The sequence below is a fragment of the Pristiophorus japonicus genome, chromosome 6 (assembly GCF_044704955.1).
Source record: "Pristiophorus japonicus isolate sPriJap1 chromosome 6, sPriJap1.hap1, whole genome shotgun sequence".
Taxonomy (NCBI): Eukaryota; Metazoa; Chordata; class Chondrichthyes; family Pristiophoridae; genus Pristiophorus; species Pristiophorus japonicus.
In genome coordinates this window covers 159,827,964-159,942,360 of record NC_091982.1, presented here as the reverse complement: position 1 = coordinate 159,942,360, position 114,397 = coordinate 159,827,964, and the positions used below count along the sequence as shown (strand labels likewise).

The 114,397-nt window shown below is 45.5% G+C and overlaps 1 protein-coding gene and 2 long non-coding RNA genes across 10 annotated transcripts; 1 reads left to right on the top strand and 2 right to left on the bottom strand.

Annotated features, from left to right (window-relative positions):
- Positions 1 to 2,772: 2,772 nt before the first annotated feature.
- LOC139265840 (protein IWS1 homolog) lies at positions 2,773 to 69,005 on the bottom strand. Of its 8 annotated transcripts, none has more exons than XM_070883337.1 (18): positions 68,863 to 69,005; positions 53,382 to 53,497; positions 52,158 to 52,515; positions 50,864 to 51,103; positions 50,701 to 50,760; positions 49,423 to 50,050; positions 42,351 to 42,417; positions 31,822 to 31,934; positions 31,072 to 31,222; positions 26,281 to 26,363; positions 24,844 to 24,973; positions 17,177 to 17,294; positions 15,632 to 15,743; positions 12,667 to 12,738; positions 11,647 to 11,703; positions 9,722 to 9,833; positions 8,864 to 8,995; positions 2,773 to 3,316 (listed from the first exon to the last, which is right to left on the bottom strand). In XM_070883337.1, exons 1-17 carry the CDS (start codon positions 68,897 to 68,899, stop codon positions 8,867 to 8,869), a joined length of 2,583 nt encoding a protein of 860 aa, XP_070739438.1. In that variant the 5' UTR covers positions 68,900 to 69,005; the 3' UTR covers positions 2,773 to 3,316; positions 8,864 to 8,866. The 8 variants fall into 8 exon arrangements, with proteins under 8 accessions (XP_070739438.1, XP_070739439.1, XP_070739441.1 ...); XM_070883336.1 differs by lacking the exon at positions 2,773 to 3,316 and adding an exon at positions 3,484 to 3,571 and having other exon boundaries at positions 8,840 to 8,995; XM_070883334.1 differs by lacking the exon at positions 2,773 to 3,316 and adding an exon at positions 3,484 to 3,571.
- A 101-nt stretch (positions 69,006 to 69,106) lies between these two features.
- Positions 69,107 to 92,245, top strand: LOC139265274 (uncharacterized). The gene is made up of 3 exons (XR_011593515.1): positions 69,107 to 69,193; positions 70,878 to 70,955; positions 91,710 to 92,245. It is a non-coding gene; the product is annotated as an uncharacterized lncRNA (long non-coding RNA).
- LOC139265275 (uncharacterized) lies at positions 78,809 to 88,879 on the bottom strand. Its single transcript, XR_011593516.1, has 3 exons — positions 88,826 to 88,879; positions 81,716 to 81,842; positions 78,809 to 79,258 (listed from the first exon to the last, which is right to left on the bottom strand). It is a non-coding gene; the product is annotated as an uncharacterized lncRNA (long non-coding RNA).
- Positions 92,246 to 114,397: the final 22,152 nt, after the last annotated feature.

Here is a 114,397-nt window from a genome sequence, read left to right as displayed (position 1 = left end):
CTATTTCCAGGGCAAAGCCAAGTCTCATTAGCAGCCTCCCTGATGTGGCAAACAATCAATTGATTTGTCTATCTCCTGCAGTCAGATAAACTTTATTAAATAGTTCTGCCTATGTGAAGTTTGCAAATAACCCTAGTTAATCCTCTAGTCAGTGATCAACTGCTTTTGAACTGCCGCTGATGTCCGCACGCAGGTTGGAGTCATAAAAGTAGCGGGGAGTGGTGGCGGCCATGGGCAGCGTGGCGGCCCCGACCTGCGAGAGACCATCAGCGGCAGGTTGGGGCCATAAAAGGAGCGGTGACCATGGGCAGCGTGGTGGCATACCACTGCAAGTTACAGCGCGAGCTAGTGCAGGAGGGTGATGACTGTAAAGAGTGCGTCACCATAATTGGTGATTGGAGCGTGGGCAGGTACAGCAGGAGCGGTGAGAGATTGCAGAGCGATGTGATCGGGACACAGGAGAGGCGTGAGTTCGGGGCCCAGAAGAGGCGAGAGCCCAGGGGCAGCATGGGCCAGCCCACACTGTGATGTGTGCACGCACTAGGTCCGTGCATTAGAGCTGGTCTCCAGTCGTCTTGGTTAACCCTTACCACTGGATCAAGACCAAGCTCTGTCAAGCCAGTGTGGTGGCTGGTGTGCAACGGCCACCACACGTTTTTTAAAAAAAATCTACACACAGGCATTCCACCCTTCAATATGCAGATCGGGACCTGGAATATTAGGTCCTTCATTGAAATACCTGTGAACTCACTGAACTCATCCCTTTTTGGCGTGGAAGCAAGTCAATCCTCGATTCGAGGGACCGTCAAAGGAGAAGCTTTTGAACTGGCACTTTGCGTAACAAACTGAGTATCCTTCCAACATGGAGAAAACAAGTCAGCAGACAGCCAGACAAAGATTCTCTCTTCCCCATGCAGTAATCAAAATTTAATGTGACCAGCCACATCTCTAACAATCTTTAATCAATTATTATTGATTTATAAACAATGTGTTTGTTTTTTTAAAAAAGCAACAAAAAGAGAAAATCGGTAAATTCAGTTGAAAACTAGTTCAAAAAAATTAGCTTTTATTTTGAACATTAAATCTCAAGAAAACAAAGATGAACAAGGCACAAATAAACTATTCATAAACATACAGAAAATGAAAGGATAAACCTATTATTCATATTCAGGCTTTGGTGCATGGCAAGTTGGGTTTCATACAGCCAACAATCACCAATTTGAGGCTGCCTTTATTTCTGGTAACATAGGAAATACACTGTAGGATCCAATGCAGTGAAAGATTTTATTCCATAATCCAGTGAGATATCGACTGACAGCAGTTGCAGTCTCAATTCCACTGGTTAGTGGTGGGTAACAAAATAATTTATTTACTTACGTTACCTACTTAGTAAATTATTTTCCATTTCTGAATTATCTGGTATTTTTGAGGTTGCTCAGGATTGGGAAAATGAATACTTCAATTCTGTTTAAAAAAAAAATGAATTTTCAGGATGTGGGTTTGCTGGCAAGGCCGGCATTTATTGCCCAATCCTAGTTCCCCTGAGAAGGTGGTAGCGTTTCACAGCCGAAGAGCAAATAACTTACCTCAAGTTGTTTCTTTTCCATGATCTGGCACTGAAAGTGGTCCGGAGGAGATTTGTGTGAATCAGACTAGTGGTGTTGTTGCACTAGCAAGACACACACACATCACGGGATCAACTGGGAACAGAGAAAAGTCTTGCTTTTGTCAGCATGAAATGGGCAGAGATAATTTATTTTTACAAATCCAACGAGAAAAATCTGGGAATTTATCAGTGGAATTTAGTAATAATTTATTTTTAATTTTTTAAATAAATGGTGCCTACACATCTCAGATATTAATACCCGTGATCTCCTGAGGCAATGTACACTACAAAGTGGAGAATATGGTCTCCCTCTTACCTTTGTTGCCTCTCCTCGTTTGTTACTTTATGTGCGAAGTGGTGGTTGGCATGGCTTGATTTGGCAGAGAAAGGAGCAGCCAATGACTAAAGGCTGAGCTTTCTGATGGGGGCCATAAAGACAAACTGGCCCTCAGCGGCTCCCTGCCCATTTACTCACCACTTAACTCATCTTTGCCTCCACCCCCTCACTTTCATTAATTTTCTACCTCTCGCCTTCCCACTAACCACTCCCATTGCTATGCCAACTTTGAATTACCCTTCACAACTCCTGTTCCCTTCCCTCACTTTCCTATCAATCATCTTACCCATAACCCTCCATCCATTGCTCCATCACTTCCACTTGTTCCCTCTAGGGGCAGATGGCAAGAGACCCGACCATCCCCATTCTCAACCGGTTTCTCTCCCCTTCTATCACTTTCCCTCAAAGATGAAGAGGCTTTGTTTGTTTTCAAAATTCAAATGTATTTTCTTTTAAAATCAAATTAGAATGAGGAAAGACACTTTGTTTACTGCCCTCCATATCTCTATCTGTCTCCCTCTTGTAGAATTTATCTTGCGTTGTTATCCTTTACCTACTTTGCAGCTTCCTAGAAAGGTTAACATTCATTTTGAATGCGACACGATGCTGTGAAATATGTTGAAACAAGTTGTCCAGTAGCAGGCACAATGAGGTCATACATTTCTCCTGGGGTTTTCCCTCCCAAAGATAATTGGCTTACATAACAACAGCTTCTTTTTATGTCACTTTCTGGTTATTACATAACTTTTCATCTATAACACAAAGGGAGGAAGAAGTGTGTGCGTGGGGAGTGAGGTCTGCAACCAACCACCAACTGCTGACAACCACAAACCTTTACAAAGTAGGGTTTATTTGTTTAAAAAATACGGCATGTGTCTACAATCACATTGTATTTCATCACAATCTATGTCTGATCAAGAGGATCAGACCAACCTTTAACCAAGATATCCACCTACAGACTCATCCAGTTAATGAGAGCTTACTGAAAGACTTAAAGACCAGAACGACGCGAGAGGTGTGCTGATCTGGGAGAGACAGCAGACATTTCAAGCTATACAACCAAACACCGCACACATCTATACTTAATGAAGCCCTTTTTTTCACCCTCGTCATTTAATTGGACAGCAGCGTGGCTCAATGCCAAGCAGCTGTGTTCCTCCACCACTGGGCACCAGTGTGCTTTGAAAAAACAGTCCATCCAACCTCTATACATGCAGTCTTCAGATAAGTAAACTCATCCGTTCGATGTGTAGAGTGGGCTCACCAAATATGCTGTAGTCAGGAACAGTGACTGGATATCCGGGGCTCAGATGCTACAGTTAGCTGTAGTTCACCATTCCAAGACTTCAACAAACCACTGTTAAAAAGAATGCCTGAAAACAGAAGAGAACAGAGGAGGTATATTGATTTCACTGGGCCGGACGGGTAGCAGTACACAATTGTGCATGTACACTGTTGCACTACATTCACCAGCTCCAGGTAGAGTTACTGGTAAATAAGAATCACAGGGGCATGCGATTGCCTTCGATGCTGATTTTTACTGCCCGAGACGATTTGGTCATTTTCTTGATATCTTGAAATCGCCGCATTTGTTTGTCGAGACGATTGAATGTCTTCTTTACTGCTCCCTTGGGGCGGGGGTGGAGGGGAGGGGAAACAAAGCACAAAATCCGTGAGCACTTGCTAACATTGTGCAAGTACAGTGTCAACTTGCTCATTTATAATTTACATGTACACAGTTGCCCCCTCGTCAAATTCTCTCCTCCAATTTCAAACAACCTGCAGAATCATTAGACAGTTTAATTTCAATGATCACACACACTCACACACAATTGGAAGTCATCAGGAAAAAAATCCTTTAATAGGAAATATGATCCTGGTCCAAAGGAATGCTCTTATAACAAGGCTTCACTACGCTCACAAAAGAAACCAATTTTTTGAAAAGATTTTTGGAAATGGCACTGTAGTTCCAGGGGGGTTGCAGGATTTTGGCTGTGTCAAAATATTGGAAGCCCCTCCCTAACAGAAATGTGGGAGTATCTTCACCATACAAACTGCAGCAGTTCAAGAAGGTGGCTCACCACCACCTTCCCAAGGGCAATTAGGGATGACCAATAAATGCTGACTTGCCAGTGACGCCCACATCCCATAAACAAATTTTAAAAGTATTATAACTGATGCAGACAGTCTTCTGCACTCTTGAAAATGACTGAAATAGTGTATTAAAAGCAAATGTACAAAAATGACGGAGAAGGAAAGACCTTCTTTTCTATTCAACCTGTCGTACACAATTGTGTATCACAATATATACATTCTCCACCCTACTCAAAAACCCAGGTCAATTTGGAAAAAAGAAATCTGGGAAATTTCCCCCCCGCAGGTGATTAAAAATGGTCCAGATCACCACTCTGGCCCTGAATTCCTTGCAGTTCATAGATTTAGTAAGAGGTGATTACCTCTGCCCCAGCCAGAAACTGGTCCAGGTCTTCAGCCTGGAATTCAGCCAGCAGCTTGTTTCAAAGGTCCACTATTCTCTGGGAAAAGAACCACCCCCCGACATCTAATCCAGATCTGCCTTTACAAAACGGGAGATTGTGACCCTTGGTCCTCCCTAATCTATTTAATTGGAACAAAATGTCAACTAGAAAAAAATCTATTCCCTTCATCAACCTTGAGTAGATCACCCCAAAGTCTACACTTCTCTAAAGTGTAGAGACCCTCCTCTTTTAGCTTATCTTGATAACTAAGAGGCTTTAAATTTGAAACTATTATTAGAACAGCTCCACTCATGGACTGGTGACTAAATGCACCATCCAGCATGGTGAGCAGCCATACAGAACAGGAAGAATCTAGGTTCAAACCCTGGCCTGTGTTGAGTTGGATGATCTCACCTGGGGCAGCGATGCAATTGGCTTTAGCATTCCTTGGTGGGGGGACGTGGGAGAGGAACATCAGTCAGAGCTCCGAGTCACTATCTGGTGACAGCTGGAAATTGCACACCGGCGCCTCATCAGGAAAAGACTGGCTTGGCTGTGATGTCTCCACCCCACCACAGTTCAACAGCTTGCCAACACTCTCAAAACAAGAGGATGGTTGATGTTTCTGGAACCCTATGTCAGCATGAGTCAACATCTTCAAGAGCAACGACAATTGAAGGAGGGAACTGTGAAGAGGGTAGAAAGTGTTTTCAACAAACAAACCTTTTCTCCTCCGCACGAGAAGTCAGAGGGATGCCATGAGTGACCTGTGTGGAGTGACTGTCAATATTAATCTGAGGCAGAAACTTAGAATGGTCTGGTCTGTGACCGGTGTAGAGTGACTGGTTGTATTATATCCAAGAACGAAGTGGCAACTACAGACATGTAATTTTCAGAACAAGGAAGGTAACACTCGAAGCGATAGCCATTCACATTATCAATTTCAAAGTTGCCGGTTATTGCATCTTAAGTGCTCAGTTTATTTCTGGCAGAAACAGCTGCATTTATTCACTAGCGCACACCTGAGTCTTGATTTACAACATTCTTGTGAATTAAACAAGATTTCAGGGTCATGAACAGCAGAACGGCTTGATTTGTTGTCTTGGCTCCAGATCAAAAGATTTTAACAATGGGCTAATGAAATAATTTAGCAGCTTGCATGACTTTATCTAATCACTTTCAGGAGGTTGGCATGGCGGAGCTCAGGGCCCTTGGTCAGCTCTAGAGTCCAGCAGTAAGAAGGTTTTTTTCAATGTTATCAGGTTATGCCGGCCATTGTGTATAACGGGCAAATCACATTTGCACGAATGTGCCCGCTATAAGCAGTGGGGACTGTACTCAGTGTGTACTTGAATCTGCCTGCTAACTGGCTACCTCAAGACATTTAACAGCTTCACTGTTCATTGATTGGCATTCGCACTCTCACATATCAAATGGAACTCCCACATTTTCCCCCTTTGCTAAAGCAGTCTCCAGTGAGCTCAGTGTCCTCGGTCATGCTATCAGTTTTCCCTTCAACTCTCAACTCACTTAAGTTTAATGGTGTTCAAGATTTGAATTCCGCTCATATATCAAGGAAGGCTCTTGTAATCCCTCTCACTCCTGAACAGGATATAGGAATCAGCCTCATCATCTGACAGGGGATCCTTGTGTCACCTCTCATTTCCAACCTCTCTTCTAGTTGCGACTTATTCTCTCTTTTACTGATAAAGCTTGAACCTCCCTTATCCGGACCTGGCCTGTTCTGGATAAGGGATTTTTCCGGACGAGGGGTGGTCACGTTAAATTGGATGGTACAGGTACTGAGCAAGGGGATATTGGGGCTGGCTGGCTTGGGGCTGGGAGTGCGGCAGAGAGATCGTTGGGGGTGTGGGGGGTGTGTTGGTGGATCGCGGGGTCAGGCAGATTGTGGGAGTCGGCAGCGAGGAAGGACTTAAATTTGTTCATGTCGGAGCTCTGGATAAGGGAGCTCTGGATAAGGGAGCTCTAGATAAGGGAGGTTCAACCTGTATCACTGTGGTTAATGAACCTCTGAATTCACAACCAGAAATACAGAATCTGTACTAAGGGCAGACATTGACACCAATTATTTTCCAAGACTGTACAGTGTTTAGTTTCCCCGTTTCCCTACATGTGGAAGCTAATCAAATAAGAATTGGCACGGGATAGGGGGGGGGGGGGAAGAGATCTAAAAGATTTTCAAAAATTGTGAAAGGTTTTGAGAGGGTAAATTATGAAAAATTGCTTCCATTAGTTGAAAAATGAGGACAAGGCATAGACAGGATTATTACCAGCAGAATAAAGGCAGACTTTAGATGTTTTATCATGCAGGGGGCTACTTCAACATGGAATGCTTTATCACAACTGAGGCAGAGACTATAGCAATCTTAAAAAAAAGATTTGGACAAGTAGAAAGAACTTGTTTTTATATAGAGCAATGCTGATCCTAAGGACACCCAAAAGCAATTGATAATCAACAAGTTACTTTGGAAGTGTAATCACTCTTTTTTTTTTTTAAGGCAAACACAGCAGGAAATTTGCACATAGCAAGATCCCATGAGCAGCAAATGAGATAAATGACTAGTGAAGTAAAAAGGAAAAACTGCAAATGTTGCACGCCTGAAATGAAGCAAACACAGCAGAGCAGTCAGCATCTGTGAAGAGAATAGAGGGATTATAATATTTTGAGCATGTACCCGTCATCAGAACTATTCTTATTTTTCAGCTAATTGATCAGTTACTCTATTATTGGTGGTGCTGGCTGAGGGATGAATGTTGGGATCTTTTACATCTACATGAGCAGGTATCTGGGACCTCAGTTTACCATCTCATCTGAATAGACAGCACCTTCAACAACGTATTGATGATTGTGTGCTCCGGTCCAGGATTTGGGGTTGAATCACAACTTGAAAAGGAAGAATATAAAAGGATATGAAGAAAGGGCATGCACTGGAGTAGATAGCTTCAACTGAAGAGTCAGCACCAACAGGCACAATGGGCCAAATGATTTTACAGTTCCCAGAAATTCCCTTCGTTTCAGATGAGACGTTAAACCAAAGTCCCATCTGCCCTGCCCTAAAAGATTCCATGGCACTATTTCGAAAAACATTGGTGGAGTTCTCCCCAGTGACCTGACCAATATTTATCCCTCAACCTACACAACAAAAGACAAGATCATCACAATACTGTTGTGGGAACATGCTATGTGTAAAGTGGCTGCTGCCTTTCCTACATTACAACAGTAACTACACTTCAAAAGTACTTGATTGGCTGTAAAGCACTTTGAGGTTACCTGAGGTTGTGAAAGGCGCTATATACAGAATTCTGACCCTTCAATCTAGCATAGGACAAGAACTATTCAACACTAAGTCCCTTGATCAAAACTGCTTGAGGTTGTTGTGTTTCACTGATGCTTCTAGTTTATTAACCCTTGGATGCACAGATGACAGTCTTGGAGTGTGTCAAGGTTTTCTCAGTTTCAGGTCATCAACAGTAACTCTGTTTCTCTCTTTACAGATGCTGCCTTACCTGCTGAGTATTTTCAGTACTTTCTGTTTTTATTTCAGATTGCCAGCATCCGCAGTATTTTGCTTTTGTATTACTGAAATTATGAGCTTGGCTTGGTGATGCACCTGTTGTGTAAGTCTACCCAACTCTTGTATAACGGATGGAATAATGGGACCGTTTTGCCCCATATTCAGTATATTCTACCAATCACAAACGGACTACAACACTGGTCAAAACGGGGAGATCCCATGAAACAGCCCCATTTAAATTTGGGCTCAGCAGTAACCTTCTCGTGACCCAATCCCCCGTATGGAATGTACCATTTAAGTAGGACGAAGGAGATAAAATACTGTTGGTGACCAAAGCAGAGCTAGAAAATATAGAACATAAGAAATAGGAGCAGAAGTAGGCCATTTGGCCCCTTGTGCCTGCTCCGCCATTCAATATCATGGCTGATCTGATCTTGGCCTCAACTCCACTTCCCTGTCCGCTCCCCACAACCCTTATCATTCAACTATCTGTCTATCTCCACCTTAAATATATTTTAAGACCAGGATTCACATCTACCAAACACACCAATAGTTCCTGGAAACAGCTGCGCACCCAAATGTCCAATATGGTACCAAGTGACAACACCTTATCCCGAGATATCACAAAGGGGATAAATTCATGCCATGCATATTATACATATAAAGAAGCGGCATCATCTCTGTTAATTGTACACAGACACAAATGTCTTTAACACAAATTCCATTCCTCATCTCTTTCCACCTTTAAAAAAATCAGCAAGAGAGAAAGATCACCAAGCAGATCATGAAGCAAGAAGCAATTGTGCACAATATAAGCAATGCCATGCAATAGCAGTATTTGCCAATGAACAGATATGCCAGATCACAACTCCCTGACAGATACCATACAATCAGCTTCCTCGGTTACCATCTATAGTGGCATCCTATTCCCATCAACGCTGAATTTGACAGCGCTGTGCATCCTGTTTAGCTTCCTCTTTTCTGCAAACAACCTCTTGTGTTTTTCCAAGCGGGTTATCTCTTTCCTTGACGAATCTTGCTAATAGAAAAAAAGGGGAAAGATCCAAATGTGGATAAATTGTCAATCTTACTGGTGGATGTGTAAAATGTGGTGGCATTGAGCAAAACAGATTATTGAGCCTAGACAAGTCCAGGCAGGTCAGCACCATAAATGGTCTGAATGGTATGACACCAATCTGGTTTGAAATTAGTCATGATATCAACCAAATAAACACCGACGGGTTAGAGCTACCCAGACAATAATTACGTAACAGCAGGTCCTGTGGGGATTTATGTAACGCGGGAGCTGGAGAGCACATGTGGTTCCGCTTACTGGCAAGATCATGCCAGCATATTTATGTATATGTTCAGCACGTTGCCTACCAAACCAGATATACTCCAGGGTTGCGTGGAGGATGCAGAGTGCCCAGCAGAGAAGAATGGAACAAAAAGTTGGCTCAGTTACGTCTTGCTTCTGTGTCCCAGCCAACCCAAATCTAGATTTCAGCTGGTAGCAAACCTTATCACCAACCCTGCACCTCCCCACCGTGTCTCCCACCACCTTCACCATCATTAAGCACAGAACTGAACTTAGCACCTCCTCACTCAAATGGGCGAGATGCGGGAAATCAAACCCACATTAATCCATTCTTGTCTGCAGGGTGCTGGCATTGTACCGCCTGGAAATTTTTTTCCTTTTGGAATTGACTTTTTTTGAACTGCATTTGCCACCCCCATCCCCTCCCACCCAACTCTTGTTACTCACCCTGCTTGCCTCGATCTCCACATTCCACTTTGGTCTAACAACATAGTCACGGTTCGATGGTAATGGCACTCTGGCTCTTGTACAGAATCCTGGGTCACCAGGTCTCAGTGCTCTGGAATTGAAGGATAAACGTGTATTGCAGTTAAGTGGAGAATGGTTGAAGATCAGACCCAGTGTACGCAGAATATTTGGTCACCGACTCTTCAAAATAATTTAAGTCCCAATCCCCGCTCGTTCCAGATTTCAGTTATTTAAAAATCATCATCTATACAGGGAGTGATGAGAGTGACAGCTAGCAAATCCTGTCTTCATGTGCAATTATTTAAATTACCAATGACTCCTCTTTCTCCAGATTCATAGAAACATAGAAAATAGGTGCAGGAGTAGGCCATTCGGCCCTTCTAGCCTGCACCGCCATTCAATGAGTTCATGGCTGAACATTCAACTTCAGTACCCCATTCCTGCTTTCTCGCCATACCCCTTGATCCCCCGAGTAGTAAGGACCTCATCTAACTCCTTTTTGAATATATTTAGTGAATTGGTCTCAACAACTTTCTGTGGTAGAGAATTCCACAGGTTCACCACTCTCTGGGTGAAGAAGTTCCTCCGCATCTCGGTCCTAAATGGCTTACCCCTTATCCTTAGACTGTGACCTCTGGTTCTGGACTTCCCCAACATTGGGAACATTCTTCCTGCATCTAACCTGTCTAACCCCGTCAGAATTTTAAATGTTTCTATGAGGTCCCCTCTCATTCTTCTGAACTCCAGTGAATACAAGCCCAGTTGATCCAGTCTTTCTTGATAGGTCAGTCCCGCCATCCCGGGAATCAGTCTGGTGAACCTTCGCTGCACTCCCTCAATAGCAAGAATGTCCTTCCTCAGGTTAGGAGACCAAAACTGTACACAATACTCCAGGTGTGGCCTCACCAATGCCCTGTACAACTGTAGCAACACCTCCCTGCCCCTGTACTCAAATCCCCTTGCTATGAAGGCCAACATGCCATTTGCTTTCTTAACCGCCTGCTGCACCTGCATGCCAACCTTCAATGACTGATGTACCATGACACCCAGGTCTCTTTGCACCTCCCCTTTTCCTAATCTGTCACCATTCAGATAATAGTCTGTCTCTCTGTTTTTACGACCAAAGTGGATAACCTCACATTTATCCACATTATACTTCATCTGCCATGCATTTGCCCACTCACCTAACCTATCCAAGTCGCTCTGCAGCCTCACAGCATCCTCCTCGCAGCTCACACTGCCACCCAACTTAGTGTCATCCGCAAATTTGGAGATACTACATTTAATCCCCTCATCTAAATCATTAATGTACAGTGTAAACAGCTGGGGCCCCAGCACAGAACCTTGCGGTACCCCACTAGTCACTGCCTGCCATTCTGAAAAGTACCTATTTACTCCTACTCTTTGCTTCCTATCTGACAACCAGTTCTCAATCCATGTCAGTACACTATCCCCAATCCCATGTGCTCTAACTTTGCACATCAATCTCTTGTGTGGGACCTTGTCGAACGCCTTCTGAAAGTCCAAATATACCACATCAACTGGTTCTCCCTTGTCCACTCTACTGGAAACATCCTCAAAAAATTCCAGAAGATTTGTCAAGCATGATTTCCCTTTCACAAATCCATGCTGACTTGGACCTATCATGTCACCTCTTTCCAAATGCACTGCTATGACATCCTTAATAATTGATTCCATCATTTTACCCACTACCGATGTCAGGCTGACCGGTCTATAATTCCCTGTTTTCTCTCTCCCTCCTTTTTTAAAAAGTGGGGTTACATTGGCTACCCTCCACTCTATAGGAGCTGATCCAGAGTCAATGGAATGTTGGAAAATGACTGTCAACGCATCCACTATTTCCAAGGCCACCTCCCTTTTCACTCGGTCTGCTCATCACTTACTTTTCCTCTCCTGTTAGCACCTTTTCCAGATCTCTCCGAGGGGTCTGTCCACCAGAACTAAGGAAGAACAAACAGCTATTAAATTCTTCTCGGTGTACAGGTACTTACAGGCAGGGCTTAGATACGTGCATTTTCCTGAGAATACCTATTAAGGGAAACCAATAGAAAATAGCAGCCCCCTTATCCTACTTTGTGCATTGATAGGATTTCAAGGCTTGCACAATAGCTCAGCTGTGCACCCAGAGACCATTCCACAGGAGGACCAGCGTTTTGAGGAACACTGATCAAGAGTGTTACCAACTGAGCCAAGCAGACAGTAAAAAAGTTAGACAGTAGCTCAATCCTCACCAACGTAGTCTGTATACCTATTAGGAGCCATTTCAGAAACCTGGAATGAGCTGCCTGCCCATCCAACCTGGTGGTCAATGGTGTATTGTGAATAAGAGACAGGAGGAAATAATTTCAACACAGCTGGAGTCGAGTCTCCTGACTAACCAAAACCCCGCCTCTGCTCCAGTGCTAATCTTTCACTTCTTTTGAACATTAGACTGGCAGATGAGTATCCTTAACTACACATGTGACCTGATCTATTCCCATATTTAGTAGACTTAATAATGGACTCAATGTTCTCTCCTTCGATTTTCTATTTAAAGCCACTGCATGAAGTTGAACAGCGAGTATGGAACTGATAAGATATCCTCAAATAAGCATCAATGATTCTGCTAGACAATCCAAAGTCAAGAAAGTGACCTGTAGCCAGAGTGACTTGTGGCCAGTCCAGTCTCAGTACAAGAGCTTGGATTGAGTGTTTAGCTAGAGACAGTGAAGCTGGACCAGGAACAATATACAGAGGTCATTCCCTCAGGTTCAACCACAGGCAGTAAGGGTGAGCTGTACAGAAGAGCTCAAGTATTTTGGTTAAATCATTCAGGACACTCTGAATAATCTTTATCGATAAGCAACACACCCATGAAATATGAAATGAAACAAAAAATTAAAGAATATAATTGAATTGAAAACCTGAAGTTGCATCCTTGATCTGAAGAGAAGGCATCAGCTGCGTTATCGTCACTGTCTTCATCCCTAGGGTCTCTTTATAAATGAATGAAGCAGAGTTTAGGGTAGCAGGTGTGGACAGCCATGTTGGAGAAGAGGTGTTACGGGAACTCCGCAACATGGCTGTTCATACAGAATGATGAAAATAAGGCAGAGTGGAGAAAGACTAACCTGAAACAGAAACTCAGGTGACTGAATCAGAGAGTGCAAGAAGTGACAGAAACTCAATAAAACTAAGAGACAGGGCAGTGGCTGGTGAAACAAGAGGCGGCAGTGATGTGTGTACATTCTGGATTCTTTACTCCATCCATACAGTACTTCCGGTACACAGGGCTCTTCTGATCCCTTCGACCTGGGTTTTGGATGTGAATGGAAGCTGTTCCTCCCATTTTAACAACCCAATTAGTGGTCTCTCTCCCAGAATAAAATGTTAAGAAACTTTAGTCTTTAAAATGTAATCCACATGATCACTGCAGACACAAATGATCACACATTTCCCAGTGGTATAGATAACTGTGCTCACCATTCACACCATCCCAACACCAGTGACCTGTGCAGCAAACTTCCATTAACTTGTGCTGAAGGTGGTTTAAATCCAACAGTGAACATTTAACAACTCTTACAATAAAACCAAAAAAAAAACATTTTCAAGAAGGAATGTGACTATGTATCAGGAAAGAAATATGGTAACCAGACTAACCACCCAGGCAACAGCATTTCAACTGAAAACCTAACCACAGCAGTGATTTTTACCTACCGAGGTGAAATCTGGCAACGTGTTGCATCTTCCTGCAGGAGAACTTTCCACGAGTTTAGTGCCATACCAGGAAACACTGGGTTACATACAGTGGGTAAAGCCTTCTCTATTCTTTGACAGATGTTCAACCTCCTCATACTAATAGGATTTGACACGAAGGAGGGGGGAGGGGACATGAATTGTGCCTCCATTGGGGAGGATTATGCAAGACACTGTCCCTTCATCCGAGGAGGCATTGTCAAGTAAAACATGTTTTTTTATGAAATTTGCCATCTTGATGATCAGCTGATGATCTATTCTGTGTAACAACCTCATTCTGACCTCTGGTTCGTAGTTCGGGGAGGTGGTACTGGGACATCTGATCGAAAAACGGAATCAATGTGGTAGGGTTTCAAGCCATACCAGACCAGGAAGAGAATAAAGACAAAGTCAGACAGGGAACGATCTTCAGATATGGGACCCATACTAAGATAGGATTTGAACAATGTACCTCATTTATTTAACCGTAACATACTAGGAGGAATTACTACAACTAAGTCCCGTTCTTTAACTATTTGGAGCAAAGGAATATAGCGGGAGGGAGCACGGTGGGATTAGTTTTGGATTGCTCTAGAAATGAACTTGTAACAAATTTGCTGTTAGCTTCTATGGCTCTATGATCCTAAGATGCTGCAGTCCATGATGGTGTTCATAGAATGGCAGCTAAAGCTTTTTAGCCTAAAAAAAGTTTCTCCCCTTCTAAGCATCCACTGACTGAAGGCAGGACTAGCAGGTGATGGCAATGAAACCTCTCTTGGATGTGGGAGAAGAGAGGCCGATGAGTGGTGAACAAGGGCTGCTGCAGAATGAAGCTTTTACACAGCAGAATGAAAAAGGCCACTGAACCAGCCAGGGCAGAAAAATCTCTCAATGAGATACTGTTGAGGATAATTTTCCGCCGTGGGCTGGCAGCATTTCCTATTTCTGTGGATCCTGAACGAGTGAGAGAGAGCTTAACATGTAATAAACCAACAGCTAAATACAATTTACCAGTGTGAACCCTGCTCAGTCTGAGCAATGGCCAGTGAGAACCCAGCTCAATCTGAGATGAGCTCCCCAGCTGGGATTCAGTGGTTAGTAGAGTTATAACCTTTAAAGACTAACAACCAGCCAGTTAGCAATGTTACATCAAATGCTTGCAGCACAGCTCCAATCTGCTTCTCTAGGGACATCCGCCACCACAGAGAAGGGTGCAACTGAATGCTATATTGTGTTTGTCCATGAAATCTCCAACCTGGAGTTAGCTGCATTACAAACATAACTGGATACTTGTTTAAAGCGATGCTCTAAATGCTACTAAAAGGAAGTAGATATAAAATACATAAATAACCAACACAGCTGAATAATTAGTGATGAACTGATCTTTGGCAATTAAAATCAAGGATATGGTCTCTGAACATTACATCCCATCAGTGTGCACTGTAAACAAGAACCAGGTTTAGATCCCAATACACTAACTACACCCAGCAAAACATCAGCTTGCATGCTGTACCCGATATGCTCCTGCTGCAATGCGATCAGTGCATCAGACTACAGAACACGGAGGTCAATCGACCGTAAAAGACTTGACACTTTAAAGACCCACCACCTGGAAAAAAATTGCCAACGAATGAACTTGGGACCAAGTAACACACACACCAAGAAAAATTGTTTTCGAAAACCCACATATCGTGAATGTACACTGTAACACTTTCAACTTTCCTTTTATTTGTACTTAGGATGGAGCCCCATCCCCTTGAATCTGCTGAATTCACCAATCACATTATGTACATACATTTGTCCAGACTGAAGCGTACGAGTTCAGGATCAGTCCTGAAGGGTAATTGGGGGGGGGGGGGGGGTTGGGTCTGCAGGCAAGGCATTGCTCACACACTGACTTCAACCTCTCCCTCCCTGTAATCCTCACCAACTGTGGCCAATTTCTCTAGTGTAACAATTACATTTTAAAACCAAAGTCACTTTTGACTGATTGAAACATTTTCCGGGGTGGGATTAGAAGCAGTATGAAAAATCCCCAAGTACATTCGTTCTTCACAAAGAAACTACAGGATGGGAGTTGCCGGGGGTACGGTGTACTCTCTGAACCCATCTCTAGTACTACACCTTTAACACCGTGCTCCTGCTGTCAAGTACCTGCTCAGGCGCCGCCGTGTTGGCATCTGGTCAAGATCTCTCTGCTCTCGTTCCTCCCGGGTCATCCCTTTGTAATTAGACGTCAGGCCAAAGATGGGTCTCGACCACTCATCTGGGAGAGAAATGTACAACACTATAATACCAATGACAAAACCGGCAAATTAAGAGCTCTTCATTCCATCTTTCAATAGGGTTCTACTGTACACACACAATTACAGGCACTAACAAAGCTCACCGCCCACCCCCCTCCCCCTCCCCCACCCCCTCTCGAGGAGAGTGGGTGAAGACCAAGTGGTCTACCATTGGTCTGTGTCCCTGAGCTACTGCGGGGAGAAAATTAGCCAGGTTTCTGCCCTTGATCCTTTTCCAGTGATGCTTGCTAGAAAAAGTACAGTCGTGCAGAGGAAGGACACTTTCAGGCTTTGCACAGTTCAATAGCCTGTTGACTCTCACCTTCAAGGTTCAAACCCAGAAGATGGTGCCTTGGATTGGGGGTGGGCTGAGATGGAAATAAGAGTGGGAACTGATTTGAGGTTGTGCACTGACCACATTCGATCAGCTCCACTGGGCAGGTCACATAGTTTGCATGCCAGACACGAGACTACCAAAGCAAGTGCTTTATGCGGAGCTCCTTCATGGCAAACGAGCCAAAGGTGGGCAGCGGAAACATTACAAGGACACCGTCAAAGCCTCCCTGATAAAGTGCGACATCCCCACTGACACCTGGAAGTCCCTGGCCAAAGACTGCCTGAAGTGGAGAAAGTGCATCTGGGAGGGCGCTCAGCACTTCGAGTCTCAACGCCGAGAGCGTGCAGAAATCAAGTGCAGGCAGCGGAAAGAGCATACGACAAACCAGTCCCACCCCACCCCTTCCCTCAATGACTATCTGTCCCACCTGTGACAGAGTCTGTGGCTCTTGTATTGGACTGTTCAGCTACCAAAGAACTCACTTCAGGAGTGGAAGCAAGTCTTCCTCGATCTGGAGGGACTGCCTACGATGATGATGATGATGATGTACTTCAGCAAATAGTAGACACTTCCAGGGGTGGGTTGAAAATTGGCAAGCTATCTCAGAACATTCTTTCCTGAAACTGAATTGGCTTCAGCACTGCCATCAGTATACAGGAGTAGCGGAATTATGGATCCTGCATCCCTTTAGTCTCAGCAACTAGACACAGTCCCGATAGATCTTTTTCAGTCAAGAGACCCAAAATATCACTTCAAAAATATATACAAGAGAGACAATGCATGTCTGTGCACATGCAGAGTCTTGCAGGATTGTGTATGTGTGTGCATGGATTGACTAACTAACAGAAAACAGGATTCTTCCTGCACACTGCATTTGTGTGGACATCGTACGAGGACAGGATTAAACTCTGATGTGATGATTCCTCAGTCGAATAGTGTAACTATCTAGGGTCACATATAAAGATCAGGTAATTGGGATAAAGTGCTGGAGGACTACCGGCACCCATGGAATCGTACCCCAGCAAGAGTCAAGCCGGAAAATTGAGAAGAAAAAACTCAGAGGAATGGTAAACGTACTAATGAGCTTTCCTGCCAGTTCCTTGTTGCTTCGGTTCTCCTTGGGATGTTTATACAAGTACATCACACAGCGTCCAATCCCACTATGCTTCAGAGTCTCCTGACTCACACTGGGCAACTGTAAGTAACAACACACCAGTCAGTAAAATAATGGGACTAAAGACAGACAAGTCCCCTGGATCTGATGGCTTACATCCTAGGGTCTTAAAAGAAGTGGCTACGGAGGTGGTGGATGCATTGGTTGTAATCTACCAAAATTCCCTGGATTCTGGGGCGGTCCCAGTGGAATGTACATTTAAGGAGATATTTCACAACTCTCAAGAAAAATATATTCCAGTGAGGAGGAAAGGGTTTGAGAGAAAAGATAGCCATCCCTGGTTAACTAAAGAAATAAAGGACAGTATCCAATTAAAAACAAGGGCATACAAAGTGGCCAAAACTAATGGGAAGACAATCTTTTAAAAGCCAGCAAAGAATGATTAAAAAAAAAATGATTTAAGATAGGGAAGATAGACTATGAAAGTAAACTAGCACAAAATATAAAAACAGATAGCAAGAGTTTCTATAGGTATATAAAAAGAAAAAGAGTGGCTAAAGTAAATGTTGGTCCCTTAGAGGACGAGACTAGGGAACTAGTAATGGGGAACATGGAGATGGCAGAAACTCTGAACAAATATTTTGTATCAGTCTTTACGGTAGAGGACATTAACAATATTCCAACAGTGGATAGTCAAGGACCTATGGGGCGGGTGGGGGAACTTAACACAATCACAATCACCAAGGAGGTGGTACTCAGTAAGATAATGGGACTAAAGGCAGATAAATCCCCTGGACCTGATGGCTTGCATCCTAGGGTCATAAGAGAAGTGGCGGCAGGGATGGTGGATGCATTGGTTGTAATTTACCAAAATTCCCTTGATTCTGGGGAGGTCCCAGCAGATTGGAAAACTGCAAATATAACACCCCTATTTAAAAAAGGAGGCAGACAAAAAGCAGGAAACTATAGACCAGTTAGCCTAACATCTGTGCTTGGGAAAATGTTGGAGTCCATTATTAAAAGCAGAAGCAGGACATTTGGAAAAGCAAAATTCAGTCAGGCAGAGTCAACATGGATTTATGAAGGGGAAGTTATGTGTGACAAATTTGCTGGAGTTAGTTGAGGATGTAATGAACAGGGTGGATAAAGGGGAACCAGTAAATGTGGTATATTTGGACTTCCAGAAGGTATCTGACAAGGTGCCACATAAAAGGTTACTGCTCAAGATAAAGGTTCACGGGATTGGGGGTAATATTATTATGGATAGAAGATTGGCTAACTAACAGAACAGAGAGTCGGGATAAATGGCTCATTCTCTGGTTGGCAACCAGTAACTAGTGGGGTGCCGCAGGGATCAGTGCTGGGACCCCAACTATTTACAATCTACATTAACGAATTGGAAGAAGGAACTGAGTGTAAAGTAGCCAAGTTTGCTGATGATACAAAGATGGGAGGAAAAGCAATGTGTAAGGAGGACACAAAGAAATCTGGAAAAGGACATAGACAGGCATTGGCAGATGTTGTATAATACTGGAAAGTGTGAGGTCATGCACTTTGCAGAAAAAAAATTAAAGAGCAAGTTGTTATTTAAATGCAAAGATTGCAAAGTGCTGCAGTACAGCAGGACCTGGGGGTACTTGTGCATGAAACACAAAAGGATAGTATGCAGGTATAGCAAGTGATCAGGAAGGTCAATGGTACCTTGGTCTTTATTGCAAAGGGGATGGAGTATAAAAGCAGGGAAGTCTTGCTACAGATATATAAGGTATTGGTGAGGCCACAACTGGAATACTGCGTGCAGTTTTGGTTTCCATATTTACGAAAGAATATACTTGCTTTGGAGGCAGTTCCGAGAAGGTTCACTAGGTTGATTCCGGGGATGAGGGGGTTGACTTATGAGGAAAGGTTGAATAGGTTGGGCCTCTACTCATTGGAATTCAGAAGAATGAGAGGTGATTTTATCGAAACATAAGATTATGAGGGGGCTTAACAGAGAGGACGTTTCCACTGATGGGCGAGACTAGAGCTAGAGGGCATGATCTTAGAATAAGGGGCCGCCCATTTAAAACAGAGGAGGAGGAATTTCTTCTCAGAGGATTGTAAATCTGTGGAAATCACTGCCTGAGAGCTGTGGAAGCTGGGACATTGAATAAATTTACGACAGAAATAGACAGTTTCTTAAATGATAAGGGGATAAGGGGTTATGGGGAGCAGACGGGGAAGTGGAGCTGAGTCCATGATCAGATCAGCCATGATCTTTTAAATGGCGGAGCAGGCCCGAGGGGCCAGGTGGCCTAACCCTGCTCCTATTAAGTTCTTGTTATGTATGTAATAACTCGATAGACTGAATACTGTAAACTCACTCAGGTACAAACGTGGCTCAACTTTATTCGGGCCCCGAATGCCCACATTACATGGTGGCTTGCTTTATATACCTGGCCCACACACACGTGCGTACAACCCAATGACCTCTGACAGGGGTGCCCCCTGGTGGCTAGTAACTCCAAGAATACATACATGACAACATCCCCCTTCCAAGATCTTAGTATCAGTCTTTTTACAAGTTAAGACGGTCCGGAGCTTTCCGCTCACGAATTGATCATCTCAGTTCAACTCCAGTTCTGGGTGAGCGCTCTGAGTCAGTTATGACTGGAGGTTGGGTAGCTGGTCTGATGGGAGTGGCAATGACCCTGTCAGAGATTGAAAGTCCAGATTCACTGATGACGGCGGAGTCCTCTGATGAATGAATATAGGTTGGTTGGTCACTGATTGTATCTTCCTCAACTTATTCCAGTTCATCCGTGTGTCGCAGCTTTATCTGATCAACATGTTTCCTGTATGTTTGCCCATTTTTGAGCATGACAACACTCTGTTACCCACCTTGGCCGTAACAGTACCGCCGACCCACTTGGAACCTTGATCATAATTATACACAGGATCGTTAGAGATGTCACGTGACACAGCAGCACGATCACGATGCCACTGCTGATTTTGACGTCTGTTTTCAACATGATCGTTCAAGTCAATATGGACAAGCGCGCGCTTGGTCTGGAGACCTCTCTCCATCAATAGTTCAGCAGGGGAGACCCCGGTAAGCGTGTGGGGTCTTGTCCTGTAACTAAGCAATATGCATGACAAGCGAGTCTGCAGTGAACCCCGAGTTACATGTTTCATACTCTGCTTGATTGTTTGGATAGCATGCTCTGCTTGACCATTAGAAGCAGGTTTGAATGGTGCTGACCTCACATGTTTAATACCATTGAGTTTCATGAACTCTTGAAACTCCAGACTTGTGAAGCAAGATCCGTTGTCGCTCACAACGATGTCAAGCAGACCATGAGTAGCAAATGTGACAGGAAGGCTCTCAATGGTAGCTGTGGATGTGCTGGATGACAAGATAATACACTCTATCCACTTGGAATATGCATTCACCACAACAAAAAACATCTTACCCAGGAAAGGACCCGCAACGTCAATGTGGATCCACGACCATGGTTTGGATGGCCATGACCACAGACTCAGCGGAGATTCTGCTGTACTTTGCTTAGCTGCATGCAAGTGTTGCACTGATGCACACATGATTCCAGATCAGAGTCAATTCCAGGCCACCATACGCGAGACCTGGCGATGGCTTTCATCATGACAATACCGGGATGAGTGCTGTGTAGATCACGTACAAATGTCTCTCTGCCTTTCTTAGGCATAAAAACGCGATTACCCCACAGTAAACAATCTGACTGAATGGATAGTTCTTTTTTGCGAATGTTGTAAGGTTTGGTCTCATCTCATTTCCATAGGTACAGCAGACCAATCACCACTAAGGACACAATGTTTTACAACCGATAAAATCAGATCCTGTCTGGTCCAGGTCACAACTTGTTGAGCAGTGACAGGGGTTCCTTCACTCTCAAAAGCATCCATAACTATCAGTAGATCTGCAGGTTGTGACGTCTCCAGCTCAGGTATGGACAAAGGCAGACAAGCTCAGTGCATCAGCACAATTCTCGGTGCCACATCTATGGCGAATGACAATCATAGGCAGATAATGCCAGCGTCCACCTCTGGATGCGGGACGATGCATTGGTATTAATACCTTTGTTTTCCCAAAAACAATGAAATGAGTGGCTTGTGACCTGTTTCGAGTTCAAAACGAAGACCAAACAGGTACTGCTGCATTTTTTTTTTTACTCCATACACGCAGGCTAAAGCTTCTTTTTCTACCATGCTGTAGACTCTTTCCGTCTTTGACAAACTTTTTGAAGCATATGCAACAGTTTGTAGTTTACCCGACTCATTAGCTTGTTGGAGCACGCAGCCAACCCATGGTGATGAGAAATCACAGGCCAACACTAGATGCTTACATGGATCATAATGTACCAGCAACTTGTTAGAGCAAAGCAGATTTGTAGCTTTCTCGAAAGCTCTATCTTGAGACACACCCCAAACCTAGTTGTCGCCTTTTCTGAGCAGCATGTGCAGTGGCTCTAATAAAGTGCTCAATCTAGGCAAGAAATTACCGAAGTAGTTGAGTAGACCAAGGAATGAATGCAGCTCCGTCACATTCTAAGGCCTGGGTTCATTTTTAATAGCTTTGGTTTTCGAGTCCATAGGCCTGATGCCATCAGCAGCAATCTTCCTCCCCAGAAATTTGACTTCCGGTGCCATGAAGACGCACTTCGAATGTTTTAGCCCGAGTCCCACTTTGTCCAGATGATGCAGAACCTCTTCAAGGTTGGCCAGGTGTTCGGCAGTGTCACAACCTGTGACCAGAATGTCATCCTGAAACACAACGGTTCTAGGGATGGACTTCAGTAGACTCTCCATGTTCCTCTGAAATATGGCTGCAGCCAAGTGAATTCCAAAAGGACACCTGTTGTAGATAAACAGTCCTTTGAGTGTTGATGCACGCAAGTTTCTTCGACATGTCGACGAGTTCCTGTGTCATATAGGCCAACGTCAGATCCAGTTTAGTAAACGACTTCCCACCGGCTAGCGTTGCAAACAGGTCATCAGCCTTCGGTAATGGGTACTGATCCTGTTTCGAAAGTCGGTTGATCGTAGCCATAGTCTCTACAAATCCTGACAGTGCCATCACATTCTTCAACACAGGAACAATGGGACTGACCATTCATTAATTTCGACCAGTGACATAACCCCTTCACGTTGGAGTCTTTCCAGCTCAATTGCGACCTTCTCCCATATCATATATGGAACAGCCCGAGTTTTGTGATGGACGTGTCTTGCACCAGAGTCCAGGTGAATCTGCACCTTGGCTCCCGTGAAATTGCCGATGCCCGGTTCAAACAGCGAGGTGAAACTTACTCAACACTTGAGCATACGAAGTGTCATCCACCGATGACAACGCTTTGATATCGTTCTAGTTCCATTTGATTTTTTTGAGCCAATTCCTGCCGAACAGCATTGGACCATTTCCTGGAACGATCCATAACTGTAGATCATGAACCACGCCATCATACCTTGACTAACGCACTGCCAATCACCGGTATGAGTTCTTTGGTGTAAGTATGCAACTTGGCATTGACTGGACTCGGCTTAGGCTTCACAGCCTTAGTGTCCCACAGCTTGTTGAATGTCCTTTGGCTCATTATTGACTGACTCGCACCCATGTCCAATTCCTTTAATACCGGCACAGCAGTTAGTTTCACATTAACCATTATCGGTTGGCTCTTTATCAGGAACGAACAGTCCATACACTTCCGCCTTGTGTGTCTTGGGTTGCATATCCAGGTCCACGCTGAACTGGTCGTCATCATCCATGTGGTGAGTCGCAGCACGCTTGCTCAGTTGTGGACACATTCGCTGAAGATACCCCACTTTCGAACAGCCTTTACAGATGTACTGTTTAAAACGATACTGATGATGCTGATGATTGCCTCCACAACGCCAACAGGGTGAAATCGGATTCGTACCTGTTGGCGGACTTTGAGCAGCTACAGGTTTCGCCTACGCAGTCGAGTACGCCCTGCCAAAAGACGATGCAATCTTGTTTACAGTACTTGCCGTGGAGCTCCGACTCTTCGATGATATCTGCCTTAAATTATCATCCGTCGTCATGCATGCCTGGGCAATCGCGATTGCTTTGCTCAAATCCAGCGTCTCCGCAGCCAATAACTTCCGGAAGATCACCTTGTGGTTGATTCCTATTACGAAGAAATCTTGCAGCATGTCTCCCACACGTCTTCGAACTTACATGACCCAGCAAGACGTCTTAGGTCAGCGACGAATTCCGACACATCCTGGCCCTCAAAACGAAAATGCGTGTAGAAGCGATAGCGTGAGATGATGCCTTCTTTTGGTTTGCAATGGTTACGTACCAGAGCACACAATTCCTCATAGTCCTCGTCCGTCGGTCGTGCAGACGAGAGGAGATTCTTTGAGGCCATAGATTTTTGGAGCGCAAACAGTGAGGAAAACCGCCCTGCGCCTAACTGCATCAGTAGCTTCCTCCATTTTGTTGGCCACGAAGTACTGGTCCAGGCGATCGATAAAATCCGACCAGTCGTCTCCCTCCACGAATCTCTCCAAAATTCCAATGGTGCTCATTTTGCATGCAAAGGTTCTTGAGTTACCTCGTCGCTAAATGTTATATATGTAATAACTCGATAGATTGAATACTGTAAACTCACTCGGGTGCAAACCTGGCTCAACTTTATTTGGGCCCCGAGTGTCCACAATACAAGGTGGCTTGCTTTATATATCTGGCCCGCACACATGTGCGTACAGCCCAATGACCTCCTATAGGGGCGCCCCCTGGTGGCTAGTAATCCCAAGCATAGATACATGACAGTTCTTATGTTCAATCACATTCGAAGATCATAAGGCAGGTTAGCGAGGCAGCACAGCTAACAACCCGGCCAGAGTGGGTAATAAAGCCACGATGGATGATTCAGATGGAATTGAAAGTGCTCAAATCTGAATGTTTGAGGAGAGCCAAGAGCTTGGCTGTGACGGAGTGAAGCAAATTGGAGGAAAATCTTCATGCCCCCTACTACCCAATATTTACAGTAATACAAGGGTGCAGTTGGCACAATAGTTTCCCAGCACCAACTTTTGGAAAAAAAGCAGTGAAGATGTGCAGTTCACCTGACGTTTTTGTTCAGTGCTTGGATAAATACACACAAGCAGTTCTTGGTTGTCCCCTACTGCAACCATTTTCTACCCTCTTCCCCCGAAGGTACTGACTCTTTCTCAGATATGTTCTGAGCAGGAGAATGGAAGCTTACTTCATATGGAAACGTGACAATGAACTGACCAAAGTGTTCTTCCTCGAGTTTATGCAGTTTAGGGCCATTGAAAGAAAATTATGAACGAGCACATTTTGCGTTTGAAGGAATTTTGGAAAAGTTGCTCTGTCTTTTATCTGGAAGGAATGCTACCTTGCTGAGACTCCCACAAAGCAGACAGTTATAGCTTTGGAAGAATGAGAAGAAATGTACATTAAAAGGAGGGGTCGAGGTTGGGGCGGGGGGCAGGAAGGGGCAAGAGAAGAAAGAGCTACCTAAAAATAATGTTATAAACAGCAATTTGTGGCTGGCAACCAGATATTGATAATAACAGGCTGTTACAATGCTGCGCTCTTATGTCACATGGCTATGTAACCACTCTTTACCTCCTGCAGGATCTTCAGCAGCTCCTCACGGATCTTAAGATGTGGCAGACTCTTGTCGGGTAATGGCGTGAGCCATTCCTTAATAGCAGACATCACCCCACTGTCAATGAATGTGTCCTTCAAATCCTGTCTGCAAGAATTGATATAAAGAGCATCAGCGACAGGAAGCAGAAACAAGATAATTTAATCGATCACTCTCAAAAGATTTCTGTCAAGAGATACAACAAAACAGATTACCCTGGATATAAGGGTTACATGAATTATTCTAGGTTGCACGAGTGATCAAGATACTAAGCTTGAGTTTTTTCCCCCCACTCGTGATACATTAAACCTGTTGCTGTTTTAGCAGCTCTCTCTTTTCCTTTACAACAGATAACTCCAGTGGTTTTTTGTCACTTCTGAACACACCACCCAGGAGTGTGTTCCAAGTACAAGTTTTGCTGTTTTATTTTTTCCTTTCTCTATAACTTAATAACCGGCAAAATCAGAGGATTATAGAAAAACGGTAGATATCCTGGAATTCCCTACCCAACACCCTTGTGGGAGCATCATTACCATAAGAACTGCAGCCGTCTAAGGAGAAGGCCGACCATCACCTTCTCAGGGCAACTCAAGATGGGCAATAAATGCCACCTTATTAGTGGCGGAGACATTCTGAGAGTAATCTTTTATTTTTTTTTAAAAAGTCTCTTGAAAAAATTAGATTTTGTTTCTTACCAAAAATCCAAGTTAGACTGGGTATGTACAGTATAGATGAATTCAGGATTTGAGGGATATGGCGGGTTTCAGAAAAAGGAATATAGGCATATACGCAATACTTTGAGCTGCAGTGCCCATGCAGCTGGCTTATGAGGAAAAACCGAGCATGCGCGGTAATTTAAATGGGCCGCACTCCCATAAACAAATTAAGAGGAACATTACATGTAGGGCATTATGACCTTTACCCTGTTCCTAAAAATCCTTCTGTTCTTTCTTACCATTTCAAATTGGAATGTAGGCAATATGGTTTTACAGAGCTTTTCTACACAAATAGAGGTAAACTGCAGTAGATATGGCAAAAGTGCTCAAAATATTAATTTCAATCCGCATCAATAATTGGAATCATTTTTACATCGGATGCTTTAGCTGAACTACCCCCAACATCAAACACTGGTAGTGGTGGATGAGCCACTGGTAAGAATCACCTTATCCCCAAATTACTGGCCTGTTACAGCTTGCATTCTTGCAAGACCTTTTCTTTCCTTCTGTTGAGGGCACTGACTCTTGCTCAAGTTCAGTTCCGTGTGCTTCAGTTGCCCTCTGATCCCACATCTGAACCTGCCCAACCTGTATGGGTCGGATCGGTTACCAGTGGACGCACTACTAACTCGGGGATTACTAATGGAAACTCAGCACTATGTTATACTGAACGGGAAACAGAGGTGAATCTCCGCTTACTTTTTCAAATGCATCACGACTGTGGGAAGAAGGGTCAGCTTCTTCAAGGCTGGCTTCTTCTGGCCATTGAGCTGTCTGTCCTCCTGCAGGAAAGAGCATATAAAAAAGGGCATTGAAACATTATCAGAGGGGACTTACTTTACCACAGGCATCTCCAAAATCTTCAAAACTTGGAGCCCATTTAACCTTCAGCTTGTTAAACCAACACATCTTCCTTTTACAATACTCAGGATTTTCAGTCTTCTCATTCCCTTATACTCTTCTCAGTTCAGGCATCTCTTTTTCCCACCCTTCCCTTTCAATGGTAAAAAAAAATCACAAAACAATGATTCCATCACGCACTTTCTTCAGGCACTACTTCTCCACTGCCACTAACAAATGATCTATTATCAGCCAGTACCCTTTTCTTGCTCCAAAATGAAAGAATGCCTCAGAGCTATGGAAGCTGGGACATTGAATAAATTTAAGATAGAGATAGACAGTTTCTTAACAGATAAGGGATTAAGGGGTTATAGGGAGTGGGCAGGGAAGTGGAAATGAGTCCATGATCGGATCAGCCATGATCGTATTAAATGGCGGAGCAGGCTCGAGGGGCCGTATGGCCTACTCCTGGCTCCTATTTCTTATGTTCTTCGTCCATGCTTCATCTTTGCCTCTTATTATTCCACTGCTAGATTATGTTGTTCTCCCCATCCTGTTCCTTCCCTGAATACTCTGTAATCCTGTCTCATCCTGCCACTTTAGATTAAATCCTTCCCAACCATTTTACTTATCCTATCATATGATGATTGTGCCCCCTCCATTAAATTCAATGCCACCCCAATAAAACAGTCTCCAGTTCCCCTAGAAATGGTAGCAATTGGGCAAGCATTTGAATCCCTCCCATCTGCACCATGTATGGAACCACGCATCGATCTGCCCGGTTTGTGTCTCTCTCTAATGGGTTCAGCATGAGGAAAAATTAGTTCTGAGATTACTACCTTGGAATTCCTTTCAATCTTTTCCTACCTCCTGAAATTCCTTTTGAGGGACCTCCATTTGACACCTACCTGTGCTTTTGGTTCCCAAGTGATCTATGATTTTCTCCTTCCCACTGTAGGACCTATCTACCTACTTGCTCAAGTCCCAAACTTCAAGAAGCCAGTACCTGGGAAGCCACACATTATCGGTCGTTTCTGCAGATGATTCTATCAATCCATCTTTCTATGGAGTTCCTTACAGATACAAAGCTCCCTTTAATCTTACCTGCTCTTTGTACTCCTGGGTAACCTCATTGCCCCTTGCGACTGGCCTGTTAGTGATTACTGTCCTTGTCTTGATCCTTGGAAATTTCTAGTGCCATGGCTTCCCATTGTTCCTATCTACTCATTTACGTGCCCTAAGGGAAGGCCTCTAATTGCTGCCAACATTTCATTTTGTCTGAGAGGTGACAACCTCATTTAAAAAAGAAAAATCACTGTGTATAATGTGCAGTATAGATAGTTGGTCCGTGAGTCCAGGAATTAATTGCTTAAGGGACTGTCGGCACATCACGGCAGCGCACTACCTCGGATACTTTCCAAGATGGGCACAGTCTGCATGCCACACACCATAAGCTTAGCATTCACAGCAGCCATCTTAGTTGAGCTACATGCAAAACAGAATTTGGTATTTCAGTTTATATTACTGAAACCTGTACAAATGGACACTCACAAAACGAACACTTATTGAAACAGCCCCAAATAATCTACATTGTAACACTGATACAAGCTGCACCTTGCAAATTACGTACTACACTCAGCCTCAAATCCACCATATTTATTTACAACTTAAAAAATAGGACACGGTCAGCGCGAGGCGGAAGCAAGTGAAAGAAACAGCTTTTGTGGAATAGGGAGCTCTTTACCCAGCATCCATAACAGCAGAGAAACCGGTCTATCTCTGGGATTGAATGCTTGCACAGCTCTATCCTAAGGAGAGTGGTTTTCCTGCTGCTTTGGATGCTGGGTAAAGAACACCCCATTCGACAAACGCCTGAAACTGCACCAAGCCACACCACATCTCACTCCACCAGTACAGCAGGTCTTGATGAGCTTCTAACAGTCCCTTAACTTCCCCTCAGCACGTCAAACATTAGCAGCTGCAGTACACGGCGAGAGGGGGTCCCGGACAGGAGTCTGCAGAACATTAAACTCCCAATTTGGCTGGGATCTCTCAGTAGCCACCTTGCCCTGTGCAGACTGTCAATGCAGCAGATCCCATATCAGGACATTCCTCCCTCGATGAAAAAGGACCCCGGGATGGCAATGAACTAGGAAACCCAACAAGCAGAAAATAAACTGAAATCACATCCCGCTGGCAGGGCTCCAGAATTAGACACGATCTCAGATGACTGTGGAAAAAAAGAATGAACACTGCAGGAGATACAGCCAATTCTGGCATATTTGGCGCATCTGGTTTACTGTACATACAATGACCATTTTGAAAATAAGGAAACTTGCTATTAAAAAAAAAGGGGACACCTGATGCAAGTCTGACATGGGAGAAGTATGCAGTGAGGGCACCCAGGGTCTGTAATAGGACCATTGCTTTCCTGGTTTGATGTAAATTACCTGGACTTGGGTACAATTTTGAGGTTTGTGGAAGATACAAAAATTGGCAATGCAGTAAATAGTGAGGAGGATAGTGGCATAGGAGGACATAGACATGCTGGTGAAATGGGCAGACACATGGCAGATGCAATTTTACATGGAAAAGTGTGAAGTGATGCACTTTGGGAGGAACAAAATGGAGAGGCAGTATAATCTAAATGGTACTATTTTGAGGGGGGTGCAAGAGCAGAGGGAGCTGGGGGTGCATATTCACAAATGATTGAAGGTGGCAGGATAAGTCAGTTAAGAAAGATTATGGGATACTTAGCTTTGTAAATAGGGGCAATGAATACAGAAACAAGGAAGTCACGCTAACCCTTTACAAATCACTGGTTAGGCCTCAGCTGGAGTATAGTGTACAATTCTGGGCACCACACTGCAGGAAGGATATTGAGGCCTTGGAGAGGATGCAGAGATCTACCAGGATGATACCAGGGATGAGGGACTTCAGTTATGTGAAGACAGTGAAGAAGCTGAGATTGTTCTCCTTAGAGCACAGAAGGTTAATGAGAGACCTAATAGAAGTATTCAAAATTATGAGAGGTTTTGACAGAGCAAGTACGGAGAAACAGTTTCCTCTGGCAAGTGGATCGGTAACTAAAGGTCATAGATGTAAAATAATTGGCAAAAGAAGTGGAGGGGAATTGAGGAGAAATGTTTTCACAGAGGGTTGTTAAGATCTGGAATGCACTACCTGTAAGCTCATGCCATTGGAAACTTCAAAAGGTTATTGGACATGTACTTCGAAGCGTACTAATTTGGAGGATTATAGGGGAAAAGCTGGAGTGTGGGACAAAATTGGACAGCTCTTTCAAAGAATCGGCACAGTCAAGATGGGCTGAATGACTCCTTCTGTACTGCAAGATTCTATGATTCTAAGTGCCTTAGGAATCCCCAATTTGCAGGTTTCACTGTATGACTAACTATCCCCAGTCCCAATTCTCCTCACTCAGCCAAAATCTTCAGAGTACTGAGTTAGTGCGAGACCCCAATCAGTACCCAACCATATTAGACTTAGCTCCCAACCTGTGCCCCACACCCCGGCCACCCTATCTGAACGTGTCCTTTGACTGACTCCCCAAGCTCGGTCTAGCCCCACTGGTGTAACTAGTGGGGTGCCACAGGGATCAGTGCTGGGGTCTCAACTATTTACAATCTATATTAATGACTTGGATGAAGGGACCGAGTGTATTGTAGCCAAATTTGCTGACGTTACAAAGATAGGTGAGAAAGCAAGTTGTGAGGAGGACACAAAGAGTCTGCAAAGGAATATAGATAGGTTAAGTGAGTGGGCAAAAATTTGGTAGATGGAGTATAATGTGAGAAAATGTGAGGTTATCCACTTTGGTAGGAATTATAGAAAAGCAAAATAAATGGAGACTACAGAATGCAGCGGTACATAAGGATCTGGGTGCCCTCATACATGAAACACAAAAAGTTAGTATGCAGGTACAGCAAGTAATTAGGAAGGCAAATGGAATGTTGGCCTTTATTGCAAGGGGGATCGAGTATAAAAGCAGGGACGTCTTGCTACAACAATACAGGGCGTTGCTGAGACCACACATGGAGTACTGCATACAGTTTTGGTCTCCTTATTTAAGGAGGGATATACTTGCATTGGAGGCAGTTCAGAGAAGGTTCACTAGGTTGATTCCTGGGTTGATGGGGTTATCTTATGAGGAAAGGTTGAGCAGGTTGGGCCTGTACTTATTGGAGTTTAGAAGAATGAGAGGTGATCTTATTGAAACGTGTAAGATTCTGAGGGGGCTTGACAGGGTAGATGCAGATAGGATATTTCCCCTCGTGGGAGAATCGAGAACTAGGGGGCATAGTTTCAGAATAAGGGGTCGCCCATTTAAGACAGAGATGAGGAGGAATTTATTTTCTCAGAGGGTCGTGAATCTTTGGAATTCTCTACCCCAGAGAGCTGTGGAAGCTGAGTCATTGAATAGATTCAAAGCTGAGATAGACAACGATTCTCGAACTGTAGGAGAGTCAAGGGTTATGGGGAACAGGTAGGGAAGTGGAGGTGAGGCCAAGATCAGATCAACCATGATCTTATTGAATGGCGGAGCAAGCTCGAGGGGCCGTATGGCCTACTCCTGTTCCTATTTCTTATGTTCTTATGATCAATACATATTGAAGCACCGCTGTTACTCACCTCTGCAGCTTCGTTCATTTTGGTGATCATGGCACTAACTACATCGTCCGCATCACTAATGAAAGTGCCGCCATCCCGATTTCGCCGCCGCTTACGGTTTTGATCTTTCTTCTTTTGCAACATCACTTCAAAATCAGACACAAATTCGGAACTGCAATAGAATCAAACTCATTAACGCGCAAGAGATTTCTTTCCCGATAGTGCACGGAAAGTGCAGGAATTTCTTTATTTTGTATCCAGCAACATAAACCCTGTTCAGATAGAATCAGATAAAGGGGCGGTCCCACACACCATCTCACTCAAGTAATGTACAGAGGGGCCGACACACCCCCTGACCACGTGAAACGTCTCAAAGGATAGTGGCTTGTAACATAGCTGGCTACATATCGTATTTCCAAGGCAGAGGATGAGGCCATCCGAGCCGTGACAATCTACCAGCTAGCCATGGTAATCCTCGAAGGTACAATATTGAATGATGCATACTGGGCTTCTCCACAGTCCGCTAATATCTCAATGACAATCAGCTGGGCTTCGCTCTGTTCTACCTCTGGGATTTCTGAAGCAAAGTTTTATTTTTTGGGGTACAGGGATGCAATTCAGTACTTTCGGCCAGCAAAGATGTTTCAAAAACTATAGTAAACTCTGCAGCAATAGAACGCTAACTGTCCTTCACACAGGAGTCAACACTGATAGCCCACTGGCCCATGTTATGCTGCATGAACTTAGCTTTGAGCCAATGCTTCTACTTACTCACGCCCTTTTCCTCGGACCTCACTGTCCGAGTCAGACTCTTCTGCAACCATTTTCTTCCTCTCTGCCTCAAGAGCAGCCTTTTCACCATCCAGGTCCTCTTGGTTAAAGCCCTGAGGAGGACAATACAGTTTAGAGAGAGACAAAATCTGCAGAGCACAGCCTGAAAGAAAATAGCTGGAAGGTGCGTGTTTTAATCAAGCTCTTTATATATGACCCTGCCAATAAATGCCCTGTGCATTCAAGGCCGAGTTATATCCATGAGTGTTACAGTGAGGATCTATGGCGTTTTGAAAGCAGCTATGATGTTCACTTCGCAGTCCTACAACAAGTTGAACCCAAGGATAAGTGAACAATTCACAACCTGGCTCTTAAAAATCCATTTGAGAAACATTTCTTGTTGTACACTGCAACTCTGCACATTGACTACACCAACATCTGATCTTCTCAGAGCCGCGAGTCATGTGGGCTGGACATCAAAACAGCATATATAGCAGATGATCTAATGAGGAAGATCCTGGACAAAAAAAAAAAGTGACATATGTGGTGCTCCAATAGCGACGACTTTCCCAATGGCTGATAACAGGTGCTCCAATATACTCCAGCACAAAGGCAAGACAAGACAATTTAAAGGGTTCAATTCTACAGACAGAATTTTTTTTTGTTTGTTTTAATCTCAGCTTAATCTAACATGGCGAATGATGATACACCCAGAGAATCAGGTTTCATTTCAGATACTCGATGTCAGCATCAAAACTCCCTGGTCAAGATTTTGTTGCTGAGTAAAGCTCCCTCTGCACCACCCATCAAGCACTTCCAAGTCAGGTGAAGCATGGGTTACGTACAGTAAAGCTACCTACACACTGCCTCATTAAGCATTTCCAGGTCATAGAGTTTACAACATAAGACTTCATTTGGTCCATTGTGCTGGTGTTCACTCTTCAAATGGAGCTGTAGTCTTTCCCATGGTTCAAGAGTTTATTTTTCCACTATCTGCAGCTTAGATCACAAGAGGGCCTGTCATATCCAGTAAGCTAAATACAGTTATAAGGGTTTCTGTTCAACTACTGGGCAATGTTACAACATTTCTGGCCTGCCTCAGATACCTTCTTGGGTTTAGTAGTGCTGGTCATTCCCATAAGTGGCCCCTGCATCTTATGTTCTGGAGTGTGCCTAGACTACTCAATATCTAAACATAAGAACACAAGAAATAGGAACAAGAGTAGGCCATACAGCCCCTCGAGCCTGCTCTGCCATTCAATAAGATCATGGCTGATCTGATCATGGACTCAGCTCCACTTCCCCGCCCGCTCCCCATAACCCTTATCACTCAAGAAACTGTCGACTTCCGTCTTAAATTTATTCAATGTCCCAGCTTCCACAGCTCTCTGAGGCAGCAAATTCCAGAGATTTACAACCCTCAGTGAAGAAATTCCTCCTCATCTCTGTTTTAAATGGGTGGCCCCTTATTCTAAGATCATGCCCTCTCGTTCTAGTCTCCCCCATCAGTGGAAACATCCTCTTTGCATCCACATTGTCAAGCCCCCTCATAATCTTATACGTTTTGATAAGATCACCTCTCATTCTTCTGAACTCCAATGAGTACAGGCCCAATCTAATCAACCTTTCCTCATAAGTGAACCGCCTCATCCCTGGAATCAACCTAGTGAACCTTCTCTGAACTGCCTCCAAAGCAAGTATATCGTTTCGTAAACATAGAAACCAAAACTGCACGCAGTATTCCAGGTGTGACCTCACCAAAACCTTGCATAACTGTAGCAAGACTTCTCTGCTTTTATACATAGAAAATAGGTGCAGGAGTAGGCCATTCGGCCCTTCGAGCCTGCACCGCCATTCAATAAGATCATGGCTGATCATTCTCTCAAGTACTCCTTTCCTGCTTTCTCTCCATACTCCTTGATCCCCTTAGCCGTAAGGGCCATATCTAACTCCCTCTTGAATATATCCAATGAACTGGCATCAACAACTCTCTGCGGCAGGGAATTCCATAGGTTAACAACTCTCTGACTGAAGAAGTTTCCCCTCATCGCAGTCCTAAATGGCCTACCCCTTATCCTAAAACGATGTCCCCTGGTTCTGGACTTCCCCAACATCGGGAACATTCTTCCTGCATCTAACCTGTCCAGTCCCGTCAGAATCTAATACGTTTCTATGAGATCCCCTCTCATCCTTCTAAACTCCAGTGAATAAATGCCCAGTTGATCCAATCTCTCCTCATATGACAGTCCAGCTATCCTTGGAATCAATCTGGTGAACCTTCGCTGCACTCCCTCAATAGCAAGAACGTCCTTCCTCAGACTAGGAAACCAAAACTGAACACAATATTCCAGGTGAGGCCTCACCAAGTGCAGTAAGACCTCCGTGATCCTATACTCAAATCCCCTAGCTATGAAGGCCAACATACCATTTCCCTTCTTCACCGCCTCCTGCACTTGCATGCCCACTTTCAGTGACTGATGAACCATGATAGGTCTCGTTGCACCTCCCCTTTTCCTAATCTTCCGCCATCCAGATAATATTCTGCCTTTGTGTTTTTGTCCCCAAAATGGATAACCTCACATTTATCCACATTATACTTCATCTGCCATGCATTTGCCCACTCATCTAACCTGTCCAAGTAATCCTGCAGCCTCTTAGCGTCCTCCTCACAGCTCACACCACCACCCAGTTTAGTGTCTTCAGCAAACTTGGAGATATTACACTCAATTCCTTCATCTAAATCGTTAATGTATATTGTAAAGAGCTGGGGTCCCAGCACTGAGCCCTGCGGCACTCCATTAGTCACTGCCTGCCATTCTGAAAAGGACCCGTTTATCCCGACTCTCTGCTTCCTGTCTGCCAACCAGTTCTCTATCCACGTCAGTACATTACCCCCAATACCATGCGCTTTGATTTTGCATACCAATCTCTTGTCAAAAGCCTTTTGAAAGTCCAAATACACCACATCCACTTATTCTCCCTTGTCCACTCAGCTAGTTACATCCTCAAAAAATTCCAGAAGATTCGTCAAGCACGATTTCCCTTTCATAAATCCATGCTGACTTGGTCCGATCCTGTCACTGCTTTCCAAATGCGCTGCTATTTCATCCTTAATGATTGATTCCAACATTTTCCCCACAACTGATGTCAGGCTAACCGGTCTATAATTACCCGTTTTCTCTCCCTTCTTTTTAAAAAAGTGGTGTTACATTAGCTACCCTCCAGTCCATTGGAACTGATCCAGAGTCAATGGAACTGTTGGAAAATGATCACCAATGCATCCACTATTTCTAGGGCCACTTCCTTAAGTACTCTGGGATGCAGACTATCAGGCCCCGGGGATTTATCGACCTTCAATCCCATCAATTTCCCTAACACAATTTCCCACCTAATAAGGATATCCTTCAGTTCCTCCTTCTCACTCGACCCACTGTCCCCTCGTACATTCGTAAGGTTATTTGTGTCTTCCTTCGTGAAGACAGAACCTAAGTATTTGTTCAATTGGTCTGTCATTTCTTTGTTCTCCATTATAAATTCACCTGAATCCGACTGCAAGGCACCTACGTTTGTCTTCACTAATCTTTTTCTCTTCACATATTTATAGAAGCTTTTGCAGTCAGATTTTATGTTCCCTGCAAGCTTCCTCTCGTACTCTATTTTCCCCCTCTTAATTAAACCCTTGGTCTTCCTCTGTTGAATTCTAAATTTCTCCCAGTGCTCAGGTTTGTTGCTTTTTCTAGCCAAATTATATGGCTCTTCCTTGGATTTAACACGATCCTTAATTTCCCTTGTTAGCCATGGTTGAGCCACCTTCCCCGTTTTATTTTTACTCCAGACAGGGATGTACAATTGCTGAAGTTCATCCATGTGATCTTTAAATGTTTGCCATTACTTATCCAACGTCAACCCTTTAAGTATCCTTTGCCAGTCTACTCTAGCCAATTCATGCCTCATACCGTCGAAGTTACCTTTACTTAAGTTTAGGACTCTAGTTTCTGAATTAACTGTGTCACTCCCCATCTTAATAAAGAATTCTACCACATTATGGTCACTCTTCCCCAAGGGGCCTCGCACAACAAGATTGCTAATTAGTCCCTTCTCATTACAAATCACCTAGTCTAGGATGGCCAGCTCTCTAGTTGATTCCTCGACATATTGGTCTAGAAAACCACCCCGTATACACTCCAGGAAATTCTCCTCCACCGCAATGCTACCAGTTTGGTTAGCCCAATCAATATGTAGATTAAAGTCACCCATGATAACTGCTGTACCTTCATTGCACACATCCCTTATTTCTTGTTTGATGCTGTCCCCAACCTCACTACTACTGTTTGGTGGTCTGTACACAACTCCCACTAGCGTTTTCTGCCCTTTGGAATTCCGTAGCTCCACCCATACAGATTCCACATCATCCAGGCTAATGTCCCTCCTTACTATTGCATTAATTTCCTCTTTAACCAGCAATGCCATTCCCCTTGCAATAAAGGCCAATATACCATTGGCCTTCCTGATCACTTGCTGTACCTGCATACAATGCTTTTGTGTTTCATGCACAAGTACCCTCAGGTCCCGCTGTGGCACTTTGCAATCTTTCTCCATTTAAATAATAACTTGCTCTTTGATTTTTTTTCTGCCAAAGTGCATGATCTCACACTTTCCAACATTATACTCCACCTGCCAATTTTTCACCCACTTCGCCTGTCTATGTCCTTTTGCAGATTTTTTGCGTTCTCCGCACACATTGCTTTTCCTCCCATCTTTGTATCATCAGCAAACTTGGCTATGTTACACTCAGTCCCTTCTTCCAAGTCGTTAATATAGATTGTAAATAGTTGGGGTCCCAGCACTGATCCCTGCGGCACCCCACTAGTTACTGATTGCCAACCAGAGAATGAGCCATTTATCCCGACTCTCTGTTTTCTGTTCGTTAGCCAATCCTCTATCCACGCTAATATATTACCCCCAATCCCGTTAACTTTTACCTTGTGCAGTAACCTTTTATGTGGCACCTTGTCAAATGCCTTCTGGAAGTCCAAATATACCACATCCACTGGTTCCCCTTTATCGACCTTGTTCGTTACATCCTCAAAGAACTCCAGCAAATTTGTCAAACATGACTTCCCCTTCATAAATCCATGCTGACTCTGCCTGACCGAATCATGCAATAGCATAACCCAGGAGAGTAACAATGGTGTCCCCTTGTGAACTAAACTGGATATGGTGTGTTCCACATGTACTTTTTCGATCTCTCGGTAAGTGGACTACTGGCATTTTAGTGAGTCGAGGGCAGATACAAATCATTTTACAGACAGCAACTAAACATGGAGTAACAGTTATAATCCAATCTCAGCTTAATCTAACTAACTAGAGTTCCCTTCGCGTGAAGAAAAATCAAAAAGTACACCACATTCCTATGTTACAACAGTGACTACACTTTTTTTAAAAATTACTTCATTGGCTGTAAAGCTCTTTTGGACATTCGGTGGCCGTGAAATGCACCATATAAATGCAAGTCTTTCTTTCTATTAATGGACTCGCTTTACTTTTGCTGGTCAGTCTAAATAATTAATCAGACAGCCTCTCTTTCTCGGTCTAGTTCACAATTAACCATGGAAATCTGTCGATTCCGTTGTCTCCCTTATCAGCTCCAACACTAAACTGAACTAATTATTTTTCTTACATCTAGCCAAAGGAAGAGTGTGGGAGTGAGGACTCACCTACTGGAGTGGTCTTTGGTACAGAAATTTAGATCGGTACTGTACTGTAGTACTGAGATGGTGCTATCTTTTTGATGATATATTAAACCAGGGAGATTACTAGGCAGTAGGCCATTTCTATCACTGTCTTTTGTGCACCCTTGCTGCGTGAAGTATCTCAGTAACTTTCATACTTGGTTTGTTTAGTATGAATGTTTAAATAAAAGACCCGATCCTGCCTTTACTACAACTGAATGTGCTTGTGTAATTTGACGTTTAAAGCAACGAAGCGAAAAGAGCAAGACAGCCGTCCACAACATTTTGGTGACCTCGATGTGATTTTCAAAAGTTCGTTGGTTTATTCGAAGACCCCGACGTGAAGCAGAAAGTTGGCCGAGTTGTTCGAAGATCCCAACATGATTTTGAAAAGTTCTTTGGCTGAGTCGTTCGAAGAAGTGTTTTCCACACATCAGTTCGAGGGGTGAGCGTTCTTTTAGTTGTCATGACTTAAAGGGATCTCCAGTTAGTAATGGGAGGATCAGGGAATATTCCAGATGAAGTCCAGTCATTTCTTAATGAGTGGATTGAGTCGAAAGGGGGACCTTATGGGATAAGGCAGGAAACAATGACAGGAGGATGGAGGGAGACACGGCAGTCTTTAGTGAAGAGTGTCCAGTTATAAAAGATTGAAGTGTTTGGGTTAAAAAGTGATAAAAAGAGAAAAGCGTTAGTGTTACAGTGTCTAATGCTGGAGATTCAAAAGTTAGGCTGAGGCTAGAGATAGGGAAGTCTCAGAACTCCGAGCAGTTAACAACAATGAGTAAAGAAGTAGAGAATTGGCGATTTCAGGCATTCGGGGCAGCCAGGACTGTTCTGACGCTGGATCAGCATCTTGCTGATGAACAGAACCGTCCGTAATCAAGAGCGAGAGAAAAAAATATCTAAGCTGCAGGAGATGGTGTTATTAGGTTGCCCAGCGGAGACAGCAATTGATAAAGCTGGGTGATATTCGGAGGATTCCCCAGGTATGAGTGTTGAAAAGGGGATTAAGGGACAGGGAGAATGCCCACCGTTCCCTTCCGCAGCTCCTTTGCCTTCTCTGACAGTGGCTCACGTGGCAACTTTAAGTACGGAGGCGGAGCAGTTAGATGCCTCTTCAGTTACTCAGACGCTTAATACCCCACAACATTACAGACGACCTTTCGGTAATGCGGAGAGTGGGGGAAGCACGTTTGGGCGGACAAGGCGAGAGCAGGATCATGATTCCTCTACTCCCTATGGAGCTCGTGAAGGGAACACTATGTTAAGTGGTTTTGGGGAGTCCTGGTATAAGTGAGGATGGGTAAAGTTACAGGGCATGAGAGCTATCCTGGGAGAAGTGGGACTTGCACCGCTTCAGGATTTTAATAAGTTTGCCCAATGATGGTGTAATATTCTGGGATGGTGGCAATCGGGGGACATATCTGAAAAACAGAGGGTTCACACGATTCTACGAGCTTTCGGGAGTCACCAGGAAAGGTAGTAGGTTTTGAAACAACTTTCAGGTCCCTGCTTGGTAGAATAATAGCTTCAATCTTTGGTGTTCACTCAGGGCCACAGTTAATAAAGCGGCTTGCATTATTACCAGGGGAAGGACCCAGGGAAGAGGGGGAACGTGTATTCCAGTTATGTAAATGTTTGGGAAGTAATTGGAATGATATCAGTCATTACGGGGATGGTACACATAGAGAGATCATTTTGACTCTCCTACCCCCTTCAGTAGTTCTGGAAGTAGATGCCTGGGGCGGGGATGAGAGTTTTGATAAATGGTTGGCAAGGGTAGAAAGCTTGTATCAGAGAACGAACTGCAGGAATTTCAGTCATGGAAACGAGACAGGGATTACAGCAATGGAAGGCAGAAGGGCCCGAGTGGATGAATCCTGCGAAGAGTCACATAAGAGGAGCAGGACCGGGTGGTGCCTGGATCCCGACTCGTCAGTTGATAGAGGAAAGGGATAGACTGGCTAAAGAATTAGAAAAGTTAAAAGAAAAATTGAAGAATCAGGAAAGAGGAGCTAGAGTCACAGACAGGAACGATACCTTAGTTCAGTTGATCTGGTCAGGGGTAGATTCCGCAGGTGAGGGAGTTTTCCGATAGGGATGCCACGCCACAGCCACACGTCGTTCCTTTCAGATCCTTACTTCAGGATAGGGGTGGCCATACCCTTATCGAGGCATGTGTGGAAGGGCAGCGGTAATTGACACAGGGTCTGCCGGACAAATGAAGGTTGAGGTGCTCCTGGAGGAAGGGGATTCTCCTCTTCAGAGACAGTACCCCAACACCCCAGATGCACGAAGAGCAGTTACTGAACAGAGATGAAAGCAGTGGGAGAAACTTGACCAGAAGCATTTAAAGTTTCTGCAGGAATGGGCTGTCTCAGAACTGATGAGATGTTCAATGAAAAGCTCAAATGTGGAAGTTACAAACATGATCTTAAAGGATGCGAAATAGAAGTTGGAGCGTTGCAAATGTCGGGAGAGAAAATTACAGCAGTTCCGAAGGGTGAACTGAGAGAAGGACTGGGTCTTTCAACTGACTATTCACCATTTCCGTCATCCTTTACTCTATGTTGTTACACTTCTCCCACAAAGCAGAGGAAATTGTTAAAAACTGTGCAGAGGCCAACAGACTTGGTCGAAGACACCGATTGAGAGTTTACATTTCTGAATGTAAACAGCATGGAATTCAGTCGAAAACATCAAAATTGTAAGTTGACTTTTAAGTGAAAATGGATATGGTGATCACAGACCAACGGACTTTAAAATGGCACCCTGAGAATTTGAATCTACAGCAACCCTACTTGACCCTAAGCGGCTGCTATTTGGAAGAAGGAAACGCGGAAATGGAATACAAAATTTCAACAGCTTGAGTTTGAATCAAGCAATCGTTGTGGACATTAACCATCTCACTGTGGAAATCGAGAATGTTTGCACAATTTTGGACCAGATTCGACATGTAAGCTGGTGGGAGTCATTGTTCGGATGGAGCCCGACGGCAACAGGCATGATGAACACAATGATACAATGATCCTTATGCTGGTCATTTTGATTTACTACGGATGTCGTGTTCAAAAACAAGGACTACAACTGGACAATGCTGTTGAACGAGCTCGAGCGACCATGCAAATGTATGTTACCCAGATAAGACCTGCAGAGAGGCGAGGGGAAGAAGTGGGGGAATGTGGGAGCACAGTCCTACATTTCTGAACTCTTTGTTTCAGCACACGGTCTGAAGTTTGGATTAAGAAAACAGGAAGATTGAAGTTTGGATTAAAAAACAGGAAGAATGAAGTTTGGATCGAAAAGAGACTGCTAGACAATGTGGTGCCTTCCAGCCATTGAAATGAGTAACTGGTCATTGTCTGGATGTAAAATATTTGAGTACCTTGGAACTAAACGATGTTAAGTATAATAGTAATTCATGACATGTAAATATTTGAGTACCTTGTTACGGTGGAAATAATAGTAATTCATGACGAAACGATGTTAAGAAATTTGATGACATCTGTATGTTAATCATTTGAATGTACCATTGTTACTATGCGAGGAAATGATCTAGTAATTCAGAAAGCAGTTAGCCGTGATTTCAGGACAATTCTACATTGTCTGCATGATTAATTGTCTAAATGTACTATGCAAAGAAATAAGAGTTCAAAGACTTTTTCAGCATAAAGATGAGAGTTTGACATTAGACACCACACACTGGAATCTCGGACGGTGTGTCACAAGCAGCCATGGAAATCTAAGCAAGCTGCCTTTGTGAAGTATCTCAGTAACTTTCATACTTGGTTTGTTTAGTATGAATGTTTAAATAAAAGACCCGATCCTGCCTTTACTACCAGGATGTGAAAGGTGCTATATGGGCATAGATTAGAGAAATGGGCAGAACAATATTAGATGCAGTTTAGCAGGGAATCTGAAGTAAGGGGATAGAATCTGAGAATTTGAGCTAAACTGACAGCCAAAAGTGAATCCAGCAAGGATTGCAATTGTAGAATTCACAGGCTCAGAATACAATTGATGCAGAAACAATTGGTGTTTAATAGGATATTAATAGGGCAGTGGGCGAGTTTTAGATTTCTCTAGCTGAGAGCTGGCACAGGTAATGATAGGTCAAATGGTCTCCTTGTGTATTGTAAACATCCATGGCGCTAATTAGTACAAAGTGAAGTCTCAATTAGAGAGATACGAGGGTGGCCGGAATCCGAGATAATATCACACTGATACAGCAGAAAGGACTCAATACAAAATGATCACTGGTTGAAAGCCTTGCCACCAATGCCTAATCATTGGCACAATCTGCAGCAGTGCCCAACCACTGGCACTGCACGAGTGTCCAGCCACCAGTATTGGCCAAGTGCCCAGGAGCCCCAGATCATTGGCACAGAGTGTGCAGCAATGCCTGACTACTGGCACTGGCAAAAGCACACTACTGCCCAATCACCAGCACTTGGAAGATATAGAACCTTCCTCATGTAACTTAGGGGTAAAGGGCAGGCTGCAAGTCAGATTGAAAATACTGTACAGAAGTAAACAGCTATCGAATACATTTTCTTTTTTTTTTAAATAGAAAAACAATAGTATTTTGTATAGAAAGTCCTCCCAGGACCTCCCCTCTGCTGAGATTGTAAACCTTCATTATTTAAATTAAAATAACTTTTTTTGAAGAATTGAATAGAATTCTTTGGCAGGGTTTAATATTCCACTGGGAAATTCCAATAGCAAGCAGGTCCCTTCCGTTAGTGAGAATAAATCAGGTGAACCAGCGTATTTACAAACCAACTCTATACGTACTGTAAACTCTTCCCCTTCATCATCCGATTCCCCAAAAATGTCAGCTATCAAGGTTCCAACACCAGCCCTGTTTAGAGGAAGCAGAGGAAAACGTTACCAGGTTACTCAGACAATAAATTCTGCCAATGGGAAACACCATCAATACTTAAGGGACTTTTCTCACATTCCATCTCCAATATCTCTAAGTGAGCTGCAAGATTCTTGTGCACTTACACATCATCTGACACTGCCAATTGTGACCACTTAACCTAGGATATCCTCCAATGGGAATTAATCCCCACTAGAAACATAGAAACATAGAAAATAGGTGCAGGAGTAGGCCATTCGGCCCTTCTAGCCTGCACCGCCATTCAATGAGTTCATGGCTGAACATGCAACTTCAGTACCCCATTCCTGCTTTCTCGCCGTACCCCTTGATCCCCCTAGTAGTAAGGACTTCATCCAACTCCTTTTTGAATATATTTAGTGAATTGGCCTCAACAACTTTCTGTGGTAGAGAATTCCACAGGTTCACCACTCTCTGGGTGAAGAAGTTTCTCCTCATCTCGGTCCTAAATGGCTCACCCCTTATCCTTAGACTGTGACCCCTGGTTCTGGACTTCCCCAACATTGGGAACATTCTTCCTGCATCTAACCTGTCTGAACTCATCAGAATTTTAAACGTTTCTATGAGGTCCCCTCTCATTCTTCTGAACTCCAGTGAATACAAGCCCAGTTGATCCAGTCTTTCTTGATAGGTCAGTCCCGCCATCCCGGGAATCAGTCTGGTGAACCTTCGCTGCACTCCCTCAATAGCAAGAATGTCCTTCCTCAAGTTAGGAGACCAAAACTGTACACAATACTCCAGGTGTGGCCTCACCAAGGCCCTGTACAACTATAGCAACACCTCCCTGCCCTTGTACTCAAATCCCCTCGCTATGAAGGCCAACATGCCATTTGCTTTCTTAACCGCCTGCTGTACCTGCATGCCAACCTTCAATGACTGATGTACCATGACACCCAGGTCTTGTTGCACCTCCCCTTTTCCGAATCTGGCACCATTCAAATAATAGTCTGTCTCTCTGTTTTTACCACCAAAGTGGATAACCTCACATTTATCCACATTATACTTCATCTGCCATGCATTTGCCCACTCACCTAACCTATCCAAGTCACTCTGCAGCCTCATAGCATCCTCCTCGCAGCTCACACTGCCACCCAACTTAGTGTCATCCGCAAATTTGGAGATACTACATTTAATCCCCTCGTCTAAATCATTAATGTACAGTGTAAACAGCTGGGGCCCCAGCACAGAACCTTGCGGTACCCCACTAGTCACTGCCTGCCATTCTGAAAAGTACCCATTTACTCCTACTCTTTGCTTCCTGTCTGACAACCAGTTCTCAATCCATGTCAACACACTAGAATCTAGGACAGCTGACATCTCCCCACACATATTTGGTCAAATGAGTGGAAACTTTTTAATGCCTGCTGCTTATCACAGTACCCAGGAATAACAGAAACATGGACATGGCAGTCGCAAGAAAGAGAAACTGCTTTCCATCAGACTGGTACCAGAAACTAATATCCATCAACTGCCCATGCTCAGTGTCAACTTCACTCAGCAGTAGTATTCTCACCCACTTGAATCAGAAGGTATTAGTTCCAAGCCTCACTCCACGAGAAAAGCACATAATTTAGGCTGATACTTCAATACAGTTTGGAAAGAATTCCACATTTTACCCTCCCCTGTAAAGGATTTTTCTTCTAAAATCCCCTTTAATTCCATCAGTGCAACCTTCTCATCTGGCATGCATAGTGAACGGAGATCATCAAATACTAGAGTGTGTTCCTGAACTTAAAGAAAGATAACTTCGATGGTATGAGGCGTGAATTGGCTAGAATAGATTGGCAAACGATACGAAAAGGGCTGACGGTGGATAAGCAATGGCAAACATTTAAAGATCACATGGATGAACTTCAGCAAATGTACATCCCTGTCTGGAGTAAAAATAAAACTGGGAAGGTGGCTCAACCGTGGCTAACAAAGGAAATTAAGGATAGTGTTAAAGCCAAGGAAGAGGCATATAAATTGGCTAGAAAAAGCAACAAACCTGAGGACTGGGAGAAATTTAGAATTCAACAGAGAAGGACTAAGGGTTTAATTAAGAGGGGAAAATAGAGTATAAGAGGAAACTTGCAGGGAATATAAAAACTGACTGCAAAAGCTTCTATAAATATGCGAAGAGAAAAAGATTAGTAAAGACAAACGTTGATCCCTTGCAGTCGGATTCAGGTGAAATTATAATGGGGAACAAAGAAATGGCAGACCAATTGAACAAATACTTCGGTTCTGTCACGAAGGAAGATACAAATAACCTTCCGAAGGTACTAGGGGACAGTGGGTCGAGTGAGAAGGAGGAACTGAAGGATATCCTTATTAGGCGGGAAATTGTGTTAGGGAAATTGATGGGATTGATGGGTTTGAAGGCCGATAAATCCCCGGGGCCTGATAGACTGCATCCCAGAGTACTTAAGGAAGTGGCCCTAGAAATAGTGGATGCATTGGTGATCATTTTCCAACAGTCTATCGACTCTGGATCAGTTCCCATGGACTGGAGGGTAGCTAATGTAACATCACTTTTTTTTTTAAAAAGGAGGGAGAGAAAACGGGTAATTATAGACCGGTTAGCTTGTTATCTGTAGTGGGTAAAATGTTGGATTCGATCATGAAGGACGAAAAAGCAGCACATTTAGAAAGCGGTGACAGGATCAGATCAAGGGAAATCATGCTGGACAAATCTGGAATTTTTTGAGGATGTAACTAACAGAGTGGACAAGGGAGAACCAGTGGATGTGGTGTATTTGGACTTTCAGAAGGCTTTTGACAAGGTCCTGCACAAGAGATTGTTGTGCAAAATCAAAGCACATGGTATTGGGGGTAATGTACTGACGTGGATAGGAAACTGGTTGGCAGACAGGAAGCAGTCTCGGGATAAACGGGTCCTTTTCAGAAAGGCAGGCAGTGACTAGTGGAGTGCCGCAGGGTTCAGTGCTGGGACCCCAGCTCTTTACAATATACATTAAGGATTTGGATGAAGGAATCGAGTGTAATATCTCCAAGTTTGCAAATGACACTAAACTGGGTGGTGGTGTGAGCTGTGAGGAGGATGCTAAGAGGCTGCAGTGTGACTTGGATAGGTTAGGTGAGTGGGCAAATGCATGGCAGATGCAGTATATTGTGGATAAATTTGAGGTTATCCATTTTGGGGGCAAAAACATGAAGGCAGAATATTATCTGAATGGCGGCAGACGAGGAAAAGGGGAGGTGCAACGAGACCTGGGTGTCGTGGTTCATCAGTCACTGAAAGTGGGCATGCAGGTACAGCAGGCGGTAAAGAAGGCAAATGGTATGTTGGCCCTCATAGCTAGGGGATTTGAATATAGAAGCAGGGAGGTCTTAGTGCAGTTGTACCAGACCTTAGTGAGGCCTCACCTGGAATATTGTGTTCAGTTTTGGTCTCCTAGTCTGAGGGAGGACGTTCTTGCTATTGAGGGAGTGCAGCGAAGGTTCACCAGACTGATTCCAGGGATGGCTGGGCTGTCATATGAGGAGAGACTGGATCAACTGGGCCTTTATTCACTGAAGTTTAGAAGGATGAGAGGGGATCTCATAGAAACGTAAGATTCTGACAGGACTGGACAGGTTAGATGCGGGAAGAATGTTTCCGATGTTGGGGAAGTCCAGAACCAGGGGACTTACTCTTAGGATAAGGGGTAGGCCATTTAGGACTGAGATGAGGAGAAACTTCTTCACTCAGAGAGTTGTTAACCTGTGGAATTCCCTGCCGCAGAGTTGTTGATGCCAGTTCACTGGATATATTCAAGAGGGAGTTAGATATGACTCTTACGGTTCAGGGGATCAAGGGGTATGGAGAGAAAGCAGGAAAGGGGTACTGAAGGAATGATCAGCCATGATCTTAATGAATGGTGGTACAGGCTCGAAGAGCCGAATGGCCTACCCCTGCACCTATTTTTCTATGTTTCTATGTTCTCATGTCTAGCACACCAGTGTAAAGAGCCCTTATAGCTCCAATACAGTGTGTACTGAGCATATCAAACACCCCTGAGTGTCACACTCTCATCTAGTGACACCTTGCCAGTCTCCCAAATGGAGGGACATGACTATTTTGTTACAATATTTTATTAACCTAAGAAGTTAGAAACTAGACATAAACCAGTCATTAATAAAAATGAAATGTTGAATAAAAATAAAATTCTATGAGAAGGCAGTGAAGGGCTGCGATGTTATGTGAAAGTTGAATAGATCAGAGCTCAGTACATGGCCTCAGGACCGGCACAGATTCCAGTTAAGTGTTTGATTGGTTACTGTTGGAATACTCAGCCTCATTCTTTGACCATAATTCAACTGTCATAAGCAACTGAACAATGAGGAATAGAGTAAACAATGTCTCAAAGTCCAGCAGGTATTGACTGAAGAGTGTTAAAAGATAGCAAATGAAAGCCAAGAACTGGGAACAGAAATAGCAAGAAAGTAAGGCGACAGAAATCAGACAGCTATCTGAAGGAGGCACTTACAAAGTTGCTTAATGACGGTACGTCACAACATATTCCTTGAAGCAGGAAGTCTGAAACGTTCTTGCAACGCAGCTATGATCGAACATGGCTATCAACAGCAGGGAGAAAAAGAAAACATAGAAACATAGAAAAATAGGTGCAGGAGTCGGCCATTCGAGCCTGCACCACCATTCAATAAGATCATGGCTGATCATTCACCTCAGTACCCCTTTCCTGCTTTCTCTCCATACCCCTTGATCCCTTTAGCCGTAAGGGTCATATCTAACTCCCTCTTGAATATATCTAATGAACTAGCATCAACAACTCTCTGCGGCAGGGAATTCCACAGGTTAACAACTCTCTGAGTGAAGAAATTTCTCCTCATCTCAGTCCTAAATGGCTTACCCCATATCCTTTGATTATGTCCCCTGGTTCTGGACTTCCCCAACATCAGGAACATTCTTCCCGCATCTAACCTGCCCAGTCCCGTCAGAATTTTATATGTTTCTATGAGATCCCCTCTGATTCTTCGAAGCTCCAGTGAATACAGGCCCAGTCGATCCAGTCTCTCCTCATATGTCAGTCCTACCATCCCGGGAATCAGTCTGGTGAACCTTTACTGCACTCCCTCAGTAGCAAGAACGTCCTTCCTCAGATTAGGAGACCAAAACTGAACACAATATTCCAGGTGAGGCCTCACTAAGGCCCTGTACAACTGCAGTAAGACCTGCCTGCTCCTATACAAATCCCCTAGCTATGAAAGTCAACACACCATTTGCCTTCTTCACCGCCTGCTGTACCTGCATGCCAACTTTCAATGACTGATGTACCATGACACCCAGGTCTCATTGCACCTCCCCTTTTCCTAATCTGCCGCCATTCAATAATATTCTGCCTTCGTGTTTTTGCCACCAAGATGGATAACCTCACATTTATCCACATTATACTGTATCTGCCATGCATTTGCCCACTCACCTAACCAAGTCACCCTGCAGCCTCTTAGCGTCCTCCTCACAGCTCACAGATAGACAGTGTGGGGCTGGTGGAAGTCAATAGAGGCTTAAGGCAAGCACAAAAGAAATGCTGAAGAGAGTGTGTTCTGCCAGCTCTCATGTTTGAATGATGGCTTATTGGTCTAAAAATGGAGGATGGAAGAAATGAGCAAGCAAAAGCAACTGATACCCAGGAGCAAGATACAGGCCAGAATATAATCAATGGGTTAAGCTGCTTTATAAACAGAATAATGGAAACCCAGAAGTCAGTTACAGACTGCAATCTAATAGAGGGGTTTGGATGGAATTACAAAAGCACTACACTACAGTGCCACACCAGAGTTTTTCAGATCATGCTCTATTACTGCACAGAGGTCGGTGGGTTTCTTCAATGAGTTAATGTCAACGGACTATGGGGAAACATAAAATCCCTCTTATAGACAAAACACTTTGATGCGAGAAACGGTTCTTCTATGACGATTGGTTTAAATTTCTCCCATCCCAGTGACAGGCCTATACCCACCAGGACTTCAGCCCAGTGTTATTGTGTGACAGCTCTGCTACCTCAGCCTGGTGACATACAGGGTTGAACCTGTTACCTAGTGTTATTCATTAGTACTTCAGCCTAGTGTTATACAGGCCAAGCTTGGGAGGATTGAACTGCTGGATGTTGTCACAGTTCAACTGAGAAGTGTAGAGGAACAGAGGAACCTTGGAGTGCATGTCCACAGATCCCTGAAGGTAGCAGGATAGGTAGATAAGGTGGTTAAGAAGGCATACAGAATACTTTCTTTTATTAGCCAAGGCAAAGAATACAAGAGCAGGATGGTTATGCTTGAACTGCATAAAACACTAGTTAGGCCACAGCTAGAATACTGCCTACAGTTATGGTCACCACATTACAGGAAAGATGTGATTGCACTAGAGAGGGTACAGAGGAGATTTACGAGGATGTTGCCAGGACTGGAGATATTTAGTTATGAGGAAAGATTGGATAGGCTGGGGTTGTTTTCTTTGGAACAGAGGATGCCGAGTGGAGAATTAATTGAGGTGTATAACATTATGAGGGACCTAGATAGAGTGCATAGGAGAGGTCAATATCCAGGGGGCATAGATTTAAAGTCATTGGTAGAAGGATTAGAGGGGAGTTGAGGGGAACCTTTTGCAACCAGAGGGTGGTGGGGGTCTGGAACTCGCTGCCTGAAAGGGTAGGAGAGAGAAACCTTCATTGCATTTAAAAAGTACTTGGAAGTGCCGTAACCTACAGGGCTACAGACCAAGAGCTGAAAAGTGTGATTAGGCTGGATAGCTGTTTTTCAGTCGGCACAAGCTCGATGGGCTGAACGACCTCCTTCTGTGCCATAAATTTCTATGATTCTTTAACTGAACATATTATGAAGATTGCATGCCCCCATTAGGTTTTACTGAGATTATGATGAAACAATCCAAGATGGATAGGCAGGGAAATGCTGCTATGCATCTACAATACTCATATCCTTATTTTTGGAGCACTTTTCACTTACTCATCCTCAGATTCACTGTCACTGCCGAACAGACCAGATTCGGCTTTTTGGGAGGGTTCTTTATTCTCCTCGTCCTCGTCACTGTCAGACAAGATGCCCTTAGACTCTTGTTTTTCTGGTGCAGCGTCACTGTCGGAATCCTCGCCAGCGGAAAGGATGGTTTTTTTCTTAGCGGCGACATCGCTGTCTGAGTTGGAGTCCTCGTCCTCCGACACGATGCGTTTCTTCTTAAGAGCAGTGTCGCTCTCTGAATCGTCACCATCGGAAAAGACCCGCTTTTTCCTAATACCTGTGTTGCTATCAGAATCCTCGGCATCAGAAACAACCTGCTTTTTCACACGGGTGTTAGAGTCACTGTCCGAGTCGTCGACATCGGAGACCACGCGCTTGGCTTTGGAGATGCCTGCACCGCTGTCGGAATCATCACTGTCCGAAACAACACGCTTCGCCGTAGCTACGCCAGCGTCACTATCCGAATCCTCGCCACCCGAGGCAACCTGTTTTCTCTTCAAATCACCAGTGTCGCTGTCTGATTCCTCCCCACCAGAGATACTGAGCTTCTTCTTGGTGGGGGCAAAGTCACTGTCCGAGTCCTCGCTGTCCGACATCACGCGATTTTTCTTCGCAGCTGCGAGTGAGAAAAAGAATATCTCCTATAAACCAATCCTACATCAGGTGTTAACCCTTTCATGCACACTCATTTGTTACAGATGCTGGGAATGTGGTTTGATGACACAATCACATAACCCTCCCCATCATAAAAATAAGACACTTCAAGAATGAAAGGGAAGATTACATGCCTTTAGAATGTAGTGATCACTGTACTGAGTGAAGGATGGTGCCAAATCTCACCTTCAGATGCAATTTTCTTTTAAACTAGGGTGTAATGCCAAGTAGCATCATCTTCGGGAAATATGACTCATCAGCCAAAGCGAGGGCGTGTCTGGACAGGGCAGTGAGCCCAGAGCAAAGCCAGGGCATGTCTCATCAGTGCAGTGAACACAGGCCAAAGCCAGGATGTGTCCATTCAGTGCAGTGAACACAGAGCAAAGCCAGAGCGTGTCTTATCAGTGCAATGAAAACAGAGCAATGCTAGGGCGTGTCTGAACAGGGCATAAACTGCCTGAATTTTGTAAGTTCTATATACAACGTGCTCAAACACTGATCTCCAAGTGAAAGGTAAATGTTTCTAGGACATCTGGGATGGCCTTGCTACATTGCAAACCCTGCATCACACAAACTCACTGAAGTTGCCCTGATTCACAGCTGAACACTCACGTTTATTCAGTTCTTCTTTCTCGTCCTCACTGTCAGACAGGACTGGCTTCTTCCTCTTCACTGAAATAGAGTAGCAGTGTGTTGGGAATTTCACAAAAAGACATCAAATATCATAAGCTCAGCATCATGGAATATTACAGCACGTAAGTTTAACCCATTCTACCTGTGTCGCCTCTCTGGAAGAGCGATCCACATAGTCCCTTTCCCCATACTGGTATAAAACCCTTTAGTTGCGATTTCTCTGATGGTCGAGAGATTAAAGGTACCATTTGACCAGCACCTGTGTCCACATGCAGCAAGATTCCACCGGTCTCAGCTGTGGAGGGAGTTGGCACTACAATTGGTCTCAGAGAGGGGGGGAAATAGAGGCGCTTCTCAGTCCACAGCCATTCTGCCACCCCTGCTGTAAATTGCACGTCAGACAACAAGATCAGCTCATGGAAAAATGGCTAGCAAACACACATTTAGGCTCACATGAAATACTGGAGGGCAGCAAGTGTTTGTGGAACCTGCAAATTAACAGATCTTTGGTTCCATCACTAGTTATAATACAGTCAAACACTTATCAAGAGCACGGTTTCATTCCAATCTTCAATATTTACTACCCCGAGCATCCATCACTGATACAAACCTACTGTGCAGCAACTGCTCACGAATAACTCCCCTATCCTGTAAATTTAATCATTTAAGTGGTAAGTACATCCATGTGAGTTCGGGGCCCAGAAAAGGTGAGGTCCAGAAGCAGCACGGGCTAGCCCACACTGCAATATGTGTGAGCACTAGGTCCGTACAGCAGAGCTGGTCTCCAGTTATCTTGGTTAAACCTTGCCATAGGACCAAGACCTAGCTCTGTCAAGCCTGTGTGGCGGCTGGTGTGCAACGGACGCCACGTTAAAAAAATCCACGCACAGGCATCTTCCACACTTCAACATGTAGGTCGGGACCTGGAATATTAGGTCCTTCATTGAAACACCTGTGAATTCATCCCTTTTTGGCATGGAAGAAAGTCATCCTCGATACGAGGAACCGCCTATGATGACGATGAGCTGAAGCCAGGAATGTTTACACGGACAAGATCAAATCTTAAAGATCCTGAAATATTGAAGATCCTGAAGGATACAGCCAAGATAGATGTTAACATGTTTAACATAGCCGCAGAATCTACAAGAGGATACAGCCACATGCTTAAAAGGCGGAAGGTTAAAAGACAATTTAGATTTAATTACTTTAAAAAAAGAATGGTGAACTTATGGAATGGACTTGCCAGGAGAAGCAATGAGGCTGACTGTATTGAGAGTTAGAGAAGTGCCTAGAGGAAAATTTGGTAGAGGGGGTATAGCAGGCATTGTGGGACATGACATTCCGTAGACACGGATCAGAACAGATGGTCTTTTCCAATCCTGCACATTTCTAGCAACTATTTTAACAACGGTAGGTTTCCTTTAACCAGTACACACCTGTTTTCTCCCCCTCTTCCTCATCCTCATCATCACTGTCGGATGCCCTGTGAGGCACAGGACCGTCGTCATCACTGGCCCCTCGGCTCTTGTGCTCCGGTGATATTCTCACATCCTTTTCACTGTCTGTGTCATTCACTCGATCGTGGCTCTCTTCGCGCTCTCCGCCGCTGTCTTCATTTATGGAGTGATTCTCCTTATTGCTGCCTGCTTCATCATCTGATTGCTCGACGCTGCGAGCTTTCTTGGGTTCCTCATTCTCGGAATCGCTGCTAATGTGGTTTTCCTCCCCGCTCTTTGGCCGGCCAGGGCTGTCACTGTCTTCTGCATCACTCTGATCTTCTTTGTGGCTTTCGTCCTGAAACAGAATATGAAAACTTTCAGACACTGGGGTTTTAAAAATTACTTTCATTTATACAGTGCCTTTGGGAAATAAAAAAAAAGAGTAAATGGGAGAATACTGAGTCAGTCATCGAGGGAGACTTATGAAGGATGACTTAAAAACTTTGTTGAAAAGATGGCTGTTGGAAAAGTTTTATAAGATGGAAAGAGTAGTGAAGTGGAGTTGTTTAGAAGTGGAGTTGTTTAGGGGTGGAGCTCCAGAATTAGGGCCAAAGCAGCTAAAATTCTATCATCAATGGTGGGATAAAAAGGTGGGTGGGAAATATATCGCAGGCCAGAATTAGAGGACTGGAGACTAGAGGAGGTTGCAGGGATTGCTAGGGTGAGACTATGAAGAACTCGAGGATGAGGATTTTAAGTTTGTGAGGATAGGGGTGATGGGAAAGGAGGATTGAGCACAGTCTATCCGATTCAGTACCACATCAGGTGTTGCCTTTACCCAGCAGATCATCATGACAGTTTTCTCTTCTAATATTTATGACCCTAGCAGGGGGAGGGAAGGCGGGAGAGGCATGCAAGGGGGCGGGGGCAGCAGAGGCAGATATACAGACGGTCTTAATCCAAGTTACAAAACAGCTCACGGAGCACCTTGCATTTGTTGTTAGAGGTGAATGTACGGAAAAGAAGCCAGGGTTATCTTTGGTCTTGGCTGACGACAGTGGGATCCAAAATCCGTGATGTGGTAGTCAGATTTGGTACAGTATGGCTAAACCAGTTATGCGGCAGATACGCACAAATCTGTGCTTGTTGGCCTTGAGGGACTGAAGATGGGGATAATGCCGGGGGTGAGGGTGGGACCAAGATGACGGACGAGTCTCTTACCTCAGAGTGATGTCCCACGCTGCTGCCTTCAGATGCAGCACGGTGTTCGGTCGAGTCCTCCTGATCATCTGAGCCTGAATTGTGTTCATCCTGTACTGGTGTTGCTCCACCATCATCTATTCAAAGTAAAGCAACAGTCACTGCCACAGCACCACTGCCAGCGCACAACACCATCACAGCACTCCTACACGCCTGGTGCACATAACCATCACAGACAAACACACTTTGTTGGCTTTTTGGGATGTCCTGAGGTGCAAGTCTGTTCTTTCTTTTCCTGTATTCTACTGGACCTATAATGGGTGAACATACCCCTGCCAAACTGGACATGCCAAGTGCCCCATGATCATACCACAATACTGTAATGCTACTCACAAAATAATTACTTGTCTTTCATTTTTGAAAATAAACTGCATAAACATTAGTACATCACTTTTTCACAACCCCAAAACACTTCCATTCAATGAAATGTAGTCACTGCTTTACAGGAAAATGCAGTTGCCAAATTGGGCACAGCAAGATCCCACAAACAGTAGATGGGATGGATGACCAAATGATCAGTTTTCAGAGCAGTTTGTTGAGGGATATGAGAGAACCTCCTGCTCTTTGATTGGTGCCATGGAGTATTTTACGTCCATCTGAACAGGAAAATGGAGATTGTGGTTTAATCTGGAACTCCGACTGTCTGTCTGGCACTGGTGCCAGTTCCCACTCTCCTTGACTCCACTTTTCTTTTTATAAAATTGTTCCATTCTGCCTATTCCCAGTTGTCTGTTTTTAAGTTCCTCCCCACCACCCCAAAAGCTCTGCTGCGCTGTGTGCCCTCTGCCGCCACCGCCCCCCCCACACCTTGCTTAAATGTCTATGTTTTTAAAAAAGGACTCAACATGCAGTGTGTTTTCTCACCCAGCTGGTTATACTTAAAAGGACGATTGAATGACATAGGGTCCCGCCCCCGCACCAAAGTGTTATTGTTTGATGCAGATTTCTCACCCATTGTCATTGCACAGCAAAGGTCTTTTCTTCTAGCCTCATTACAACTATTCTACAGCTATATCCTTCCCCATCTAATTCCACCGCTACATCCTTCCCTATCTAATACACATAGGGATTGCTAATTCAGCAGGAACAGGAAACTGGCGCCTTTTACCAACAGCAGTGGCGAGGAGAGAAATATGGCGAATACTATACTATACTCTGAACTCCACACAGGAATAACTTAGTGGAGAATAAGCTTGGGAACAATGCACTGGAATGTAGCAATTAAATATACACTGGTATAAAATCACACTACACACTATTAAACATACTTCTCCAGCTCAACATGGGATTGATTCTTGAGCAGAACAATACTATCTTACCAAGAATGTGACAAACACATGCTTAGCTTGAAATGGGAAGAAGACACTCAAGAAATGATGTGCAACACGTGACAAGAGAAATCATGAGAGTATTCAAGAGAAAATGCAAGGACAATTTGAGGGGAATGTATAAGAGTGATCACGACCAGGGACACAGAGGAAGCGCAATTGCTGATGGGTTGCGTCGTCACCAACCATCTGCACCAGGAACTGAAATACCTGACTGAAATAGTGACTTACGGGTTAGCAGACCTGTAGTAACCTTATTTATTGGTAGCATGCACACAAGCAAATGAGTTCCGATCATTCAGTATGAGGAGGCCAGTATTACTGTTTGTTTCACAGGTTCATTCCACAGGAGAGGAAAATGGTAACTGTGAGCAACAGATCAACTATAAAGAATAATTAGCCCACTGTATCACAAATTATAATTACAACACAGGCCACCTTGTTCAGAATGTTCACAAACAGCACTGTGCAAACTGATCAACAACAACTTGTATTAATACAGCGCCTTTAACGAAGTGAAACGTCCCAAGGCGCTTCACAGGAGTATTACGAGATAAAAAATTTGACACCGAGCCGCATAAGTAGAAATTAGCGCAGGTGACCAAAAGCTTGGTCAAAGCAGTAGGTTTTAATGAACGTCTTGAAGGAGGAAAGAGAGGTAGAGAGGCGGAGAGGGTTAGGCAGGGAGTTCCAGAGCTTGGGGCCCAGGCAGCAGGAGGTACGGCCACCAATGGTTGAGCGAACATAATCAGGGATGCTCAAGAGGGCAAACATCTCGGGGGGGGCGGGGGGGGGGGGGGGGTGCTGGAGGAGATTAGAGATAGGGAGGGGCGAGGCCATGGAGGGATTTGAAATTGAGGCTTTGCTTAACCAGAAGCCAATGTAGGTCAGCGAGCACAGGGGCGATAGGTGAGCGGGACTTGGTACAAGTTAGGACACAGGCAGCCGAGTTTTGAATCACCTCTAGTTTACGTACGGCAAAATGCGGAAGACCAGCCAGGAGTGCACTGGAATAGTCAGGTCTTGAGGTAACAAGGGCATGGATGAGGGTTTCAGCAGCGGATGAGCTGAGGCAAGGGTGGAGACGGAGGCGATGTTACGGAGGCGGAAATAGGCGGTCTTAGTTATGCTGCGGATATGTGGTCGAAAGCTCATTTTAGAGTCAAATATGACACCAAGGTTGCGAACAGTCTGGTTCAGCTTCAGACAGAAGCTGGGGAGAGAGATGGAGTCAGTGTCTAGGGAATGGAATTTGTGGCGGGGATCGAAAACAATGGCTTTGGTCTTCCCAATATTCAATTGGAGAAAATTTCTGCTCAACCAGAACTTGATGTTGGATAAGCAGTCTGACAATTTATGAAGTATTAGAATCTGGGCAGTCTCTCACGCACCCACAATCTGATACTGTAAGGCCCACAGTCTGTCTCGCGAGGCTTAAACCCGCGATGGCCAGTTGTCTAATACTCCCTTTTTACATTCCCCCCAACTTCAAAAGCTTCTTTAAAAACTACTTGATCAACAGCACTTTTGGACATCTCCTCTAACCTCCCTTCTACTCAGATCTGACCTGCAGTTATGAAGTGCCTTTAAATGTTTGGACAAGTATAAAGGCACTTGTATAATTGTAAGTTGTTTTTAACTGGCACAAAACATTGGAGAAGCAATACTGAGCATACTTGACTGACATGTTCAATCACCTGACACCAGCGGGTACGTTTTGTGTGAGCCATTACATAAGAACATAAGAAATAGGAGTCGGAGTAGGCCATACGGCTCCTTGAGCCTGCTCCGCCATTTAATACATTCATGGTTGATCCGATCATGGACTCAGATCCACTTCCTTGCCCACTCCCTATAACCCCATATTCCCTTATCGGTTAAGAAACTGTCTATCTCTGTCTTAAATTTATTCAATGACCCAGCTTCCACAGCTCTCTGAGGCAGCGAACTCCACAGATTTACAAGCCTCAGGGAAGAAATTCTTCCTCATCTTAGTTTTAAATGGGCAGCCCCTTATTCTAAAATTATGCCCCCCTAGTTCTAGTCTCACCTATCAGTGGAAACATCCTCTCTGTATCCACCTTGCCAAGATCCCTCATAATCTTCTACGTTTCGATAAGATCAACTCTCATTCTTCTGAATTCCAATGAGTAAAGGCCCAACCTTTTCTCATAAATCAACACCCCCCATCTCCGGAATCAACCTAGTGAACTTTCTCTGAACTGCCTCCAAAGCAAGTATATCCTTTCTTAAGCATGGAAACCAAAACTGTACGCAGTATTCCAGGTATGGCATCACCAATACCCTGTATAACTATAGCAAGACTTCCTTCCTTTTATACTCCATCCCCTTTGCAATAAAGGCCAAGATTCCATTGGCCTTCTTGATTACTTGCTGCATACTAACCTTTTGTGTTTCATGCACCAGGACTCCCAGGTCCCGTTGTACTGCAGCACTTTGCAATTTTTTTCCATTTAAATAATAATTTGCTTTTCGATTTTTTTTCTGCCAAAGTGTATAACCGCACACTTTCCAACATTATACACATCTGCCAAGTTTTTGCCCACTCACTTTGCCTGTCTACATCTTTTTGCAAGTTTTTTGTGTCCTCCTCACACATTGCTTTTCCTCCTGTCTTTGTATCGTCAGCAAACTTGGCTACATTACACTCGGTCCCTTCATCCAAGTCGTTAATATAGATTGTAAATAGTTGAGGTCCCAGCACTGATCCTTGCGGCACCTCACTAGTTACTGATTGCCAACCCGAGAATGACCCATTTATCCCGACTCTCTGTTTTCTGTTAGTTAGCCAATCCTCGATCCATATTACCTCCAATCCTGTGAACTTTTACTTTGTGCAGTAACTTTTTATGTGGCACCTTGTCAAATGCCTTCTGGAAGTCCAAATACACCACATCCACTGGTTCCCCTTTATCCACCCTGTTCGTTACATCCTTAAAGAATTCCAGCAAATTTGTCAAACATGACTTCCCCTTCATAAATCCATGCTGACTCTGCTTGATTCGGAAAAGCATAATTCAAAGTCCTGCTACTGCTTCTTTAATAATGAACTCCAACATTTTCCCAACCACAGATGTTAGGCTAACTTGTCTATAGTTTCCTGCTTTTTGTCTGCCTCCTTTCTTTAAATAGGGGTGTTACATTTGCAGTTTTCCAATCTGTTGGGACCTCCCCAGAATCCAGGGAATTTTGGTAAATTACAACCAATGCATTTACTATCCCTTCCACTACTTCTCTTAAGCCTGTAGGATGCAAGCCATCAGGTCCAGGAGATTTATCCGCTTTTAGTCCCATTATCTTACTGAGTACTTATCTTACTGAGTTAGCGATTGAGATTGTGGTAAGTTTCTCCCTTCTATAGCCCCTTGACTATCCACTGCTGGGATATTTTTAGTGTCCTCCACCGTCAAGACCGATACAAAATATTTGTTCAGAGTTTCTGCCATCTCCATGTTCCTCATCACTAATTCCCCGGCTTTGTCCTCTAAGGGACCAACATTTATTTTAGCCACTCTTTTCCTTTTTATATACACCTGCAGAAACTCTTGCTATTTGTTTTTATATTTCGTGCTCGTTTACTTTCATAGTCTATCTTCCCTTTCTTAATCATTTTTTTTAGTCATTCTTTGCTGGCTTTTAAAAGCTTCCCAATCTTCTGTCCTCCCACTAGTTTTGGCCACTTTGTATGCCCTTGTTTTTAATTGGATACCATCTTTTTTTTTAAAGTTATGGTTATCTTTGCTCTTACACCATTTCCTCCTCACTGGAATATATTTTTCTTGAGAGTTATGAAATTTCTCTTTAAATGTACGCCACTGTTCATCAACCATCCTACACTTTAATCTATTTTCCCAGTCCACCTTAGCCAACTCTGCCCTCATACCTTTGTCGTCTCCTTTATTTAAGCTTAGTACGATGGTTTGAGATCCAACTTTTTCGCTCTCCATCTGAAGTTGAAATTTAACCATGCTATGATCACTCATTCCAAGGGGATCCTTTACTAGAAGATTGTTTATTAATCCTGTCTCATTACACAGGACCAGATCTAAGATAGCCTGCCCCCTGGTTGGTTCTGTTACATACTGCTCAAGGAACCCGTCCTTTATGCAACTATGAACTCTTCCTCAAGGCTACCCTGATCAATTTAACTTGTCGAATCAATATGGAGGTTAAAATCACCCATGATTATTGCTGTTCCCTTTTTACAAGGCCCCACTATTTCTTGGTTTATACTCTGCCCAACAGAGTTGCTATATAGACCACGCCCACCAGTGACTTTTCCCCTTATTATTCCTTATCTCCACCCAAACTGTTTCAACATCCTGATCATTTGAGCCAGTATCATTTCTCACTATTGCAATGATTCCATCCTTTATCAACAGAGCTACCCCAACTCCTTTTTTTTTAAATCGTAGCCAATCTTTCCAATTCTTTGTCAGATCACAAACGCCAGAGGTCACCTTGCACACATCAAGGATCACTCTGCGCCAATGCTCTTAGCCAAAAGGCCTAGAGCCACTGCACCGTTCCTGGAAGTACTGCAATACCAGGTTCGTGCCATGGAGGTGGATGGGTCAGCACCCCCACACACCTCCGTGGAGGTGGATGGGTCAAACCACCCCACCCACCTCCTATTTCCAAAAAGCATAGGAGAACCACCCCGGGGTCATGGCTACTCCCCTGCCAGGCCAGCCACGCATGATCCTAGTCAAAAGGACCCCAACTCCTTTTCCTTTCTGTCTGTCTGTCCTTCCGAATTGTCAAATCCTCCTGAATATTTAATCCCCACTCCTGGTCACCTTGCAACCACGTCTCTGTAATGGTTATCAGATTATACCCATTTGTATCTATTTGTGCTATCAACTCATCTATTTTGTTACGAATGTTACGTGCATTTAGACAAAAAGCTTTAAAAAAAATTTTAAACCCTTTTTTCTTGCTCGTTTCCTCTGTCCTTCAAACTCACTTTCTTCATTTTTGCTTTCTAATTCCAGTTTTACTCCCCTCTCTATTGAATTTATTCTCAGGTTCCCATCCCCTTGCCAAGCTAGTTTAAACCCTCCCCAACAGCACTAGAATGCCCCACCCCCCCAGGTGAGGATATTGGTCCCAGCTCTGTACAGGTCCCACCTCCCCCAGAAGCGGTCTCAATGCCTCAGGAAACTAAAACCCTCCCTCCTGCGCCATCTCTCCAGCCACGTATTCATCTGCTCTAACCTCCTATTTCTGTACTCACTTGCTCGTGGTACCGGGAATAATCCAGAGATTACTACCTTGGAGGTCCTGCTTTTTAATCTTTCTCCTAGCTCCCTAAACTCTGCCTGCAGGACCTCATCCCTCTTTCTACCTGTGTTATTGGTCCCGATATGGACCACGACCTCTGGCTGTTCACCCTCTTCCCCCCAGAATGCCCTGCAGCCGCTCAGTGACATCCTTGACCCTGGCACCAGGGAGGCAACATACCATCCTGGAGTCACGTCTGCGGCTGCAGAAATGCCATTTGTTCCCCTGACTATTGAATCCCCTACCACTATAGCTCTTCCATTATTCTTCCTCCCCCCCCTTGTGCAGCTGAGCCAACCATGGTGCTGTGGATTTGGCTCTAACTGCACTCCCTAGAGGCACTATCGCCCTCACCGGTACTCAGAACAGAGTATCGGTTGGAGAGCAAGATGGACTCAGGGGACTCCTGCACTACCTGCCTAGTCCTCCTCTTCTGTCCGGCGGTCACCTACTCCATCTACCTGCACACTCTTAAGCTGCGGGGTGACCACCTCTAGAAACGTGCTATCCATGTAGCTCTCAGTCTCGCGGATGCACAGCAGTGACTCCAGTCGCCGCTCAAGCTCCAAAACACAGAGCTCGAGTTGGTGCAACAGAAGACATCTCCTACACATGTGGTCGTCCCGGCTGCATGAAGCGGCCGGGACTTCCCACATGCCACAGGATGTGCAATCCATGGGACTGAGTTGCCCTGCCACCCCTCTAGTTAAACTCGGATCGATCAAGTAGAACTAAACTCTAAACTTTAGCAAAAACACACACAGCTGCTACTCAAACAGCTGAGTTAATTAATTAATTAAATAGAAACACTTCAATTCTTTGTTGCACAGTCAATGAAGAAGTGACTGTCAGTGTTCTGAAACATGACTGACTGCCTGCTGGGGAAAGGCTCCCAATAATTTCACTAATCAGGAATTATTCTGATTTATAACAGTTTTACCTTGTAACCTAGTTGTCTTAACTATAATTAATTACGAGGTATGTAGTTGCCATCAGTGAATAAACTTGGTGTTGCTTGGGTAGCCAAGAGCTACAGTTCCTGTTTAAAGCATTCTGAGTGTACCTATTCTGGGATTACAAGCATTATCGCAATATGAATTAAAAGAATGGCTGATTAGGTGAACCTAATTTCATTCCAGACTGTTTAATAAATGATTGAGTGAACTATACAAAAATTTACAATTAGATATTTTCTATAAAACTTTTACAGTTGATTTCCGTACTTTACTGAAAGTGATTTTAATGAAGCTCAATGTAAGCTCGAGGAACAGCACCTCATCTTTCGATTGGGCACTGTACAGCCTTCTGGACTCAACATCGAGTTCAACAATTTCAGATCATAACCTCTGCCTCCATCTTTTCGGATGGCAGCTGTTGCTGATGATTCAGCCATTCCCATTTACACCTCCTCTAGTCCCATCTTTTGTTTCTTTACTTGTCCCATTACCATCTCCTTTTGCCTCATCATTAAAGCTCTCCTGTCCTCTAACCTATCACAGTCCTTCCCATTGGTCCTTTCCCTGCATTTGTGCTTGCTTAAAACCTGTTACATCTGTAACTTTTTCCAGTTCTGACAAAGGGTCATCGACCTGAAACGTTAACTGTTTCTCTCTCCACAGATGCTGCCTGACCGGCTGAGTACTTCCAGCAGTTTCTGTTTTTATTTCAGATTAGTGACCCTGCTCATTGATGGAGGGGATATCTTTGGAGCTTAGATGGCTCTAAGATGACATATCTAGTGATGAGAGACTAAGTAATCCTGAGCTGAGTAGGTCAGCAGTATTCCACAGCTGTTAACTGACAACCAGTCTGGCTCAGTAATAGAATCCGAAGAGTAGACCTGTCACTGGGTTGGGGGGGGGGGGGGGGGGGCTTTAAAAAAAATTGCATTTGTACAAGCACCTTTCACAATCTCAGTACATCCCAAAATGCCTCCCAGACAATGAAGTACTTTTGAAGTGTCGTCACTGCTGTAAGGTAGGGAAACATTGCAACCAATTTGCACACAGCAAGATCCTACAAACAGCAATACGATGAATGTTGGTCAAGGGCTAATTATTGGCCAGGACAAAATTCCTCAACTTATCTTTGAATAGTGCCACTGGATCTTTTACATGCAAGTTGCTGTTGTTAACCGTTCCTACCACAACACCATGGTCCATTCATCCATCACCATGGTCCAATTGTCCATCATCTCCACCACCTGCTCCCTTGCCCCTGGCACCATCCCATGCAAGCACCTCCCCTTTCACCTCTGACCTTCGGGTCCAAATACACCTCCGGGAGAAAAAGCAATTTACTTGTATGTCTTCCAACTTAGTATATATCGTATTCACTGCTCATAATGCGATCTCCTCTACAATGGGGAGACCAAACGGAGATTGAGTATTCGCTTTGCTTAACAACTGTGACCCTGAGCTTCCAGTTGCTTGCCACTTGAATTCTCCATCCCACTCTGACCTCTTCGTTTTTAGCCTCCTACACTGTCCCAACTAAGCTCAACGCAAACTCTGAAGAACAGCAACTCATCTTTCTCCTAGGCTCCTTACAGCCTTAACATTGAGTTTAACTTTAAATCTTAACCACTGCTCCTATTTTGTCTCAGACAGAAAGTGCCAATAATGCATCCCTGGGGTCTACCTGCCGTTCTTCTGCCACATTCCCGACCACAGCACCCTTTCCGTTTTGCCAGATTTTCCATATCTCCCCCCCCCTGCTAATCTGCTGTAACCATTTAGACCGAGTCTGGACCCATCTTTTGTTTCTATATCTGTTCCATTACCTCCCCCTTTTGCCTTGCACCATTTAATCACTCCTGTCCTGCCCTCCCCCCGCCCTGCTTTTCCCTGGCTCTGTAGTTGCACAAAAACTGTTAATCTCCAACATATTTCAGTTCAGATGAAAGGTCATTGACTTAAAGGTTTATCTGTTTCTCTCTCCATAGATGCTGTCTGACCTGCTGAGTGGTTCCAGTATTTTTACTTTTTATTTCAGATTTCCAGCATCCGCAGTAATTTGCTTTTAGTTTAATCATAAGAGTCATAGAAATTTACAACACAGAAGGAGGCCATATGGCCCATCGTGTTTGTACCGGCCGAAAAATCCAGCCTAATCCCACTTTCCAGCTCTTGGGTCCATAGCCCTGTAGGTTACGGCACTTCAAGTGTATATCCAAGTACTTTTTAAATGCAATGAGGATTTCTGCCTCGACCACCCTTCCAGGCAGTGAGTTCCAGCCCCCCACCACCCTCTGGGTGAAAAAAGTTCTCAACTCCCCTCTATTCCTTCTACTAATTACTTTAAACCTATGTCTCCTGGTTATTGACCTCTCTGCTAAGGGAAATAGGTCCTTCCTATCCACTCTTGGACCCTCAATTTTATACACCTCAATCACGTTTCCCCTCAGCTTCCTCTGTTCCAAAGATAACAACCCCAGTCTATCCAATCATTCTTCATAGCTAAAATTCTCCAGCCTTGGCAACATCCTCGTAAATCTCTTCTGTACCCTCTCTGGTGCAATCACATCTTTCCTGTAATGCGGTGACCAGAACTGGACTCAGTACTCTAGCTGTGGCCTAACTATTGTTTTATACAATTCAAGCATAACTTCCCTGCTCTTATATTCTATGCTTCGGCTAATAAAGGAAACCACCTTATCTGCCTGTCATGCCACCTTCAGGGATCTGTGGACATACACTCCAAGGTCCTCTGTTCCTCTACATTTCTCAGTATCCTACCATTTATCGTGTATTCCCTTGCCTTGTTTGCTGCCATCCCAGGCTTGACTCCCTCCTAGATAAGCCTACAGTTTCACTCTCTGCCTCTCTTGGCATCCAACGAAGGACCCATCAAGGCAATCATCGCTGCCTCTTTACGAGCAGCAACTGCAACTGTCCCATCCTACTCTCTTGCCGACCTTCCCACCCAGTGCACCCATTGGGGGCTAATCTTGCCAATCTCCTCGCCATTCAACTCTCTCCGCCGCCCCCCACCGGCTACGACCCTGTGGATGCTGGCAATGGGGCAGCCATCACCGACCCTCTCCGCATCTCCCTCCAGAATGTTCTTCGCTTGCAAACAAAGCCCTTCCCATCCATGAGCTTATCGTGGATGATGGCATGAACATCATGGCCCTGACAGAAACTTGGTTGAGGAGCGATGACACCTTACCCTTAAATGAAGCCTCTCTGCCTGGCTATACCTTCCACCGCATGAGAGTCATGGTGGTTTGGGCAGGACATCACCAAGTCACACCTTGGTCTGTCCCCCTACTTCCCCGGCACTTTCCGCTCCTTTGAGCGTCTCACCTTATTCCACCCCTCTCTTAAAATTCTCGTTGTGTACCGCCCACTCAAGTATCATAAAAGTGTTATTACTGATATTTCTTCACTACTTCCTCCCTCTGTACCAAACGACTTCTCATCCTCGGTGATTTCAACCTCCATCTCAATTCACCACTCTCTCTCTCCTCTGAATTCACTACCTCCTATCCTCCCTTAATCTCTCCTTCCATGTAAACTCCCCAATCCATATACACAGACACCCCCTCGACCTTGCCATCTCTCTTGGCCTCATTCTCTGGTTGGCAACCAGTAACTAGTGAGGTGTCGCAGGGATCAGTGCTGAGGCCCCAACTATTTACAATCTATATTAACGACTTGGAAGAAGGGACTGAGTGTGACGTAGCCAAGTTTGCTGATGATACAAAGATGGAAGGAAAAACAGTGTATGAGGAGGACAAAAAATCTGCAAAAGGGCAGACAGGCTAAGTGAATGGGCAAAAATTTGGCAGATGGAGTATAATGCTGGAAAGTGAGAAATCATGCACTTTGGCAGAAAAAAATCAAAGAGCAAGTTATTATTTAAATGGTGAAAGATTGCAAAGTGCCGCAGTACAGTGGGACCTGGGGATACTTGTGCATGAAACACAAAAGGATAGTATGCAGGTACAGCAAGTGATCAGGAAGGCTAACAGTATCTTGGCCTTTATTGTAAAGGGGATGGAGTATAAAAGCAGGGGAGTCTTGCTACAGCTATACAAGGTATTGGTGAGGCCACACCAGGAATACTGCGTGCAGTTTTGGTTTCCATATTTACGAAAGGATATACTTGCATTGGAGGCAGTTCAGAGAAGGTTCACTAGGTTGATTCCCGGGATGAGGGGATTGACTTATGAGGAAAGGTTGAGTAGGTTGGGCCTCTACTCATTGGAGTTCGTAAGAATGAGAGATGATCTTACCGAAACGTATAAGATTATGAGGGGGCTTGACAAGGTGGATGCAGAGAGGATGTTTCCACTGATGGGGGAGACTAGAACTAGAGGGCATGATCTTAGAATAAGGGGCCGCCCATTTAAAACAGAGATGAGGAGAAATTTCTTCTCTCAGAGGGTTGTAAATCTCTGGAATTCGCTGCCTCGGAGAGCTGTGGAAGCTGGGACATTGAATAAATTTAAGACAGAAATAAATAGTTTCTTGAGCGATAAGGGGTAAGGGGTTATGGGGAGCGGGCGGGGAAGTGGAGCCGAGTCCATGATCAGATCAGCCATGATCTTATTGAATGGGGGAGTAGGCTCGAGGGGCCGTATGGCCTACTCCTGTTCCTTTTTTGTTATGTTCTTATTACTCCTATCATGTCAATCACGGATAAGACCTCTCTGACCACTTTCTCGTATCGCTCTCCACCCACATGCCCCTTCCACCCATCCCACAACCAGACTTCCTTCGATGTCTGCCCCTGGAAAAAAACTCTCTCCCGACTCTCTTACAACTGCACTTATGAACTTTCAACTGTCCAGCCTTTGGCCCTCCATTCACCAAGACATTTCTGCAGAAGGGATGCAGTCTTGAATGGATATGGCAGACAACTGGTTTAGCCATTCACTGCCAGATCAGGCTGGACCACAAAGCATTATAGGGTCCTGCTCTCATCTGCCAAAATTGCTCACTATTCCAGAATCATTCTGGAATGTAAAGGTAAACCCTGGCTACTATTCTCCACTGCTAACCGTCTTTTTAAACCTCTCTCCTTATTGTCGGAGATGAGGGTACAGACTAAGTGTGGGGAGTTCATGGACTTCTTTATCTCTAAGATTGAGACCATCTGTTCGGCCGCCTCTTCCCTTCCTACCCCGAGCCCACTGGGTCAAACTTCCTCTAAGGATCACCTCTGCCCTAGCCCTGAACTCAAATCTTTCTCCAGTTTCCTTCTGATCTCCCCTCGTGACCTTTCCGAGCTCATCTGTCCATGAGACCCACTTCCTGCTCCCTTGACCCTATTCCCATTAAATTGCTTACCACTCAACTTCCTTTTCTGGCTCCCATGTTAGCAGTTCTCTCTCCTCAGGTACTGTCCCTCTCACCCTCAAATCTGCCGTTATCATGCCCAAAAAAAAAACCCTCGACCTCTCCGTCCTTGCAACCTACTGCCCCATCTCCAACCTTCCTTTCTCTCCAAAGTCCTTGAATGTGTTGTTGCCTCTCAAATCCGTGCCCATCTTTCCCGCAATTCCATGTTTGAATACTTCCAATCCGGTTTCCGTACCTGCCACAGTAACGAAATGACTCTCATCAAAGTCACAAATTACATCCTTTGTGACTGTGACAAAGGCAAGCTATCCCTTCCTGTCCTTCTTGACTTGTCTGCAGTCTTTGACCACTATATTCTTCTCCAACACCTCTCCACCGTCGCCCAGCTGGGTGGGACTGCACTCGCCTGGTCCCATTTTTATCTATCTAATCGTAGCCAGAGAATCATCTGAAACAGCTTCTCTTCGCGCCCCTGCATCGTTATCTCTGGTGTCCCCCACGGATCTATCCTTGGCCCCCTCCTATTTCTCATCTACATGTTGCCCCGTGGTGACATCATCCAAAAACACAGCGTCAGTTTCCACATGTACGCTGAAGACATCCATCTCTACCTCAATACCACTACTCTCGACCCCTCCTCGGTCTCTAAATTGTCAAACTGCTTGTCCGACATCCAGTTCTGGATGAGCAGAAATTTTCTCCAATTGAATATTGGGACGACCAAAGCCATTGTTTTCGGTCCCTACCACAAACTCCATTCCTTAACCACTGACTCCATCCTTCTCCCCAGCTTCTGACTGAGGCTGAACCAGACTGTTCGCAACCTTGGTGTCAAATTTGACCTTGAAATGAGCTTTCAACCTCATATCTGCAGCATAACTAAGACCACCTATTTCCACCTCCGTAACATCGCCCGTCTCCGCCCTTGCCTCAGCTTATCTGCTGCTAAAGCTCTCATCCATGCCTTTGTTACCTCTAGACTTGACTATTCCAACACACTCCTGGCTGGCCTCCCACTTTCTACCCTACATAAACTGGAGGTGATCCAAACTCGGCTGCCTGTGTCCTAAGGCGCACCAAGTCCCGCTCGCTGACCTACATTGGCTCCCAGTTAAGCAATGTCTCGATTTCAAAATGCTCATCCTTGTTTTCAAATGCCTCCATGGCCTCGTCCCTTCCTATCTCTGTGATCTCCTCTACCCCCCCTATCTCTAATCTCCTCTATCCACTCAAAAAAGATTATATACTCTGTGTGTATGATTTGGGGGTGTTCCCGAGTCCAGGCTCTGCCAACTTTAAACAAAGCTCTGGATCTCCTCCAGCCCGACAACCCTCCGATTCTGATCTCTTGCGCATCTTCCATTCCTTTGCCCCTCGCTTGGCAGCCGTGCCTTCAGCTGTCTAGGCATTAGGCTCTGGAATTCCCACCCTGAACCCCTCTCCGACTTGCCTTAAAACCTACCTCTCTGACCAAGCTTTCAGTCACCTGCCCTAATATCTCCTTAAGTGGCTCTATGTCAATTTGTGTTTGATAACACTCCTGAGAAGCACCTTGGGTCATTTTACTACAGTAAAGGCGCTATATAAATGCAAGTTGTTGATTAAGGTGGCAACGTCCTCATGGGGATCATTGGGCCAACATAAACTGGACCTGTGTGGATCTGTCAGCGGAGTGATTAGGAGACTGTAACACGGGTATAAGCGCCGCAGGCCCGGGTTCAGGTCCCTGTACTCACTCACTCACACCCATTGTCGCCCCGGGATCAGCTCCCTGCACCCACCGCCTGCCGGTACAGGGTCAGCTCCCTGCACCCACCGCTTGCCAACCCGGGATCAGCTCCCTGCACCCACCGCCTGCCGGCCCGGGATCAGCTCCCTGTACTAACTGCCGGCCCGGGATCAGCTCCCTGCACTAACTGCCGGCCCGGGATCAGCTCCCTGCATTAACTGCCGGCCCGGGATCAGCTCCCTGCACTAACTGCCGGCCCGGGATCAGCTCCCTGCACTAACTGCCGGCCCGGGATCAGCTCCCTGCACTAACTGCCGGCCCGGGATCAGCTCCCTGCACTAACTGCCGGCCCGGGATCAGCTCCCTGCACTAACTGCCGGCCCGGGATCAGCTCCCTGCACCCACCGCTTGCCGGCCCGGGATCAGCTCCCTGCACCCACCGCCTGCCGGCCCGGGATCAGCTCCCTGCACCCACCGCCTGCCGGCCCGGGATCAGCTCCCTGCACCCACCGCCTGCCGGCCCGGGATCAGCTCCCTGCACTAACTGCCGGCCCGGGATCAGCTCCCTGCACCCACCGCCTGCCGGCCCGGGGTCAGCTCCCTGCACCCACCGCCTGCCGGCCCGGGATCAGCTCCCTGCACCCACCGCCTGCCGGCCCGGGATCAGCTCCCTGCACCCACCGCCTGCCGGCCGGGGTCAGCTCCCTGCAATAACTGCCGGTTTCCGCCTCCGCCACAGGCCCAGGCCCCACAGAAGCCCGCTCGGCTCTTACCTTCCCCGCCCGGGTAGTACTCGTCCTCCAGCTCCATGGCTGCGGCTAAATCCCAACCCGCTCCAGCTCAGTCTCCGAGCCCCGTACACTTTCGGCCCGGTGTCTATTCTCAAAATGGAAACGCCGCTCAGGCCGACCCGAATCCGCAGCAGTGCGCAGGCGCGCGGGTCGGAGGTTACGGAGCACGTGATCGTGGCTGGCGGCGAATTCAAACCCGGAGCATGCGCAGAACCGTCAAATTCAGAGCTCACCCTGGCTTCCATCACTGAATGTTGAAGACTTGCAGCAATCAGTAAAATCATCACCACAATCATCAGTGAAACTATTACAGGTAGGGGATTCAATAGTCAGGGGAGCAGACGGGCGTTTCTGCGGCCGCAGATGTAACTCCAGGATGGTATGTTGCCTCCCTGGTGCCAGGGTCAAGGATGTCACCGAGTGGCTGCAGGACATTCTGGGGGGAGAGGGTGGACAGCCAGAGGTCGTAGTGCATAGCGGTGCCAATGTCATAGGTAGAAAGAGGAATGAAATCCTGCGGGCAGTGTTTAGGGAGCGAGGAGAGAGATTAAAAAGCAGAACCTCAAAGGTAGTAATCTCCGGATTACTCCCGGTGCCACAAGCAAGTGAGTACAGAAATAGGAGGAGCGAACTGATGACTACGTGGCTGGAGAGATGGTGAAGGAGGGCAGGTTTAAGATTCCTGAGGCATTGGGACTGCTTCTGGGGGAGGTGGGACCTGTGCAAGCCGGACGGATTGCACCTCAACAGAGCCGGGGCCAATATCCTCATGGAGGGGCACGGGGGGGCGCGGTTTGCTACTGCTGTTGGGGAGGGTTTAAACTAGTTTGGCAGGGGGATGAGAACCTGAGAATAGCTTCAGTAGGGAGGGGAGTAAAGCTGGAATTGGAAAGCAAAAATGTAGAGTCAATTTGAAGGACAGAGGAAACGAGCAGGAAAAAATGGTAAAAAAACAAATTTAAAAGCTCTTTGTCTAAATGCATGTAGCATTCGTAACAAAATAGATGAGTTGACGGCACAAATAGATACAAATGGGTATGATCTGATGGCCATTACAGAGACATGGTTGCAAGGTGACCAGGACTGGGAACTAAATATTCAGGGGTATTTGACAATTCGGAAGGACAGACAGAAAGGAAAAAAGGTGAGGTAGCACTGTTAATAAAGGATGAAATCAGTGCATTCGTGAGAAATGATATTGGCTCAGAGGATCAAGATGTTGAATCAGTTTGGGTGGAGATAAGTAATAATAAAGGGAAAAAGTCACTATAGGCCTCCTAACAGTAACTACGCTGTTGGGCGGAGTTTAAATCAAGAAATAATGGAGGCTTGTAATAAAGGAACAGCAATAATCATGCGTGATTTTAACCTTCATATTGATTGAACAAAGCAAATTGGCCAGGCTAGCCTTGAGGAAGAGTTCATAGAGTGTATCCGGGATAGTTTCCTTGATCAGTATGTTGCGGAACCAACCGGAGAGCAGGCTATCTTAGATCTAATACTGTGTAATGAGGCAGAATTAATAAATGATCTCATAGTAAAAGATCCTCCAGGAATGAGTGACCATAACATGGTTGAATTTCAAATTGACTTGGAGGATGAGAAAGTTGGTTCTCAAACCAGGGTCCTAAACTTAAATAAAGGAGGCTACAAAGATATGAGGGCAGAGTTGGCGAAAGTGGACTGGGAAAATAGACTAAAGAATGGGATGGTTGATGAACAGTGGCAGACATTTAAGGAGATATTTCATAATTTGCAACAAAAATATATCCCAATGAGAAGGAAAGACTGTAAGAGAAAGGATAACCATCCATGGCTAATTAGAAGCGTCGGAGAGGCGAGCGGGGAGTCGGGAGGCGGCGCGCCAGGCGATCTGCCTACAAGAGGCCCACCAGCAGCGTCGGTTTGTTAATGATGCTATGAAGCACCTAAGGCTGTTTTAGTACATTAAATGCAGCAAAGCTGTCTATTTTCTGTTTTTTAATTTCCTGCTGCAGCTGCAGCTGGGAGAGAAGGCAAAAAAGAAGTTGAAAGAAATCGAAAGGTCACATCACAGCCAAGGGAGTAAGTGGTTGGTAAGTAGTTTTTCTTTTCTTTATCAGTAAGTAACCTTTTAGTCTTGATGTTGCAAAATTAAGTTGATCTAGGGGTTAAGTCATGGCAGGAGAGATCAGACACGTGTTATGCTCCTCCTGTACAATGTGGGAAGTCAGGGATGCTTCCAGTGTCCTTGATGACTACGTGTGCAGGAAGTGTATCCAGCTGCAGCTCCTGACGGACCGCATTGCGGCACTGGAGCTGGTGGTGGATTCACTCGTGAGCATGCATGATGCTGAGAATGACGTGAATAGCACGTTTGGTGAGTTGGTCTTACCGCAGGAAATGGTACACAGCCAGCTAGGGAATGGATGACCAACAGGAAGAGCAGTGCAAGGAAGGTAGTGCAGGGATCCCCTGCGGTCATCCCCCTGCAAAACAGATACACCACTTTGAGGGGGATGACCCATCAGGGGACGGCAGCAGCAGCCAGGTTCATGGCACCGTGGGTGGCTCTGCTGCACAGGAGGGCAGGAAAAAGAGTGGGAGAGCTACAGTGATAGGGGATTCAATTGTAAGGGGAATAGATAGATGTTTCTGCGGCCGCAACCGAGACTCCAGGATGGTATGTTGACTCCCTGGCGCAAGGGTCAAGGATGTCTCGGAGCGGGTGCAGGGCATTCTGAAAAGGGAGGGTGAACAGCCAGTTGTCGTGCATATAGGTACAAACGATATAGGTAAAAAAAGGGTGAGGTCCTACAAAACGAATTTAGGGAGCTAGGAGCTAAATTAAAAAGTAGGACCTCAAAAGTAGTAATCTCAGGATTGCTACCAGTGCCACATGCTTGTCAGAGTAGGAATCGCAGGATAGCTCAGATGAATACATGGCTTGAGGAGTGGTGCAGCAGGGAGGAATTCAAATTCCTGGGACATTGGAACCGGTTCTGGGGGAGGTGGGACCAGTACAAACCGGACGGTGTGCACCTGGGCAGGACCGGAACCAATGTCCTAACGGGAGTGTTTGCTAGTGCTGTTGGAGAGGAGTTAAACTAATATGGCAGGGGTGTGGGAACCTATGCAGGGAGACAGAGGGAAGTAGAATGGGGGCAGAAGCAAAAGATAGAAAGAAGAAAAGTAAAAGTGGAGGGCAGAGAAACCTAAGGCAAAAAGGGCCACATTACAGCAAAATTCTAAAGGGACAAAGTGTGTTAGAAAGACAAGCCTGAAGGCTCTGTGCCTCAACGCGAGGAGTATTCGGACTAAGGTGGACGGCTTAACTGCGCAGATAGCAGTTAACAGGTATGATGAAATTGGCATCACGGAGACATGGCTCCAGGGTGACCAAGGCTGGGAACTCAGCATCCAGGGGTATTCAACATTTAGGAAACATAGAAAATAGGTGCAGGAGTAGGCCATTCGGCCCTTCCAGCCTGCACCACCATTCATTACGATCATGGCTGATCATTCACCTCAGTACCCCTTTCCTGCTTTCTCTCCACACCCTTTGATCGCTTTAGCCCTAAGGGCCATATGTAACTCCCTCTTGAATATATCCAATGAACTGGCATCAACAATTCTCTGTGGTAGGGAATTCCACAGGTTAAGAAATCTCTTAGTGAAGAAGTTTCTCCTCATCTCAGTTCTAAATGGCATACCCCTTATCCTTAGACTGTGTCCCCTGGTTTTGGACTTCCCCAACATCGGGAACATTCTTCCTGCATCTAAGTCCAGTCCAGTCCAGTCCTGTCAGAATTTTATATCTTTCCATGAGATCCCCTCTCATCCTTCTAAACGTCCTTCCTCAGATTAGGAGACCAAAACTGAACACAATATTCCAGGTGAGGCCTCACCAAGGCCCTGTACAACTGCAGGAAGACCTCCCTGTTCCTATACTCAAATCCCCTAGCTATGAAGGCCAACATACCATTTGCCGCCTTCACCGCCTGCTGTACCTGAATGCCAACTTTCAATGACTGATGTACCATGACACCCAGATCTCGTTGCACCTCCCCTTTTCCTAATCTGCCGCCATTCAGATAATATTCTGCCTTCGTGTTTTTGCCCCAAAGTGGATAACCTCACATTTATCCACATTATACTTTATCTCCATGCATTTGCCCACTCACCTAACCTGTCCAAGTCACCCTGCAGCCTCTTAGCATCCTCCTCGCAGCTCACACCGCCACCCAGCTTAGTGTCATCTGCAAACTTGGAGATATTACACTCAATTCCTTCATCTAAAACATTAATGTATATTATAAATAGCTGGGGTCCCAGCACTGAGCCCTGCGTCACCTCACTAGTCACTACCTGCCATTCTGAAAAGGACCCGTTTATCCCGACTCTCTGCTTCCTGTCAGACAACCAGTTCTCTCTCCACTTCAGTACATTACCCCCAATACCATGTGCTTTAATTTTGCACACCAATCTCTTGTGTGGGACCTTGTCAAAAGCATTTGAATGTCCAAATACACCACATCCACTGGTTGTCCCTTGCCCACTCTGCTAGTTACATCCTCAAAAAATTCCAGAAGATTTGTCAAGCATAATTTCCCTTTCATAAATCCATGCTGACTTGGACCGATCCTGTCACTGCTTTCCAAATGCGCTGCTATTTCATCTTTAATAATTGATTCCAACAATTTCCCCACTACTGATGTCAGGCTAACCGGTTTATAATTATACATTTTCTCCCTCCCTCCTTTTTTAAAAAGTGGTGTTACATTAGCTACCCTCCAGTCCATAGGAACTGATCCAGAGTCGATAGATTGTTGGAAAATGATCACCAATGCATCCACTATTTCTAGGGCCACTTCCTTACGTACTCTGGGATGCAGACTACCAGGCCCTGGGGATTTATCGGCATTTAATCCCATCAATTTCCCTAACACAATTTCCTGACTAATAAGGATTTCCTTCAGTTCCTCCTTCTCGCTAGATTCTCTGTCCCCTAGAATTTCCGGAAGGCTATTCGTGTCTTCCTTCGTGAAGACAGAACCAAAGTATTTGTTCAGCTGGTCTGCCAGTTCTTTGTTCCCCGTTATAAATTCACCTGAATCTGACTGCAAGGGATCTACGTTTGTCTTCACTAATCTTTTTCTCTTCATATATCTATAGAAGCTTTTGCAGTCAGTTTTTATGTTCCCAGCAAGCTTCCTCTCATACTCTATTTTCCCCCTCCTAATTAAACCCTTTGTCCTCCTCCTGCTGAATTCTAAATTTCTCCCAGTCCTCGGGTTTGCTGCGTTTTCTGGCCAATTTATATGCTTCTTGCTTGGATTTAACACTATCCTTAATTTCCCTTCTTAGCCACGATTGAGCCAACTTCCCCGTTTTATTTTTACTCCAGGGATGTACAATTGTCGAAGTTCATCCATGTGATCTTTAAATGTTTGCCATTGCCTATCCACTGTCAACCCTTTAAGTATCATTTGCCAGTCTATTCTAGCCAATTCACGCCTCAAGCGATCGAAGTTACCTTTCCTTAAGTTCAGGACCCTAGTTTCTGAATTAACTGTGTCACTCTCCATCCTAATAAAGAATTCACCATGTTATGGTCACTTTTCCCCAAGGGGTCCCACTCAACAAGATTGCTAATTAGTCCTTTCTCATTACACATCACCCAGTCTCGGATGGCCAGCTCCCTGGTTGGTTCCTCGACATATTGGTCTAGAAAACCATCCCTAATACACTCCAGGAAATCCTCCTCCACCGCATTGCTACCAGTTTGGTTAGCCCAATCAATATGTAGATTAAAGTCACCCATGATAACTGCTGTACCTTTATTGTATACATCCCTAATTTCTTGTTTGATGCTGTCCCCAACCTTACTGCTACTGTTTGGTGGTCTGTACACAACTCCCACTAGCGTTTTCTGCACGTTGGTATTCCGTAGCTCCACCCATACCGATTCCACATCATCCAAGCTAATGTCCTTTCTTACTATTGCATTAATTTCCTCTTTAACCAGCAATGCCACCCCGCCTCCTTTTCCTTTCTGTCTATCCTTCCTAAATGTTGAATACCTCTGGATGTTGAGTTCTCAGCCTTGGCCACCCTGGAGCCATGTCTCCGTGATGCCAATTACATCATACCCGTTAACTGCTATCTGCACAGTTAATTCATCCACCTTATTCCGAATACCCCTCGCATTGAGGCACAGAGCCTTCAGGTTTGTCTTTTTAACACACTTTGCCTCTTTAGAATTTTGCTGTAATGTGGCCCTTTTTGCTTTTTGCCTTAGGTTTCTCTACCCTCCACTTTTACTTTTCTTCTTTCTATCTTTTGCTTCTGTCCCAATTCTACTTTCCTCTGTCTCCCTGTATAGGTTCCCATCCCCCTGCCATATTAGTCTAATTCCTCCCCAACAGCACTAGCAAACACTCCCCCTAAGACATTAGTTCCGGTCCTGCCCACGTGCAAACTGTCCGGTTTGTATTGGACCCACCTCCCCCAGAACCGGTTCCAATGTCCCAGGAATTTGAATCCCTCCCTTCTGCACCACTCCTCAAGTCACGTATTCATCTGAGCTATCCTGCGATTCCTACTCTGACAAGCATGTGGCACTGGTAGCAATCCTGAGATTACTACTTTTGAGGTCCTACTTTTTAATTTAGCTCCTGGCTCCCTAAATTCGTCTTGTAGGACCTCATCCCGTTTTTTACTTATATCGTTGGTACCTATATGCACCACGACAACTGGCTGTTCACCCTCCCTTTTCAGAATGCCCTGCAACCGCTCCGAGACATCCTTGACCCTTGCACCAGGGAGGCAACATACCATCCTGGAGTCTTGGTTGCGGCTGCAGAAACGTCTATCTATTCTCCTTACAATTGAATCCCCTATCACTATAGCTCTCCCACTCTTTTTCCTGCCCTCCTGTGCATCAGAGCCATCCACGGTGCCATGAACTTGGCTGCTGCTGCCCTCCCCTATTGAGTCATCCCCCCAACAGGACCCAAAGTGGTGTATCTGTTTTGCAGGAGGATTACCGCAGGGGACCACTGCACTACCTTCCTTGCACTGCTCTTCCTGTTGGTTACCCATTCCCTATCTGGCTGTGTACCCTTTATCTGCGGTAAGACCAACTCACTAAACGTGCTATTCATGTCATTCTCAGAATCATGCATGCTCCAGAGTGAATCCACACACAGCTCCAGTGCCGCAATGCGGTCCATCAGGAGCTGCAGCCGGATACACTTCCTGCACACGTAGTCGTCAGGGACACCAGAAGCGTCCCTGACTTCCCACATCGTACAGGAAGAGCATAACACGTGCCCGAGCTTTCCTGCCATGACTTAACCCCTAGATTAACTTAATGTGCATAGTGCACAGGAGACTGTTGGGGAATGAAGGAAGAGTTCTGGGGGTTGGCTCTCCTGATGTCTGAAAATATTACAAGGTTCTGGAGAGAGTGATTCATCTGGAGAGAGAAGAATTAGTCATGCTGGGGGAGGTGAAATTTGTATGTTCAGGGCCTGGGTTTAGATACTTTGCTCTACTTGTCTCAGTGAAACATGCCATTTTTTACAAAAGGAATTTTCGCTCCTCCTAACCAGATGAAAAACCTGCCTGTCACTCCTGGATTGAAAAAAAATACTTTTATTTTTATGGCACTTTTTCATGGCTTCAGAACATTCTAAAACGCTTTACAGCCAATGAAGTCTTTTTCAAGTGTAGTCAATTTAATAATGTAGGAAATGTGGCAGCCAATTTGTGCACAGCAATGTCCCACAAACAGCAATGAGATAATTACCAAATAATATGTTTTTTGGTGATGCTGATTGAGGGATAAATATTGGCTAGAATACCAGGGATAACTCCTCTGCTGTTCTTTGAAATTGTGCCGTGGGATCTTTACGTTGCAACAGATGACACTTCAAAAAGTACTTCATTGGCTGTAAAGCGCTTTGGGACATCCTGTGGTCGTGAAAGGCGCTATATAAATGCAAGTCTTTCTTTCTAAGAGGGCAGGCAGGGCCTTGGTTTAACATGTCAGCCAAAAGACGACACCTCCAACAGTGCATAACAGGGGTGGCAGTGGGATGTAGGCCTGGATTATGTGCTCAAGTCTCTGGAAATGGACTTAAACCTACAACCTTCTGACTCAGAGTTGAGAATGTTACCAATTGAGCCATGGCTGACACTATAGTAGGGTGAACACAATATCCTACCCCTCCTCCTTTACTTATTTCAGATGCTGCCTATTTCGGTACCATCCAGACAGTTATGTGACCTGGACAGCCGTATCTCCAAGTCAGGCAGAGGTTGAAAAATAAGTCGGGTAGAAATGACCCAGAAACATAACATATACTGCGCTCAAAATTATTTATTAAACAGTCTGAAATTAAATGAGATTCAACAAATCTGTTATTCCTTTTTTCCCTTTTTTTACAAAAATGTGATAACACCCGTAATCGCAGAACAGGTACATCCAATCTACTTTAAATAGGACCTCTAGCTCTCACCTGCTCCTAGCAAACCTAGATTTATTCATTGCTGGTAACTGCAAACACATAATCAAAATATATATATGAAATGCAAAATGAATCACAGAATATTCCTGCTTAATTACTGGGACCCTTTCCCTAACATTCAGTCAAAACCACCTTTCAGAGCATTACAATCACCTCTTCACTGTGTGCGACAAAGAATTGACGTGCATACATTCTTGCAAAACCTTCCGAGTGATGTTCGGTGACTCAGGTCTGTGCAGGGTGCTTGGACCTGCTCTCTCCCCAATATCCCCCCCAGAGTGTAAGATCACTTGGGTCTGGTTGCATCTGTAACAACTACAGCAACTAGTGTCTTTAACATAAAATGTCCCAAAACTTCACAGATAAGCATAAGGACAATGGATACTGACCCAGAAAGGGAGAGATTAAGACGGGTTAGTCAAAGAGACTAGTTTTAAGGAGGGAAGAGAGATGGAGGGGCAGAGGGCTTTAGGAAAGGAATTACATGGTGGCAGTCCCAGGTTGCTGTAGCCTCTGCCACCGATGCTGAGTAAAGGGAGGAGAGGGAAGCACAGAAGGTCGCTGCTCATCAATTTCAAACTCTTTGTCATTTTCAAATCGTTTCTCAAACTCGGTCCTTCCTTCCAACCTCCACAACATGCTCCAACCTTCCATCCATATGTATTGCTGACAGCACCCAGTTTTACCTCCATCCATTCTCCCCGGCCACCTCTGTGCAGTCAGTCATGAACGAATCAAAAGTTCCTGCACTGAACCTCAGGAATGCAAAGCCATTCTTCTCAGTTTCTGCCATGAACATTATTCCATTGCCACTGCCTCCAGTTCTCTTTCTAGCTGCTTGTTCAGGCTGAACCAGACAATACACACCTCAATGAGCTTCAAACCCCATATTCTTACCATCACCAAGACCACTTGCTTCCTCCATTGCAACATCACCCACTCCTGCCCTTGCCTCACCTCCAAGGTCACGAAAACACTTATCTGAGCTTTCATCACCTCCACCCCCATGAGCTCCAACTTGTTCAAAGAATTGTTGTTCAGCTCCCAACCTGCACCATCCAACCTGCATATTCTATCCCCACCACCCCCCACCACATCTGACCCCCACCCCAAGTCCTCATCACTAACGTACACGGGCTCCAGTTCCCAACAAATCAAATTAAAAATCTACGAATCCTTCCACAGCCTACGACATCACCCTAACTCTGCAACCTTCTTTCGCCCCATGCCTCCTCCCACATCCTCTATTTTGGACTCCTGTGCATCTACCATAGGTGTCAGAGCTCTCGGATACCTTGGCCCTACTCTGCAACTGCCTCTCCTCTTCACCCTCCTGCTTTAAAAACCTCCTTGAAATCCACCACTTCCACCAAGGTTTTTGTCACCTCCCCCTCCTAGGCCAGGGTAATGGCAGGGTCAGCGGATGGAGGCCACACCTGAGCTTGCAGGGCGGGATCGAGAAAATCCAGCCCTCAGCGCCTGTCCCTTGAATCCTCTGTGAAGCTCCTTCAGATGTTTTTCTATGCTAAAGTCAATCATATCAGTAAGGTGAGACCAGCCACTTTGTGCAGAACCTTTCCTGTAATAACAGAGTTAGACAATGAAGAGGGGAGAGCAAATAACTGTTTGACTGGAGCAAATATTCATGATGTGACTCTAAAAGACGTCTCTCTGACCATGTGGCTTATAACTGAATGCTGTGCAAAATTCAATTCAATGCAGTTTCCCTTTGAATGGCTGTGTACAGGACAGGTAATAATTCAGAATCTAAGGCAATCATTGGGCTTGTCTTTGATCAAGAGCTGCAGGCATTTCCCCCACTGGCAGAATAATGTTTTGCTTGTTCTTCTTCAGTACAGGTGCAGCTACATCAGAAAAAAATGATAAAAGTTAGGATATGACATTTTCAAGATACAATCATAATAACAGGTAGAGCTGATCAAAGGGAATTAGTGAGACAATCAGTGGGTCAGACACTGTCCTTTCACACTCTGGGACTGGGTGGTACAGTGGGTCAGACACTGTCCTTTCACACTCTGGGACTGGGTGGTACAGTGGGTCACACGCTGTCCTTTCACACTCTGGGACTGGGTGGTACAGTGGGTCACACGCTGTCCTTTCACACTCTGGGACTGGGTGGTACAGTGGGTCACACACTGTCCTTTCACACTCTGGGACTGGGTGGTACAGTGGGTCACACACTGTCCTTTCACACTCTGGGACTGGGTGGTACAGTGGGTCAGACACTGTCCTTTCACACTCTGGGACTGGGTGGTACAGTGGGTCACACACTGTCTTTTCACACTCTGTGACTGGGTGGTACAGTGGGTCACACACTGTCCTTTCACACTCTGGGACTGGGTGGTACAGTGGGTCACACACTGTCCTTTCACACTCTGGGACTGGGTGGTACAGTGGGTCAGACACTGCCCTTTTACCTCTACTCCACACTCATGGGATTAAATTTCCACTCACTAACTGTAAGGATATGTAAAATTCTAGTGCAACCCTGTTTGGATAGATTGAAGGGACACTGCAGAAGAAGCTTTACTCTGTAGCCAATTCATGTTGTATCTTCTCTGGGAGTGTTTGATGGGATAGTGTAGATGGAGCTTTACTTTGTATCTAACCAATTCTATATCTGCTCTGGGAGTAGCTGGGACAGTCGAGAAGGCTTGACTATATCTACTCCATGCTGTATATGACCTGATCACGTTTGATGGGACAGTGTAGGGAGGGAGCTTTACTATATCTCTAAGCTGCTGTAACTGACCCTGTTGCGTTTGTTGGGACAGTGTAGAGGGAGCTTTACTCTGTATCTAACCCGTGCTGTACCTGCCCTGGGGGTGTTTGGGACAGTGTAGAGGGAGCTTTACTCTGTATCTAACCCGTGCTGTACCGGCCCTGGGAGTGTTTGATGGGACAGGGTAGAGGGAGCTTTACTCTGTATCTAACTCATGCTGTACCAGCCCTGGGAGTGTTTGATGGGACAGTGTAAAGGGAGCTTTACTCTGTATCTAACCTGCGCTGTACCTGCCCTGGGAGTGTTTGATGGGACAGTGTAGAGGGAGCTTTACTCTGTATCTAACCCGCCCTGCTCCTTGTTGTTGACACGAGGGCCTGAAATAGAAAAGTGTTTGTATCTGGGAAGGCTGCTCGGAATTTATGGTCAATATTTTTAATCAAATACCATAGAAATCAGTGTTTTGTAATTCTGTTGTTCTCGCCCACCTATTTCTTTGTCCTCTTCTTCTATCCTTTAATATTTTTCCTTTTCAAATACTTAATTCAATTTCCTTTTCAATGATATTGCAGCCTCTACCTCAATCGTCATTTGAGGTAAAGCAAACCATGTTCTGATAACCCTCTGTGTGAAATAAATTCTTCTAACTCCCCCTTGAAATGATAATCCAGTCAGCGCCCCACAGTTCACCAACCACTGCAAATAGTCTATCACCATTTATCCTCTCAAAATCTTTCAACATTTTGAAAATTATACGATCAATTCTTAACCTTCTTTGTTCTAATGAAAAACATTCCAAGTTTCTGAGCCTTTCTTCATACTTCATTTCATTATTCGTTGCCCCAATATTTGCTACTTTGCATTTCTCTGCTTTTGCTGCCCGTTTGACCACTCTACAAACCTTTCAGTAAACTCCAACAATCTCCTGTATTCTTACTCAGAGATTGTCATTCTCCCTAATTTGATACCAGCATTCATGCTCTCTGCTCCATCAAACACTGAATAAAGTAGTGTCACCAATCACAATCACCAGAGGCATCGAGCGCCCAGTGCCACAGTACAGTATCAACCAGTGACAATGGGCAGTTAGACTGAGCAGCACTGCCCCAGTTATGGTGAGGTCCAGTGCCACAGTATAGGCGAAGCGTTTGGCCTGGATTTTCCTCTGCCATACCGCCCAAAAAATGAGTCATTGGGTGGGGGACGGAGGAGGAAAATGGAGCTGGGAGACCAACCAACAGATTCTTGTTCCTTTGAGCACTGCCAGAAATTTTCATCCCCATCTCCCAACCAAGGAACTCGGCTGCTCGACTCATGACTGCTAGCCCCCTAGAAATGACGACAGGTAGGGGGAAAGCTAGGGAAAATGGCTGATTTTCCTGCATCTGAGCCCAACCATCTTTAGCTCCTTTAGCAATGGCCACCCCAGTTGCCTTCAGTGCCCATGGGTTTGGGAGGGCAATACATCGACCGACATGAACCTATATCTACCAGTCTCGGACGCACCATATCAGATCAGCCATCAGCTGTTGTTTCACCAACTGTTATTCCTAAACCTACAAGATTTTGCACACCGCACCTTTCTACTCAGGTTAGGTCAGCTTCTCCACCGAAGATGGCCTCCATTAATGAATAAGGCCAGGGGTCTCAGACAAGGGCCGGGGGATGTTTTGCAGAGCCCACTGCAAGATGCCGTCAATCGAGCCCTACGACAAAGCAAAGAACAAAGTTACAAGTATCGGTTTGCACTTTTGCCGCACCTGACCGTGTGATCATTCGCAGGTCAGTGTCAGGGAAAAGGGCAGCCCAGGGTCAGGGAAAGGAAATGGTCAGTGACTGGGAAAGAGGGTGGAAGGAGGGCACAATTCTGGTCTGGAAAATGTTAATAGGCACGTGCAATGCAGATGGAAGCAGCTGTCTGACTTGGATTGCACAAAACTAGACACAGGTTTAATATGAAGAGACATGAAATGAGATTAGAGAGCACAAAAAGAAAGAAATGCAGTGGTTTGAGGAACAGGCAGCGAACAACTAACTGTCGAAATGAGGAATGGACTCCAAACAACAATAGTCGGAACAAAGAATAGACACCGAACAAATGATTTGGACTTGGGCACAGAGAACACGATATTGAAAGCTACTGATGGGGCGGGGGCTGGTAAAAGCAGGCGCATAGCCTACTTTTACCAGCGTAAGAGTTTTAAAATATACAAAAACATAAAAATAAAATTAAAAAAACACATTTTAATGTTAAAAACCCTGCCCATTAAGGTAAGTTTATTTTAAACCATAACTAAAAAACTTTTTGAAAAATCGGAAAAATATATATTTTTTCTAAGACATTTATTAACTTTGACAAAAAGCGAGGAGAAATGTAACGGCCCTGAAATCCCGGCCTCCCCGGGTCCGTACGGAGAGTGTACGGACCCGGGAATGCATTGCAAAAGTCAGTTTTCCGATCTGTCAAGTTTTAGCTTGACAGATGTCCTTAAAACTCTTGCGCCTGGTAAAAGCAGGCGCATAGCCTACTTTTACCAGCGTAACAGTTTTAAAACATACAAAAACATATAAAAATAAAATTAAAAAAACACATTTTAATGTTAAAAACCCTGCCCACTAAGATAAGTTTATTTTAAACCATAATTTTAAAACTTTTTGAAAAATCGGAAAAATATATACTTTTTCTAAGACATTTATTAACTTTAATCTAAATTAATGTTAAATATGTGATATATTTTTTCTATTTTTTTTATTGGTGTTTTGGTGTTTGGGGGGATGTTTCTCAATCATAATAATGAGAACTCCTACTTAAGGAGTTCCCATTATAATGAATGAGAAAATACTTTACCTGGATTGGCTCCAGCTCCAGCTCTACGTCCGATGCGCAGGGAGAGGAGGCCTCAGGACCGGGATTGCTGGTGTGCGCAGCAGGAACAGGTAAGTGCGCATCTTTTCTCGAGAATTGAGTCGAACGCCCGCGGGAAGAAGGAACCGGGATTTCAGGACCAACATTTCAGGAGGACATAGAGAGATTAGAAGAATGGACCGATGCAACTTCATGTGCAAAAATGAGAGGAGATGCATTTTGATTGAAAAACAAAGAATGGGATCATGCACTCAATGGAAAGATGCTGATGGTTGAGGGTAACAGAGTCCTAGGGACTTAAATACACCATTCCTTGAAAGTGTGAGTACAGATGGATAAAGCCATAAAAAACTAAAGAGTAACAAAAGTAATCATAAATTTCTGCAAAGCATTATTTAGGCAACCGTTTGAGTACGGAATGCAGATTTAGGCACCCCTTTAGAGAAAGGACATTGAAGAAATAGAGAACGTACAGGATAGATTTTCCTGGATGATGCTAGAGATGGGAAATTAGTTATAAGGAAAGACTTGTGATAGTGGGACTATTTCCATTGGAGCAGAGAAGGCTAAAAGGAGATCAAACACAGGTTGTTATGACTGAAGGCTTTTAATAGAGTGCATACGGGGCGATTAGTTCCTGCAGTTGGGGAGTCAGGGACAATAGGTGATTAAGTTGGAATTGTCACTAGGAGAGTGCAGAGAGAGGTTAGGAAAAATGTCTTTACTCAGCTGGTCACTGGGGCATGGGATGATTTGCCACAGAGAGTCTTTGAGGCAGAGATCATTATATCTTTTAAGGGGAAAATAGATAATCATTTATGAAGGCTGAAGAGGTGCAGCAGCCTGTTTCTGTCATGGAATCAGAGAAGCTGCATGAGAGGGAAAGGGCATGCTGCATACAGATGAGAAATAATTCTCTCAGTCTAGTCATTCCTCCCATATGAAACTGTTGATAATTCTAGATATACAGGGCATCAGCAGCAGTCTAGACCTCTGTCCCTTACTTACAGCCTCTCCTTCAGACACATCATTCAGAATTCCCAATTCCCTATACTGTCTATCCTTGTGTAATCTCTACCAAATGATTGACAAATGAGGAGCAGTTTGTGATGTTGGTCCCACAAGGAAGTGCTTTCCAATGAAAGCAAACTCATTTTACATAGAGGAACTTTTAAGCTCTTTGTATGAGCTCTTTGAAAATTCAAATTCATGAGCGTGAAAGACAGTGTCTGACCCACTGTACCACCCAGTCCCAGAATGTGGAGAGAGAATGGGGGCGGAATGGCCCCTTTTATCTACGGGAGCTAGAACCTCTGAGATTCGTTAACTGGGTGCATAATGATTTCCGCCCAGGCACGGCGTAAACATTGACCCACATGGAATTAGACGGGGGTTTTGCGGATGCACTACGATGATGATGTAATCGGCATGCGCATCGCCCTCTTACCGCCTCGGAACTTAAATTGCTTCGCGCATCCTACCTTAGCACTTGGCGATGACAACGACAGCTTCAGGCGTCGAGTTGCAGTCGGGAACCGGGTGGAGCCACGTCATCTAAAGGCGCCAGCTTGGAAACTATTTTCTGTCAGCCATTACTTATTTCTGCTTTCCTACAGATAGACAAAGTAGCTGGCGGACCAATAGCAGCTATTTTTACCTCAAAGAGTCTTCCGCATCCTAACCTTTCCCCTGTATAACTCGTGGCATTTTTGAAGTTAAAACATTTCTGTCGCTTCATGGGGGCGGTTCTGGCACTCAACCTCCTGCTCCGACATCACTGTCAGAAGATGCTTAGATGAAGACAAAGGCGTCGCCAATTACAGAGGAAAAGGCATCGAGAGAGGGAGAGAGAAAGGCAAAGACAAAGAGAGGGAGCACCACTGGGAGAGGCCCATGGAGCAGGCCACAGGGAGAGACACAGACAAAGACAGGCAGCAATATAGGGAGAACCAGAGGCAACAGCAATATAGGGAGAACCAGAGGCAACAGCAATATAGGGAGAACCAGAGGCAACAGCAATATAGGGAGAACCAGAGGCAACAGCAATATAGGGAGAACCAGAGGCAACAGCAATATAGGGAGAACCAGAGGCAACAGCAATATAGGGAGAACCAGAGGCAACAGCAATATAGGGAGAACCAGAGGCAACAGCAATATAGGGAGAACCAGAGGCAACAGCAATATAGGGAGAACCAGAGGCAACATCAATATAGGGAGAACCAGAGGCAACAGCAATATAGGGAGAACCAGAGGCAACAGCAATATAGGGAGAACCAGAGGCAACAGCAATATAGGGAGAACCAGAGGCAACAGCAATATAGGGAGAACCAGAGGCAACAGCCCAGGGAGAACCAGAGGCAACAGCCCAGGGAGAACCAGAGGCAACAGCCCAGGGAGAACCACAGCAACATGCTGCTAGAGGAAGAAAGTGCCACAGGGCTGGCAACAGGAAGCCTTACTCTCCCAGGTATTCCGGCAGATGTTATCCTACATCAATTTCACTGAGGAGCAATGTGTGCAAAGGCTGCGCTTCAGCAAGGACATGATCACAGAGCTCTGCCATCTGCTGCAACCAGACCTTGAACCTCAGATCAGGGTGAGGACGACTCTCTCAGTGGCAGTCAAGGTCACCATCATGCTCAATTTCTACGCCAATGGATCTGTCCAGGGAGCAACGGGTGACATCTCCCAGTTTTCTGTTCATTGTTTCATCCAAAAGATCACAGATGTTCTGTACCGAAGTAGGAGGGACTACATCTCCTTCCCCATGAGCAGAGAGAAGCAGCACGAGCGTGCATATGGCTTTGCCAGGATAGCGGGGTTCCCCATGATTCAGGGTGCCACTGACTGCACCCGTGTCACTTTGCGGGCACCGCATCACAATCTGAGGTATTCCATAACCGCAAAGGCTACCACTCACTGAATGTCCAGTTGGTTTGCGACCACATCCGCAGAATACTCACTGTCAATGCTCGCTATCCTGGCAGCAGCCATGATACCTTCATCCTGTACCAGTCCGGTGTGCCAGCTCAGTTCCAGCCCCCAAATGAAGCTCGCGGCTGGCTGCTTGGAGACAAGGGCTATCTGCTATCCACCTGGCTCATGACACCCCTCCGTAACCCCACCACTCATACAATGAGAGCCATGCCACCACCAGGAACATAATTGAGCAGACCGTCGGAGTGCTGATGCAACTGTTCCGCTGCCTTGACCGCTTGGGAGGAGTCCTCCAGTACTCGTCGAAGCAGGTGTCCCTTTTTGTCGTCGTCTGCTACATGAGGGCACAGCCATTGCCACCGGCATAACTGTACCATCTCAGAAGGAGGACCACCAGGAGAAGCAGGAGGAGGAACAACAGCAGGAGGACGAGGAGGAGCAGGAGCCACGACAGAGGAGACAGCGAGTCCATCGTGATCCTGCAAGGGAGGTCCGCGACCGTCTCATCAGAGCTTGTTTCCACTAATTTCCATCACCACATCAATTTGCCCTTCCATACCAAAGCCCCAAGATTGAAATGAGAAACAACACCAAACATTCTAATCAACATTTATCAAACAACAATAAAATGTATCATCACCCTTGTGCATTTCCCTATATCCCCTCTTTCATTGACCTGTTCTAATATTCCTCTGCAGTGTGTCCCCTGTGGCTGCAGCATGGCTGGTGGAAGGCTGCTGTGTGTCAGGGCCAGAGGCTACAGATGGCCTTGTAGGACGCTCTCAACCAGCTCTGGGCCTGGAAGGCTCAGCTGTAGACTGCACCTCCTCAGGTTGGGTGGCAGCAGTCTGAGCTGGCTGGATGACCACCAGTGAGAAGTGCAATGGCAGAATGGCAGTGGTGGAATCAGGAATGCTGTCATCCTGAGAGAAGACAGTAGGTTCCTGCTCCATTGACCCACTGCCACTCCCCGAGGGCAGCACCACAGCATCCCCACCAATCTGCTGGAGTGCAGATTGCTGGGCTGCTGCGACACCCTGTGATCCCCAGTCGACTGTGGTGAACCCAACAGTCAGAGCTTGCGTAGCATGTAGCTGAGACTGCATGAGAGCAGACTGAGCTTCCATGCGAGCAACTATTGACACCATTACAGCACCAAGATGTTGCGTTGCTTCTGCCTGTGCCACAATGAGGTCTGCATCCGCACGGTCTCACTGGAAGTCCGCCATCATCTGCACACTGGCAATGATAGGCTCCATGGTGTACGCAGAGCTGTGTATAATGTGGGAGGCGGACTCCTCCAAGCTCCTTACCACCTCCGACAGGCTCTCAGGCACCCCTGCCATTGCACCTATCATGTCGGAGTGCATGGCCATCACCCTTTGTGTGAATACTTCCCCATCAAGGTCCTCATCTGAGTCCTGTGCAGCAGAACCCACGTGCGAACTCGCTCTCCAGGGAGATGGCTCCCGAGGTTCTCTTTCCCCTTGACCGCGCTGAAGCCCGCTAGGCCCTGGTGCATCACCCAGTGCAGACCCCTGTACTGAGCTAACCTCTAAGGGCCACCTAGTGCCAGTATCTGAGCTGTTGTCTGTGGGTGAGAGAAGCAGTGATGCAGTTCTTGGCTCCTCCTCCTCTTCCCCCTCGCCCCCTTTTCTCCCTCGTGACTGTTGGTGGGGCTCAGTCACAGGCTGCTCATCTGCTGCATGGTTATCTGAAAGCATAAATGGCGCAAGAGTCGTGTTAGGATGAGGGCAGGGGGACAGGATTGGAGCAAGGAAGGCAGACAATATGAGGAGCTTGACAGTGATAAGTCCTCCTGGTTTAACGGGGAAGTGGGATGAGACGAGGGGGTAAAGCTACCATTGTTGCTCCAGCGGTTTTGATGTCTCCACCGGACACACCGCCCACCACCTGCGGGCCAATGAGCCGCAGTACTCGTTCCTCCAGGTCAGTCAGCTGGCACAGTTCAACACTGCGCTTCGCCGCCTGCCCCCCCCTTACTGTCGGCTGCTGCTCCCTTCTGTTGTGTGCCATCTTGTCCTGCAAAAGAAAGGAACCTGTATAAGTAGGAGTCCAGTTATGTATGTGGAAAATATGCCTGCCGTTGCTAAATAGCTGTGAATGTTTGCAAGGTGTGAAATGAGGTTGTGACAAAGTAGGTTCAGATAGTTGGTGGTTGCCTGTTGGGTTCAGTGCTGGTTTGCAGTGTGTGCCCAGACAGAGGCTCCGAGGCTCCGAGGCTGGTATTTAAGAGTTGTGCAAACATGTACTCATCTTGATCACCCGACTGAGGTCGTTGAGTTTCTTCCCGCACTGTGTTGGGCTTCTGACGATCACGGTGCTGGCCAACACCTTCGCGGCCACCTCTGCCCACGTGGCCCTAAAGACCTGCGGCGTTGGCCTTCTCCCAGATGGAGGGAACAGTGTTTCCCTCCTTCTCTCCACTGCCCCCACCAATGTCTCCAATGCCAGGTCATTGAACCGAGTGGCCCTTCTAAAAGGCATTGGAGCAGCCATCGCAGACATTCCTTCCAGTTCTCAGTCAACTCCAGCAATGATGAAAATGACCAGGTGCTGCTTGAAACGACATCCCCTTTAAGAACTGAAATGAGCAGGAGGATGATTATCACTGAATGAAAGTCAGCTGAAATTGGGTGCAGCTCCCCACTGAGGCCATTAATGGCTCGGATACCGCCTCCCTTCATTTCTGAGGCGAAAGTGCTCAATTTCCCACAATTTTTTCAGCCCATCTCACCGGGCGCTAAATGTTCAAACAGATACAGCTTACCGCCCCAAACGCACGCTACTGAATTTCGCCCCCAATGTCTATACCCATGCCTGCCATGTTCCTTTTGTTGCTTTCTGAGTTTATTGGAAGCTCACCTCTCGGAGAATTGAGTCAAACTCCTCCTTGTTGAAGAGCTGCTCATTAACGAAGGAATCCACTTCTGCTTCATGCTCAACGACAGTCTAAAGAGAATGAGGAAGAAAAACAAAGAAACTAATGTTAAACTCAGTGGCCAAGAGTTTCTGGTTTGGACGCAATTGGTGATCCGGGTGCAAATTCTGTTCAAAATTGCACTAGTTTTTAGAAGTTTTTTTTGTTCAAGTTTCTGCTCAAACTTATTTGCTTATCGGTGTATGTAAAATCTTCCATGAACCAGCACATCAGCCAGTGTTTTAGAATGTAATTTGTTTGAATTTTTTTTTTAATTTTAAAATATTCCTCTTATATTTAGGAATGATAACCTGTTGCAGCTTTATTAATACAGCTAAAGATGGGTTTATCACAAAAAAGCATTTTTAATGAGTGTCCAGTCCACCACCAGTGAGTAACCTGATTTAAATAATTGAAAATACTTTAACAAACTATACAGAACCATTTACCAGTTACATTGGTGTACCGTAGTTAGTTTCTTAGTAAATTAAAAGAAAATAACATTTTAAAAGGCGCCTATTAGTGCCCTTGCACCGAAATCAGCTTAATTTTAAGAGCCTCCTCGAAGGCCCGTAAATGGGCCCAATTCGCAGAAACTTGCCATGGTGATTAATTCATCCTGGGGACGTAGCCGAATTTGTGGGCGGAGCCAGCTTCTAGTGCAATGTTTTTTAAACCAACGCAAAAGATTGCGGAATCTCGATTTGCACTGAACTTAATTTGGCTTGAAATTCTTCAATCTTTTGCGCAAGTTTGGCCGATTACCTGGCGAAAACCCCTGGCCCATTGGATTCACAGATAGTGTGGTGCTCTGCTTTTAACTACTTGCTGACTTGTTTCCTGCTCCTTGTGGCAGTGAGGGCCATGCCACAAACACTGATTATCAGATCCAAGGTTGTAATTCCAGGACTGTTAATGAGCCTGGGTGCATCCCTCACTATACTATCAGGAAAGATGGCTCTTCTCCGTTCACTGTATTGCTAGGAGATGGGAGCACCACCCAGACAAGCAATGAATATACATCTGACTAGGAATCATACTTTTCTTTCTCTCGCGTCGTGCCGACACTTTGGATGTTACACCAAGTGTGCATTGTAGGTCAGGATCTGTAATCGTCATTACAGTGTCAGGAAGAACTTTGAAGTGAGTGCTAATCAGTCCTGGAATTGCTGGTGAAACAATTCAAGTTCTATGGGCGACTAATCACAGCAGACACCCAAAGATTTGCTGCTTATTCTGTCCTTTGACATTTTCCCCCAGTTTTCTCTCCATCTCTCCTAAAGATGCTGACTCTTGCAGGGGAAGTTACATGGGTGATGGGTGCTGGCTGCCCTCTGCTACCTCATTCAACTGGTCATTCTTCTGGTTTGGATCCAGACACTGAGGGCTGGATTTTCAGCTTTTAGCATTTCGAGGCACAAATCGCAGCGGTGCGCAAAAGTTTGCGCCCTCATCGTGAATTTTCGGCCAAAAAGTGATGTGGAGGAGCGTTGGTGTTAAGCCAGGCATTGCATGACTGACTTTGTGCGCTGGAGCCGAAACTTTCGGCGTTGAAGGAGGCAGCCATTTTGCACATGCGCATTGAATTTTTCCCCCCCCTCTTGGTTTCTTTTCCGGTTGCAAACGCAAATGCAGGGCGCACCAACTTCCTGCACGTGTGTGCATTTAAACTGGCCCACTTTAGCCACTGCTGCTCAGATGGAAGAGCAGGAAGGAAGGCAGCATGCCAGGCACTTCTGCCAGGAGGCTAATGAAACCTTAGTTAGTGCGGTGGAGAGGAGATGGGACTCACTCCATCTTACACGGGAAGGCAGACCACTCCCTCCTGTGTTTAAGAGAATATGGAGGGAGATAGCCCAGAGGTGTCTGCTGCAGACAGTGTGCACACACCGTGCCGAAAAAAGTTCAATGACCTCACAAGAGACGTCAGGGTGAGTACCATTTGCATCTATGTATGCCTCCATGACTTGTAACATTAATGTCACACATTATGTGAAGTGTTTCATGTATCTGGTCCCTCTCAACAATCAGTGGGGTGTGTTTCACAATGCATAACAAAGATGAAGGCTTACATTGGCAACCAATGGCTTTTAATGATCTATGCACATAATTTGTATCATTAACATCGTCCCTCGCAATGCACTTCAACTGCTCCTATCGCTTTCTGAAAGATCACTTACAGCCCCCATGTTAGAAGCCTCTAACTAGCGAATACATACTGACGAAGCACATACAAGATCGAAACAGATTGAATAGAGACCCCTGGAACATTCACACAATATCACCTATTCTACTGTGACAGGCATAAGAAATAGGAACAGGAGTAGGCCATACGGTTCCTCGAGCCTGCTCCGCCATTCATTAAGATCATGGCTGATCTGATCATGGACTCAGCTCCACTTCCCCGCCCGCTCCCCATAACCCCTTATCCCCTTATCGTCTAAAAAACTGTCTATTTCTGTCTTAAATTTATTCAATGTCCCAGATTCCACAGCTCTCTGACCCTTTATGAGCCCTTCCTATTTTTCTCTTTGCAGTCAAAGCCCTCCCACAACAAGAGGGAGCGGCTATGGACAGGCGGGGGTCCGCCTCAAACAATTCCTCTGAGCGACATAGAGAAGAGGGTCTCTGCCCTCATCGTAGTTCCAGGTCGGACAGTTGCCAGGGGTGATGCTGAGACCCCTTCGGGCAGTGAGGATATGTAAATGGATCGCGCAACTCAATACTCTGCATTGTGAGATATTATGGAGTTGCGGTGGTCCTCAAATGAACCTATGCTATGCCCCCTCCCCTGCTGCTAACCACTTGTCTGCTGTTTTCTACTTCCAGATGACCAACTAGAGGCGCAGCGCCCCTCGTGGGAGGCCTCCACTTCAGGGTATGTGGACGATGACGAGGCAATGGAGGACACTACTCTGGTGGAGCAATCGAGCCCACAAGTTGCACCCTCTGGATTAAATATTTCTGGGGACGATGCAGACTTCCCGGGGTTTGAGGATTTGGAGGTTCCTGGTCCCAGTGGCATACAGCAACACAGTGCCGGGGTGGAACCCCGCAGGCCAGCTCTCTGGAGGGTGATTTGGCAAAGTCAGGCAGACATTGAAGTGGACTTGGTGGATATGTCCAGGGAAAGCGCAGTGATGCACCATGACCTTATTGCTGAATTGGGACGGATCCCAGCGAGCATTGACAAGCTCAGTGCGACTGTTGCGGAGGCAGCATCGCAGATTGTCACTGCGAGTTCTGAGTCCAGTGAGGCCATCATTGCCCACACACAGAGGCTGGTGGCCTCGAGCAGTGACAGTGCAGTTCCAGAGAGTGTGGCGCGTGCCCTTGATCATGTCGCAGACTCGGGCGCATCACAGGCACAAACTTTGCTTCAGATTGGGCAAGTGATGCAGTCCATGTCTGCCTCCATAATCTCTGTGTTCCCCACTGTCCCATGGGAAAGTTACGGTGTCAAAGCAGGCCAGCAAGTTGTTCCTTGACATTGTGTTCTGGTTGCTAAGGCCCAGCCCCGTTGGAGAGTCAATGGCTCCATGGAAATGGGAGGTGGTGTAATGCATCAGGATGACAGCATTCCGTATACGCACCTACCTTAAGCTGGTGCCCACGTTGGACCTTCTGATGCTGTGGCCTCCTTCGACTGCGAGTCGCAGCGCGTGCATGTCGACGCGTGCGCAGGCCTCGAGCTGGACTCACATGGCTCTCGGCAGCCAATTAGGTAAGGTATCATAGTAATAGGAGTTCTGCAGGGTCCTAAACTCCTATTACTATAATTGTGATAGACCCAAAACACCCAAAACACAGCCCCAAACACTCAAAACACTGATTAAAAAATAGAAAATAATTACGTGACATTCATTTAAATTAGTTATTAATGTCTTAAAAAAAAATCAGGAAATTAGTTTTTTTTTAAGTTTTTAAAAATAAACTTACCGTTGTGGGGAGGGTTTTTAATGATAATATATGTTTTAATAACTTTATTGTTAGATGTTTTTGTGCTTTTTAAAACACTTGCGCCTGTAAAAGTAGGCTATGTGCCTGCTTTTTCAGGTGCAAGATTTTTGAGGACATTTGTAAGCGTAGATATCGGAAATTTTCACTTACAAGTGTCCTTACTCCCGATCTGCGGCCACCTGTCAAGCCAGAAACCTGACAGATTGGAAATGCCGGTTTCCAGCGCATGCGCGTTGTGCCCTGGAAACTGGCATTTCCGATGCCTTTCCGGGTCCGTAGGAACTCCGTACGAACCCGGGGAGGCCAGAATTTCAGGGCCATTGAATCTGTTCAATATTGGTAAAAATTGTTGGTGACCTTTGACAATGCTGCCTTGTGTCTCATTTGCACAATCAGTTGTAGAATAGCCAGAATTGTAGAATAGAGTGGCGAGGCAATGCTCAAACCTGCTGTTCCCCATTCAAGCAAACCGGTCAATGATGAGCTGGTGACGTAAGGCTCATGCAGCCACCACGTCTCGTCGCTGCTTCACCTGTGGTTGTGGTGGTTGCGGTGTGGGTTCCTCAGCGGGCTCCTCTTCCTTGTCTTCTTCGTGCTCCTCCTCCTGAGGTGGCTCGGCAATGCCTGTCCCCTCTTGATGGCTAAGTTCTATAGCATGCAGCACACGACAATGAACTCGGAGTCCTGCTGAGGGGAGTATTGAAGGCTGCCTCCAGAGTGGACCAGGCATCGGAAGTTCTGCTTGACAACTCCAATTGTCTGTTCAGCGAAGTTGTGTGGCTGCATCGCGCTGCTCGGCTTCTGTGGCAGGGTTCCGGAGGTGTGTCATGAGCCAGGTGGCCAGGCCGTATCCTTTGTCCTCGATCATCCAGCTCGACCTTGTATTTGTCGTTGAAACATGCGTGAGACACTGCTCATTTGAGCTCTCTGGATATCGGGCATTGACAGTGAGGATACGCAGAACGTTTAGGGAGTGGTATCCCTTTCTGTTTCGGAAGAGCTCTGCATTCTGTGTTGGTGCTCGCAGGGTGACGTGTTTACAGTCAATGATACCCTGGACCTTGGGGAAGCTTGCAAATTGTCCAAACCCTATAGCCCTCGTTTTGGCTGTCCCTGCTCATTGGGAACTTTATGAAGTCCTTTCTGCGTGCGTACCGTGCCTTTGTCACCTGGCCAATGCAGCAATGTGTGGCGTGCTGCAAGATGCAGCGTATATCCCCTGCTGCTGCCTGGAAGGAGCCAGAGGCATAGAAGGCCATCGCCACTGTAACCTTCACCTCGACGGGCAGCGCAGTCCTGTTAGCGCTGTAAGTCTGTCTGTAGGAGCTGGCATATCTCTGTCAGCACTTCTTTTTTGAAACACAGCCTTCGAACGCACTACGCATCAGAAATATCGAGGTATGTGCGATGTTCCCTGTGAACCTGTGGGGGGGGTGGGGGGTAAGGCCTCCTCCCCCTCCCCCTCCCCAAACGTCTGCGACCTCTTCGATTCTGTTGCAAAAGACAATAAGCCTTTTTTCAGCTTGAAGCCACCTGCCAATAGCAACCAGCATGATTTGATGCTGAACTAGCATTGCCCCTATTGAAGTCTCTTACTGACCTTCAAAAGGGTTAAGTCACATAAAAGTGCGATTTTAAACTGTAAACTCGCAGCGTTCTGCGTGCAACCATGGCAATTACTGACAACTGCGATTCAAGATCCTCAACCTCCCTTTAAATATGGCGCCAATTGCACCTGCTGCACCCTGGGATCGTCTGTTTTTTTCGGTCGGGCCCTGGGGCGGGCGCTAAATCAGGCGTTATGCCCGAAAGTTCCACCCGGGGCGCTAGCGCAGCCTTGCACGATAATTGACGTCATCCTGACGGTCAAAATGGAGGGCGGGGTGGTAAGTTTTTGTACAGCTGCAAAACCAGTGCCGAAACTTCGCGCCGGGCGGTAAATCCTGGACGCACCGTTTGACGCCCAGAAACACCATTTACTGCCCCGCCGAGGTGCAAAGTGGGGTGTAAATTAGCGGAAAATCCAGCCCTGAGTGTCAGCAGAATATTGAACAACAGGGGCATCACTGCTGAGCCTGACCCAGTTCTCATCCAATGCCCAATGCATACACACTCATTCCAGCAGGCCGCACTGGATAGTGATCAGAAATTACAACACTGATTTATTTTCTTCCTCCCGAATGCGAAGGCTGCTGACACCAATTTTAACATGCTACCATCGTCCAAACTGAGATTAACAAACTCAGCACATGCCAGTGATCAAACCAGAACTGTCCTGGGGTGAATAGCTCAGCACCTGATGTGTGTGTTTATGCATGTAGATGTGTGCCACAAAGTGTGTGCATGTGCAAGAGCCTGTCTTTGAATGGGCTACAATAAAAACAAAAGCACTTGCATTTATATAGCACCTTTCACAACCTCAGGATGTCCCAAAGTGCTTCACAGCTAATGACATGATTTTCATGTGTAGTCACTGTTGTAATGTAGGAAACATGGCAGCCAATTTTCTCAAAGCATGGTCTCACAAACAGCAGTGAGATAAATGACCAGATAATCTGTTTAACATGTCGGCTGAGGGATAATTGTTGGCTAAGACACCAGGAGAACTCCTTGCTCTTTAAGTAATGCCATGGGATCGCTTACAAGGCATCCACCTGAGTGCTCATTTGAAAGACAGCACCTCCGACAATGCTGTACTCCCTCAGTACTGCCATGAGATGTCAGCCTAGATTATGTGCTCGTCTCAGGAGTGGGGCTTGAACCCTCAACCGTCTGACTCAGGCTGCTACCACTGAGCCAATGGCTCTTTTGTAAGTTATAAAAATATGTGTATAGAAATGCAACGGCGTGTACCACATATGATTTATTTACTAGCTGGATAAACAACAACAATTTGTATTTATCTCGCACCTTTAGCGTAGTAAAACGTCCCAAGGTGCTTCACAGGAGTATTATGAGATTAAAAATTTGACACTGAGCCGCATAAGTAGAAATTAGCGCAGGTGACCCAAAGCTTTGTCAAAGAGGTAGGTTTTAAGGAGTGTCTTGAAAGAGGAAAGAGAGGCAGAGAGGTTTAGGCAGGGAGTTCCAGAGCTTGGGGCCTAGGCAACAGAAGGCACGGCCACCAATGGTTGAGCAATTCTGAACTTACTAATAATTGGAGTATCTGTAATATTGGTTCATAAAGTATCACTGACTTACCGGAGCTATTTGTGTCACTGGGGGTTTCTGATGCACCTCAGGCTCTGTAGGTGTATTTAACACTATTGTGTTTGTACAGGTGGTACACCTTCCTGTCCTGTGACACAGATGAAGTCATGGGGTCAGTAAAGGCCACAATATAGAATGAGGGTTCTAATTCTTACTGAGTGTCAGATATTGTAGTTACTTTAACATCTACCCGACACCAGACAGAGTGAGTACACCTGCAATGTAGTTACTTTAACATTGATGGCTGCTCTCTCGGTTGCTCCAATCACTTACCTCATATTCTCTGGGACGGGAGAGAAGTGACAGTGGAAATGGAAGGCTCCATGGCACTGGGTGCAGCGTTTCAGATCTCCACCGGCTTTGCACACCCCACAACTGGGCTTGAATGTCTGATTTTCACAAATCTGCTGCAACATCTGAAGATATAAAGATGGGACATTAGGAATAGCGTTACTTCCTCACAGGCAGGGCTGTTAGCAAGGGCAGGAATTCCTGGCTGCAGCTTGGAGCAGCTGGGCTCAGATAGGAAAGATGGGGAACCTAAATTCAAGACTGATAGTGGGAGAGGGGAAGGGGAGTCCGGACTGATGGTGGGGAAGGGGAAGGGGAGTTTGGACTGATGGTGGGGGAGGGGAAGGGAAGTTTGGACTGATGGTAGGGGAGGGGAAGTGGAGTTTGGACTGATGGCGGGGGAGGGGAAGGGGAGTTTGGACTGATGGTGGGGGAGGGAAAGGGGAGTTTGGACTGATGGTGGGGAAGGGGAAGGGGAGTTTGGACTGATGGGGGAGGGGGAGTTTGGACTGATGGTGGGGGAAGGGAAGGGTAGTTTAGACTGATGGTAGGGGAGGGGAAGTGGAGTTTGGACTGATGGCGGGGGAGGGGAAGGGGAGTTTGGACTGATGGTGGGGGAGGGAAAGGGGAGTTTGGACTGATGGTGGGGAAGGGGAAGGGGAGTTTGGACTGATGGGGGAGGGGGAGTTTGGACTGATGGTGGGGGAGGGGAAGGGGAGTTTGGACTGATGGGGGAGGGGGAGTTTGGACTGATGGTGGGGGAGGGGAAGGGGAGTTTGGACTAATGGCGGGGGAGGGGAAGGGGAGTTGGACTGATGGCGGGGGAGGGGAAGGGGAGTTTGGACTGATGGCGGGGAAGGGGAGTTCGGACTGATGGTGGGGGAGGGGAGTTTGGACTAATGGCGGGGGAGGGGAGTTTGGACTAATGGTGGGGGAGGGGAAGGGGAGTTTGGACTGATGGTGGGGGAGGGGAAGGGGAGTTTGGACTGATGGCGGGGGAAGGGGAGTTTGGACTGATGGTGGGGGAGGGGAGTTTGGACTGATGGTGGGGGAGGGGAGTTTGGACTGATGGTGGGGAAGGGGAGTTTGGACTAATGGCGAGGGAGGGGAAGGGGAGTTTGGACTGATGGTGGGGAGGGGAGTTTGGACTGATGGCAGGGGAGGGGAAGGGGAGTTTGGACTGATGGTGGGGAGGGGAGTTTGGACTGATGGCAGGGGAGGGGAAGGGGAGTTTGGACTGAGGGGAGGGGAGTTTGGACTGATGGTGGGGAGGGGAGTTTGGACTAATGGCGGGGAAGGGGAGTTTGGACTGATGGCAGGGGAGGGGAAGGGGAGTTTGGACTGATGGTGGGGGAGGGGAAGGGGAGTTTGGACTGATGGCGGGGGAAGGGGAGTTTGGACTGATGGTGGGGGAGGGGAGTTTGGACTGATGGTGGGGAAGGGGAGTTTGGACTGATGGCGAGGGAGGGGAAGGGGAGTTTGGACTGATGGCGGGGGAAGGGGAGTTTGGACTGATGGTGGGGGAGGGGAGTTTGGACTGATGGTGGGGAAGGGGAGTTTGGACTAATGGCGAGGGAGGGGAAGGGGAGTTTGGACTGATGGTGGGGAGGGGAGTTTGGACTGATGGCAGGGGAGGGGAAGGGGAGTTTGGACTGATGGTGGGGAGGGGAGTTTGGACTGATGGCAGGGGAGGGGAAGGGGAGTTTGGACTGATGGCAGGGGAGGGGAGTTTGGACTGATGGTGGGGAGGGGAGTTTGGACTAATGGCGGGGAAGGGGAGTTTGGACTGATGGCAGGGGAAGGGGAGTTTGGACTGATGGTGGGGAGGGGAGTTTGGACTGATGGCAGGGGAGGGGAAGGGGAGTTTGGACTGATGGTGGGGGAGAGGAAGGGGAGTTTGGACTGATTGTGGGGGAGGGGAGTTTGGACTGATGGTGGGGAGGGGAGTTTGGACTAATGGCGGGGGAGGGGAAGGGGAGTTTGGACTGATTGTGGGGGAGGGGAGTTTGGACTGATGGTGGGGAAGGGGAGTTTGGACTGATGGTGCGGAAGGGGAGTTTGGACTGATGGCAGGGGAGGGGAAGGGGAGTTTGGACTGATGGTGGGGAAGGGGAGTTTGGACTGATGGTGAGGAGGGGAGTTTGGACTAATGGCGGGGAAGGGGAGTTTGGACTGATGGTGGGGAGGGGAGTTTGGACTAATGGCGGGGAAGGGGAGTTTGGACTATTGGCGGGGAAGGGGAGTTTGGACTGGGGGAGGGGAAGGGGAGTTTGGACTAATGGCGGGGGAGAGGAAGGGGAGTTTGGACTGATTGTGGGGGAGGGGAGTTTGGACTAATGGCGGGGAAGGGGAGTTTGGACTGGGGGAGGGGAAGGGGAGTTTGGACTAATGGCGGGGAAGGGGAGTTTGGACTAATGGCGGGGGAGAGGAAGGGGAGTTTGGACTAATGGCGGGGAATGGGAGTTTGGACTAATGGCGGGGAAGGGGAGTTTGGACTAATGGTGGGGGAGAGGAAGGGGAGTTTGGACTGATTGTGGGGGAGGGGAGTTTGGACTAGTGGCGGGGAAGGGGAGTTTGGACTGGGGGAGGGGAAGGGGAGTTTGGACTGATGGCAGGGGAGGGGAAGGGGAGTTTGGACTGATGGTGGGGGAGTGGAAGGGGAGTTTGGACTGATGGTGGGGGAGGGGAAGGGGAGTTTGGACTAATGGGGAGGGGAAGGGGAGTTTGGACTGATGGTGGGGGAGGGGAAGGGGAGTTTGGACGAATGGGGAGGGGAAGGGGAGTTTGGACTGATGGTGGGGGAGGGGAAGGGGAGTTTGGACTAATGGCGGGGGAGGGGAGTTTGGACTAATGGTGGGGGAGGGGAAGGGTGTTTGGACTGATGGTGGTGGAGGGGAAGGGGAGTTTGGACTGATGGTGGGGGAGGGGAAGGGGAGTTTGGACTAATGGTGGGGGAGGGGAAGGGGAGTTTGGACTGATAGTGGGAGAGGGGAAGGGGAGTTTGGACTGATGGTGGGGGAGGGGAAGGGGAGTTTGGACTGATGGTGGGGAAGTGGAGTTTGGACTGATGGTGGGGAGGGGAGTTTGGACTAATGGAGGGGGAAGGGAAGGGGAGTTTGGACTGATGGTGGGGAAGTGGAGTTTGGACTGATGGTGGGGAGGGGAGTTTGGACTAATGGCGGGGGAAGGGGAGTTTGGACTGATGGTGGGGAAGGGGCGTTTGGACTGATGGCAGGGGAGGGGAAGGGGAGTTTGGACTGATGGTGGGGGAGGGGAAGGGGAGTTTGGACTGATGGTGAGGGAGGGGAAGGGGAGTTTGGACTAATGGTGGGGGAGGGGAAGGGGAGTTCGGACTGATGGCGGAGGAGGGGAAGGGGAAGGGGAGTTTGGACTGATGGTGGATGAGGAGACTCAGGTGTAAGACTGCGATGGTGAGGGTGGGGACAGGTAGGGTTGTGGAGACTGTGATTGTGTGTGTGACGGGCAGGGAGATCCTCCGAGATCAGACTGTGATAGTGTGAGGAGGGGAAGGTGGATGCAGACTCCAGGCTGTGATAGTGGGATGGGTGAAGGGAGGGGGATCCTCAGCGATCAGACTGCGATGGTATGGGGAGACTCTGGACTGTGATGGTTGGAGGGGGAGCGGGTGCAGACTTCAGGTGATGTAATATTTAGATTGTGTTACCTGCTGTTTTCCATTGCCAGTAAAAGAGGTTGAAGAGGACGATGAAGCTGAAGAGGGTGTTGAAGATGGCGCTGTGGTTATTGCTGTGGATGGGGCTCCAGTGCTGGGAGGGTGCTCTCTGCTGGTGAATGGTGTTGATTTCAGCAGCTGCTCCAACTCTCCCACCAACCTCTGCTGGTACAAGACCACCTAGCGTGGGGGGGAAAAAAAAGTTACTGCACTGGAAAGTGAGCAGTCCAGGGGCCAGGTGTGGACAACACAAACTGCTGCCAGCAATCCCTGACTAAGTGCAGTTCTCAATCCCAAGAAATTGGATGGGAGGAAGCTGAGGGAGGAAAGAAGTGAGGAAGGTGAGACAGTGCTCTCTATGTGGGATTGGTGTGCAACAACCTGTTGTGGGGACATAAGAAATAGGAGCAGGAGTAGGCAATTTGGCCCCTCGAGCCTGCTCTGTGGCGGTGGGACGAGGTTGTGTGGTACAGGGGTGAGAGAAGTATTGCAGGAGGACGAAGGAAGTGTGACGGGGGAACGGGGGGAGTGTAACTGGGAGATGAGGGGTGTGTGGTGGGATTACAAGGGCAGCTTAGCAGGGGGTGAGGGGAGTTCGGGCAGAATGGAGGGGAAATAATGAAAGTTATCTGCAAAGTTCTCGATTAACTGTTCAAGGGACGAGCTGGGAATCACAAGAGTCTTGGAGATATGGATCCTGGAGTGATAAATGCACGCTTGGGTAAACTGGTAGCTAACACTGAGATGGGGGCATTATTAGGCATTGCTCTAGAGATAAGAGTAAAGTCATTATTGAGCAGTGTTCTGAAGATGGAAGTGAGGACATTATTCAACAGTGTTACACAGAATTACATAAAATACACAACACAGAAACAGGCCTTTCGGCCCAACCAGTCCATGCTGGCATTTATGTTCCACTTGAGCCTCATCCCGTCCTTCCTCATCTAACTATATCAGCATAACCCTCTATTCTTTAGGCTTATCTAGCCTGCCCTTCAATGCATCTATACTATTCTCCTCAACCACTCCCTGCGGTAGTGTGTTCCACATTCTCACCAATCCCTGGGTAAGGTAGTTTCTTCCGAATTCTGTATTTGATTTCTTGGTGAAAAGCTTATATTGATGGCTTCTAGTTCTGTTCCTCCTGCCAAGTGGAAATATTCTCTGTGTGACTACTCTCAAAACCTTTCATAATTTTAAAGACCTCTATTTGGACACCGCTCAGCCTTCTGTTTTCAAGAGAAAAGAGACCCAGACAACTCAAAAGCAAAATAATGTGGCTGCTGGAAATCGGAAATGAAAACCGAAAATGCTTGATATACTCAGCAGGTCAGGCAGCATCTGTGGAGCGAGAAACAGAGTTAATGTTTCAGGTCAATCACCTTTTGTTAAAAAAGAGACCCAGCCTGTTCATCCGTTCCTGATGGGTATAACCTCGCAGTTCTGGTATAATCCTTGTAATTGTTTTTTTGCACCCTCTCCAGTACCTCTATATCATTTTTATAATATGGCAACCAGAATTGTGTATAGTATTCTAAGTGTGGTCTAATCAAAGTTCGAAACAAATTGAGCATAACTTTTCTACTTTTCAATTCTATCCCTTTAGAAATAAACACGTGTGCTTGGTTTGCTTTTTATGGCCTTGTTAACCTGTGTCGCTACTTTTAGTGATTCATGTTTGTGCACTCCCAGATCCCTTTACTCCTCTACCCCATTTAGATTCTTATTTTCCAAGGAATATGTGACCTCCCATTTTTCTTACCAAAATGTAATACCTCACATTTATCTGTGTTGAAATTCATTTGCCAATTATATGCCCATTCTGCAAGTTTACTAATGTCTTCTTGTAATTTGTGGTGGTCCTCCTCAGTCTTGACACTCAACCCCCGCCCTCCCCCATCCCCAATTTGGAGTCATCCACAAATTTAGAAATTGTGTTTTTGATTCCAAAGTCTACATCGTTAATATAAATTGTGAACAACAGTGGTCCCAGCACTGATCCTTGTTGGACCCCACTTTCCACCTTCTGCCACTCTGAATAGCTACCCTTTACCCTTACTCTCTGCTTTCCGTCTTGCAGCCAGCTCGCTATCCATTCTGCTACATGTCCCCTGTGTTCCCGTGATGGAACTGAAGACATTATTGGGCAGTGTTCTAAAGTTGGAAGTGAGGACATTATTCGACAATCATGGGAGGAAAACGGATTAGAGGAGACATAGTTACCGTTTGGGCGGGAATGAATGAAACCAAAATAAACCACAGCTACAGACATTGCGAGACATCAGCGAGGGAGAAAGTTACCTAGACCTTTTGCTTCAGGAGGCAACCACACCCTCTAGATTAAATACTTTAGAATTGACACATAGTCAGGGACAGGAGGGTGTGACTGCGAGTGAAGCAGGTAAGGGGATCCAGGAGCTGGTATTACAGGAGTCTCAGTCCCTGCACTTGTCCAATGGATTTGAGGTTCTTGCAACCCTTGAGGACAAGTGTGCAGACTGTGGAGTGGATGAGCAGACTGACCAAGGCACCGTGGAGCAAAAAGTCATTCAAGTGGGGGGAATAAAGAGGCAGGTGGTTGTAGTAGGGGACAGTATAGTTAGGGGGATAGATAGGGTTCTCTGCAGCCACGAGCGTGCATCCCGAAGGCTGTGTTGCCTACCCAGTGCCAGGGTAAAGGACATCTCCGGGCTGGAGAAGAATGTGGAGTGGGAGGGGGAGGATCCAGTTGTCGTGGTACACCTAAGTACCAATGACATAGGTAGGACTATGAAAGGTTCTGCTGAGAGAGTTTGAACAGTTAGGGACTAAATTGAAAAGCAGAACCACAAAGGTAATAATCTCTGCATTATTACTGAGCCAAGAGCAAATTGACATAGGGTCAATAGAATCAGGGAGATGAATGCGTGACTCAGAGGTTGGTGGGAGAAGTGGGTTTCGATTCATGGGGCACTGGCACCAATACTTGGGAAAGAGAGAGCTGTTCTCTGGGGACGGACTACACCTGAACTATGCTGGGACCAGAGTTCCAGTGAACCGACTAACTAGGGAAGTAGATAGGGCTTTAAAGTAAATAAAGCAGGGTGGGGGGCGGGGAGACGGTCGCAGTCGAGAGCAATCTAGAATGCTAAAGAGAAAAGAAAAGGAAGCAATGCAGGAAAGGGATTGTGATAAGGATAACCAGATTATATCAGGAAGGGACAGAGCATACAATCAAAAGAGTGCACTAGCAAATAAGGTCCAGGTAAGAAAAAATAGCGATAAGTCAAAAAGGGCCATAGTACAAAATAATGTTAAGATGTCTAATAATGTTAAAAAGACACATTTAAAAGCATTGTATCTGAATGCACGAAGCATCTGTAATAAGGTAGAGGAATTAGCAGCGTAAATAGATATAAACGGATATGATTTAGTTGCAATTACGGAGACATGGTTGCAAGGTGACTAGGGTTGGGAACTGAATATCCAAGGATATTCAATATTTAGGAAGGACAGGCAAAAAGGAAGAGGGGGTGGTGTGGTGTTGTTAAGAATGAAATCAGAGCAATAGTGAGAAAGGATATTGGCTCAGAAAATCAAGATGTAGAATCAGTGTGGGTGGAGCTAATGAGCACCAAGGGGCAGAAAACATTGGTGGGAGTTGTCAATAGGCCTCCAAACAGTAGTGGTAGTGTAGGGGATGGCATCAAACAGGAAATTAGAGATGCATGTAGCAAGGGTACTACAGTAATCGTAGGTGACTTTAATCTACATATAGACTGGTCAAACCAAATTAGTAATAATACTGTGGCAGATGAATTCCTGGAGTGTGTACGAGATGTTTTTTTAGATCAGTATGTTGAGGAGCCTACTAGGGAACAGGCTATCCTAGATTGGGTATTGTGCAATGAGAAGGGGTTAATTGACAGTCTTGTTGTGCGGGGTCCTTTAGGGAAGAGTGACCATAACATGATTACATTTCTTATTAAGATGGAAAGTGAAGTAGTCCAATCCGAAACTAGGGTCCTAAATCTAAACAAGGGAAACTACGAAGGTATGAGGAATTAATTGGCTATGATAGATTGGGAAGATTCATTAAAAGACATGACGGTGGTTAGGCAATGACGAATATTTAAGGAACGAATGCATGAATTGCAACAGTTATACATTCCTTTCTGGTGTAAAAACACAAAAGGAAAAGTGACCCAACCATGGCTAACAAAAGAAATTAAGGATAGTATTAGATCCAAAGAGGAGTTATACAAAGTTGCCAGAAAAAGTAGCAAGCCTGAGGATTGGGAGCAGTTTAGAATTCAGCAAAAAAGGACCAAGAAATTGATTAAGAGGGGAAAATAGAGTATGAGAGTAAACTTGCAAGGAACATAAAAACTGACTGTAAAAATTTCTACAAGTACGTAAAAAGAAAAAGATTAGTGAAGACAAATGTAGGTCCTTTACAGACAGAAACAGGAGAATTTGTAATGGGGAACAAGGAAATGTCAAAACAATTAAATAAATACTTTGGTTCTGTCTTCACGGAAGAGGACACAAATAACGTCCCAGAAATGCGAGGGAACCAAGGGTCCAGTGAGCAAGAGGAAGGAAAGGAAATGATAATTAGTAAGAAAATAGTGCTGGAGAAACTAATGGGAATGAAGACCGATAAATCCCCAGGGCCTGATGATCTGCATCCCAGAGTACTAAAATAGGTAGCCATAGAAATAGTAGATGCATTGGTTGTCATCTTCCAAAATTCTATAGATTATGGATCAGTTCTTGCAGATTAGAGGGTGGCAAATGTAACTCCAATATTTAAAAAAGATGGGAGAGAGAAAACAGGGAACTACAGACCGGTTAGCTTGACATCAGTAGTAAGGAAAATGCTGGAGTCTATTATAAAGGATATGATAACGGCACACTTAGATAATATCAACAGGATTAAACAAAGTCAACATGGATTTATGAAAGGAAAATCATGTTTGACAAACCTACTGGAGTTTTTTGAAGATGTAACTGATAAAAAAGATAAGGGAGAACACTGGATATAGTGTATTTGGATTTTCAGAAGGCCTTTGATAAAGTCCCACATAAGAGATTAGTGTGCAAAATTAAAGCACATAGGATTGGGGGTAATGTATTGGCATAGATTGAAAATTGGTTAACTGATAGGAAACAGAGAGTAGGAATAAATGTTTTTTTTTAGGGGTGGTGGGCAGTGATTAGTGGGGTACCACAGGGATCAGTGCTTGGGCCCCAGCTATTCACAATATATATAAATGATTTGGATGAGGGAACCAAATGTAATATTTCCAAGTTTGCTGATGACACAAAATTAGGTGGGATTGTGAGTTATGAGGAGGCTGAAAATACGCTGCAAGGCGATTTAGATAGGTTGAGTGATTGGGCAAACACATGGCAGATGCAGTATAATGTGGATAAATGTGAAGTTATCCACTTTGGTAGAAAAACATAAGGACAAAGTATTATTTAAATAGTGATGGGAAGTGTCGATGTACAGAGGGACCTGGGTGTCCTTGTACACCAGTCATTGAAAGCAAACATGCAGGTGCAGTAAGCAGTTAGGAAGGCAAATGGTAGGTTGGCCTTCATTGCAAGAGGATTTGACTACAAGAGCAAGGATGTCTTACTACAGTTATACAGGGTCTTGGTGAGACCACACCTGGAGTATTGTGTGCAGTTTTGGTCTCCTTACCTAAGAAAGGATATACTTGCCATAGAGGGAATGCAACAAAGGTTCACCAGACTGATTCCTGGGATGGCAGAACAGTCGTATGAGGAGAGATTGGGTCGACTAGGCCTATATTCACTAGAGTTTAGAAGACTGAGAGGGGATCCCATTGAAACGTATAAAATTCTGACTGGAATGGATAGACTGGATGCGTGGAGGATGTTTCCCCTGGCTGGGAAGTCTAGAACAAGGGGTCACAGTCTCAGGATACGGGGTAGGAAATTTAGAATCGAGATCAGGAGAAACTTTTTCACTCAGAGGGTGGTGAACCTGCCACAGAAGGTGGTGGAGGCCAAGTCACTGAATATATTTAAGAGGGAGATTGATAGATTTCGAGAAACAAAAGGCATCAAGGGGTATGGGGGAAAAGCAGGAATATGGTGTTGAGATAGAGGATCAAACATGATCATTTGATTGGCGATGCAGACTTGGAGGGCCGACAGGCCTACTACTGCTCCTATTTTCTATGTTTCTAAATCATTGCCATGGAGATTAATCTGAGCATGGATTGGTGATGCTTGATGTGGCTTTAAAAGGTTTTTGCTCCATCTTTATCTGATAGCAGGGCATATGGCTCACTGGTGAGGCATGCTTTGGGGCTAGTCTGGGCTGTTGTGTTGTTTTTCTATATTAATGCCATATACAATACTAAACATATGTTGCTTGACTTGTTGGCCACAGATGCCACTTTGGCTGTTTTGAAGCTTTCTGCTGTAAAACAAAGTGTGTTGATGAAGGCCTCACTGGGACATTACTTACCTGAACTCCTGCCGTGCTCTGCGATTGCTGACTCTTCTCGGACACTGCGGTTAATGTAGTTCGAGTGTCACCATCTTTGTGAGCGCAGGACAAACATCTCCAAGTGCCACTGAGCAGATACAGAAAGAAAACAAAAACGAGTGACAGATCAGCTCAGACAGGTGGGAGAACATTGGGAACAAGAAGAGCAGTTCAAATCTATTCCAAAATACATCGTTATTCACCTATCGTTGAAGTTTTAACATGTAAATATAAGAACCTTATAACGAGGGTAGGGTGTTATAACGAGGGAGAGCTTTATAACGAGGGTGGGGTGTGAAGCAGATTATTATAACAGCTTTATTATGAGGTTGGAGTATATAACCGAAAGTATTATAACAGAGCTTTATAATGAGGGCAGGGTGTGTAACAGAGAGTGTTATAATTTCTAGCCTGATACTGAGTGCGGGACGGGTTCATATCTTAAACTTGTGTGAAATTTTTAGCTCCTCTGATTTGAGGTTTGTGTGGTTGTCTACCAATGAAAAATCTGAAATAAGAGGCTCTTCTGATGGCTCCGTGAGTTGTTGAGCCACACAGACCCGGAGGGTGGCAGGTTCAGTCTCCAGTCAGTGCTGGGTTAGTTGACCTCAGTTGGGACACTGGCACGAGTGGTAGAATTGGCCTCTGCCACAGACTAGGGAGAGACAACCAGTCAAGGTTCCTTGAGTAGGGAGAGTGAACCAGTTAGGGTCCCTGCTCCTGGTCATAATCCAGTGGCCCCTGTTTGAAAGAACATGTGTAGATATCGGATGAGGACAAGATTATGTTGGTGATCAGCTGTGATGCTCTCCACAGTCAAATATCCTGCCAAAACACACTGAAGGCAATGGGAAAGAAAATCGGGCAATGTGTATAACGTGCAACCGATCTGATATCGGCCATCTTACAATATTGCCTCAAGTTAAAATTACCCCCACTGTCTGTGCTCACACATGAAGACTGGAAGCATGGGCGAGGTACCAGAGGCATCTGATAACCTGTGAAACAGTACCAAGACTTCAGCACATGATTTAAACTGATGCTCCTTCCCAATACTGCCAGAGGTATCATCTTTTGAATGAGATGTTAAAATGAGGCACTGTCTGCCCTCTCAGTTGGACATAAAAGATATCATTATGGTATTCGAAGAAGAGCAGGGGAGTTCTCCCAATGTCCTAGCCATCATTCATCCCTTAAAGCCAACACCATGAAAACAGATTGACTATTTCATTTGTCTCATTGATGTTTATGGGACCTAGCTGAGTGCAAATTAGCTGCCACATTTACCTACATAATAACCATGAGTGCATTTCAAAAGTAATTCACTAGCTCTGTACCACATTAATAGGGCTGGTATCAACATATTGAATAGCTTCACTGTTGTAAACTGTGAATGTGTTGAACAGTTCGTTGCGAGGTCTCACCTGAGACTTTTCAATGGGAGATGGAGTTAATATAAAAATGAAACAAGTTAATTTGTTTTCCTTCAATTTTTCTCTGCTTCTCCCCTGATAAGAACTGACTCCCGTTAAGGTACTGTTCCATGGGCACTGACTGCCCTCTGGCAGCTCACACAAGCGGACATTCTTCTTGTGTGAGCTTGGACAGCGATGGCAGGCACGGTATTGGACTGTGGGACAATACAGTCAAGCTCAATCTTATTTGCTCGTGGTGTCTTGGCACACACTTGCCAGCAGGCCTCACTGGATAGTGCTCAGGAGTTAAAGAAAAAAATACTTGCATTTTTATAGTGCCTTTCATGACCTCAGGATGTCCCAAATCGATTTACAGCCAATTATGTATTTTTGAAATGTAGTCACTGTTGTAATGTAGGAAATGCGGCAGCCAATTTGCGCACAGAAAGGCCCCACAAACAGTAATGTGATAATGACCGGATAATCTGTTTTCTGGATGTTGGTTGGATAAGTATTGGCCAGCACACTGGGGAGAACACCCCTCTTCGAAATAGTTACATCCATCCAAGAGGTTTAACGACTTATCTGAAGGATGGTTCCTCTGACAGAGAAGCACTCCCTCAGTGCTGCACTGAAGTGTCAACCTGGATTATGTGCTCAAGTGTCTAGAGTGGGGCTTGAATCCACAACCTTCTGATGCAGAGGCAAGTGTGCTACCAACTGAGCAGTAGTTGACATGGATAACTGATTGAACCTGGGTCTATCCCACTGTATGGCACACGGCCGTCAAATCAACAGGTGATGTAGAAGCTCATTTGTTTCCCTTCCCCGACACAGGCACGAAGGACTTCTTCTGTGGTGTATCATTCTATGAGTCAATCAAGTGATGTATTTTGGCACAGCTCTAGTACTTACATGGGTATTTCTGTGAGTGGGGGTACAAGACAGCCTAAGTGAAAGGCTCTCGGACAGCCATCGCAGCAGATCAGCTCGCCTCCATCTCTGCACACTGCGCACTCGTCATCATTCTTCTGTTTGGGTAGGAAATGAGGGAAGGATGTGAGAATGAGGCAGGGCCAAATCTAGGACTGGAGAAGAACTACCAGACTCAAGATACTCGAGAGCCTCACTGTGTGATATGTATAGCTCCACCCAGTGGACTACTGTGTCATTGCAGCCATTGCTGTTTACAACAATAAACAGGTCAGGTCACCTGACAGGGTCCCTGACGTTATCAGCCACCTTAAAGCCTGTGTGTGTTTGTGAGGTCATACCGAAAACATAACATTGGCGACAGAGAATGGGATAATCGGATAACCTAGCTGAAATTTTTGTTGGTGGATGATTCAACTTCTCTGTTTTAATTAACAGCTAAAAATCCAAGGTAAATTATAAGCACACTTAACTGAACTGTCAGAGTGCAGATGGTCACACCTATGGGAATAATAGGGCGCTTAGGGGAGTTTCAGCATGACTGTAAAAATTTCGGAATGTATGTGGAGCAGCTAGAAATATATTTCACCGCAAATAGTATCATCGAAGTTCCCGATGATGAAAACCATAAACGGGTGGTGTTGGAAAGAAAATGAGCTATTTTCTTAACTGAAACAGAGCCCGAGGTGCATGAAACCCTGAAAAATGTGCTTGTGTCTGTCAAGCCAAAGGACACATCACTTAAGCAGAGTTAGAACAGTACTACAGTCCTGAGCCCCTGGAAATTGCTGAAAGTTATCGTTTTGGAATACAAGATCAGTTAACTGACGAAAGTATCGGTGAGTACATTGTAGTATTAAAAGAGCTATCTAGTCACTGTAATTTAGGAAACTTTCAGGACCGAGCATTGAGTGACCGCTTTGTTTGTGGGATGAAAAATTATGCGATAAGAAGAAAGTTATTGACAACTCCTAATTTGACTTTTGATTTAGCATGTCAGACAGCTATGTCAATGAACAATATTCCCGAGAATGTCAGACAACCGAGATGAATTGCCCGCAGGTTAAAAGTAAAAGGCAGTTGGGACCCAAGGTCTCAGCAACTGGCAATGGTAACAGCATTGAAGTCATGCTATCGATGCCTGGGACAACACTTTTTCAAAGTTGTCCATGTGTGAAGGCAGAGTGTTTCATCTGCAGGAAAACTGGGCATCTTGTGAAGGCATGCCGACTGAAGAGTAAACCAATTTTCAAAGCTATAAATAGAATTCCCCAGAGACTACATAGCACGGTGGAAAAACAACAGAGCGAGGAGGTTTTTGAGCTACACATCATCAGGAGCACGAGGTTAACTAACAGCGATTCAAAAGGTATCATCATCCACTTAGATGTTTCAGGAACCAAGATACCCATGGAAATCGACACTGATGCATCCGTGAGCATAATAGCGGAATCGCTATATCTCAACAAATTGCGTGATTTCCCATTAGAGAAATCCAAGATAGAGCTGCGAGGCTACTCGGGAGAGAACATTCCTGTGGTAGGTCATATCACTGTACCGGTGAAATACAAGGATCAATTTCAGAGCTTGCCTCTCTTAGTAGCGCCAGGAGACAAGCCTGCTTTACTTGGAAGAAATTGGTTGGGATCACTGAAGCTGGATTGGAGTGAGATTTTTCGTGTTGAAATGAGATTTGCATCAAAGGATGATGTCATCAAGAAGTATCTGAAGGTGTTTTGCGAAACAGGCAGTCCGATCCAAAGCTTGAAGGCAAGTGTCTGGGTACAGACCAGTTTACTGTAAGCCACGTCCCGTACCATATGCATTCAAGAAAAAAGTTGAGCAAGAACTCAAAAGACTAGAGACTGAGAATATTATCTCTAAGATAGATCTATGTAATTGGCTACACTCCATTGTTGTTGTACCTAAGTCCGATGGTAAGGTAATGTTGTGTAGTGATTATAAAGTATCAAGAGGGTTCAAGAGGGTACTCTCCCCAATACATTGCCAAATGTAGAAGATTTGTTCACAACACTGACAGGTGGTCAGATCTTCACAAAGTTGGATCTTACGAATGCCTACTTACAACTTGAACTAGATGAGGAGTCCAAGTCATGCTTGACTATAAATACTCATCTAGGCCTAGATCAATTTAATAGGCTACCATTTGGTGTGTCTTCTGCCCCCGCCATAATCCAGGGGGTGATTAACCAGATTTTGCAAGGTATTGAAGGGGTAGTATGTTATTTAGATGACAAACTAATTTCAGCACCAAACAGGCAAATTCATAATAACATTGAATGAAGTCCTCAAATGGCTAGAGAAGCACAGAGTATGAGTGACTGCTCGCAAGTGTGAGTTATGGCAAGTGACCATTACAGAAACATGGTTGCAGGGTGGCCAAGACTGGGAATTAAACAAACAGGGGTATCTGATGATTCGGAAAGATAGACAAGAAGGGAAAGGAGGTGGGGTAGCTCTGTTAATAAAGGATGATATCAGGGCAGTTGTGAGACACGATATTGACTCTAATGAACAAAATGTTGAATCACTGTGGGTGGAGATTAGAGATAGTAAGGGGAAAAAGTCACTGGTGGGCGTAGTTTATAGGCCCCCAAATAATAACTTCACGGTGGGGCGGGCAATAATCAAGGGAATAATGGAGGCATGTGAAAAAGGAATGGCAGTAGTCATGGGGGATTTTAACCTACATATCGATTGGTCAACTCAAATCGCACGGGGTAGCCTGGAGGAGGAATTCATAGAATGCATACGGGATTGTTTCTTAGAACAGTATGTTACAGAACCTACAAGGGAGCAAGCTATCTTAGATCTGGTCCTGTGCAATGAGACAGGAATAATAAACGATCTCCTAGTAAAAGATCCTCTCGGAATGAGTGACCACAGTATGGTTGAATTTGTAATACAGATTGAGGGTGAGGAAGTTGTGTCAGAAACGAGCGTACTATGCTTAAACAAGAGGGACTACAGTAGGATGAGGGCAGAGTTGGCTAAAGTAGACTGGAAACACAGACTAAACAGTGGCACAATTGAGGAACAGTGGAGGACTTTTAAGGAGCTCTTTCATAGTGCGCAACAAAAATATATTCCAGTGAAAAAGAAGGGTGGTAAGAGAAGGGATAACCAGCCGTGGATAACCAAGGAAATAAAGGAGAGTATCAAATCAAAGACCAATGCGTATAATGTGGTCAAGGTTAGTGGGAAACTAGAAGATTGGGAACATTTTAAACAACAGCAAAGAATGACTAAAAAAGCAATAAAGAAAGGAAAGATAGATTACGAAAGTAAACTTGCGCAAAACATAAAAACAGATATCAAAAGCTTTTACAGATATATAAAACGGAAAAGAGTGAATAAAGTAAATGTTGGTCCCTTAGAAGATGAGAAGGGTGATTTAATAATGGGAAATGTGGAAATGGATGAGACTTTAAACAATTATTTTGCTTCGGTCTTCACAGTGGAAGACACAAAAACCATGCCAAAAATTGCTGGTCATAGGAATGTGGGAAGGGAGGACTTTGTGACAATCACTATCACTAGGGGGGTAGTGCTGGACAGGCTAATGGGACTGAAGGTAGACAAGTCCCCTGTTCCTGATGAAATGCATCCCAGGGTATTAAAAGAGATGGCGGAAGTTATAGCAGATGCATTCGTTATAATCTACCAAAATTCTCTGGACTCTGGGGAGGTACCAGTGGATTGGAAAGCAGCTAATGTAACGCCTCTGTTTAAAAAAGGGGGCAGACAAAACGCAGGTAACTATAAGCCGGTTAGTTTAACATCTGTAGTGTGGAAAATGCTTGAAACTATCATTAAGGAAGAAATAGCGGGACATCTAGCTAGGAATAGTGCAATCAAGCAGACACAGCATGGATTCATGAAGGGGAAATCATGTTTAACTAATTTACTGGAATTCTTTGAGGATATAACGAGCATGGTGGATAGAGGTGTACCGATGGATGTGGTGCATTTAGATTTCCAAAAGGCATTCGATAAGGTGCCACACAAAAGGTTACTGCAGAAGATAGAGGTACGCGGAGTCAGAGGAAATGTATGAGCATGGATAGAGAATTGGCTAGCTAACAGAAAGCAGAGAGTCGGGATAAATGGGTCCTTTTCAGGTTGGAATTCGGTGGTTAGTGGTGTGCCACAGGGATCGGTGCTGGGACCACAACTGTTTACAATATACATAGATGACCTGGAAGAGGGGACAGAGTGTAGTGTAACAAAATTTGCAGATGACACAAAGATTAGTGGGAACGCGGGTTGTGTAGAGGACACAGAGAGGCTGCAAAGAGATTTAGATAGGTTAAGCGAATGGGCTGAGGTTTGGCAGATGGAATACAATGTCGGAAAGTGTGAGGTCATCCACCTTGGGGAAAAAAAACAGTAAAAGGGAATATTATTTGAATGGGGAGAAATTACAACATGCTGAGGTGCAGAGGGATCTGGGGGTCCTTGTACATGAAACTCTTTTTGGAGTTCACCTGCAAAACATAAAACATTAAACGGTGCCACCCGACCTGGGTGACACTCCAGACATTTACAAGGCCCTTTTTTTTCCCCCCTTTTTTGTTTTTTTTTGAGTTTTTTTTTTTCCTTTTTTTTTTTTTGGGCACTAAAATCACAATTTTTCCCCAGTGCCCCCTATAAAAGGGAAGGGGACACTAAAAGCACCGGAAATTAAAACAAATTAACTTTAAAACGTAAAATCAAATTAAAATTTGGTTGCCGGGCGTGATGATGCACTCCAGTCCCTCCGGTGCCCACCTCTCGCGGAAGGCCGCGAGCGTACCGGTGGACACCGCATGCTCCATCTCCAAGGACACCCTGGACCGGATGTAAGAGTCCTTGTACATGAATCCCAAAAAGTTAGTTTGCAGGTGCAGCAGGTAATTAGGAAGGCGAATGGAATGTTGACCTTCATTGCGAGAGGGATGGAGTACAAAAGCAGGGAGGTCCTGCTGCAACTGTATAGGGTATTGGTAAGGCCACACCTGGAATACTGCGTGCAGTTTTGGTCACCTTACTTAAGGAAGGATATACTGGCTTTGGAGGGGGTACAGAGACGATTCACTAGGCTGATTCCGGAGATGAGGGGGTTACCTTATGATGATAGATTGAGTAGACTGGGTCTTTACTCGTTGGAGTTCAGAAGGATGAGGGGTGATCTTATAGAAACATTTAAAATAATGAAAGGGATAGACAAGATAGAGGCGGAGAGGTTGTTTCCACTGGTCGGGGAGACGAGAACTAGGGGGCACAGCCTCAAAATACGGGGGAGCCAATTTAAAACCGAGTTGAGAAGGAATTTCTTCTCCCAGAGGGTTGTGAATCTGTGGAATTCTCTGCCCAAGGAAGCAGTTGAGGCTAGCTCATTGAATATATTCAAGTCAAAGATAGATAGATTTTTAACCAATAAGGGAATTAAGGGTTACGGGGAGCGGGCGGGTAAGTGGAGCTGAGTCCACAGCCAGATCAGCCA

Excerpts from the sequence above, each read along its gene's own strand:
- LOC139265840 (XM_070883337.1), bottom strand. The coding sequence starts at position 68,899 with ATGGAGCTGGAGGACGAGTACTACCCGGGCGGGGAAG. Across the intron at positions 15,744-17,176 it reads ACTGGCAGGAAAGCTCATTA|ATGAGTGGTCGAGACCCATC; the intron begins GTACGTTTACCA and ends TTTCTCTCCCAG. Across the intron at positions 11,704-12,666 it reads GATCAAGGATGCAACTTCAG|TTCTGGTGGACAGACCCCTC; the intron begins GTTTTCAATTCA and ends GTTCTTCCTTAG.